Raw genomic sequence first — 120,513 nt, 5'->3', positions numbered from 1 at the left:
AAGCTGATAAAATGGACAGTGTGTGTAGAAACATTTAGGTGGTTTTAATGTAATGGTTGATCGGTGTATTCAGCACGGCAAATTGTATGTACGTGCTTGTTTGTTCTGTCTTAATAAAATGATAATCCTTGCGTGAATCCATGAAAAGTTTTTTAGCAATAAAATACAGTAGTGAAGATGGAATTTACATCGCAGGAATAGGGAATGTAACCAAAGTGTGTAAAACATGATAAAATCCCAATAAATAAATTAAATTAGCTTCATGGTTAACTTTAAGGTTTTTGTTATCTCATTAATTTGAGCTTTTTTTTGCTGGCACTTAATTGTTTGTATTTGTTGGAATTGTATAAAATTAAATACGTTTTAAAACATTTCATCACACACATCCACCCCCATCCCAATTGATATTATGACCCATATTTACATTTACAGCATTTAGCAGACGCTTTTCTCCAAAGCGACTTACACAATGAGCAATTGAGGGTTAAGGGCCTTGCTCAGGGACCCAACAGTGGCAACTTGGTGGTGGCGGGGCTTGAACCGGCAACCTTCTGTTTACTAGTCCAGTACCTTAACCACTGAGCTATCACTGGCCCTGGCCATATGGGTGCAATGCATGGCCAAAGAGTGAAATAAGTCACAGAGTCATATATGCCATATATCTTATGATTTATCTTACCATAGTAACAATATACACGTCACATTTGCTGTAGTTACTAAATAAAATATAATAAAATGAATAACTGCATGTAAGTAACACAGATACAGTGTATCACAAAAGTGAGTACACCCCTCACATTTCAGCAAATATTTCATTATATCTTTTCATGGGACAACACTATAGACATGAAACTTGGATATAACTTAGAGTAGTCAGTGTACAACTTGTATAGCAGTGTAGATTTACTGTCTTCTGAAAATAACTCAACACACAGCCATTAATGTCTAAATAGCTGGCAACATAAGTGAGTACACCCTACAGTGAACATGTCCAAATTGTTCCCAAATGTGTCGTTGTCCCTCCCTGGTGTCATGTGTCAAGGTCCCAGGTGTAAATGGGGAGCAGGGCTGTTAAATTTGGTGTTTTGGGTACAATTCTCTCATACTGGCCACTGGATATTCAACATGGCACCTCATGGCAAATAACTCTCTGAGGATGTGAGAAATAGAATTGTTGCTCTCCACAAAGATGGCCTGGGCTATAAGAAGATTGCTAACACCCTGAAACTGAGCTACAGCATGGTGGCCAAGGTCATACAGCGGTTTTCCAGGACAGGTTCCACTCGGAACAGGCTTCGCCAGGGTCGACCAAAGAAGGTGAGTCCACGTGTTCGGCGTCATATCCAGAGGTTGGCTTTAAAAAATAGACACATGAGTGCTGCCAGCATTGCTGCAGAGGTTGAAGACGTGGGAGGTCAGCCTGTCAGTGCTCAGACCATACGCCGCACACTGCATCAACTCGGTCTGCATGGTCGTCATCCCAGAAGGAAGCTGACGCACAAGAAAGCCCGCAAACAGTTTGCTGAAAACAAGCAGTCCAAGAACATGGATTACTGGAATGCCCTGTGGTCTGACGAGACCAAGATAAACTTGTTTGGCTCAGATGGTGTCCAGAATGTGTGGCGGCGCCCTGGTGAGAAGTACCAAGACAACTGTATCTTGCCTACAGTCAAGCATGGTGGTGGTAGCATCATGGTCTTGGGCTGCATGAGTGTTGCTGGCACTGGGGAGCTGCAGTTCATTGAGGGAAACATGAATTCCAACATGTACTGTGAGATTCTGAAACAGAGCATGATCCCCTCCCTTCGAAAACTGGACCTCATGGCAGTTTTCCAACAGGATAACGACCCCAAACACAACCTCCAAGATGACAACTGCCTTGCTGAGGAAGCTGAAGGTAAAGGTGATGGACTAAACCCAATTGAGCACCTGTGGCGCATCCTCAAGTGGAAGGTGGAGGAGTTCAAGGTGTCTAACATCCACCAGCTCCGTGATGTCATCATGGAGGAGTGGAAGAGGATTCCAGTAGCAACCTGTGCAGGTCTGGTGAATTCCATGCCCAGGAGGGTTAAGGCAGTGCTGGATACTAATGGTGGTCACACAAAATATTGACACTTTGGGCACAATTTGGACATGTTCACTGTGGGGTGTACTCACTTATGTTGCCAGCCATTTAGACATTAATGGCTGTGTGTTGAGTTATTTTCAGAAGACAGTAAATCTACACTGCTATACAAGTTGTACACTGACTACTCTAAGTTATATCCAAGTTTTATTTCTATAGTGTTGTCCCATGAAAAGATATAATAAAATATTTGCAGAAATGTGAGGGGTGTACTCACTTTTGTGATACACTGTATATCCATATGTGTAATACAGATGTTTCTGTTTATTTTACTAAATCCTGAAGCATGAATTGTCTTTATTGAGAAATGAATTTGGTGCAAACCATGGAAATGTTATGGGGTACTTGTGGTTTTCTAGATTTGGTGTTTTGTCTTTTGGTTCTAATGTGAACAAAACACCCCAGAGCATTTACTGAGCGAATCCGGCAGCAACTCAATAAAAATAATAAAATTAATCTTGTGGAAAACTCTTAAAACCAGTGGCACATCTTTGCCTTAAAGCAAAGCAATTTAGCATTTTCCGTTTGACTACAAAAGCTGAGGCAGACGGTTAAACAACAGTTCATGGATTAACAAGACATATTTAAAGTGAATGATGTTTGTTTGGAAAATGTTTCCATTTAAAGGATATTAATACTTTGTAGCTTAGCACGAGGATTGACTCGGTTAGAAAAATAGCCACAAATATTTATAATGTTTCCAGGATTTCACAACCACCAAATTTCATGATTTGTAATCATGTTACGAATCTTACATCTCCAGTATAGATTGTGCCATGGCTCTCTGACATTTCTATAGTGTGAGCAAAACATTTTATATTTTACCTTTGACATTTGGGTTATTGTTATAGTGGCAAAAGCCGGTATGCCAAGTATAGTTTTTGTCTTACATTGCAAGGACAGTTGATCTGCAACAATGTTGTAATGCAACAGTTTAAAAAATCAGTTTTGTTTTGGTTCAGAAATACGTCACAAGACAAGAACACTATGGGTACAGTGGGGGCTAAAAGTCCAAGTGCCTTTATTTTTCACTTTTTAAGAATTTAGTACAATGTGTCATTACTACTATAGTACATACACAGATCAGGCATAACATTATAACCACCTTCCTAATATTGTGTTGGTCCCCTTTTTGCTGCCAAAACAGCCCTGACCCGTCGAGGCATGGAGTCTGACACCTTTCTATCAGAGCCAGCATTAACTTCTTCAGCAATTTGAGCTACAGTAGCTCATCTGTTGGATCAAACCACACGGGCCAGCCTTCCCTCCCCACGTACATCAGTGAGCCTTGGCCACCCATGACCCTGTCGCCGGTTTACCACTGTTCCTTTTTTGGACCACTTTTGATAGATACTGACCACTGCAGACCGGGAACACACCACAAGAGCTGCAGTTTTGGAGATGCTCTGACCCAGTCGTCTAGCCATCACAATTTGGCGCTTGTCAAACTCGCTCAGATCCTCACACTCGCCCATTTTTCCTGCTTCTAACACATCAACTTTGAGGATAAAATGATGACTTGCTGCCTAATATATCCCACCTCCTAACAGGTGCCGTGTTGAAGAGATAATCAGTGTTATTCACTTCACCTGTCAGTGGTCATTATGTTACGCCTGGTCAGTGTATATCACATAATATATGGATTACATTACATATATCACATAAACAGCATAACCATTTTAGTAAAAAGATGAATGATTGAACAATACATACAAGGGTTCTTTAAAAAGTCTCTGCACTTTTTTTAAAACTCTATTTATTACAAATTTCAAAATCAAATAACATCACTTTTCTACATGTTCACCTTCTGATGCATTTTTTCCCAGTGTCATACCAACTTTTTAATACCATCAGCAAAAAATATTTTTGGCTGAGCGTGTAGCCACTGATGCACCGCTGCTTTCACATCATCATCACTTGAAAATCTTCTTCCCCTTAAAGCTTATTTGAGCGTCTAGAAAGGTGGAAATCAGATGGCGCTAAATCTGAACTATAAGCTTCTCTTAGTCTCTCAGACATGACCAATAACTACGTCTCCCACCCTCACCGTTCCCAACCCAAAAAACGTTTTGAAGATCCCTCGTACATCTCAGAATTACTTAGTATTTATCACTACCAAAAATCATTTGTTAAACTGATCATGTCAATTGCTTTGAACAAAAGGTCAGATTTCTTTACACTTTTTATTAAAGCACATGCTCACACATGATCCACTCATCAGAAGCTTATTTAACTTTGCAGCCATTCTAAAATGTTCAGTCATTGTTTACATGTTACAAATTTGCCACTGATAAACACTTACATTGCTACACAGATTTTATTATTTGTATTGAAAATCACTTTATATTTAAGAACATATTGTGTTGGAAATTGTAAATATGAGGAAAAATAGAAAAGATAATTAAACAATCTCAGACTTTGGCCCCCATGGGAGGTAGATGCCTCTGTGTGTGTGTGTGTGTGTGTGTGTTCAGGTGTTTTGTGTTTGTGCCTATGTGCGTGTGTTCATGTACACACCCGGCTATGATGCAGTCTTATATATTTTTGGTTTCCACCCCCACTTTCCTCCATGACTGGACCACCATGCTTCCTGTCTCTCAGACCTATCCTGAGTCACGGCTGTACCAACTTCATGTTCCTCATCACGCTGTTGGGGGTTTAGTGCCAGGACTTTTGGTTTGTTTGTTCATGCCTTATACAAACACGCCCTGTGAACTCGGCAATAAAAAAGAATCGTTCGTCTAACTGGAAACTCCTTGGAATGACAACATTCATTTGAATAAATTCAGCTAAACATGTTTCACAAGAAATGTTAGAAATATGTTTTATAAGAAAACAATAACTCTTGTAGCAGGGTGCTAACTCAGATGCCTGAATTTGGCTCATGTTGCTCTGAATGGTAAGGGGACACAGAAATAGCTATAGATATAGATGGACATAACACTGTCAAGTATTGAATTTCTAATCTCTAGGGAATAGGTCATCTGTAGTTTTACCTTAAGGGCCCAGGAACCTGGTCTTAATCTTTTCTAATTGTGAGACACTATTATTGTGTCTACACTATGACTTAATTTTTTTTACCTCTTAGAGCTGGTAAAAGTACACGGAGTACAACTGGTTAGGTATTGATGTTATAAAAGATAAAATAATAAACTGATATGCCAAAACACTATGACGTCCTGACATGATCTAAAAAAAAATAAGGTTTCAGGTAAACGTTTTTCATTACTACAATGCCCAGTTTTTATGCTTGTGAGCCTATTGTAGATGATTTGATAGTGTATTGGGTTTAACATGGGTCATTTGACTGGACTGTGACTCCACAGCCTTATACACAAAAGGTTTGATGCAATGTGTGTTGTGACATACGTCCTATCACCAGTATTAAAATAAGTTTGAAATTTAAGCCTTAACAGCGTAAAATTGTATTAGGCCACAACTGTAAGTCGCGTTGGAAAAAAGCATTTGCTAAATGCTATAAATGTACTTGCATTGGCCCAGACAGCCATAGAAATATGGCCCTTATCAAAGTCACTCTTATATCCACTGCATTCAACACACTACTATCAGCCCAACATCTAAATATATTACAGAGGAGAAAAGCAGGGAGGTTTTAACACCCACCCACAGAGGAACACACCAAACAACGTTCTTTCCAGACAGCTTGCAGCAATCATTCTCGACGTATACAACTAAATAAATTATGAAGTGTCTTATAAAATGTACATTAACTGTAAAGTTTGACGATTGCTCAAGGAATTCAGACATACACATTTTACAACTAATAAAATGTCTACAACTGTTCTCTAGAAGAAAAACCTTTCCACAAATAAAGACATCCTGTGTCTGTGTGGGAAGGTCTGATCTGCAGTGATGTAAGGTAAATGTAAAGATTATTTTAAACTAAACATGTGTGTGTGTAACATTAACCAATCATCATTCATACAATGACAAACACATACATTCCATCTGCCCTAGATTATCCATATTCTGTTAGAAGTACTAATGTGCTAATAAAATGCAGGGGTTTTTTTTATTTAAATGATACAGTTGCATGTTGTTAACATACAATTATACTATGTTTATTAGTTTTTGAATATTTGCACACAAATTGCACACAGAATATGTATGATCTTATTACATATAATTCTTCTTCAGTACTTATTTTATCTTGATTAGAGTGCCAGTATATCACTGAAATCACACGTTCACCCATTCACTCACTCAAGAAGACAATTTAGATCAGCCTATTTACCTTCTGCATGTTTTGGGAGTTAAAAAAAACTGCTTACAGACAGTGACCAGTTTAGAATATATGTCCCAATTCTGGTGCTGCCAGTATAGACAAAATACTGTGCAGATACTTTATGCCCTCATTGTATTTGCACATGGACTACCCATGCATAGGAGCATAGGATATTCTTCCAGTGTATTCTTTTGTAGACAACTGGAATACATTTACCTACATAATTATGTACTTTAGTATTCAAAAGCCACAAGGAATGACGAAACACAAAGATAACCAGAGGTTTAAATGAACAATGCAAATAAATACAATGTTTCCAAAAATTCAACCACTCCTAACCTCATGCTCTGAGGTGTGTGGGGGAAATTCCACTTCTGTGGTCATATCAGACCAACTCAGATGCTCGGAAGACATCAGAAGGCCTGGTATTACTAGAAAAGCTATTCACAGATTGTGCAGATTCAAAAATTTTTCCATTCGGGAAATTTCGGGTAGCACAGCAGTAATGGTGAACTGACGTTTTATATATTTCCAATAAATTCTTGCTCTCCCAATTAAAATTCATAATCATGCACATTTATTAAGGTATTTTATTAAATGAACATAAATGCTTCAGTGGATATGATTCCTGCTGGGTCATGTTGTAAAAGTTAAATGATACAAATCTATAAAACATAATTTTTCAAAAGAAAAAATAATCACTGAAAATAATGGCTAATAAATTTACCACCAGTTAAAACACTGAGAATAGAAGTCATAATGTGGTTGACTATCAGCAGCCAATGGAACAGTTAAAATTAATAATAGGAAAACTTAATGAAACAGTAGTTATGTTCCTCTTGTTAACACATGCATAAAGTATTAGTAGGAAAATCTTGTGATAGACATTATATATACACAGTTACATCAGAGTGCTCGTGTGACCAAATGCATAAATGTCTGCACACGAGTCAGTTTAGTAATAGTTGTATGAAGTAACAAATGCACATTAAATACAAATGAGAATTACAAATAAGTGATACACTTACACAAAGCAGCATTTATTAAATCTGATTAATACATTTATCATTAGCAATTAGTCATCTTCAGTAAGTGCTAGTCAGACACTGAGCAGGGCATCATGCCATAACGGGGTATCACTCACAAACTTACTCTTACTTACCCCATGAGCAATTTAGACGAGCCAGTCTTGTAATTGCGTTTGCCTTTTCTTAATATTCCAAATTTTAAATGTGCAGTGTTTGTGCCTTAAATTATTGAGGTATAACTACAATGATTGGGTGTACTGAAATAAGCATAAGCTGGGTTTAGTTGAACTACAGCAGCTTATAGGCATTGCAGTAATATTTGGGTCTTTAGTTTCTGAGGGATTTAAACAGCGTTATTTACTTTAACACATACAACCCACCACAAAAACAAAACAGAGCATGCAATACCATAGGGAAGACATGATGCCTTAAACCTAACCCAAATGTATATGGGATGGTATATGTATACATGGTTGTGGGATCTTGATTGATTTATAGTTGGAATATGGGTTGTCAAGTTGCAAAAAGATGCATTTCTTGTTAATGACATTTCATATTTCATATTTATAGTTTAGTGACGTTTATTACTTATGATGCTTAGCTTAATTTAGTCAAAATACTGTGCAGTGCAACTATGGTTTGTAAAATAAAACCACCTAGAAGTATATAAGAAAAATGTTGCTTTTTCTTATATTTATATATTTTATATTTTTATATTTACAAAGTAGACTGTAGCCCATCTATTGCATTAAACATTTTGTCAGCCTCTCTGCGTGGAAGAAGAGGTAACATAACACAACTATTGTCTCTATAGTCTATTACAAGCTTTAGCTACAATGTAGTTCGGTTTAATAAAGCATACAGAAAAATAACCGTTTAGTAAAGAGTTACAGTCATGCACCACACACACTTGCACCTTCACCACTTACACTACTGTACAACTACCATATCAGTGTCCCTGCTGGGTTGTAAATTATCCATCACCCAAATAATATCTGGTCAGCAGTGGTCCTCTCTTTCTATTAATGCTACAACTACAAACATCTACAAACACAGTGATTCCAATTAGTTCTTTGTATATAGTGTTTTACAAAAAAATGTCCATTATTAGAGTGCCTTAGTAAAGCCCTACTAGAGTTACTGGAATCTCAAGGCCGTGTCCTCTTTTGAAACATGAGAACAGTAGCTTCTTGTTTAATCCTGTGACTTATCGGGAAATTCATGTAGCCTTGTATTTTAGTGATAATTAATGTGTTTAATACAACACACAAAAAGAACTGTTTTTTTAGTTTAGACAGAATGTGTTAGTCTATTATTATACCATGTATAACGATAAATCACAATCTATAAGTGAGTAATCCAGACAGTTCCAAACATTTTCAGCTTTTTCTTGAAACTATATTCTAGTGAATTGTCTGGGCTACGTGTGAGATGGAAAAACGGCCACTGTGCAGACTCAGCAAGCTCAGTAGATTCACACAGAAACCAAATGCGTTGGTGTGTAGGAATGATTTCAAAAGGTCACAATGTAACATCTGTGAGTAAAGTTAACTTGCTTTTTTCATCTCTCCCATTAACACACTTTTTAAGGGGAAAAGCAGATGTGTGTCTATTGCTTCTTCCACAAGTAACATGAAATAGTGCCACAAGCAGAACATCTTATTAAAATGGTGCTTTGTGGCAGAATCTGTGTGCGAATCCTTATTTCCAGTAAAAATATTGCATATAAATGAAAACAGATTCTGTACAGCATACTGTGTAAAATGTATTTTATGGATACAATAGTATCCTATTACTGGATGTCACAGACACAGAACAAAGTAAAGTGCTTTTATAAAGTGAATATTTGCCCATTTAAATTTTCCAAGTAATTCAATAAGAGATGTAAACAGGCTTGAGGGTTTGCCTTATTGGTTTTGTTTAATGAGGGTAAACATAAACTGGGCACAGAGGAATAGTCGCTTTCTTATCATACATGCTCAGTGGACCAGCACCATGTGGACACTTGGAAAACACTATTGATTTATTAAAAACCACTGTAGTAGCAAAAGTTGGAGAATGGGTTTGGCTTAATGGGCACAATTTGGCCTAAACACCCGAACTTCATAATCAGAAGGGGTGTCCAAATACTTTTGACCATGTAGCGTATCATAGTAAGTGTACAAATGCGTATTTCTCCTTTGGATTGTATATGATTAACTGTGGAATAAAGCCTTTAGGGCACATCAGTGGTACTTCACTGCAAATGAAATAAGCAGGTTAGGATTTAACCCTGGTGATTTACTTGTGTAGCATTTGTTTAGGTTGCCACACTGTTTATGTCTGTCTAGAAGACCACAGAGAAACAGTGTTTCTTCTGTATAACCAAATTATAGCAGTTTCAAATCTGATAAGTGTTTCTGTGATGTCTGCTCAATTTTGTACATAAACCTGCTAATTTGTATTGTCTGCTGGTTCCATTCTCTGTTTTCCAGTCTGTAAAATGCATAGGATAAAACTTGGATACAGAATAAAGTGTTTTTGTTTTGCAAAAGCTGGAAAACTATTTTAATGAATCTTTTTATGTTTTATCTACTTTAATTATTTCACAACTTTAACTTTTTAAAAGGTTTTGTTTGATAAATTAAAGTAACAATTTAGCTTTTAAAATGCATGTGTAGTGTATGCTTTGCAATTACCACTACCAATAATAAAACAGAAAAATATGTAGATTTAAAATAGCCCCTTAATAGAATTATAATCTATAATGTGTGTAATGTGTGTAAGCAGCCATTTAAAATCTAGAAGATTTTTTTCAGTTTCTTCAGCCTCAGTACTTCCAAAACATTTATTTACCCTAAAAACCTCTAATAAGCCATTACAATAGGTTTTAATAAGAAGATTATATGATGGTAGGAGGACATTTATAAATTCTTGTATTTTTAGGTAAAACTATGGAGTTGCTTTTTGTAGAATTTTTTTTGTCAGTAATTTTTTTTTTTTTTTTAATAATTCCCCTTTCTATGACACCCTGTTTTTTTTTTTTTTGTCAAGATGTATAGATTTTAAATTGCCTAAAATAACTTTATAAAGCACTACAATATAAATATTTTTCTATAGATGTTGACCTTTTCCTGACAGTATGCCATGGCCCTCTAAGTTTCACTGTCATGATGAAACCAGTTTGGTCATTGTAAATAGATTCTATAGGTTCACAGACATGACTATGTCTTCCCAGTTTCCTGTCTCACATACCATAGGCTAGACTTTTCTTTAACCCAAACACAGAGAGTGGGTTAAGCTCCTGCAGGAAATTCCTTAAAAGCTAGATGTGGTGTTGGTGTCTGGCAGTCCTCGAATGTCAGCTGCCCTCACAAAGATAATTACAAAGCAATGGAAAAAAGCAGAATGATTGACAGCATTTGCACCATCCATACGGAGGACACATATACAGTCATCACATGTGTGGCACTGAAAGATTCATGTCCTGTCCAGGCTGGTTATCAGCAAACAGTCACTTTTTTATATCTAAAACTTTGGTTCTAACAGGGTTTAAGCATATTTATATTCTTGGACTATTGTGTCTACTTAAACTAGAGTAAGGTAATGTCTACTATGAAGACACTTATGTAAGTCACTCTGGATAAGAGCATCTGCTAAATGCTAAAAATGTACCAAAACAATGTATTCACACCTGGACATCACCAGATGTCATAGAGAAGAACTGTGCAGAATTTGGTCCTCTCTGTGGTTATTTATAGATGTAAAAGCTGGAGACTAATCAAGCAGGAAAGGAAGAATATTGATGCCTTTAAACTTTGGCGAAGACTTTTGAGAAACCTTGTTCAGAAAATAAGACAAAAAAGGATCCTCAATCAAATCAAACCTAAACTCACTCAAAGCCCCGATAAGAATCCAGAAACTCTCTATTTTGGACACATTATGAGAGCAAACAAATTTAATTGGTAAGGGTGACTGCATATTAAGGTCGTGTACTGTATAAAAACAGTTTCACTTACATAATTCAAGTTCCATGTTCTTCACTGCCATTCCTAAAATAAAGAGCTGTAGATCTATTGGATTGTCAAGAGTTCCTTTTGGTTTCACTAGACCACAGTTTTGTAAACCTTGGACAGGCTTAATGTTTACAGGAATCGAAACACCAGGACCATGTTCTTTTATACCGACCCTGTGATTATGTAATAAAGAGATTTAATTTAAGCAATGTTGCCACTCTGTAGTTAAGGATAAACAAAACTAAAAACCACAATAAACAATCATACAACTCTGGTGTCTACAGAAACTCCGGCTGGAATAAGATTTCCTTATGTTTTGCAAAGAAGAGCCTGGTGCTGCTCTAAACTACACATTTTGCAAAACTGAGTTTAAGCTAAGAAGAGCTTGATAATTAGCTAGTACTCTGAGCTGGGTGTGCTGTATAAAAGCAACATTTGTTACACAGGAAAAACTCTAGCGCTAAGACTCTTAAACAGCTTATAAGGCTGAATCAGCATTGAAAGATTCAAATGTGTTTAGCTGGCACGATACCATGTCTTCCACACAATCCCTTTTAATTCCCAACAAGATTCAGATTTCACCTTGTATTCTCTGAGAAGTTGCTTTAAATAGTTCCTATCATGCCTACTTTTTGTTGGTTAAGATATGCCCACAATTCCCAGTGTGTGGGTGATTCACAATTGGATTTTTATTCTCTTTTGGCTGCTCCAAGATTTAGAGGTCACCACAGCGCATTATTCTGGTCTGCATACCTGACTTTTTACACTGGATGCCCTTTCTAAGGTAGCAGCATTGTTTTTATCAGGTCTTGGGACCAGATCTGAGAGCAAACTAGCTAGTTCACCTCCAAATGGCAAGGCTGTTCAGCTATATTCCCCAGACTTAGCCATTCATGTCTGTATGTAGGCACCCAACCGGCCGATCAGATCCGGGGTTGAATCTCAGTTTTACACTCTGACGTTCCTCTTTCACTTGTTACAGTGTTACATGGTGGATTATAATAGAGTTTAATAGAGTTCAATTATTTTTTGTTATTCTACATAAAACCTAGTTTTATCCCATTTTATTTTATTTATACATAAATTTTGATTTGGAATAGATAGCCTGTAGTTTGGAAGTGTGACTTTCAGAGGTGCAGTTTAAGAAGCACTGTCTTAAATTAGGTTTGCATGTGTAAGGGAGATGATCATTTACATGCACTGCCTATCCACTAATTCCCTTAAATGTTTTTGGAATATTCTCTATGTAGTAAAACCGAAAGCGTAGGCTATAACAGTTTAAATATAGGAACGCTGCCCCTTCTTTGGCTTTTTTAATAAGGTTGTATTTTGTTTTATTTGATGCTATACTTGTTTTAAACATTAAAGATTTTTAGAAGACAGCCACACTAGGATCTGCCATGTTTTTTTCATTTCCTAAAAGAGTAGCGAAGCCCATAAAACGTCTATTCCAAAAACTTTACAAGAGATCGGGTGGGAGCAACTCAGAGGCTGGAAAAATAGAATGTTAATATAAACAACTGTCTGTATTTATTTAACTTTATTGTAAAATGCAACTTGCGTTGTCTTTGTCACAATTGTGTGACCTGATGCATCTTCTTAAAACAAAAAGTAACAGTTGACTATTTTTAACAGCAGAAAAGGCTTTGAGTTTTAAAACCTATTGTATTTTTCTTTATTTGCATTTATGTGAACAGATGTAGCTTGACTGCATCCATTAAAAGTAAACAAACTAATGGTCTCATTTCCAGGTCAGTTAAAAACTTATATTATTATTTTACACTAAGAGAGATCTTGTCTGGATGGTCAGCTTTTGCCCAGCACCACCCAGAAAAACTGGGTGCAAGGATGGAATTCAATCTGGACAGGGCACCAGCTCACCACAAGGCATCACCCACTTGTTTACTTAATCAGTTACACCTAAAGGCATTTAAGGTAGTCATTAAACCTTCTGCATGTTTTGTCAGTACCCATTTTCTCTCTGACAGTGGGCAGTGGTAGCTCAGTGGTTAAGGTAGTGGACTAGTAACGTGTGTGTGTGTGTGTGTGTGTGTGTGTGGTTGCACAGTCCAGTGGAGGCGCTGTATGTTAATGTAAGTAGCTATCTCGTTTGTTTAATACACTTTATTGCTTAGTAGGTTTCTAAATTAGATTCTTTTAACTCTGGTTTTTACCTCTTTTTGGGGGGTTGAAGTCTTAATTAATAGGGTCAGACCCCCCCCCCCCCCCCCCCAACAACCCCCTCCATCGTAATTTGAACCTCTCTTAACCCTCAATTTCTTGTCTGTTAAATGCCACATACAGTGTATCACAAAAGTGAGTACACCCCTCACATTTCTGCAAATATTTCATTATATCTTTTCATGGGACAACACTATAGACATGAAACTTGGATATAACTTAGAGTAGTCAGTGTACAGCTTGTATAGCAGTGTAGATTTACTGTTTTCTGAAAATAACTCAACACACAGCCTAAATAGCTGGCAACATAAGTGAGTACACCCCACAGTGAACATGTCCAAATTGTGCCCAAATGTGTCGTTGTCCCTCCCTGGTGTCATGTGTCAAGGTCCCAGGTGTAAATGGGGAGCAGGGCTGTTAAATTTGGTGTTTTGGGTACAATTCTCTCATACTGGCCACTGGATATTCAACATGGCACCTCATGGCAAATAACTCTCTGAGGATGTGAGAAATAGAATTGTTGCTCTCCACAAAGATGGCCTGGGCTATAAGAAGATTGCTAACACCCTGAAACTGAGCTACAGCATGGTGGCCAAGGTCATACAGCGGTTTTCCAGGACAGGTTCCACTCGGAACAGGCTTCGCCAGGGTCGACCAAAGAAGTTGAGTCCACGTGTTCGGCGTCATATCCAGAGGTTGGCTTTAAAAAATAGACACATGAGTGCTGTCAGCATTGCTGCAGAGGTTGAAGACGTGGGAGGTCAGCCTGTCAGTGCTCAGACCATACGCCGCACACTGCATCAACTCGGTCTGCATGGTCGTCATCCCAGAAGGAAGCTGACGCACAAGAAAGCCAGCAAACAGTTTGCTGAAGACAAGCAGTCCAAGAACATGGATTACTGGAATGCCCTGTGGTCTGACGAGACCAAGATAAACTTGTTTGGCTCAGATAGTGTCCAGCATGTGTGGCGGCGCCCTGGTGAGAAGTACCAAGACAACTGTATCTTGCCTACAGTCAAGCATGGTGGTGGTAGCATCATGGTCTTGGGCTGCATGAGTGTTGCTGGCACTGGGGAGCTGCAGTTCATTGAGGGAAACATGAATTCCAACATGTACTGTGACATTCTGAAACAGAGCATGATCCCCTCCCTTCGAAAACTGGGCTTAATGGCAGTTTTCCAACAGGATAACGACCCCAAACATAACCTCCAAGATGACAACTGCCTTGCTGAGGAAGCTGAAGGTAAAGGTGATGGACTAAACCCAATTGAGCACCTGTGGCACATCCTCAAGTGGAAGGTGGAGGAGTTCAAGGTGTCTAACATCCACCAGCTCCGTGATGTCATCATGGAGGAGTGGAAGAGGATTCCAGTAGCAACCTGTGCAGCTCTGGTGAATTCCATGCCCAGGAGGGTTAAGGCAGTGCTGGATAATAATGGTGGTCACACAAAATATTGACACTTTGGGCACAATTTGGACATGTTCACTGTGGGGTGTACTCACTTATGTTGCCAGCCATTTAGACATTAATGGCTGTGTGTTGAGTTATTTTCAGAAGACAGTAAATCTACACTGCTATACAAGTTGTACACTGACTACTCTAAGTTATATCCAAGTTTTATTTCTATAGTGTCGTCCCATGAAAAGATATAATAAAATATTTGCAGAAATGTGAGGGGTGTACTCACTTTTGTGATACACTGTATGTGTGTTCTGAATACCTCCTCTGGTCAGCGCTGCATTTTGAAGCGCTCGCCAGCAGATGGCAGTGTTGACCCTATAAACTCAACATTAAAACAAACTGAACACCAGTACACTTGCAGTGCATGAAATCAAGACCTTTATTTAATGTCAAACCAAGACCGTTTCTGAATTAGATTCTGTCAGCTTTTGTTTTTACCTCTTTTTGGGGGGTCGGTGGTCCGTGTACCTTTGTACCTTTGGTCATTCGTATTTTGTTTTTTGTTTCAAAAACTAATATTGAAAAACAGGAAAACGGGGCGTTATTCGTTTTCCGTTTCAAGATCAAAAATCAAATAACAAACAAGCAGAAATTAAAAAAACAGATTGTATTTTAATCCGAAATCAACATTTCTTATCAGTTCAACCAGAAATAAACACACAAGCACGTGCACTCTGCAGTAAACAAGGAGCAACAACAATCAAATATATTTCAAAAAGTTATTTGGTTAGTTTTTGGTTAAAGCTATTTCTTAAAAGTGCATGAAGCAGAATGCTGATTAAAATGCATTAAATGCTATAACACAGTGACGTGTACAATAAGTTATGCCTGTATTACAGAATTGAGTTCTATACGGTAAAAAAAAAAAGTGGATGTAAATGTTGTGATGACGGTGATGTAAAATAATTCAAAGTTCAAACATTTGAGTGGGGGTTTAACGAGAAAGCTACTTTTAATGTCACACAGTGCAAAACAACATAAGCACAGCCGGAGACGGTCATTTCTGATATCTTCCCTACACACTTGCTCCCTATGCCCTAGCATAGTACACTTAACGAGGGCCAGACAATATATTTGTAATTCACATTATATGACAGGTGAGACGTTAGAAAACAACATTCTTTTTCCTTAGAATAGCGAATAGTAGAAAAATAGTTCTTGTGTGAATTACAAGGGCAGGAAAAACTACGGCATACACAAAGTCAGAACAGGGGACGCGGCGTCACATTATGACTTTTTGCTCTGTCTTCTCAACACTTGTGCTTGATTTACACTGTTACACGCATGCGCGTGCTTGTGTTTATTTCCGGTTAAACTGATAAAAATTCGGAAAATTAAAATACAATCCGTTTTTCAATTTCTGTTTGTTTGTTATTTGATTTTTGATCTTAAAACGAATAACGCCCCGTTTTCTTGTTTTTCAACTTTGGGAAAGTTACACCGACCGGGGGTCCAAGTCTTAATTAAAAGGTTCAGACCCCCCAAAAACCCCTCCATCGTAATTCGACCCACGTTTTACCCTCAATTTCTCGTCTGTTAAATGCCGCATATGCATGGGCGGATCTACCGGGGTGGCATAGGGTGGCACATGCCACCCTAAAAGAAAGCCTTGCCACCCCTGCTGCCACCCCAGTTGGCAGCAACGAATTAAAAGAAAAGTTATGGCCAATTTGACATTTACGAGCGCGAATCTCCAATGTCCGACTGCAGTGAACGCTGCACGAGATAACGTCAGAGAGGCGCGGTGCGTCAGATTGGCGCGAAGCGAGGGAGCCAGGAGTCGCGAGGAAAGGAGACACGGGAGGAAAGAGGTAAAAACTGAGTAACTGTCTATCAAGAAATTAAATTATAATTAAAGCACAGTGCTAGTATAGTTGCGATGCTGATTTTGAGATGATAAAAATCAGGTTGAAGAACGTTATTTCGCTAACTATACACAGACATCCCAAGTTGCAAAAACTAATTTCAGTGAGGTACCCCCGGACCTCGACCCCGACCCCCCAAGCCCCCCAAAAAAAAGCTAAAAAAGCCTCTGCACACATGAAAGTATATGGGTGATAACAGAACTTTTAGGAGCTGCTAACTGAGCTACTAAGCTAACTGTTCGCGTCACAAACACATTAATGTGTACTGTAGTGCACTAGATTGTGTGAAAGATAATAGATTTATGTTCCCTACATAGTGCACTAGATTGTATAGCAGATCACGGATTTATGTTCCCTACATAGTGCACTAGATAGTGTATTAGATAACGCATTCATGTTCACTACATAGTGCACTAGAAAGTATAACTAGATAATGATTTGTGTTCCTTACATAGTGCACTAGATAGTGTATTACATAATTAATTATGTTCCCTACATAGTGCACTAGATTGTATATCAGATAGCGGATTTATGTTCCCTACTTAGTGCACTAGACAGTATATTAGACAATTGATTTATGTTCCCTACACAGTGCGCTAGATTGTGTATTATAAAACGGATAGTTCCGGTCCTAAAATCTGATTGGCTGAGCCGCGCTCTAAGCCGTTGTAAAATCCCCGATAAACGCACACCTAGGACCACCTTACATCATTCCATATTAATACGCCACTGAATAGAAAAAGTTAATGTTATTTTCGCCCTCATGTTGCCTAGCAACACTGTTAATCGAACTATTTTGCGTCGCGGAAGAATGCTTTATTGTAAGTTTATACACAATAAATACATTTATGAATTAAACATTGTTGTATTTATTGTATTTTATGTTGACCGCCGTTTTATAAAAGCAATAAGCCACTCGAGACCGTGCGTTACTGCTATGATTTTAGCACGGGAAAGAAGTTTTAGGCACTCTGCTTCGCGTCGTGCCAAAACGTCATCCCCGTGCTAAAATCACAGTAACGCACGGCCTCTCGTGGCTTATTGCTTTATCAGATAACGGATTTAATACGCGATCGGGGAAAAAAGTTTGTCGCCTGCATGCACGTGTGTGTTTGTGTGTGCGTGCTCTTGGCCGCTCGTTCTGGATTCCGGGAGATTTTATCTGACTTGCGGGCATCAGGGAGCCGCTATGTATATACGGGAGACTCCCGGAACTTCCAGGAGACTTGGGATGTCTGTTAACATGTAATGTTAGCTAGGTCTGACGTTAGTTCTGTGTAAAGTAGGCTATAAAAGCTAATATTGATTCAACGTCTGTCAAGGAAAACATTGTAAAGTTACTTTGAATCTTACAGAAATGAAGAGGAAGGGTAGCATACATAGTTTTTTCTCACCAAAGAGAGAGGTGACCGAAATAGAAAATGAACAACTGAGCAAGGTAAACAGTAAAGATGAGGTGGAAGGAGAGAGAGAAGAGAAGGATAAGGTGGAAGGAGAGAGAGGAGGGCAACAGAAACGTGACAGAGATAGAATAGGCCAAGGCAACCAGGGACAGGAGGAGGTAGGAGAACACCATAGCGGTGAAGATATGGAGGAGGGAGAAAGCGAGAGACAAGATAACACACAGGGCTCAGACAGTGAAAGGGAAAGGAGAGTGCCTGAGCCATCACCAACGATCTCCAGTCGAGTTGGTCCACATGGTATGGAAATTGTTGCTGCATAGTTTACTAAGTTACATATGAATAAGAACAACAAATGACAAAAACGGACATTTTGCTGTAAGGTGTATTTAAGAGACATTGCTTAGACTTCTTCAAATAAATATAAATATTCATGTTTGCTTAAATATGAATAATTGGGGAAACTTGTAAGTGTGAAAGTGTGATGAGATGGGGACAGAGTTTTAATATTTTGTGTACAATGTATTTTAGATCTATTGCTAAGGTTAAATTCCAAAATTACACAAATAAACCTAAAAATACTCTCCAGGCAAAAATGTTAGTGTGTGCTAACACAGTCTGATAGTTATAACTAATCAATGACAGTTCCAAATTGATTATGTTTTTACTAGTTGTTATATTGTATTATTAGTTCAGATGTAATGCAGTTTGAATCTTTCCTCCCCTCCATCTTCTAGACGTATCCAAGTCCAGGTGTGAGGTGCCAGTGCAGCCAATGCGAGAGAGTTTCCCTAAGACCCTTCAGGGAGGAGCCAGGAGAAGCTTCCGTAGCGACTGGTACAAATCTCATCCCTGGTTAGAATACTCGCAATCCAAAGATGCAGCTTACTGTTTTGCTTGTAGGCATTTTTCCCTCCCCGATGCTCCAAGGACTGTTTTCACCTCATTCGAGGGTTATCGTAACTGGAAAAAGGCTACAATGAAAGACAGTGGTTTCTGTTCTCATGCCAGATCTGAAGGCCATGTAAATGCAATGTTTGCATGGACAGAGAACAAGAAAATTATGGATAAAAATACCTCAATGTTTGGACTAATGGATGAGCAAAAAAAGAAGCAGGTGGCTGAAAATCAATACTACATTAAAACATTAGCTGAAATTTTAGTTCTAACAGCCACAGAAAACATAGCACAGCGGGGTCACAGGGAGTCTCTCGACTCAGAAAAAAAGGGTGTTTTTCTGTCTATGTTAGACTTGCTGGGTAACCATAACCCCATCATTAAAAAAAGACTTGAACAACAAGTTAAAAATGCAAAATACACCAGTAAAACAATACAGAATGAAATACTTGAGTGCTTGGCTGCAATGGTCAAAGAGGAAATCATCCAGGAAGTTAAAACGAGCAAGCAGTTTTCAGTTATTGTTGATGAAACTAAAGATGTTAAGAAAAAAGAGCAAATATCATTTGTTCTGAGATATTTTTACAACGGTGTGGTTCATGAGAGTTTTCTGGAGTTTGAAGTGGCAGAACACCTGGATGCTGCCAGCTTAAGTGACAAGATTATATGCTTCCTTGAGAAGCATGGGCTGGAGTACAAGAAAAACCTTGTAGGCCAGGGCTATGATGGCGCGGCAGTGATGCGCGGGGCACATGCAGGTGTTCAAGCAAAAATAAAAGAAGTAGCCAAACATGCCTTCTATGTTCACTGTAGTGCACACTGCTTGAACTTAGTTATAGTAGACGCTGTAAAAAGTGTGGCAGATGCAGGAAACTTCTTCTCATTATTGGAACGACTGTATGTATTCATGTCTGGGTCTTATGTACATAACAAATGGCTGGAAGTGCAGCGGGAGATGTTTGATGGTGCACCAAGGGAACTCCAACAGCTAAGTGATACACGTTGGGCCTGTAGGCACATAGCATGTCGCAATGTTATGGACAGGTTGCCTGCAATAGTACAGGTGCTTGAAGAGATCGCATCTGAGAACCATCCACAAAGAGCTGTTGAAGCAAGAGGGATATTGGCTCAAATTGATCTGAATTTTGCTGGATCTCTTGTTCTGTTCAAAAAGGTCCTGAGTGACTCCAAATTTTTATCAGACATGCTCCAGTCTAAAACAGTGGACTATGCCAAGGCTGTTGAACTTATTGAAGCACTTAAAGAGACACTGATCCAGTACCGTAGTCAAGCGTCTTTTGAGGAAATGTGGAGTGAAACACTAGATTTATGTCAGCGAAGTAACATTGATACAACTCAGCGAAAACCAAAGAGGCCAAGACAGACAGCAAAGGTGCTTCAGGATACTGTCATCCACTCCACCTTGGGACAGCATGTAGTTCCAGATAGCAAACACACCTTTTGTGTCTCTGTGTACTATCCAGTTCTGGATAACATGATTGGAGAAATAGGAAGAAGATTTTCTAACACAAATTGTCAAATTATGCAGGGTGTCCAGGCACTAAATCCGTCAAGTCCAACTTTTTTGAGGGAGGAGGCTGTTCTGTTATTGGCTGAAGCTTATGATTCAAATATTGAGGATCTCAAACACGAGTTACATCAGACAAAAAGAGTACTAGACAGAAAAAAGGGGGAAAAGGAGAGTCCTACCACTTTAATGGAGTTCACTCAGTTTTTGGACCCATACCAGGATGTTTTTTATGAGTTGTTCAGGTTGTGTAAAATAGCAGTTGTTTTACCTGTGAGCAGTGCATCCTGTGAACGAAGTTTTTCATCTCTCAGGCTCATAAAGACTTATTTGCGGTCTACTATGACAGAAAAGAGACTATCAAGTTTGGCTGTACTCAGCATTGAATCAAAACGCACAAAAGCATTAGACCTAGATAAATTTGTTAAGCGTTTTGCTGAGCAAAATGGAAATCGCCGCATTCAGCTGTTATAGTGTTGTTGTTATTGTTGTTGTTTTTAATGTCTCTTTCGTATATACAGTATAAATCTGTTCAAGCTACTAAGGGACAAATGGGGAGAATGTGTGTTTCGAGTAAAAAATAAAAGCAATGTCCAGTACCTTGTTTGAGTGCCATGACCCATTTATTTCCACAGTGTATTTATGCTCACCTTAGTACAGCTCAGTCCATAGATCTTCATGGGTACGTTTTTCTTTGGATAGTTTCTTCTTGTACAAATGCTGGCTGCAACGCTGCCACTCTGACCCTTTTGAAGTGTGTACATACTATTTCTCATCAAACTGTGATTAAATTCAGTATAAATACGTCTGCCATATGTTGCCACCCCTCAAAAATTCCTGCCCCCCTCTCGCCACCCCATGAATATTTTTCTAGATCCGCCCCTGCGCATATGTATTTTCTGAATACCTCCTCTGGTCGGCGCTGCAGTTTTAAGCGCTCGCCGGCAGACGGCAGTGTTGGTCCTATAAACTCAACATTAAAACAACCTGAACATCAGTAAACGTGCAGCACATTAAATTAAGACCTTTATTTAATATCAAACCAGGACCGCAGCCATGAATTAAACACTGGGGCAGGAGGTTCCTGCCATTCTAAACATTCCTGCAGTTTCAACAAGTGATGGGAACACTGACTGATCCTAACAATTCGCACAGCAAGTGAGTGGAATATGTTTCTTTATCATTTTATATGGGTATACATGGGGCATTTTGAGCATATCTGAGTACTGAGGGATGTGTCTTTCTATATTTTGTGATCACGGCCTTGAATCACACGTTAAATTAGTGTATTTATGTAGATAAATCAATCTATTACATGTTGTATAATGTCATATAAATTGATGTCAAAACAACTTTTATATACACACACTAATGTCTCTCGTGTACTACAAAACTTTTTTTCCAGTATGATTATGATTTTTACCATGTTAATGAAGGCACCATGCCACAAAGCTTAAGTAATCTCAAATAAAACAACACAATACATTCAGCATACTTATTTGCCTCCCCAGTCAGCAGAACTAAATCCAATACATTAACTGTGGAATATGGTAGAACAGGAAATTCCAAACGTCTGACTTGTATCCTGAAGTGAATAAGTTGATTTGGTAAACGTGCACAAAATGTTTTATTATTATTAAACAAATGGCAGGCTGGGCGGCTACATGAACAATGATTGGCTGTTGTTCGTACAGGGTGGGAGCCGAAGCCGGGACCTCATAACTGATACAATTACGACCTCTGCTGGCTGATGGATGGCGCCTGCACAATGTCGAGGATTAATGCGTTGATCAGGGTGTGGCTCTCTGTACACAAAGCTGATCCGCATTTGAACTCGCCTCATGTAGGTGAAAAGATGCAGTCGGCTACTGCACGTGTCGGAGGGGGCGATCGGAGTGGAGATCAGCATCAGTAGAGAGGAAGCATAATGCAATTGGGTAATTGGATATGACTAGATTAGGAGGAAAAATGCTATATACAGTGTATCACAAAAGTGAGTACACCCCTCACATTTCTGCAGATATTTAAGTATATCTTTTCATGGGACAACACTGACAAAATGACACTTTGACACAATGAAAAGTAGTCTGTGTGCAGCTTATATAACAGTGTAAATTTATTCTTCCCTCAAAATAACTCAATATACAGCCATTAATGTCTAAACCACCGGCAACAAAAGTGAGTACACCCCTTAGTGAAAGTTCCTGAAGTGTCAATATTTTGTGTGGCCACCATTATTTCCCAGAACTGCCTTAACTCTCCTGGGCATGGAGTTTACCAGAGCTTCACAGGTTGCCACTGGAATGCTTTTCCACTCCTCCATGACGACATCACGGAGCTGGCGGATATTCGAGACTTTGCGCTCCTCCACCTTCCGCTTGAGGATGCCCCAAAGATGTTCTATTGGGTTTAGGTCTGGAGACATGCTTGGCCAGTCCATCACCTTTACCCTCAGCCTCTTCAATAAAGCAGTGGTCGTCTTAGAGGTGTGTTTGGGGTCATTATCATGCTGGAACACTGCCCTGCGACCCAGTTTCCGGAGGGAGGGGATCATGCTCTGCTTCAGTATTTCACAGTACATATTGGAGTTCATGTGTCCCTCAATGAAATGTAACTCCCCAACACCTGCTGCACTCATGCAGCCCCAGACCATGGCATTCCCACCACCATGCTTGACTGTAGGCATGACACACTTATCTTTGTACTCCTCAACTGATTGCCGCCACACATGCTTGAGACCATCTGAACCAAACAAATTAATCTTGGTCTCATCAGACCATAGGACATGGTTCCAGTAATCCATGTCCTTTGTTGACATGTCTTCAGCAAACTGTTTGCGGGCTTTCTTGTGTAGAGACTTCAGAAGAGGCTTCCTTCTGGGGTGACAGCCATGCAGACCAATTTGATGTAGTGTGCGGCGTATGGTCTGAGCACTGACAGGCTGACCCCCCACCTTTTCAATCTCTGCAGCAATGCTGACAGCACTCCTGCGCCTATCTTTCAAAGACAGCAGTTGGATGTGACGCTGAGCACGTGCACTCAGCTTCTTTGGACGACCAACGCGAGGTCTGTTCTGAGTGGACCCTGCTCTTTTAAAACGCTGAATGATCTTGGCCACTGTGCTGCAGCTCAGTTTCAGGGTGTTGGCAATCTTCTTGTAGCCTTGGCCATCTTCATGTAGCGCAACAATTCGTCTTTTAAGATCCTCAGAGAGTTCTTTGCCATGAGGTGCCATGTTGGAACTTTCAGTGACCAGTATGAGAGAGTGTGAGAGCTGTACTACTAAATTAAACACACCTGCTCCCTATGCACACCTGAGACCTAGTAACACTAACAAATCACATGACATTTTGGAGGGAAAATGACAAGCAGTGCTCAATTTGGACATTTAGGGGTGTAGTCTCTTAGGGGTGTACTCACTTTTGTTGCCGGTGGTTTAGACATTAATGGCTGTATATTGAGTTATTTTGAGGGAAGAATAAATTTACACTGTTATATAAGCTGCACACAGACTACTTTTCATTGTGTCAAAGTGTCATTTTGTCAGTGTTGTCCCATGAAAAGATATACTTAAATATCTGCAGAAATGTGAGGGGTGTACTCACTTTTGTGATACACTGTATATTGTTAAAATGTGTTAACAAGGTCTTTAAGTCTTAATTTGCTGCTATTTTTAATTAATGCCATGTTGTTACTAACAATACTATAACACTTATATAATAACTACTAAATCTTGTAGAATCTTCTAATAGTTTTATACTTTTAAAGAAGACCAGGGCTTGGTGAAATAGTTTTAGAGTTTTTTTACAATGCCCTTGGTTAAATGTTTGACTCACTGACTGTATCTTTGATGGCTACCCACCAGCTAAAACTGAACTTGGATGCAATGGATTTGCATCCTGTCCTGTATCTTCCTGCCCTGCTTCCAGTGTTTCCTGGTGGACCCAGACCCGCCACAACCCTGAGCAGTATAAATCGTTTGATAAGCTTTTTTATTTACAGTAACTGTGTAGCAGAAGTAAAAAAGCTGCCGGTCTCTGAGTCTCTGTGTATTTCCTGCAGGTTAAACAGCAGAAGGCAGTAACAGTTACATGCGTAGGAGAAACTGCATCACTACTTTCTTTTTCCATCCAGTCTGAAAAAAAAGTAGCACTTGTTCTGTAAACAGTGTTTTTACTGGTAGATTTACTAATATAAGTATGAAAAAATGTTTTTTGACAGGAAACAAGTATTTATTCATTTTTTCCAACTCAACTACTATAACTATAAATATCATTATAAATAGGAACAACATCAGTATGTATGTAGGAAGCAAAAAGTATTTAAGCAAACATATAGTTACAAAAAAACACATAAAACTAAACTCATAATGAAAAAAAACTGAAAATGAAACAACCACTAACAATGCTAATAGAAATATTGTTGAAGAAATGTTCCTTTCAATTAAATACCTAAATATATTTTTGTTCACACTAGGATTACAAGCATTTTCTGTGGAGACATGCATACATACAGCTAACCAGTGAACTGTAAAATTAAAACTTTAAATATCCAGTACAATAATAGATTATGTAATATAACCTTTGACCAATGTTTTTAAACAAGTAAGCAGAATGAACTGTGTGAGTGGGAGGTACTTAAAAATAACACATTTGTGTTAAAGAGGAAGTGAACTTGCATACTGTAAACTGCTGAGTTTAGGAATGCACGCTCATCCTCCATCAGATGGTCTCAATGGGTAAGCCCACCCACCGTTCCTTATTCTTACTGCAGCCCAGAATTCTGCAGGTCGGTTTTGATTGGTAAACTGGTTTTAGTTATGGATCATATGTATGAAATGTGTATGGGCTGTGTTTTTGTTTGTTTGTTTGTTGTTTTTGTGTTTATGCCTACTGCTCTTATATTGACTTCAAAGGATGTGAATTGGAAAATGAACAAGAGAACAAGCATGATCAGAATTGAATGCATGCTTGTTATCCAGCATGAAACATTTAAATATCTCTGCTGTATTTGTTTTCTAGAAAGAACTATGAGCTATGCCTAAAGGAGCATTGTTGGTTTGGTTTAGCTTTTCTGCCCTAAGGCCTGGTAATTTTTCAATCATTAATAGAACAATGAACTCAAAATGACTCAAGAATTAGGTTTGTGATGATGATTCCTCTCACCTGCTCTTGTTAGGGTTTGTTACAGCACATTAGTCATCCACATATTTGATTTGGCAAAGTTTTTATGCTGGATGCCCTTCTTGATGCAACCCTTCTATCTATTTAGGCCAGGTATTGGTTCTAAGGGTGCACTGATGTGACCCCCTAATGACTAGGTTCACGTAATACCATGCTCCTTTTTGTATGTGTGAGCTAAGGCCAGGATTCAAACCCTGACTACTCAGGCACTGCTGTTACCTTCATATGCTAATGCACAGTTTCTTTATATATGAAGAACTTGAAAGTATTACAAATGGAATTTTGCATGTGAAAATATATCTCAGTATCTCGGTAGATCATTTCTTGGTAACATCTCCTTTGGCAGATAACACAGCTTCACAAATACATATATTTTTTGGTTTAAGAAGTTCCTTTTTTTACTTACTCTTACTTGCACAAAACCTCTAGTTGTGAGATCTTGTATCATCTTGCATGCACAGCATGTTTAGGATCTACACACAGATGTTTCATTATATTCAGTGGAGTCAGGGACTGTAAGGGCACATGCAAAAGTCTGCATTTCCTAAAGTATTTTATAGTAAGTAATAAGGTATGTGTTGGATCATTGTCCTGTTGTAGAGGTCTGCCTCTTCTTAGGTTTTGTTTTTTGACTGCCTGTGTTGGATTTGCTTTTATAATTTGCTTATATTGAGTGAAATCCATCCTTTTATCTACCCATGCTATGTTTCTTGTGACACTGGCTACCACACAACCCTAGTATAAGTATAATATATCCACCCCCATGTTTTGGGTAGTGTGGCCAAAGAGTTTCTTTTTCAGATCATCACTTTACAGCAGTTGTTTCCAAAATAACAACAATTTGTTTAGAAATAGTGATGATTTTTCTATGCAGATCATGTTCTAGCATAGCCCTGCATTTTTCTGTTTTGTAAGCATCATTTAAGATGTTGCTTGATCAGTTGCTTAAAGCAAGGCACACACAATACCTACCAACCCTCACAATGGACTGTCAACCTCTGCCTTAAGCGCTACATTCATGCTGGCTAAGAAGGACAAGCAAACGGCCCTACAACATGTTTAAAGCCAACAGGGTTTTTTTCTTTACCAGCCAGTGAAATATTCCTGCATAATAATACACACAGGGGAATATGTCAGACTAAAGTATGTTTTCTACCATTCATGCAAGGAGCTTGGACCACATGGTAATTGAGTGTTAGCATAATATTTAATCTAGTCAGATAATCTACACTATTAACTTATATATTATATTATCTCACATACAGCCAAAAGTCAAAAAGTTTATATACTCTTGTCATGGCAGTCTTGGGATTTTAATGAGTTTAACTGAGTGAATCCACAACCTATTCTTTCACTAGTAAACTGAATAAAAATAACCCAGTTTTGAAAACATTGTTTGAGTCACTATCCTGGAGGAACACCCAGTTGCACTATGATTTAGGGATTCTGTGGTAATATTCTTTATTATTTATACTACTTTATGCATAGCACCAATGTATTAGCAATTACACAGAGTATAGTATGTTATCACATTATGATTATTATCATGTTGTTTGACAGTAGGGAGTTTTTTACCTCCAGGAGGCTTATTAGCAAAAAAAATGGTTCCTAATAGTGACGTGAAGCTCCGTGACTGCACACAATAACAGCTCAAGTATCTACAGCTTTGGTATGGTAGAACTGTTTTGTAGTTCTTAAAAACATCTGACTGTCTTGACAAATTGTACTTTGACTTTTTGATCATTTGGTCAGAAGACACAAGTTTCCCTCCCACACCGAGTAAAGAAGATGTTTAGAAAAGCTAGTATTTCTGCAAAGTCACAGTTTAAATATTGACAGGATATTGTGGTTACATAAAATGCCATTTACAAGTCAAAACAGTATTTGAAAGACATGCCAGAGAAAGCTTTGTTTTCTTTTTTCATTTAATCTTAACTGTTACTTGAGTCTGCTTCTGTAGAGGCTCCTGGTTTGCAAAAAATATGGTTCTACAGCCCCCACCCCCCACCACCACCACCACCACCACTCATGCAGACAATTGACTGAACCAGTCACAGAGATCACAATTAGCAGCATTACATTTACATTTTTATCATTTAGCAGATGCCTTTATCTGAAGCGGCTTACAGTCTGAGCAATAGAGGGTTAAGGGCCTTGCTCAAGGGCCCAACAGCAGCAATCTGGCAGTGGTGGGGCTTTAACCAGCAACCTTCTGAAAATGGGGTCCAGAAGAGAGGACTTAGGAATCTGAAGGATCTGCTGTAGGCAGTGCTCTCAGATTCCTTCTTTAGCCTTATCAACTCTTTCCTTTCCTTTATATTATCTTAGAATAACTTGAATAAATAGACTAGACTTTTTATATTGGAATCATAAGACGTTTTTCTTAGTTTTCTTTACCAAGAGCGCCAATAATTGTAGATCTGTTTTTATAGCCTGGTCTGTAAACAATTAGAAAAAATTGTTATGAAATAAACAGAATGTTTGTCTCTTTGGTGGCATAGTTTTTATTATTGAAGCAGGAATCCAGGTTATTACAAATGGTTCTCAAACTTTTCTTCTGTATAGCAATTGTGTTTGGGTTGTAAATGTTCTGAGTAAATGACTTTTACCTTTTCTTCATCTTCCATTTAGTATTTGCTGTTTGATCAGCTACACTTGGTTTGCATTTGAGCAAAGGGAAGTGAGAGGCAGCATTTATTCTGCTCCTATTTAGGGGAATACCACTATAGACAGGAAAATGACCGTATATGGACAACCACCAAAGGGTACTATGAAAATAAAATTCACTAGAATGAGTTGTACGTGATGCGTGATGTTGTGTTGTATGAATTAAAAGAGGCGTTTGCTTTGCAGTAGGGTCAGTGCATTCTGACAGTTGCTAATTACTTAGATTTTAGTGTCCTCGAATTGCATTATGTTCTGTCCAGTAATTAATAAACACTAATAGCCTAAACTTATAAGGTGGCATTAGGTGACATTACCGTGTACAGTGTTGGTGCCACAATGTTATTCTGTGGGTTTACTGGTATTCTAATTAATTCCAAAAACATTCCAGTAGATTGAGAGGTGATTCTCACATCAACACATCAAGACACGCTAACAGCTTTTTCCCCAGAGCTGTAACACTTTTTAACCAAAGTTGTTCTCTTGGGCAAATGTTGGTAAATACTGGTTAACAGTCCGTGTGCTGTCGGGTCTGTTAAATATGTTCTATGTTACATGTCATACATGTGTAATTATCTGTACTATTATGTGTATTGTTTGTACTACTATGTGGACTATTGTGTGTATTATTGTGTGTATCACCAAAGCAAATTCCTCGTATGTGTAACATACCTGGCGAAATAAAGTGATTCTGATTCTGATTCTTCTATTGTTATTGGTGTAAGTGGGTAAGTAATGGGTAAGTGTGTTAAGCTCTATAATTGATTAATTTCCCGCTTTGCACACAAATCATAAGGTAATAAAAATAAATTAATACACAATAATATACAATAGATTTGCATTTAGATTTGCAAGTGAATGAGTTAGTGGTGCCTTGTGACAGACTGGTGCTCCGTCCAGGATGTAGGCTTCAAACCCACAACAACCCCAATCAAAATAAAGATGCTATTGCCACTAGACTGTGTTCCTGCCTGGATCCCATCGCTCGTGTACAAAGCAGATTCTGATCCATTTGGGCTCCTATGCAACATTATGATACCATGTTGTTGCACTAAAACGCGCTGAACACTAAAGAAGTACTGGAGATATGGTGAAGACTAGATTATCTCAAATATGTGCTGGTGAAGTCAGGAATGGCAGTGGGCATGGCGGTGATGATCAGCTGGACAAAGATATGGAAAAACAAGTTACTCAGCACCATTATCAAGCTATGATTGATAAAAGCCTTGGTCTTGCCAGTAGCCACTTACATTTATATGTACATTTACATTAGCCAAATATGGATGTAAAGCCCAGAAACGAAAGATGTACTCATGTGCATCAGAATACTGATGAAAATCTCAAGGAGGAAGATGATGACCACTGAGGAAGTTTATAAGCTGGCCAGAACAGAATAGGAGCTACTGAACCACATAGAGTCACGCAAGTTACGCTACTTTGGGCATGTGATGCGGCACCCACATGACAACATTAAAGGTCATGTTATGACAGGACTTGTGGAAGGACTCAGAACACGAGGAAGACCAAGAATGAGGTGGATTGAATTACAACATCGACTAGTCTGCTACAAGTAATATGATACAGAAATCATTGGAGAAACCATGCATGATGATGACCTAGTGATGTGATGTGATTCATTACTTGTCATAAAATGAGTCCAATGTTGTGTTTTTCACCAGACAGACCATTTTTACATTCTACATTATTCAACATCGAATCACCATTCCCACCAAATGATAACAGCACTTTACACTTGATAAGGACAGGACAGGAATTAGATAAACTTGCTTTAAAATGTGCCGCCCTGTGACAGTGCCACTTTAAAGATAACCTAGCTCTTCTATATTACACATTTTACCGACTATGGTTATATGTTTGTTTTTTTCTCCGGAACGTGTCTGGACAACTTTGTCTCTTGTCTCACTTCAGAAGACAGTGATGGTAACGTGGAAAGTCCCCCTCTTGGTTCAACAGCCAATAACCTTAAGCCCTGCGAGTGGGACCTGGCTAATGAGCGTGTAAGCATTAGGAAGTCTCTTACTGACTACAGTGTGTGTGTGTTCACACTGAAGCCCAAAAGAGGAAGTGACTTGCCAATGTGTGTGAAGCGTAGATCAGACGGCGCCTCTCTGGTTCCTCTGCTCTGACAGTTCCTGAAGCGTGTCTTTTCTTGATTCTCTCCATCAATGATCAGCATAGCTTCCGTAAGATAACATGGTAAAGAAGACTGGTGCGTATACATGGACCTACCAGTGAAGAACAAGAGATTGTTTGTTCATCCTCATCAAGCTCCTGTGAAAATGTGCCCGACAGATCGAAATATCATGTAAGTCTAAGTTGATTGTTGTTTCTAATGATCCTCTCGGTCTGACTTTTTACTATATGTGAGTAAATAATGGCATAATATTATCATACTGAGTCTCTTTGGATGAACGTTGGAGTCGGCTGTGTAGCTCTTAAAAGTGAAACCCAAGTTGCGATGCACTTCTGTAAAACCTGAACCTAAAACCAGCAGTTTTGTTGGTCTAAAAGATAATAATGTGATAATTTTTTCTCTTGATCATAGTCACAGGCTTTTGAGGTTTTATGGTCAGGTTTCTCGTCACATAGATTCCAAGGTCTTAAATGTCAAAAGGTCTATGTTTATGGATGGGGGGGCTCATCCACATGCTCCATGTCAAGCTCCTGATTTTTTTAATATATTAACCATCCAGGGCTGCAGTTAGTGCATCTGATCTGTCATTTGCTGACCAAGAGTAATTAAACTGGTGGAATTAAATCTAGCTCCTGGCTGCTTAGCATTAAACCCTGCATCCCCATCACCCCTTTGAATATAAGACTGAGCACAGTTTATCAATTCATTCATAATGTTGGCACTCTAAATTATCAGAATGTAAATAGAAATGTTTTCATTTGTGCTAAGTTTGTGCTGGTCTTCATGTCTGGTCTGTGAGTTGTTCTGTCACTCTGGCATGCTCTTAAGTGTGTTTTTTAAAATGATATTTTTCCCATTACATTGAACATGGAAAAAGGTGGATGCCCCAATAAATTACCCATGGATTAGTACAAATGATAACATTGTGTAAAATAAAGTAATTACAACTGATAAAGAATCTGAGATTTGTTGGGGTTTTAACTTTTGGTTAATATTCAATTTACATCATTATGATTGGGTATAAAAGGAGGATCCACCAAAGGCGCAAACAAAGATGGGTCATGGCTCACAACTTTGTGCCAAACTTTGTAAGAGAACTGTCACTCACGTTTAAAAAAAAATAATTTTCAATGCATGATTGCAAATGAGTTATGTCTTTTACCATCTACTGTTCCAGAAGTTTCCCCCGTGCACAAAGCGAGATTCATAAAAACATGGTTTGACAAGTTTAGTGTGAAGGAAGCCTAGTTTAAAAAAACATCATTGCAAATTATTTAGATATTATTTATGCATAGACAGTGGTAGCCTAGTGGGTAGAGCTTTGGGCTATCAACCGAAAGGTTGAGAGTTCGAATCCCAGCTCTGCCATGCAGCTTCCAAAACAAGCTAGGATACGCAAAGATAGAATTCCATTGTACTGTACACCTGTATATGTATATATGACAAATAAAGGCATTCTATAATATTGTAAAAAGATAAAATCGTGAGAAATCTCAGTGTAGAGCAGGGCCAGAAACCACTGTGCATGATACTCAAACCTTAGACGACATTGCATTCAAATTCATCATTCTACTGTGGTAATAATAGCAGTGGTAGCTCAGTGGTTAAGGTACTGGGCTACAGATCAGAAGGTTGCTGGTTCAAGCCCCACCCTTGCCAGATTGCTGTTGTTGGGCCCCTGAACAAGGCCTTTAACCCTCAATTGCTTGAATTGTATACTGTCACAACTGTAAGTCGTTTTGGATAGAGTATTGTTAAAAAATAGATGCTAAATATTATTTTTACAAATCTGTCAATACTCTAATGAGAATTGACTTAGATGAGAGCTTAGATAAGAATGTATTAAGTGCACGCTTTAATATTTCATTTTCTTTTAGCTACATGGTCAAGCAAAGTCAGTTTTACCGAATACATGTTTGTGCCCTGATTAACATTGGGAAATCAGTGTGCCTTTGTCTAAAAAATTAAAACGGTCTTGTCTAGACCACAGATTCAAATTAAAACTGTCTCGTCTAGACCACAGACACACGTCAGAATGTGCACTTTCACCTGCCTGCTCGGTAATGGACAATTAAACCCACACTCTGATAAACCATGTACACTTGAGACTTTTGGAAATTTATTTTAGGTGGCTCTGTAAAGTGCTTTTCAGACTAAAGTTTGGTAGTTCAAAGTAGTTCAACACTTTCTCTTCCCCATTGCTTGCATTTAACTACCCACCTCCCAGTTACTAGCACAAATAAAGAACACACGATGAGTCAGAGCTGCTTGCAGAAGCTGAATGTCTGTTTGTGGGACTATAAACATGTAGGCGAGCATCTTGTAGCATTTAAACAGCAGCCCACTCATACATTTTCTAATCGTGCAGTAAGGTATTTGGTGTGTTACAATTTAGACAATTTGCTGCGTTTTCACTTCACTTGAATGTAATTTAAAACAGAGAATTTCCTCCTATGCCCATATTTGAAAAGGGGAAGTGATGCAGGGGAAAGCAATGAAAACCACTAAAGCAGAAAGACTTTTAATTACCTTTAGTGTTAATTGAATATGTTTTTACAAATTGTACAATTTAAAAACACAAGCATGTACACTGAATCCAACATATGTTTACAATATGAAGTATTAGAAAGATAGCTGCCTTCACATTCTAGGAGAATGCAGTTTAAATACCTTACCACATAAAAAATAAACATTTCAAATCATCCAACATAACCTGACCATAAGGGCGTGAAAGAAAGTTGGACATCAGGTGAGACCAGATTTAACATTAACAAAAGAGCAATCTTGGTTTTCCCCTGCATCACTTCCTTTATTTAAGGGCGGCACAGTGGCTCGGTGGGTACCACTGTCGCCTCACGGCAAGAAGTTCCTGGGTTCTTTTTGGGTCTGGGTCCTTTCTGTGTGGAGTTTACATGTTCTCGCCATGTCTGTGTGGGTTTCCTCCAGGTGCTCTGGTTTCCTCCCACAGTCTAAAGACATGCAGTATATAGTGTTTAAAAAAAAAAAGTGACTCATTATGGATTAAGAGGTAACAGGACGGTGTTCAGAGAAATTAAGCTATGACTCAATTCCATCTGCCATTTGTTTGAACACTGTTGTAACTGTTGTTAAGTCAGCAATTGCAAGTAGTTGTTTTAATTTGAGGAATATTACAAAATCCTGAGTAAATCAAATATTACAGTAGTTAGTTGTGACAGCCTCTTCATCAGTCATGTCTCTGCTGTCAGTAAGAACACTGAGATTAAGTCACCACAATAAAAAGAAAGGATCATCTTTATATACCGCTGTTGATTTTACGTACTCTTTAACCATTGCTTTTTATATAGACAGAATAATTTATTCCAGCCAGTGTAGCTGGTGGGGACTTTTCTAATAAAGAACAGCAACAAAGGTACTGGGGACCTGGGTTCGATTGTTGTTTCAGTGGGTCTAGTGCCTCCTGAAAACAATAGGCACAAGGCAGGAATGCACCCCGGACAAGGCTCAGATACATCACAGGGAATCACAAACTCATTGCCACCCGGGGATAATTTAGAGCAGCCAGTTCATGCTCTGCTTGTTTTAGATTTGTTACAGACAGTGAACCCAAGTGAAAATCCAAACCCCCAGGACCCATGTTGCTGTGTGGTACTCACAATACCTGCTGGACCACCCTGCAATAGTTGTTGATGTGAAAATGTGAGAGTTAATGGATTGGTTAGGAAAGTTTGGAAATGTTACCAAGTAATTATATCTTTAGACACTAATAACATGGTGAGCTCAATAAATTAACTGAGAATCTAAATTTATAACACTAATCGTCTTTAACAGCTGGGCACAATAGGCATTTATAACATTTTCCATCTTACCCGATGCAGTCAGTGAGTTTGAAAATGACTTCTGTGAGGGATTTTATTATATTGCATATATGTTGTTTGAGTTGATGCTTTGAACTGCTGGTCCAAATGTAAATCTATATATTTTGCTAATTGACATCATATTGGGAATTGTATATGTCTACTGTCGTATATGTCTGTAAGTTGTTACTTAATGTAACATTGCCTTTTTTTAGGTATTATGAGTACATATTTACATACAGGGGAATTGTTAAAGTGTTTTAAGAGTGAGTGGCTCTGGTGTGGGTTTCTAACCTCACAGCTGCTAAAATCTATCTGGAATTCCCCACACACTTTGACCCAGACTTGTATATTTAGGACAAATGTAGCCAGTTGACTACAAATACTGCTTTTCAGTTGTTTTGATGTACACTGACGAGGCATAACATTATGACCATTGACTGGTGAAGTAAAAAACACTGATTATCTCTACATCACGGCACCTGTTAGTAGGTGGAATATATTAGGCAGCAAGTGAAATCCTGTTTGACTGTGGACAATGTCAATGTTACATCAGCTTTTTCTGTAATTGTTTTATGATGGTCAGAGTCATGATACTTCACCTGGAAATGATTAATTATCATTTATAAACAAGACAGTATAATTATATATTATACAGTCAGGTGTACATCATACATTTAACCTTGCTTCACTGGCATTTGTTACGTAGGTGGTGTATCTTATTTTAACTTTGTTGCACCTACACAACACATGTGGGGTAGGAAGCCTCTGATGTGAATTACGACTCGGATACTGTGTTTTCCACTTCGTTTCTAACTCCCTGGTGAAAACAAACACAACTACAAAAGGTTTTTTTTACTTTCATGTGGCTGGAAGTCAAGGATAATAAGGGGTCAACAAGGATTTGTGTCGCAACCAAGTCGACCCATGCCGATTATGGTGTCTAAAGATAGCATCTGGATAAAAAAATATTCAAGTTGGTGTCTTTTGCAGAAGTTTGGTCACATTCTCAAGTCAGCATAAGATAAGTGTAAAAAAAAGTCCACATTTGCTCCAACTCTTATTTCTCTACTCTGGAGTAATGTTCTGGATTGGCATGGTTTAGTTTCGTGTGGTTTTTCCGGGGTTAAAATAGTCCCGTGGCAGCGGATAATTTCTCAGCTCCACCCAGAGCAATTTGGTAGAATCAGACTCTGAGATCTTGACTTTTCTTCTCCCTTTGCTGCCCGATATGCCAGCATGTGCATTTGCAGACTGGCCTTCAGTCCCCAGGTGTCACGTGTTGGCTTTGGAAAAGCAAACGCCGCTGGAAATTTGTGACCCACAGCACGATCAAGAGCACAGTAGGGGAGTGTGCATTCCATGGGAAACGTGTTGTTTCCTGCGTTTCCTGTCTTGGCTTTGTTAGGTTCTGGGTCAGTGTTTGGCTGGTGGAGGGGTTGAGCTAATCAGACAGGCTTTAATAGAAGTAATGATTGCTTAGTCTTATGTGGATCTCATCCCAGATGTAACCTCAGCTGCCAGCATGTTCAGTGAGGGAATGGCTGGGAAGGGCATTAGGAGGCAGATCAGTAAGAGGTAAGTGGACTGAAGAAACAGAGAGAGATTTTATACGTTGTTAGAGAGCTCTGGATGTGAATATTGTGTTTTGAGATTGTTTTTTCATGTTGTTTTGCACTTTTGGAATCTGACTTGCACTTTAGTTTTACGCCTTGTGTTTGTTGTGCACTTGCGGCTTATGCTGGAGTTTACAGAGATGACTAAGGTACCAAAAATGTTACTTAAGCTTAAAATAAAATCACTCACATAAAATATTCATCTAGATAACTGCTTAAAGAGGTTCAAATAATGCATTGTAATTCATCTCAAAACATATAACAGAAAAAATTCTGAGAAACGCAGACCAGTGACATTACTGTGGTTGTATCACGAAGGAAGAGCTTCCAACAATTATTGTGGTGGCATAACCTAGAAGTGGCATGATTTTAAAGCGAAAAGGCAGTCTTCTTCCCCTTGCATGACACAGAGATGATGACATAACTGGTCCAGTTTTCTTGTTCAGTTTTTTTTTCCTCATAAAAAGGTATGGTAGACTTTTTCGAGCCTAACCTGGAATTTCCACTTTAAGCAAAGTAACAAACAGTGTATTAGTGTTTGCATGACCAGTGGTGACAAGTGTTTTTTTAAAAACCTACATTAAAAATCTTGTATCATATCCCATAATCAAAACTGTGCACTACACAGCAACCTAAAGTTACATTCCCATTAAACCGCTTAGGACTTCATAATCACCACACAGAAACACAATAGTTGTAATAAAGTAAACTGACAAGATGTTTGGTACTGTACCTTATACAATAATATTAGTATGAACAAATACTAATAGCACCAATATGCTTTTAGATATTTTAAATATTTATGATGTGTGTGAGAACTGTGGTATGTCTATTTCACCGTTTAGTGTGTATGGTTATGCGACTGCGTATGTTTTGGTTCTCATGTTATTAAAAAGCACATATGTTAAATTTTCAGTTGATCTAGTCTTACACTGCAAGCAAGCTTTACATTTGCTTAAAAACTGCAGGGCCCTTAAGAGCTCGAACAAAGTTTGTTGCTGATTACACAGACACAGAAAAGCAGAGACAGAGTTTTTGTTTTGTATAAAAGCCTTTAAGCTCAGGCACCCAGGTGGCGCAGCGGGAGGTTCCGCTAGTACACCAGCGCCGAGATTCTGAACTCCTCAGTCCGAAACTCAGCATTGCCACCGGTTGGCTGGGCACCTTTTAGTGGGCATAATTGGCAGTGCCTGCAGCAGACATTGTTCCGCTAGGGTGGAATGACCGGACTATGTGGGTGGGGTCTTCAAACGCTGTGTAAGGACCCTGATTAGCAGATAGAGAAGTACCTGTGCAGAGTGCATAGGTGAAAAAGAGTTCTGCTAAGGGCTGCACGCGGGCCAGAGGAGGCGTGAGCAGCAATATACCCACCTCGATCGGATCCTCCAGCAGCGGAAGACGAATTGACTACACTAAATTGGGAGAAAATTGGAGTAATGCATAAATAAAAATAGAAAAAAAAGCCTTGAAGACCATAATGATGTAAAACTTGCTTGTCTGTGGACAGTGTCCCCTGTGATTCAGAAGCTTTTCATTTATGGTTTTTAGTGTTTCTTTTATTGTACCTGACAAATCCAGACAAATTTCCTTTCAGCATAAGGTGGGAGTTAGGAAATCAGAATTTTTTGGGTTAAAGGAAAATCTTTTCTTTATTCTAGAAACATGGCAGTTGCACCGATTTCCTGGCCCAACCCGATGAGGGCTATTGGAGCTCAGAACCTTCTGACTATGCCTGGAGGAGTCACCATGGCTGGGTATCTGCACAAGAAAGGAGGAAGCCAGTTCAGCTTAATGAAATGTGAGCAATCAAAGGTGTATGCCTGTTTTTTTATGGACAGCTAGACTTTATGTCTAAAGTATGTGGACACCTGACCATGAACTTGCTGGACATTTTATTCCAAAATCATAGGTATTCTGGGAAAAAATTTACCAACTGTGACCCATACCAGGATAACGCTGTGAATACATTTAGCTTTAGGGTTACTTATTAAATGCTTAGATTTATTCCTTTTACTAGATATAGTCCACATAACAGTTATATAATTAGGTAATTATTAAGGTATTTCATGATGAAAAATTGAACAATAAATTGAAAGTAAATCAATTGCTAAAAATAAGTTGTTGTTTATGCAACACACAGTTTCACCATTAAGTATAGCCTGACACCTAACCAGCCATATGCTGTTTAACCAAAATTCCTTTGACGAAAGTACCTTATTTTTTGTACCCAAATGATGGAGTTTTAAAATTTGGTAAATGGCAAACTGAATAATTGGTTTAAAATTTTTGTTCATTTTTGTTTACTTTTTATTCCACAGGGCCTCTGCGCTACATTATAGTTCACAAAGGCTGTGTCTACTATTTCAAGACCAGCACCTCTGCTACGCCACAGGGAGCATTTTCACTTAATGGTTACAACAGGCAAGTTCCACCCACCAGCATCTCATTTACGAGCCGTGTGAGGGCTTTAACATGTTGCACTTATTTAAGTACTCTGACCTATAAAGATGGAAAAGGTGGTCAGCCTGTAACACCGAAGCAGAGGTGCAGCTAAGTTCACAATGTGCTTTTGCTGTAAGGTAGCGTTTGTCTTTGCATGCTAGTTTAGCCACATCCTGTCCCCAAATGAGCTCTGTATGTGCAGACCACATATGTCTAAAGGTGTGCTGGTTTTGGTTATTTCTCAGCTGCACTTATGTAGTTTGTCATGAGTAATTGTGAGTGTAGCATGTTTTACTCTTAATGGTTACGTCTGGTTTTCAATGGTTACGTCAATGGTTTTCATAAACGATATGGCCAAAAGTGTTTGGATGCCTGACCATGAACTTGTCAGACATCTCATTTTAAAAACAAATGGTATTAAAATAGTGTGATCTTTTCTAAGAAGGCAACTTACTACGCTTTGAAGTATGTCTGTGGGAATTTGTGCCCATTCAGTCAAAAGAGCTTTTATATGTCTGGGTACTGATGTTGGTCAAGAAAGCCTCAACTGATTTTTCAGTTCATTCCAAAGCTGTTCAGTGGGTCAGAGCCTGAGGTCAGGGCTCTGTGCAGGACACTGGAGTTTGTTTAAACCAAACTTTTCTTCATGTCTTTACAGAGCTTGCCATGTGCACAGGGGTATTGTCATGCTGGAACAGTATGGAGCTCAAACGCTGCCATAAGTATTTGAATCTGAATTTTATACATTTGAAATATTTCAATCTGAATTTTATAAATTTGAAATATTTAATGGCGTAATTTATAAATTTGAATTTTAACAATGCTTTTTTTGTGATTTGAACTTGTGAGGTGGTGAAATTTGCTGTTGAAAAAATTTCATTTCAAAATTACAACTTACAATTTTCAGATTTTAAAAATTCAGATAAAAAAAATTCAGATTCAAATTCAAATCTCAGAAATACGAATTCAAGCTTGAGGTGAAACATCCGGGTTTCCCAGGAAAAGTAAACTTTCCAGAGCGATCGAACGCAGCATTTAACCAATCACAGCGCTGCCTCACCTGCGTTCATGTCTGTGGAGGAGAAATGAATCCCAATGAGGTAAGTGCATCCAATTTTAAATAAACGGTTGACACTTTGGATGCACTTACCTCATTGGGATTTATTTCTCCTTAGTATTAGTATTACTCTTAATAATCAGATGAATAAATAGACAGTCTATATGAGGACAAGTATGTGGACACTTAATAATGAGCTTGTTGAACATTCACTTTTAAAACCATCAGCATTAATTTGGAGGCTCCATGCAAACCACTGGAGTTCCTTTACACTAAATTTACCAAACCATGTGTTTGTGGACCTCACACTGTGCACCGACACAGTCTTGCAGAAAATTAGCTCTTCTTAATGTATTGCCATGGAGTTGGGAGCATATCATTTATTTCAGATATGTGGCTAATACACTTAAACACAATAATTTGGTGGGTTGTCCACACACATTGTTTTAGATACAATTTAAGTTAATAGTTTCCATACACTTCCAAGGGATATGTCATGAATGTCACAATGGTCTTGAAATTTGATTGATTGCACTTTATAAATGTTGTATACTGGGTCAGAAATATCCATACATCAAGATAAAATATTAAACTATTTGTCCAGTTTTTTTATTACAATGCCTCTGCCGAGTGCACTTTTAATGCACACTGGCCAAGGACGGCAATAGGCTAGCTCCTTCCTCTTCTGAGAGATCTTTTTACCCACCAGCATCGGATTCCTATGGGAAGCTTTAACGCAGACAGAAAAGCATTTCCTCTGTATTCCTTTTTGGATAATGATAACATCTTAACCAGACTGTAAATATTGATGCTGCAGCAACAGGGAGATTACTCTCTATCTGGACTTTCCTCGCCTAGACATGGTTACTTAGTTTCTCACTCAGCTGTGTGGAACCCAGGCTAATAATTTGACACAGGTCTCCACGGTGGTGGGCATTTGACTGCTGCACCACCAAAGCATCCTGTCCATATGCTTGAAAATTAGGGATAAAATTAACAAGGAAGGTTTTTTAAAGTAATAATTGCATGTAGCTTCTTAACCAAATTTATTCTTATTTCTAAAGTAGGTTGTGTTTGTTTGACAGGGTCATGCGAGCATCAGAGGAAACAACGTCCAGCAACGTTTTCCCATTTAAGATCGTTCACTACAGCAAGAGACTCCGGACATGGTATTTCTCAGCCGCCAGTGAGGAAGAAAGAAGGGTAAAACTTGTATAAAACATTCAATTTTAACCATGTCTGTCTTGATTAGAAAAAGATTTACTAATGGGTTGTAATTTCGCCAAAATTGACTGAATACACCCTCTTAAATTTAATTCATACCTATTGCTATCAGGTTTACAATCAAGCGTACCATACAACCCTGCAATCTCCATAGACAAACCCTGGTAAATAGAATTGGCCATACAGAATTGTAACATGTCCAGTTTGGGTCAACTCTATCAAGGCAAAAATCTGACAGTCAGCTGTTAGTGCTGTTACTGCAAATTATCACTAAAACACATTATGGGTTTAGATAATCTGTTATCATCTGTAACAGAGGAGAGCCTTTCCTGTTTTGGCCTGATAATATCCCACTCTACAGAGCAATGTACATGCTTGTGGAGTTTGTTCAACTTATAATGCCGTTTTGGCTGAATGGAAGTAAATCAATTTAGTCATGTTCAAAAGTCTATTGGAAAGCCTTTCCAGATGAATAAGCAACAGGGGAGCAAACCATGTAGTGTTCAGTGTTTTTATGAGAAGTACATATTGATGTTTTGGTTGTCCACATAATTTTGAGCATGTGGTATATGTAAAACAAATGTGAACGAAATATATGTTGATTTGTAAAATAAATACATTTATAAATACAAATAATATAAAAATTTAAACTATTTGTTATTAATGTATTGGGTTTTGATTTTGAACAGAAATGGATGTGGTTTTTAAGGAAAGAGATTAACCACTACAACAACAAGAAGGATTTTCTAGACCTAAGGTGACTTTTTAATTATGTATTTTTTAACCACTAGTGGCACTGTAGAGCATCTTAGACTAAAGTGAGCAATTACAATAGTGCATTATGTGTTTTGATGGAATAGGTAATATGAAGGGGTAATGTGAAGCACATATTTACTAAAATCACTTAACCTAATAAACCATTAAATAGAGCTATTAATGTCTTTTCTCTTCTGCTCTCTATAAGAACCTGAAGTTAAGTTAACGTGAGATAATATCAATTTGAATCAAAACATTTCTTAATATTTGATACAATTCTACTTACTGCCAGTGCTGTATAAAGTACCTACTACTTATGCTTAAATAAAAAGTGGAGCAGCTGAGTTTATTAAAAGACGTAGCGGCTGAGTACAGACAGAAATACGTGCAGGTGTAGACTAGACGAGATTGTCTGAGGAAGTGGGTACTATAGAAGCGTTTCTTCTTTTTGTCACTGAGCGCTGTATCAGTAACATCAACAGCTTTTTTTTAATAATAAAAACCCACACAAAAATATATGTCTTAATTTAGTAAGGACATTTTGTATTCTGCCAGCTGTACTAATAGTAGAAGAAAAAATGTCACCATCCTGGGCTGTATAGATAGAATAGAGAACAATTAAGAGAACAAGTAATGTAAATTCAACAAGCTACAAGTTCAAAACACATTATTATGAAAAGACTTAAAAAGAAACAGTGAAGGATCTGTATTTTTAGCATGTTAAAACTTTAGTTTTATAACTATTACCACTAAACATAAAACTGCATGCATGAACCTGGTTAGTTTTATTTACTCTAAACATTGTTTAAACTAACACAGACAAATTTAGCTTGAAAAACAATTACATGCCTATGTTTATACATTGTAGCACCCACCCTAAATAGTCATTTGGACCTTTGCAGAAGTAGATCTGCATTAGGTTTGTGTCTATATAACCACTTCCCTTTTCTAATAAAACTGTCCATTTATAACTAAGCAGTGATGTCTGGATTTTATAGTAGTGCTGGTTAATTCTGAATAAATCTGATGCTTTATTCTAGTGAATGTGACTCTGAAGAGAGTTTCTATGATCCAGTAGAAAGACCTCTGGACGTCAGTGATGCCCCAGAAGATCCTAATTCAGGTAGGGTGTGTGACTGACAACAAGCATTAAATGATATTAAATACATAGTTATGAAGAATAAGACCCTTAAAAAATTACACATTTTATTATGCATTTCTCTCCTTAACAGCTAACTTACTTGCTAACTGATAATAAACAACATTAGTCCTCATCTATTAGTGATCTATTTTACTACTTTAGGTATATTAATAAAGGCAAAATAAAAAAATCTGGCATAATGTATCGGATTGGTGATTGAAACTTTAAGCTTAACAAAAGTACTGTGATAGAGTAAATGATGTTTGGTTTATCATGCTAAAGTAAAATATTTGGTCTATTACTGATTACACTGTTTTTTGAACATTTTTACACATACCATAATGAAGCAAAGCCAAAGACTGTTTGACACATAGAAAATATAAATAAATACAATAATTTGTTTTGTAATAGATTTTATACTATTGTGCAGTTAAATGCAATGCAGTGGTAGTTCATCGGTTAAGGTATTGGAGTAGTAATTGGGCAAGGCCCTTAACCCTTAACTGCTTGGATTGTATTTGCTCAGAGTTGTAAGTTGCTTTGGATAAAAACATTGGTCAAGGTGTTCTGGAGGGTATAAGGGAGGCTCAGGAACAAGCAAAATTCAATTGAAATAATTAATATCAGTTTTTTTTTCATTGTAGAATTTGTAGTGCAAGATGAGGACAGTTACAGTGAGGACTATCTTATACCTGATGGACCTCCAGGTAAATGCAGTATTGTTTTATGCACTCTGACACTCTTTTTCACACATCTTTACATTAATAAAATACCAAACTTTGATGTCTGGCTTTTTCAGGTCGGCCCAAGGCTCCCTCCTACCCGCCCCCACCTGTGCCCCCTAACGATAAAGAAATAGTAGTTTCCAATTATGTCAAGGGTCTTCCACCACCCCCTCCACCCATCAGGACCCCCCCAATTCCAATCCACAGGCAACAAACCATTCCTATTCCAGGCCCCGGTATCCCCTTAGACAACTTGAAAAAAGGGCCTCCTCCACAGCTACCTTCTCCTTTAAAAAAGCCATTGTTGAGTCCATTGCCTGCTTCTTCACCGGAGCGTCCAAAGAAACTTATAATAACAACTCTTCCAGCATATGACAGAAAACCTCCTTTTCCTGTGACTGTTAACAACCAAGCCACTCTGCCCATCTGTCAGGACCTGGAGAAGAAAGTGGTTCTGAAAAGTGGTAATAAATTTAGTTCACAAACATCACCTGGGGAGAAAAAACTCAACCCACCACCACCATTGGGTTACAAGCCTGCTCCTCCCAACGTGCCCAAGCCTCCACTGCCAGGAACAAAAAAGCCATCTCTACAGTAGGTTTCCTTTTTCTTTGTTTTTTAGATGACTTGTTTAAGTGCAGTTTAAGTTCTAAACATCCTCACTGTTATTGTGTGTATTAACTGATTTTAGCTCATACTATTATAAATTATACCGTTCAAATATTTTCATCAACCACTTTATACTGGTCAGGGATGCAGTAGGCCCAGTTCCCAGTTCGGAAACACTGGTTGCAAGGTTGCAAGGCAGGAATACAGGAAAGGAAGAGAGCCAGTCAATCACAGGGTTTTAGGCAGATGTACATACACAATGTACTGTATGTAAATGTTTTTTACTTAAGGATGATTGACCAGCCCATTTGTTATATCCTAGTATTTTTGTCTGTGAGAATTGTAATTTCTAATTAGTGTAACCGAGTTTGTCTAATTAAAGCTATGAAGGTGCAAATTTTCACGTTTCTGTCCTCTCAGAAGATCTTCACCTGATGGCCAAAGTTTCCGGTCCTCTGTGGAGGAGAACCCATTAAAACAGAAAGGCAAATCAAAAAACGAGGATGAGGACTCGGATGATGATTATGAAAATGTAAGTAAACTTGTCCATGCCACCCACAGCTAGTGGGCACAAGTATTACAATGTAAGCGAGGATGTGAGTCACTTTCTCAGAAACACAGACAGAAACAGAACCAGACTTTGTGTAACATTGTTTTTATTTATTTTTGTATTTTCTATTAACTGCAATGTTTTTCTCTTATTTAATAAATAAAATCTCATCAGTAAAGCTGTTTTTATTGCGTTAGTTGTTGGGCTGATGTTTGCATAATAATGATGTAATGCTTTTGGTGAAAAATTAGGTAAGTAACACCAAGTTGGGATTGTTTACTATGATGTAACGGCCACATAGATGAAACTGGAGGAACAAGAATAATGAAAGTGTAAATTATATATTTATGTTTACATTTGTTCTTCTGCAATCTTAGGTTCAATTACCTGATTCTGTCTTCATCAACACCACAGAGACCAGCTTTGTAGAAAAGTAAGATGAAGAAATTTTCATGAAATATTTTTGATTGCATCTTGGTAATATGTCACAGCCACATAAATAGTAGAAGACTCAAAACTCTGATCAGGTTTAATCAAAACCACAAATAAACAACACTGCAGTGGGGTTCCCAGAAACATGTAGTATGCTGGCATAGACCACCAGCAGAAAATTGGAAAGGGCCAGGCAGTCCAGTATCTTAATTTTAGAGAAATAGCAGATTTGCCAGCAGCAGAGCTGGCAGATGTGAGAGTGAAAAACCATGAAATACCATGATATATGTGTGCGTGTGTGCATATATACTGTATATATATGTAAACTGACACATACATCTGCAAGGTTTTTTTACTCTCACACTGTTTATCATTAATAATACTTTCTTCCTCTTTCTGCAGGTTATTTAAGGAGATGCGCAACTCCCCACCGGACGGCCTTTACTGCATCCGAAACTCAGGAACAAAGACCTCAAAGGTGCAGCTCAGCACATTAAGTATACAGGAAGTCCTGCACACACATTTTTGATGTGTGTGTGTGTGTGTGTTTACTTTTGTGTGTATGCACTTGTTAATTTATGAGCACGTGTCTATGTGTAAATGTGCATGTGTGTTTGTGTGCATTTGTGAGCATGTGTAAGTGTGTTTGTGTGCATTTGTGAGCATGTGTAAGTGTGTTTGTGTGCATTTGTGAGCGTGTGTAAGTGTGTTTGTGTGCGTGTGTGAGCACGTGTAAGTGTGTTTGTGTGCGTTTGAGCATGTGTAAGTGTGTTTGTGTGCGTGTGTGAGCACGTGTAAGTGTGTCTGTGTGCGTGTGAGCATGTGTAAGTGTGTTTGTGTGCGTGTGTGAGCACGTGTGTGTCTGTGTGCGTGTGAGCATGTGTAAGTGTGTTTGTGTGCATGTGTGAGCACGTGTGTGTCTGTGTGCGTGTGAGCATGTGTAAGTGTGTCTGTGTGCGTGTGAGCATGTGTAAGTGTGTTTGTGTGCGTTTGTGAGCACGTGTGTGTCTGTGTGCGTGTGAGCATGTGTAAGTGTGTTTGTGTGCGTGTGTGAGCACGTGTGTGTCTGTGTGCGTGTGAGCATGTGTAAGTGTGTTTGTGTGCGTGTGTGAGCACGTGTAAGTGTGTTTGTGTGCGTGTGTGAGCACGTGTAAGTGTGTTTGTGTGCGTGTGAGCACGTGTAAGTGTGTTTGTGCGTGTGAGCATGTGTAAGTGTGTTTGTGTGCGTGTGTGAGCACGTGTAAGTGTGTTTGTGTGTGTGTGAGCATGTGTAAGTGTGTTTGTGTGCGTGTGTGAGCACGTGTGTGTCTGTGTGCGTGTGAGCATGTGTAAGTGTGTTTGTGTGCGTGTGTGAGCACGTGTGTGTCTGTGTGCGTGTGAGCATGTGTAAGTGTGTTTGTGTGCGTGTGTGAGCACGTGTAAGTGTGTTTGTGTGCGTGTGTGAGCACGTGTAAGTGTGTTTGTGTGCGTGTGAGCACGTGTAAGTGTGTTTGTGTGCGTGTGTGAGCACGTGTAAGTGTGTGTGTGCGTGTGAGCATGTGTAAGTGTGTTTGTGTGCGTGTGTGAGCACGTGTAAGTGTGTTTGTGTGTGTGTGAGCATGTGTAAGTGTGTTTGTGTGCGTGTGTGAGCACGTGTAAGTGTGTTTGTGTGTGTGTGTGAGCATGTGTAAGTGTGTTTGTGTGCGTGTGTGAGCACGTGTAAGTGTGTTTATGTGCGTGTGTGAGCATGTGTAAGTGTGTTTGTGTGCGTGTGTGAGCACGTGTAAGTGTGTTTGTGTGTGTGTGTGAGCATGTGTAAGTGTGTTTATGTGCGTGTGAGCATGTGTAAGTGTGTTTGTGTGCGTGTGTGAGCACGTGTAAGTGTGTTTGTGTGTGTGTGAGCATGTGTAAGTGTGTTTGTGTGCGTGTGTGAGCACGTGTAAATGTGTTTGTGTGTGTGTGTGTGAGCATGTGTAAGTGTGTTTGTGTGCGTGTGTGAGCACGTGTAAGTGTGTTTGTGTGCGTGTGTGAGCATGTGTAAGTGTGTTTATGTGCGTGTGTGAGCACGTGTAAGTGTGTCTGTGTGTATGAATTAATGTGTGTGTTGTTGTTGTTTAAACATACTCATTTTGTTTTTTGGATGTGTAGGTGATAGTTGTATGGGACGTCAGTCTGAACAAGGCCAGAAACTACCGCATCTTTGAGGAGGTCTGTGTCACATTTTCCAAACCATGAAGAACTAATATTACTACACATACACATACTACATGGAAATTTTTTTTATTGATTTTATAAAATGTAACCCCGATTCGAATCTGCTCTGCTACCGGTCGGCTGGGCGCCATTTAGCGGGCACAGCTGGCAGTGCCTGCAGCAGACAATAACTGGCCATCGAGTCTGCTGGGTGGGGAAACGATCGGACTAAGTGGGCGGGGTCTTCAAATGCTGTGCAAGGACCCTGGTTAGCAGAATGAGGCGCCTGTGCAGAAAGTGGATGAGCCTCATGTGCGAATCCACTTAAGCACGGGCGTAAAAGAAGGGGTCCGCTAGGACTGCGCACGTGTCGAAGGGGGCGTGGGGCAGGCGACCAGTTCTGCTTAATAAAGTGGTTTAAGATTTTACCAAAGTTGTGCCAGAAGCTTGTTGCTGGCTATCAAAGGGAACTGGTAAAAATTGCTAATTTTAGCCCAAATTGTCTATTCTGATATAAGTTGCCTGATTGTGGACAGTCTCATCTATGGTCCAGCAGCGTTTAATTTGTATCAGATCTGTTTTTATTGATTCTTATATTACATCTGACCATTCAGAAAAGTTTCCTTTTAACACAGGGTGATAGTTTTGTTATTTGCTTACTGCTAATTTTGTTTTTGTGTAATTTGAACGTTTTGGTGGATTTTGACCCCTGGGGTGATTATCCACAGGCTATTGCTGCTGGCCCATACCAATCAATAACACAAATGACGTCTACGGAAGTGTGTCCTTCCTGTAGCTATTCCTAGACTGCCTTTTACTAATTTAGTGGAATTTCTGTGGGTGGGCACAAACTTTTTATGGAATGGATAAAGATTAAGTCATTATGATTCTGATTTTTAATAAGTGCAGTAATGTTAACCCTGTTTGTATACGCTCAAAAGATCAGCAGCAATAGATTTTAGTTGTTGTATGTACAGTATATTGTTGACCCAGCATATTTTTAGTAAAGTGAATGCACCATGGCACGTGTCAAACTGTGTAAGAAAGTGTAAGAAAGTAAAACCACTGATGCAGTTTAGACATACAATTTAGACATCCAAGCAAATCTTAATGCTCAGCCCAAACGTCATTGTCCTAACTGGTCATTTTCCTCTTCCCTTCTTAATCTGTAGGAGGAAAATGTGTTCCTGGACACAGAAGTGACCTTCCCGTCTTTGGCAGCTCTAGTGGAATACTACCACATCAACCCACTGCCCAACCATGGCTCTCTGTGTCTACAACAGCCATACGGATACACACCACCCAGGTGACATCATCACCACCATGGTGATCCTCACATCATCATCTCATCGTATCTACAGCTACATGGTCTGGTTTTGACTTCCACTGCTGGTTACAGGAACCTCCAACAGCTGCTCCAGATATAAAGACACAGATAAACATGGATTCTTGTGATGTTATGAACTGATATTAAACCAAATCCTGTTGGATTTTCACAGTTGTGCAGATTGCACTCAACTGCTGTTGGTGAAATGAGACTGTTATTACCAGTTCAGCTACCTGGGCCATATTGCTGGGGGTTATGTAGCTATTCCTAGCCTTAATTTTGCACAAAAAACTATGCACATATATACACAACAGGAGAGCATTTGCCATTTGGAATCCATGTCCAGAGGAATATGGCTTTGCATTCTGTGTAAAAGCAATGGCATTCCTGTTTCTTTTAACAATACTATCAATAGTGCTCCATCTTAGGCTTTTGTTACACTGTATGAAATGAAGGCATTCAGCCACACCCTGCTAACAGGTGGAACTTTGTGGAAGCAAACTTTTTTTGTTCCAGCTTGACTGTGCCAATAAAGACATGGCTTGACAAGTTTAGTGTTGAGGAATCAAGTGGTCTGCTGACCTTGATGAATTGGAATGTCAGCTGTGAGCCAGGCCTTCTCATCCAGCATCAGTGTTAATTTTTCAGTTTGCACTTTAAAATCCTCTGGAGAGCGTTCCCAAAAGAGAAGTGGTTGCTATTGCAACTCCTTATTAATGTCAGTGGTTTAGGAACAGGATGTTTAACTCTCTTAAAAGCTAAAGATGAATCGGCTGCTATAGGTAAGTTGCCCCTTTGGTTGAAGTGAGTGAATTCATGAGTGTCTGTTGGCCAGCAGTAGTTTAGAAATGATAAAGCTGTTGAAAACTGAATGCAATTTTAATAGCTACAGACAAACATGAACTAACTGGATCTCAGAGGCACAAATGCATGTCATGACCCTTGTCTTTAACCTATGAATTATGAGTTTTAGTTTTGCTTAGGTGCTAAGAGTTTTTTGTATTTAACAATGCAATTTAAAAAGTGAGGTCACGCTGTGAAAAAAAGTTACAAAAAAGTTCTTCACTGAGTAAAAGGAGATGAAATTAACTTGCTTTTTAAAACTAATAAAAAATAAAACGCAAGTTACTTTTCAGTGGAGCCGGACTGTGTATCAAAATACTGAATTCATAACGCTGTTTATTGTCTGTATAGCACGTCCAGTCACTCGGCCCCACTGAGCATGTTCAAACTTTTTGTATATAAATATGCTTTGTGTACACTTCTCCTGATACTTTCTAAATCAAAATGTTCTTTCAGATCAATATTATAAACACTGCAAAAAATGTTTTTAAAAATGTACAGTTTTATTTAATACACAGTATGTCATTTTCTTTGTGAATACTTTTAAATTATATTAATTTTATTTTTCTACTTGTGTATTTGTTTAAGTCTTTTGAATTATCACTTGTAAAAATGCACATATGTAAATAAAAACATATTTTTACATTGTTTAATAATGTGTTGTCTGATACAGTGAATGCTATTCAAAAGAATTACACTTTTTATGTTAAGTTCACAAGTATGCAAACTGTCATCCCACAGGTAGGTTTTTTTGTTATTTGCATTTAAATAAAATCCAAAACCACCAAGCTAGGCACAGATCAGTGGGTTGCACTGTCATCTCACAGCAAGAAGGTCCTTGGTTCAATTCCCAGTGATCTGGGTACTTTCTGTGTGGAGTTTACATGTTCTCTCCATGTGTGTGTGTGTGAGTGTTTGCCCTGTGATTGAGGGTGTTTCCTTCCTTTCGCCCAGTAAATTGCACACACCCCGCGACCCTGACCAGAATAAAGCAGTGGTAAAACAGACAATGGATTAATGAATAATGTGTTCAGTTATAGTCAATAATTTTTTTAACTGATTGTGGCTGTTCCTGAAATAATGGCAGTAAGATACCAGTATACCCTGGATAGGGATCATCTAATTACTCAGACTTTAGGACAGAAAGTAGCCGAAACTTCCTAAAGGAAAATAACTTTTTTATGACCTCAGTTGCACAATGTTCTGGAAAGAAATAATAAAAGCAGAGTACATTAGTCATTTCTACATGAATCACATGAGCCTTACAAAAAGAATTGTTTTCTTGGATGAAAATTTGAGCACTTAGTTTCTATGATTAAGACATTTTCCATGGAATTAAGATTTGTTTTAAGCTGGACACTTAATTTGCTTCAGCTGTGATGTGTTATATAAACAAAACCAAGAAATCCAAGTGTTCATTGCTCCAAAAGAGCAATGGGTATAAGAAGATTACCAAGACCTTGTATATTTCTAGAGACTCCATTGGGAGTATTGTTCTGAAATTCCAAACTATTGACGTCATATCAAACCTGCCTGCTTTACTGCAAAAGACTTACAAGCTGAAGGCTGGGGCCAATGGGTCAGAAATACTAGGCTTATGACTAAAATAATGTTCTTGTCACAGCCAAGCATGAAGGTGGGTCAGTGATGTTGTGGGGATGTTTTTTCTGCTATCTTGACCATGTGACTGGCATCATGGACTCACAGAAACATTCCTGCACAGCATTTCATGTAGGAATGTTACGCCTTTTGTGGCAAAACTGAACCCTGGTCATAATTAGACTTCTAGCAAGACAATGATCTCAAGCACACTTTAAATTCAACCAAAGCTTGGTTAAGGATTTAGTCCTGAATGTTCTGGAGTGGCCTCTCAGTCTACAGATTTAAATCCTATAAAAAATCTTTGGTGGGCTGAATCTTTAAAGAAAGCACGAAAGCCTTCACATTATCATGTACATATACATACTGTATATACATATATACATATACATTACCATTTTGGTATCTAAAGTGTATTTTATAAGGAGTGCACATAAAAATTGTTTTGAAGGTGAAAGTATTTTGCTTATTTTTACTTACATTTAAACAAAATGTAAGTGCTTTTCATACAGTACGTCTACATTGACTAGTTTTTGGGACTTTCCACGATCTCAGTGGTTTTTGCTGACCACTACAAGTGTTTTTAAGAACTGTAACACGCTGAAAAGAAGAAGGGAAACAATGCACGTTATTCTGTTATTTGTACATAGATATATACACAGAGAGATGAAATCTTTAATGGAAATCTTGAATAAGAACATGCTGTTTTCTTGATTCGAGAAACTTTGACCAGTGCAAGTCTTTACCAGTGAATTAGCTTTTCCTTTTATCTAGAATTCTGCAGAATTATCACTTCACCAGCAGATGGCGCCAATCTCACTCTTCTGCTACTTCATTCATCTGAGTACATCTGTCTATAAAGAACATGTTAAAGTTGTATGTACATCACCCATCATTAACATTCACTACTAATTAAAAAAAATTTCTGGAAATGTAAAAAATGTAAATTTAGTTTTAAATCTATATTATCATTATTACTCATATTATTCTCATACTCATACTTTTATATGTACTTATTGCTCATTTAAGTAGATATATTTGCAGCCGTTGTTTACCTAATATAAATCTGGTCATAACAATTACTAGGAAATTCTAAAATGTGTGTACATTTTTCAAAAATTCAACATTTTACTTAAATTGTACTGGTCAAAATTCATTGAATAAAAAAAGCAAATGATCTCACTCACACAGCTCTCTATGTACAAGTGGTAAAAATGATAGAAACATGTGTAATGTGCTTTTCCTTCTCCTTTCCAGCATGTGACAATTCTTGAAAAACACTTCCACTGGTTAACAAAAGCCAGGTTCTGGAAAGTCCCAAAACTGTAATTAAAGAGTTACTCTATAAAAAACTCTTACATTTTGTTTAGATGTAAGTAAAAATTAAGCAAAAGATTAGACTTAGGAATTCAAGGGAACGGAACCGGATAGATTTTATAAATTGGAATGGTCTCACATCCATTCCTATGTGTTCTTCAGTCTGATTAAGCATGCAATCTTTGTACTTTTAATAAAGGGAAGCTTTGTATTTTTTAATATAAAATTAACATGACAAGCAATAAAGAATTTAGAGCCTAATTTTGGTAATGTTTTCCAAAGGTACCAATATTTGTGGAGGGCAGTGTATTACACTGGTACCATGCACAAAACTGATGTGTTTCTGCTGTAAGATCTGGTAATCTTGTCAGTGTGTCTAATATCATAGATTCACAGAAAAGAAATGTTCTGGCTTCTGTGGTGAAATTGAACATGGGTGATAATTAGACTTTCTAGCAAGACAATCATTCCAAACACTCTCGGGTCAACCAAAGCTTGGTTAATGAATCACTTCTGGAATATCCAGCAGTGGCCTCTCAGTCTCCAGATTTAAATCCTATAGAAAATCTTTGGTGGAATTTGAAGAGAGCAGTTGCAGCACAAAAGGCATCAAACCTCAAAGAGCTGGGTGCTCTGGGTGGAATCTGGTTAGCCCTTACTAAAATTGCTTATTAAAGATTATCAAGGCAAAAGTATGGTCCACCAGGTACTGAGATGTTTTTCATTTAAATCAATTTGTTATGAATATTTACCATTACAGCTGCATATTCATAAACATATTCATATATGCAGATTCATATATTTATTAGTTTTAATACATGATGCAATTATTGTTTGTGGTAACTGCCCACATAGATAGATAGATAGATAGATAGATAGATAGATAGATAGATAGATAGATAGATAGATAGATAGATAGATAGATAGATAGATAGATTCACATTATACAAATAGGTATCTGTATAATCATAACACACTGAAACAACAGGGCCTGAGGGTACATATGGAGGTGTTATTATAAAATAGTGTATTATTTTAATCCTTAACCACGTGTTTGTATCCAGTGTTAATAATAATAATTGTTATATTATTGATTTGTAATACTTTATTCAGTCCAACACGAAGCATTTTAAAGCTCTCACTTATAGGTGGAGCCACAAGACACTCAAATCACTTTACACTTTTTCCTGATAAATACACGCTATGACTGTACGATTATCATGAACAATATTTATTACATTATTATACCATTAACGATTTCCCTCCTATTGAAATGGTTAAATTGCGAAAATAATCGCACACATCAGTGTTCATGTGCAGCCGCTTGTGGTGTGTAAGGGGTTAACAGCACACACACACACACACACACACACATACACATATACACATACACATACACATATACACCCTGTGTGATTCAGTGCAGTGCGGATCAGATCAGCCGCTCGTACCGTGTGTTTTGTATGTTGGTACGGTGGGTACATTTGGGGCATGGGTGGCACATGCACGAGCCTCTGTGAGGGCTGGGGCAGATAAAAGCGCGCGGTTTGGGGTCGCTTCTGTTTGCGCACAGATTCTCTCTGACCGCGACATGGTGCTGTGCGTCCTGCGGATCATTCTCCTGGTAATATGTCTGCAGATGACTGGATCAGCACATGGTGAGTGAAAATGGGTCTGAGTTTAAGGAAAACACTAAAATGCGAGGCTCCTGTTTGGACTCTGCTCTGCTTTATCAGTGAGGTGCGCGTACGTGCGTCTGATGCCGAATCCGCGCACCTCTGTACCGAAGGGCGCGTTGTATAAATCACCTTTGTTTTTAAGCTGTATGATGCAATATTGCGTTTTTGCTTGTTCATGTAGCTGTAATCTGTTCTTTTCGACCATTTATTTTTAAATTTTCTCATTTGTTCACTGTCTGATTTCTTGCTCAGGCCTCTCATTCAATGTTTTGTAGCAACACGCAGCTTTCCATTTATTATTCCATGTATTAGTACTATTTTAATTTTAATATACACTCAACGCGCACTACTTTATTGTTTTATGTTATATTGTAGTACCTATTGTTAATTTTACGTCACTAAACACAATGAATATTGTTTCCTTTATTTATTAAACCAATTTACGGATTTATACTTGGATCCAGGCCCAGGCTTTAGGAATATACTCTATGCGCTGTTTGTGCGCAGCTTGTGCGCATTTTGTTCAATTGCCCGAAGAACAGGTGATTTCACTTGGACGTGCAGATCCACTCGTAAGCATTTATATTAAACTAGAGGTGTAGTTCAAAGAAAAACTAAACTATACATTAACTAGACTAAACATTAACTAAAATGTTCTTAACTGACCTGTCCAAGTTTCTGTTAGGGTGTTTTATTGTTATTTTTAAATTGGTGTTTAAATGTTTGCCATCCTGAAATAAAAAGCTGTGTACATTTTCATTGGTAGACTGTGGGTTTTTAGTATTGCAATTGATTTACGTTTTATTTTAAGCATTTTATTTTAAATATGCAGAATTTATCTAAAAACATTTATATTTATGGCACTGGCCAAACTTTCTTATAAAGCCTAATATAAAGCCCATTTTTTTACGATGTTCTGGATTGTAGACTATTGCAGTAAGTAGTATATGCAATTTTCACTACAGAAGATATTGCGTTCTATCATTGTTATTTAAATTATTTAATAATCATCAAACATATTGATGTTCTCCCCGTGTCTGTGTGGGTTTCCTCAGGGTGCTCCGGTTTCCTCCCACAGTCCAAAGACATGCAAGTAAGGTGAATTGGAGATACTACTGTCCATGACTGTGTTTGATATTACCTTGTGTAATGAGTAACTACCGTTTCTGTCATGAATGTAACCAAAGAGTGTAAAACTTGACGTTAAAATCCTAATAAACAAACATATTAGAATATAACTGCAGTCTTTTGTAGAATAGAATTGACTGATAGGCAAAATAAATAAGTGTATCTAGGGGTGTAGGAACCAAGAAGGTATTTGAAGTGTTTTTATGCCGTCCACCAGACCCACTAAAACAACCCCCTACACGTTGAGAGAATTCAATTATTGAGTTATGGGTTTATGTCGAATGGGTGGTTGTTGGGTGCCACAATCAGGATATGTACTAGGCCCACTAGCTTCTCATGAAACAAACAACAAAACAAAATTTTAAGAGCTTAAATGAGTGCTGTTATAACTAAACTTTCCTCAGCAGTTGTTAAAAATGGACCTAATGTATAATAAAAACCAACACTTTTTTTATGATGGCTAATATATTAGTTGGGAAATATTGTATGTCATATAATAACTACAATATTGTCAGGAAGAGCTTTAAGCTGTCAACTGCATTGCTATGTATTTTGATTAGCATGTTTATTTAGTGCTTGTAATCAACTGCTTTTGCTCATGGTATTTATCTTACTGGTCTGCATTCCTGCCACGTGCTATATTACACTGTTTTTTAAATCAATAAAGCATGTGTGACTTATGAAGCTTAATGGCGTGTTGTATTTTGATTGGACACTGTATGCTTGATGGTCATCAGTTATCATGTTGGTCGGTTATCGGTTTAAAGATTTTGGCAAAAATTGTATCCCTAGATTCAAATGAACTCTACATAGATGCAGACATGATACCTCATTTGCTTAATGCCTTAAAATATTTTCTTCTATCTGGCTGGTTATCACTGTTGCTCCTGTTCTTATTGTTGCTTGTTTCTGATATTAGCTGACTAAATAGCTAAATGTTGTTTGATGCCTCACCACCACAAAATCATTCCTGAGAAATAGCGTAGAAGGGTGAAGGCCACTGATGTTATTGTATCGTTATCAGGCGGAGGAAAATCTTTCTTCTTTAATGCTTAATCATTCCTTTTTAATAAAATAGAAAGTATATAGTATAGAAGAGGCAATCAGTACAGTTAATAAAGAGTATTGCTTGTTTCACTGGATGTGGTTCCTTTGCTTTCCTTAAGTACGAGGTATCATCAGTGGCTCTACTCTAATTAGGTGTGTTGGACTCCAGGCACAAAAGAGGTTCACATCTGTCTAATTTAACACATTTAACTAATCAGCTTATTACAAAGGCTTTCCTGGGTGTGTTGGAACAAACAACAAATCTGTATGTACTCCAGACCTGGAGTCTGAAGTTTAGCTCATTACACTGATGTAACCAATGCTGATCTTTGTTTAAACAGGATGGGGATAATAAAATAAAGCTTGAAGTTGCTTAATGGCTGAGGTAGTTGACTACAAAAGCTTATAGGTTCAAGCTCCCACTGTTGGGCCCTTGTGCAAGATTTATAAATACAGTAATTATAAGCATTAGAAATTCTGCCTAGTAGAATCTGTTGGTGTAGTTTAGATTTACATTACATTTCCCAACTATGTTCTTAAAGTAAATGTTAATCCTAGACACACATCTGATATCCTTAAAACTTATTTTATTTTTTTAATTAACATCACAGATTGTTAGGACTTAAATTGCAGAAATACTTTGAAAATTATTCATTTACCCTAACTTTCTAAAGTACTTTGTGAAATATTTACACTACACTTCAAACCACTCTCTCACCTGAACCCCATTTTATTTTTAATATTGTGTCCTACACTAGGGGTCAAGCTGTGTGAATACTTTCCTAACTCTGGTAAAAGCTGTTTTTTTTCCCATTTATTTGACCTTGAGCTAAAAGGAGCACATCATATCTGGTGTTGACACCAAATATGTACTCTTTAGCCTCCACATTCAACATTTTAAAGACAACACTGTCTCAGGCTTACATAGGTCTTACATGACCTGATCTCAAGCCTACACTGTTTAAAAGAAAGACTTGCCATGTAGTTAATCAGACTAATTTGATAATCAGCTCTACCAAAATTCTACAAAGGGCTTTAGATCTAATAGAGGATAAGATTAAGTCTGGGCAACTATCTTATAGATCTGACTTGTTAAGGTTGTTGGTGTTGAAAAGGTCATCTATAGATATAGAAATAGTTGATTTCTGGTTAAAATATATGACATACACCACACACACAAGTTTGTTCGGATGTATCCTGTTTGCCCTAAACATCATTAACTGAACAATGATTTATTTGTCAAGTATTGGTTAACTGGTTAATAATTAACATTTCTAATTGAGATAGATTTCATTTAATAATTGTGATAGAAGAGTCAGTATGAACTTCTTTAAGCGTGTTAGTAGACAAATGTTTCACCTTTGCTGAGGCTGACCTTTACATGGCATGCCACGTATCATGTTTTGTTCTCAGGCTGCTAATGTTGCTGTGTTGATTCTCACTGTGGTAGCTGATTAAGCATGTTCATGCTTCAGACTAAGCCCACTCCTAAAGAATCACATGCCTAAACAGATTAGTGTTTTCCCTTTACTAACAGGTTAAATGATTCTCATGAAGGTGTTTGGTATTTAGCTGTGAGTTAAATAAGGGGTTTGAGATGAGGCAGAAAACTGAATCCAGCACTGCTGAGGTGCATCATGAATTCAGCACTCCTGGTTTGTATTTGACAAATCCCTACATTTGACAGTATCGTGGATATATAGTTTCTAAATTCCAGATTTAATGCAAATGTAGGGCTTGTAGAGTTTGTCCTTGACATAACAGTGCATGAATTTGACATTAATAATGGAGGTGAAGAAATCTGTAAAAGATGACTGCAGTGTGGTGTGATCCGATTATTGTGATTCATGTAGCGTAGTACAGTTTTCCTGCCTTCCATTAATCATACTGGTATAATGGCTCTTCTGCTGTACCATGTACATATTATACAACTGTATTTGTTTCAAAGGGGCTTGCTCACTGTGCGTTTCCCAACAAGGTACAGGTCCTCGTAGCCACTGGCTTTTCTTCATGAGGCTCTTGAAGTGTTGTGCAAAAGCATTCATATTTATAACTTTGAGTACTGCAGTCAAAAGGAATTTGATGTTTTATTTAAATCATTCTCTGACTTGGAGCAGTGCTTTTCAACTATTTTTTTACTATGCTAAAACAGTAGCCTAAAGCCAGTCTCTTAGGCCACACATACGTTTTAAAATAAGTTGCACCTTCATGTATTATAGGCCACAGATTAAGCAGTTCTTTACTTATGCTTTTTGCAGTTGTTCTGCAGGCATCATGCAAGAGTGCTGCTAAAAATACCTGAGTACAGTAAAAAATACCTGAGTACCAAAAATTACCAGTATTGGGAAGTAAAATTTGAAACATTGTTTGACTCTAACTGTTAGAGGATGAACAACCCAAAAGGTTTACCAGATATTAATGGATGTGAAGAGTTTCCTTTCTAATCACCACTGAATTAGACTGAAAAAATAAAGTGCAAATGAGTTAATTCTGTTAAATGTGTGGTGACCGTGTTGGTATTAAACAGAAACTTTTTTTTTTTTTTTCTTCATGTCAGGCTCACGAACAGAATGTGAGCAGTCCCAGTTCCAGTGTGAAAATGGCCGCTGCATCCCCTCGGTGTGGCAGTGCGATGGGGATGACGACTGTGTGGATGGTAGTGACGAAAACACATGTGGTAAGTAGGTGCAGGCATTTATTCTAGACATCTTAAACAAAACAACCAGTGCATCATAGCCCTCCAGTGATATCATAGCCCTGTGGCTGGGAGTCTTAAGAGCATAAGTGGCACTGCTCTGTGTGGTAATAGGCCTGACACAATTACATCACATTTTTGCGGTGATTACTTGGGATCACCTTAATTATAACCATTCGATTTCTATAAATAAATTATTTATTATCATGCATTGACAAATTGTATCACTTAATTGACATGATCAAATAATTGTATATAATACTGTATTGTCACATCTTTTTAGCTAATGACTTGCATTATTTTCCTTTGTGGTTTGACAATTGTTACAGCTGTTACAGTAGGTTTTATTTGTTGTAGCTGTTTTATGTATGCTTGTGTGTTTATTATTGTTATTTATTAATAGTAATAGTTCCAAGTGTTTAGTGTAGGTGATGTTAGCATTATTATCAAAAATGAGTTAAAAAAAATGAGATGGATACAATTTTCATTTAATCCTGAAATGTTTCTGATTCTTTTTCTTGGTAATCTCAAACTGCCCACATCTGTGCACACACCTAATCCCAGATGACTTCTTGTGAAATGCACATGTGCTGTATATAGGGTTTAAAATAATGGTATCCAGACTCTACATAGTGACCCTACACAGGGAACAACGTTTGAGACGTTGAAAAAAAATCAAAGGCAAGTGAGAAACTAAGAGAAGAGAGGGCACATTAGCTCTTATTCTCCAAGACTGGTTTCTTAAACGACTAGTGCAGATTTAGTTATACTCAGCAGAGGCTGGGTTTAGAAAATCTGCAATACTGCAGCTACTTATAAAAAATTGGATTGCTGTGTTTAACCCAAGCTTGTCTCCTAATGTATGACAGTATGACAGATTTAAGGAGATCTGCATGATTACACAATGGTGAGTTAGCTATAAGGTCCCCTTTTGGGGATAATAAAGGTCTTCTTGTATCTATGGTAACTGGGCCATAGGCATACAGGGAAAAGGAAATGTAAGAGGGAAGAGTTGGCACGGATAAAAAACACCATCTGTACTTTGTTAGGCCCTTACAGACAAATCCAACACAAACTTTCCTTCAATTTGTCTCTGAGTTTCAACGTTTATACATAGGTTTCTTAATTCTCAAAACTTATAAGGATTAAACTGTCTGTTCAGAATGTTATTTTATGTTACTTGTGAGGAGGGAGCCCCCCCCCCATTTCAAACACTGGGGCCTATTTCACTGAAGTGTACACTTGGCCATTAAGTGCACATGAAGTGACTGAAAATAGGGCTGGATTGATTCCAAGGGCCAGCTGGGTCTTTGTGAACTTGTAGGGCAGCACTGTTCATAAGGGTGGTGTGTTTACTTGACATCATAGTGGCACAGGGCTGCATAAATTAAAAAGGTTTTTTTAAATGATCACATTTCAGCTTAGTTGATGCTAAATTTAATATTTTTGCATTATTGGTGCATTGCATTGCACACTTCCCATTTATTTGGTTGAACACTGCTCAAAAAATAAGAGAGCACTTAATCATCACTATCACATCAAATCAATTAAACCCTGGGAAATCAATCTGTCCCATTGGAAAGCATCAGATATTGTGAATCATCTTCACCTGCTTTGGTGCAAACGAAAGTGACGTGCACTGTGGGGCAACAGCAATTCAGGTCACTCAAAAAGGTTTGCTGTGTCTCCCAGCACAGTCTCAAGACCATGGTGATACCAGGACACGTGTTGTTACGCAAGAAAAGCTGGACAGGGTTGTAGAAGGGCATCAACCCAGCAGCAGGATTGGTATCTGCTATTTTATGTGGAAGGAACAGTAGGAGCACTGCCAAGAGTCCTATAATATGACCTCCAGCAGACTACTGGTGTGCTTGTTTCTGACCAGGCTGACCAAACTCCATAAGGGTGGCAGGAGGACCCTGTGTACTCTAGTGGGAACTCTGCTCACAGTCTAGCTCTGTACAGCTTGTTTGGCATTCTCCAGAGAATACCAGAATTGGCAGCTCTGCCGTTGGTGCCCTGTTTGCATAAGAACAATCTTGTACTGCCTGCAACATTATCCAGTAAGAATGGTCTGGTGGTGGGTCAGTGAGGGTCTGAGGAGGCATGTCCATGGAGCGTCACACAAACCCCCACACGATAGTCAATCGGTACCCTGGCTGCTGTGGAAGTGGAAGAACTGTATAGGGGGTTAAGGTCAGGGATTTGAGCAGCTGAACATCTTTTTATTAGGACAGGGTGGACCTAATTTTTATACTCATTGTTTTAAAATTGGACGTCCAACCAGCTAATGATCAGACAGAGTCCACATACTTTCTTACCACATATTGTAGTCTTATACTAAGTTAATATTAGTTAACAAACTAGTTATATTTTAATCCATGGTCATGTCAAAGTCTGAGCTCTTGTTACTAAAGATGTTTGAAACTGGTACTGGAAATAATACTTGGCTACAATGCAGAACTGGGATCAAATTCGGCTTTATTGTATGTTTCAAGGTTGACTTTATGTAGGACATGAATTCTGTGGCCAGAGGTAGTTTTGAATTTAGAATCTATAGAAAGACATTTAGTGTCTGAGAGCTTATTGAAAGATGGAAACACTGAATAGGCAGCTGGTATTTTAAAACTATATCTTTACTTTTCATGCTCAGCAAAGTTCTACCTTTTTATTAGGACATGATTTAAAATATTTGTCTTATTAGGAAATTGCTCTAAACCTATAACAACATATACTTCAATCATATACTACATGCACATGATTACCAGTGGCTCTGCTGATGCATAATAGATGTCCTGTTTATGAATTAAATGATTTAAATGCATGATGGGTTCCACCTCTTGGGCGGGGATGAATGCACATGTGCTGACAGGATTAAAATTCTGCTGTTAGCGTTCAGCACAACAAAGTCTTTGTCTGTGTCTCTGATGTGTGACTGATGTCTGTAGCTCTGTCTTAATGTTAAAATTAACCATTTGCTGATGGAAATGAACGTAATTTGATCAGTTATTTGAAACTGTGATGTTAACTGACATGAAAGGTTATTAATATAAACATAAGATGCAAATTAACATGTCACCACAGTTTCAACACTTGGTTCGAAGTGCATCAGCTAAATTACTGTTAGTGTCTGTATCTGTCCGTCGTTGTTGGTATTGGACAAAACCCATCTGATATCAGAATAGAATAGGAAAACAGTGAGATCACTCCAGATGGCAAGTGAGAGATTTTTAATTTAGATATTTACTCTGCTCACCAGTTATGTATAAAAAAAGGCCTCAATTCTGACTCTACTACTTTTATGCCAATTAATTAAGGCCTATGTAATTAGTTATCACTTACACCCTTGAATTAACAGTGTAAGAATATAGTAAGACAATAATACTGGTATTAGGAATGAGATGTTTCCCCTACATGATGGATACCATTTGTCCTTATAAGCATCTGACACGTGTAGGAGGCATGTGACGCTGTATACTGCAACATGGTTCTCTCTCCTGATCTAAAATATGTGCTACGCTTGTTCTTTTTAACCTTCCCTGAAACTGGAATTTTAAAATGAGCTCATTTGTAGCCTCTTGAGACTTAAACTAATTTCACTTATCCTGTTTCTGTTGCAGTACGGAAGACTTGTGCAGAACTAGATTTTGTTTGCCGCAACGGCCAATGCATTCCCAAGAGGTGGCACTGTGACGGGGAACCGGACTGCGAAGATGGCTCAGATGAGGGCACAGAAGTTTGTCGTAAGTCAAATTGGCTTTTCTTTATCAGTTCTAAAATCTTTAAGTGATTTTATTTGTTTAGAAGGTTTTCTGTTTAATTTAGTGAGGAGAGTTTGTGTATAAATCTTCATGCATTATTGTTTGTAACGCAGTCATGGTCGCGGAGGATATTTTTGATCAGCTGGTAGAGATGTTGCCAAGGCCAGCAAATCAGAGCACATTCTATTAAGGAAATGGATGAATAGTTTTCACTAGATAGAATCTCTCTGGTATAAAGAATGTAACAGCAAATTATCCTTGAAGTTTTTTGCTTGTTGCATATCTGCCTCTCCCACGAGTCCCTCCATTTCATTTAAACCCTGCTTTTCTAAATGAGTCATGTTGCAGATGTTCATTTATTCAGTTCAACAGCTGGGTCATTTGAAGAGATGGCAACAGATCAGTCGGTGTGTTGGGTCATATTACAGCCCACTGCAGTTGTCCTTCAGGCATGCACTGTAATAAGTATGTGATTTAACACTCTCCCAACTTAATTGAAAAGAATTTAAATGAAGAAAAATGGTAATGAAACATGAAGATTTTTAACAACACAAAACAAACTTAATACCATGCAAGCAATTGAGGGTTAAGACCCTTGTTCAGGGCTGCAATAGTCGAACTGGTAACCTTCTGACCACTAGTCCAGTGATTTAACCGCTGATCCATCATTGCCCTTACCAACAGTAAAATAGTTGTTAATTAAAAAAGCACTGAGGTGACTGAAAGGATAGTTCTGTAATCAACCAGAGAGCTTGTTTAACTCCCCTGGCCATAATATAATTTTTTAGGTGGGTAGCCAGATTATAGTACTGCACATCTGTTATTTATTCCCTTGTGAAACACCCTATTAAAGTGCATCTGTCATGATTGAGATCTGGACTGAGTTAGTGTATTAGAACGAGACGGGCTATTTCACACAACCCAGTGAAGTATATTTTCCATGCTCTACGTGCTGCGCTACGTGCTGCTCTACGTGCTGCTCCATGTGTTAAAGCTCCATAGCAATTGTTGTTTGTGCAGCTGTTAAAAACCAGAACTAACGGATAGGTGCCATGTGTGCCCACCTACCTGCCTGCACGTGGGTATTTGTGTACGTGTTGGTCTTCTGCTGATAAAAGGGGTGTGTCGGACATTCAGGCTGCTTACATGGGAGGTTTTAAAGGATTGTATTTCTTGTGTGCAGTGCCTCTGATCTTAGGTGACCTTCAACGTGTGTGGGTGTGGGTGTGGGTGTGGGTGTGGGTGTGGGTGTGGGTGTGAGATCCTAACGTCAAGTGTGGATAGTTCACTTGTAAACTAGTTACAAAATAACCTTTTCTTTGAACTTGGCTTGTCTGTTTGGAGTCATTGGACCAGTTGAATTAACATTTTTATTTAAATCACACTTAACTAACAGAATTAAAGAACTTGTCTTTAGTATTTAGTTCTACTGGTTCTTAAATACTGTATTAGGCTTCCAATAATTTAAACAATAATGCCAACGCCAATAAGAGTTTCTATAAACTTCATTAAACTGGATGGGTGAGAAAAGATCTCCTTCAAACTTGTTGCTCTTTCATTCAGATACCAGAACTTGCCGTATGAATGAGTTCAGCTGTGGCGTAGGCTCAACGTTGTGCGTTCCTGTCTCATGGAGGTGTGATGGTGAAAATGACTGTGACAACGGAGAGGACGAGGCGAGCTGTGGTGAGTCAGAACGTGTTACATAATACATGTAATGAATGAATGTAACAGTTAAAGAGGAAATACCTGCTTAGAGTTTGTAGCCTCAGGTGTCTAATATGATGCAAGTGAAGGTGTTTATTGCATGTGGCAAAGCGTGAGTCACTTAGAGATCAGGAAATGTTTTACAGCTTGATTGTTTATGCAGCCAGTGAAGAGGATGTTGTTCTTGTCAGTGTAGAAACATACCCTTTCCTTTTAGGTAACATTACCTGCTCTCCTGTGGAGTTCACCTGTGCCAGTGGTCGCTGCATCTCCCACAACTTTGTATGTAACGGTGAGGATGACTGCGGTGATGGAACTGACGAGATCGACTGCAGTCTTTCTTCGTGTGGTCCTAACCAGTTCCAGTGTGGCAATTCCACATGCATTCCTATAGGCTGGGTTTGTGATGATGATGTGGACTGTCAGGACCAATCGGATGAGTCACCTCAGCGCTGTGGGCGAAACTCAACGCCATTGGCAAAGTGCTCATCCAGTGAAGTGCAGTGCAGTTCGGGAGAGTGTATTCACCGCAAGTGGCTGTGTGACGGAGATGCAGACTGCAGGGATGCCAGCGATGAAAGAAACTGCCGTAAGTACCTTGGCTGTTAAGCATTACTAACTGGAGATTGATGCTGGTGGTCACATGACGTCTGGCAGTGCAAATAGAAATATTTGCTCTAAGAAAAAATACAACTCACTTAAATTCAGGAAATATTTTTGTAATGTTGCATACAGGAGCAATAATATTCATGTCCGAAGGCAGCCTAGCAGGCATGATGACAAACAGATTAGACCAGTGGTCATCAAACTCTTGTACCACCAGTGGTTATGATTCACTGCTAGGTGGTGCTCAGAATTGCTGCATGCACTGATATTAAAAGTTATAATTTAACATTTACAGTTTTCTTCACAATTATTGGTATCCTTAATAAAAATTAGTATAAAGGATTAAAAGAAATTCACCTTTTGGGAAAAAAACCCTCAAGAAATTATAAATAACGAAAGTGGCACAATTATTGGCACCCCTAAAATTCTTAAATAAAATATTCTAGTTAACTAGGGTATATGTTCTCATTCATTAACAGGGAATGGCTTTACAATAATGCCTTGCCTGAAATATTGACTCTACCCATATCTGTTTATCTCTGGAGATCATCCTGGGTTCACCAAGTCTCCATTAAATCAGAATCTGTCTGCTTGCTGCCAAGAAGCTAAAAACAAGTCATCACTGGGTCTTCCAGCAATGAATCAAAAACAGATGTACAGCCAATGTGCAGCCAATGTATAGTCAGTTTTATTTCCATGTTGGTGTTAACACAGGCAGCACTGTCAGTGTAGAAAATGGCTAACAACATCTAGATGGAACAACATCTAAGACTGGGATTTACTTACAGCAGTATGGAGGATGAAACTGAACCATAATGCTAAATAAACTCACCTGTCACTGAAAAAGTGCTGACCGTGTATATAGGCACACAGAGTGTAATTATGTGCATTGGGAAGTGTTTGTGTGCTTTTACTTTTTCATATCTGTCAAATCACAGTACAGTGACAATTTCCTTAATGTAGACACATTCATATTTTTAAATTAATATTTTCATTAAATGCTTGCACCCCTGTCACTCCCCCTACCCAGCTACACAGCTGTGAAGTTACTAAAAGGTGAGGTTAAAATCAGCCATTACTTTGGGCCAAGTGCCAAAGCTGGACGCATGCCAAGTAGATAAGGAGGTGTGGGTGTGTGAGTGCTTAATTTTAAAGGTCATCTCCTGCATGCTTGAGTCTGTAAGGTTACTCATGGCTGTTTTTCCGTTCCCCCTCCTGCAGCTCCTCGCTCCTGTCGGCCTGACCAGTTCAAGTGTGGCGATGGCAGCTGTATCCACGGCAGCCGGCAGTGCAATGGCTTCCAGGACTGCACTGACGGCACGGATGAGCTCAACTGTCATAACTGTGAGCACACTGAAGCTCTTGTCTTTCTCGATCATGTCCCCATGTGTAGTGTTAAATATTGATAAGCGTGAAAGTAATGTATGAAATCAGGTCACATGTGCCAAAAATGGTGTAGTGAAGAACTAGGTCAAATCCAGAGCCAGTATACAGTTCCTTCTGCTTTCTCTGTAATGTATTAATGAAGTAATTGCTTGAAGACCCACAGGCTTTTAGGATTCTGCTCTTGAAGTGTGGCACAGTAACATAGAGCTTAGTATGTAGCACTTTGTGCATGTTTTTTAAAGCAATAATTCAGCCTGAATGAACTGTATTCAGTTTGACGTTCTTTAGTGTTACATGCATAATGTTGCTAACATATTAGGAGTATAATGATACACGAGTAAGTTACACAGTGTACACAATACCATTTGTACATGCAGTTCTGCAGTGGTAGTTTTAGAGATTCTTTTAAAGGTTCTTCATAATGGCTGTGTGTAACAAAGCACTAAAGCTTTAATGCTTTATGTCAGACTGTTCATGTTGGACTTCAGGGATTAATAGATAGGCTGGGTGGGGGCAGGCTAGTAGACTGTTTAAGCCAAAGCAGTAGGTCATGGAAAATTACAGCTTGGCTAAGCATAAAACAAATTTCATAACATTATTAACTTGCATATCTTCTGTTATTTTGTCTCGGAAATGACATGTTTCTCAAAAGACTTGCTTTTATACACTGACGAGGCATAACATTATGACCATGCTGAAGTGAATAACACTGATTATCTCTTCATCACGGCACCTGTTAGTGGGCGAGATATATTAGGCAGCAAGTGAACATCAAAGTTGATGTGTTAGAAACAGGAAAAATGGGCAAGTGTGAGGATTTGAATGAGTTTGACAAGGGCCAAATTGTGATGGCTAGACGACTGGGTCAGAGCATCTCCAAAACTGCAGCTCTTGTGGAGTGTTCCCGGTCTGCAGTGGTCAGTATCTATCAAAAGTGGTCCAAGGAAGGAACAGTGGTAAACCGGCAACCGGGTCATGGGCGGCCAAGACTCATTGATGCACGTGGGGAACCCGTGTGGTCCGATCCAACAGACGAGCTACTGTAGCTCAAATTGCTGAAGAAGTTAATGCTGGTTCTGATAGAAAGGTATCAGAATACACAGTGCATCACAGTTTATTGCTTATGGGGCAGCAAAAGGGGGACCAACACAATATTAGGAGGGTGGTCATAATGTTATGCCTGATCGGTGTACATTTCCACTACTGAACCTAAATGTGATGTGAAATGCAATAAACATGAGTAGGTTGCTCAATATTTAGAAATGAAAACCCTGAAACAAAACTGAATTATTGTGTCTGAATTATTGTATCATGTCTTGGCTGATTTCTATTTTGATGTGAAATTTAGCAGTGGTCATGTTTTTGCCAAGCTTTTTGTGTTAAATGTTTGACATTCTACTTTTTATTTTATCATTTAGCGACTCAGTGTCGTGGTCTTGACATGTTTAAGTGTCGAAGTGGAGAGTGTATTGAGATGAACAAAGTGTGTAATAAGTTTCGGGACTGCGTAGACTGGAGCGATGAACCCATAAAGGAATGCAGTAAGTATTAATCTGGCTGTAACGTTTATTAATGAAAGAGTGAAACTGGTTGCATGTGCATAGGTGTTCTTGGCAGCAGAGAGCATATTGTTTTGGTCAGAGTTTATTTTTATCACTGTAAGAAACCCACATCTTAAACCACATAGCAAGTGGTATTGAAAATAGTTACACTAACGTGTACTAATTTGTCATGTATTTAGTACAGATTGATTTGGAATTGAACACGTGCTTTAGGTTGGATGCATTTATTACCCAAACTATAGCAACAGTGTTTTAGCAAATGCTTTTAACAAACATAATTTTCTAAATGACCTGATAAAATGGATTGTAAATAAGTTGAGAAAAACACACATTCCACATTTTATCATTGTAAGATTTTGTATGCATGTATTAATCCTGAGTTGTTTGTGACCTTGTGGTTACAGTGAAAAATGTAAGAGATTCTTGTCTTGTGAAAGATGAATGTTGGCCGTGTAATTTATGCTTTGTGGAGCATTTCAAGGACATTGCTACCCTCCGTTATTTCAGTTTCCTGCACCCACCCACATGGCTTTTATATTTAACATTATTGTGTTTGTTTCAGCTTTCTGTCTTGTTATAATACTGATTATGGTGATGCCTGTTTTCATACCAGATCTGAACGAGTGCGTGTTTAACAATGGTGGCTGCTCACATATCTGCCGAGACTTGGTGATTGGCTATGAATGTGGTTGTACGCCTGGTTTGCAGCTCATCGATCGCAGAACATGCGGGGGTGCGTACCATCACACTTACTGTGTAGGATAAGGACTAAAGACCAGTTTAGAACTGCTAATTAATTAAGTTATCGTTTTCAGAATGAATCCTAGTGTTTGAGTTTATTAATATTTATAGGTTTATTTGCAGGTTCACCAACACATTACCTTACAAGCAAGAAGTATTATGGTACTATTTTTGCACACATAGTAAACATGCAAGAAACAAGTTCAGTTTGTAGGACCTAAAAAGAATGGGCAATACAAGTCATTTTATATTTTTTGCCGCTTTCGCTTTGTTATAATGACCAGTGGCATTGTGCATCTTTACATAATGTCTGAATGCATTACTTTCTATTAAACTAATTTAATGCATTCATTGTACCTTACATAAAAACATGTATGAAACACAAATTAAATAAATGTAGGCTTTTTTAAACAAGAAGATAAAATGTCAGACTATCTGACCAGATATGCAAATAAACTTGACTGTTGGAGGGTTTTGGTCATAACATTTTACATAATAGTTCTTCACAAGTTTTAAATTGATTTATTTATTAATAATTACTGAAAAACTTCCCAAATGTAAATTTCATGTAACCTTCATGTGGTGCATTTATCAACACAGGGATTGTTTGACAATATCCTGACCATACCTTTTACTTAAATACCTACTCAAACAAGTCCTATTTTTCTTTTGTGGTCCAGTGACTGCCTTTTTAGACAACACGTTTATCATTTCAGGTGGTATGTGACCAGGAAAACAACAAAAATGTGATTAAATGTTGCATTTTTTTAATATGATCTTTCCCTTTTTTATTAAAAAAAAAAAGTATTTATCTTTTTAACAGATTTTATCTTTGTATTAAGCTTAAACATTTTCAGCCTGTTTGAGTGTCCTGTATTTTTACATTTGGGGCTGGTGATTGTTATTAACCCTAATTATTAATGCATCTTCTTCAGAATTGGGCATAGCAAAAGTTTGGACATAGCTCATGATATTTAAATAAGCAAGTGCCAATTTTCAGTTTTTGCAGCAACAATTAGTTGATTACACTTGATATATAGCAAATTACTATTACATTTTGAAATGACCATGTCATCAACTGTGGGAAGTTTTCAACAGTTTTTATGCTCAGTGTAAAACTGACACCTTGTCATAGTTATAAAATCCCTTAGAAATCACACAACAAGAAGAATCTGGATTACAGGCAGTAAAAATGAGCTAATTGACAAGCTCATTTTTACTGCCTGTAATCCAGATTCTTATTAATTTAAAATCAAAGGTCTTTAAAATGATGATCTCTGCATCTTTATTGTTAAATAGCTGCTTGGTGGTTTTAATGCTTTCTTTTTTTCTTTTGTCTCTCCTGCAGATATAAATGAATGTTTAAACCCAGGGATCTGCAGTCAGATCTGTGTCAACCTGAAGGGAGGATATAAATGCGAGTGTCATGAAGGCTATCAGATGAACTCCACTACAGGAGTGTGTAAGGCAGTAGGTAGGTGAGACTGACGGCTCAGTTTAACTAACACATTCCAAGATCCTGCTTAAGAGTCCAGTGTGGCAGTTTCCTTATTATAGCAATTATATATTATAGTTTCCTTACTCTGTTAGTCTTTTACTACTACTTATTCTTCGATAGTTACAGTAGCTATTTTAGTGTTCTTTTTACTTTTCCTCTACAGTACATGTACAAATTTATAGCACTAAGTTAGTGTTAATTTTTGACCATGTAATTGATAACTCAAATCAAATCAAGGTTTATTTGTCACATACATGGTCATACACAGTACAACTGGCAGTGAAATGCTTTAGTGACTGCTCTGCCACAGTAATTACAAAAACTACAAAATAGTTAAAAAATATATTATACAAAAAAATATTAAATGTTGTTAAAAGTAAGAATCTAGAAACATTAGAACAATTAACAATATAATTAAAAAGAGCAATTTAAAGTAAAGTGAACATTAGAAGAATTAACAATATAATTACAAAGGGCAATTTAAAGTGAACAAGTGTGTAAGGTAAAGTGACAAGTAGTGCAGAACATAATGCTACATAATGCTATACAGATGTGATAAATAATAAATACACAAATACTAATCTATACATATACATACATATACATATAAAACAGTATACACGCATATACTTATATACACATACATATGTCCACATATACAGTGTATCACAAAAGTGAGTACACCCCTCACATTTCTGCAAATATTTTATTATATCTTTTCATGGGACAACACTATAGAAATAAAACTTGGATATAACTTAGAGTAGTCAGTGTACAACTTGTATAGCAGTGTAGATTTACTGTCCTCTAAAAATAACTCAACACACAGCCATTAATGTCTAAATGGCTGGCAACATAAGTGAGTACACCCCACAGTGAACATGTCCAAATTGTGCCCAAAGTGTCAATATTTTGTGTGACCACCATTATTATCCAGCACTGCCTTAACCCTCCCGGGCATGGAATTCACCAGAGCTGCACAGGTTGCTACTGGAATCCTCTTCCACTCCTCCATGATGACATCACGGAGCTGGTGAATGTTAGACACCTTGAACTCCTCCACCTTCCACTTGAGGATGCGCCACAGGTGCTCAATTGAGTTTAGTCCATCACCTTTACCTTCAGCTTTCTCAGCAAGGCAGTTGTCATCTTGGAGGTTGTGTTTGGGGTCGTTATCCTGTTGGAAAACTGCCATGAGGCCCAGTTTTCGAAGGGAGGGGATCATGCTCTGTTTCAGAATGTCACAGTACATGTTGGAATTCATGTTTCCCTCAATGAACTGCAGCTCCCCAGTGCCAGCAACACTCATGCAGCCCAAGACCATGATGCTACCACCACCTTGCTTGACTGTAGGCAAGATACAGTTGTCTTGGTCCTTCTCACCAGGGCGCCGCCACACATGCTGGACACCATCTGAGCCAAACAAGTTTATCTTGGTCTCGTCAGACCACAGGGCATTCCAGTAATCCATGTTCTTGGACTGCTTGTCTTCAGCAAACTGTTTGCGGGCTTTCTTGTGCGTCAGCTTCCTTCTGGGATGACGACCATGCAGACCGAGTTGATGCAGTGTGCGGCGTATGGTCTGAGCACTGACAGGCTGACCTCCCACGTCTTCAGCCTCTGCAGCAATGCTGGCAGCACTCATGTGTCTATTTTTTAAAGCCAACCTCTGGATATGACGCCGAACACGTGGACTCAACTTCTTTGGTCGACCCTGGCGAAGCCTGTTCCGAGTGGAACCTGTCCTGGAAAACCGCTGTATGACCTTGGCCACCATGCTGTAGCTCAGTTTCAGGGTGTTAGCAATCTTCTTATAGCCCAGGCCATCTTTGTGGAGAGCAACAATTCTATTTCTCACATCCTCAGAGAGTTCTTTGCCATGAGGTGCCATGTTGAATATCCAGTGGCCAGTATGAGAGAATTGTACCCAAAACACCAAATTTAACAGCCCTGCTCCCCATTTACACCTGGGACCTTGACACATGACACCAGGGAGGGACAACGACACATTTGGGCACAATTTGGACATGTTCACTGTGGGGTGTACTCACTTATGTTGCCAGCTATTTAGACATTAATGGCTGTGTGTTGAGTTATTTTCAGAAGACAGTAAATCTACACTGCTATACAAGCTGTACACTGACTACTCTAAGTTATATCCAAGTTTCATGTCTATAGTGTTGTCCCATGAAAAGATATAATGAAATATTTGCAGAAATGTGAGGGGTGTACTCACTTTTGTGATACACTGTATACACATACATATAAATTAGATTGTGCAAGTTGTGTAAATTGGTCCTAAATGCTATTTTCGTTGAGGACTCGAATAGCTTGTGGGAAAAAGCTCCTCCTCATCCTCTCCGTTTTGGCTTTTAGAGCACGAAAACGCTTCCCAGACCGTAACAAAGAAAACAGTCCATTACTGGGATGACTGGGGTCCTTTACTATCCTCCTGGCCCTTGTCCAGCACAGTTTCCTGTATATGGACTGCAGTTCAGGAAGCTCAGTCCGGATTATGCGCTCAGCTGAACGCACCACCCTCTGTAGAGCCTGCCTATCCTGCTTGGTGCTGTTTCCGAACCAGGTTGTGATGTTTCCCGTTATGATGGATTCAATGGTGCAGGTGTAGAAGTTATGAAGCACATTGGATGGTAGTTTGAAGTCCCTTAAGCGTCTGAGGTGATAAAGATGCTGACGGGCCTTCTTTGCCAGCGCAGTGGTGTGGCAAGACCATGACGGGTCCTCAGAGATGTGAACTCCAAGGTACTTGAAATTGTCTACTCTTTCCACTGCGGTGCCACTGATCATTTTAATCCACTCAGAAAGTCAACATGGGCACGTTTGTTAACATGTAACAGGACAAACTAACCAAAATGATCTCACTCTTCTTACATGAGACTTTCATGTACTTCTACATAGCTTGAGGTAAAAGCATCTATTTTAGCGGTTCTCTTTTTTTTTTTTTTTTCTCGTAGACCCCCATTTTCCAATTACAATTTTCAGTTTTTTGTTGAGGGTTTTGTTGTAGGTTTAATGCTAGTGCTTGCAGAGCTTGTGTTACTGGTGGTGGGAGCTTCCTTACCTCTACCTTCTACATCTACTTCAGCCGGATCTGCACCAGCAACTAAGAATGGGAAGAGATCTCCCATGTGCTAATATCATAATATAAAAAAAAAATACAATGGGACCCCCGTCTCGGGTCACTTGAACCTTTGGTTAGAGACTCCTGATCTATTTAACAAATGAGTTATAACCTCTTGTCCCTCATGGTCAAGACAGGTATGACATGTAAAATATTAACTTCAACATAAAATTAATTGTGATTATGGGTAAAACTGTGGTTCAGTGGGTAAAATGGCAGTCATCTCTATTCTGAATCAAATCCACAACAAAATGTGCAAAAAGTCAGTGGGTCTGAATAAGTCTTCTTGCTTTTGCCCTTGAATTCTGCATTTTAGGCAAAGAACCATGTCTACTCTTCACAAACCGGCGGGACATTCGGAAGCTGGGACTGGAGCGGCGTGAATATACACAGATAGTAGAGCAGCTGCGCAACACTGTGGCTTTGGATTTCCATTTTAACCAACAGAAAATCTTCTGGGCTGATATGGGACAGAAAGCCATCTTCAGGTATATCAAGTCAAATGTTTACTGGAAAACTTTTTTTTCCTCTTTTTTTTTTTAAATGCTGGTCTCTTAACATTGTGTTTTAGTTGCCATAATAGTTGGGAGGGATGAGGGATGTCCAGCTTCTTTTTTATTACCCAATCAATCAGTATGCAGCTCACAGAGCTAATGGAAGAATCAAGAGATCATAGTGCTGTTGGAGTGTTAGTGAATAAAGAAACTTGTGTTCTGTGTTAATCCATCTAAAAACACTCGTATCAGAAAAGCAGAGGCCATATTGGATGTTTTCTTGATGTATCTTTTACAATTTATCACAATGCAGTTCAGCATTCCAATCAGCCAATTCAACTTTTGTTTACAAGGTTGCCACAGAAACTGCACAGTTGCTTGAGCCCCTCCAAACCTCCCCACACCAACCCAAAAAGTGGTCTCATCAGCCTTTTAATATACCATTAAGATGTGAACTGAAAATCTTGTTTATGTGGAGCAGATTTTCATGACTCAATGCAGTTAAATTGAATTTGATGCATGTAATAAACCGCTGTGTTTTTTTTTCTTGATTTGCTCATTGATCCGTTGTCCACAGTGCAGTGCTGGAAGATGTAAACAGCCACACTAAAGTGATTGATGTCCAGATGCCAGTTGGAATAGCAGTGGACTGGATCTACAACAACTTCTACTGGTCAGACCTTGGTAGTAAGACGATAGCTGTGAATAATTTTAATGGCACCAAGCAGAAAGTGCTGTTCAGCAGAGATCCAAAAGAGCCAGCATCCATCGCCGTGGATCCTCTTTCTGGGTAACTTCGTCTCTCAGTCAACTGAAGTTTAAAAGTTTGCTTACACTTGTAAGGAAAATGCATGTTACAAAAGTTCTTTGAATCTGCAAAATACAGTTAAAATAAAACTGTTATTTTCTGTAACTGATTGGAGCACATACTTTGTTCAGACAAACTTTTTGTGGGTTTTAATAAAATTTGCATCAAAAATATACAGTACTTAGAATTTTTTACACCACTTTGGCATTTAATGCTGTGGATTGGTATCCTTGTTATTTCACTGTTAGTGATTATAATAGAATACAACTGGTGACTTCTCTGTGTCTATATTATAAGGGGCTAGTTAAACTGCATTTGTAAACTAAGCAAGTTATATATATTATAATGGTAAAGCTTAGAGTGCTCTGTACAGATCCCAGAGAGCAAATCATAGCTATTCTCATGTCAGGAATGTCACTTGGAGCCAATTCAGTGCTTTAGATTTCAGGATCGTTTGTACAAACAATCCCAAGTACAAAAGAAATGTGACAGTGATCTGTTATTTCAAAAAAGGGGCCAAAATAATGGCCAAAAAATTTTCTGTACATTCATTGAGAACTTAACATTATTGTATCTATTAAGGGTTTGTCAGGCTTTGTGGTTTGTGTTTTTGGGTTTCTGTGAGGATCTCTGTGTTGTTCAACACCTTGAAAGCTAAAAGAAACAGCCACAATGAAGCACATTTACAAGTACAAGCAGCACATTTTGATTGTGCTTTTTCCTCGTTTTATTGTAGGTTTCTTTACTGGTCAGACTGGGGTGAGCCAGCTAAGATTGAGAGGTCGGGCATGAACGGGTTAGACAGGCAAGTCCTGGTTGAAACAGATATTCAGTGGCCCATCGGAATCACCCTTGGTGAGTTGATTCTGTGTATAAGCAATATCTCAGCCATGCCTGCACAGTGTGACGATGTTGTTAAACTTTTTTTTTTCTTGACAGATCTGATCAAAAGCAGGCTGTACTGGGTGGATTCCAAGCTGCATACTCTGTGTAGTGTGGATCTAAATGGAGACAACCGGAGAAAAGTGCTGCAGTCTAAGAATTACCTGTCCCTTCCCTACGCCCTTACTGTGTTTGAGGTATGAGTATGTGGTGCTGTGCTATCTGACATGTTCCCTTGGTGCTTTGTTGCCCCGAGTGATGAGTTTGTTGGGGAAGAACTATTCATTTTATTGCCTTAAACGAATCCAAACATGTTGCATAAATTATTACTGTGTTGTGAATTAACTACTTTGGGTCATCAAGTTTATTCCCACATCACAGTAACATGCCAGTTGGTTGCTTGTGAGTGTGAATAACTGCATTAGTTATGGACTGGAATCTGTAGATTTCGGTGTACAGTTGTCAAGTCAAGTCACATGCAAGCTTTTGTACGTTTGACTTTAACAGTTTAGTGAACCAGAAGTATAAATAATCAAGAAAACAAAACTCAGTATTCAGATTGTGAAAAACCTCATACATACTTGTTAACATCTGCTTATTATCTCTGACAGGACCGTGTGTTCTGGACAGATACTGATAGTGAGGCCATCTATGGGGCAAACAAGTTTACCGGCTCAGATGTGATTATGCTGGCCAACAACCTGAATGTACCACAAGACATAATCATCTACCATGAACTCATCCAGATGTCGGGTGAGTCCAGTAGCTCTGTGGACAGCAGGCTGGTCTGTTTACTGATTTTAGCAGGATTCAGTGTTTACAACTATAGATTTTTTTTTTTTATGCCTTAACACCCATGCTAGCTAAGGGGGGTGCAGACTAGGACTTGCCCTCTTCCTTATGTGTAAAGTAAAGTCACTTCTTTTACACCAGCCAAAGGACTTAATCATAACACCGATTATGCCATAAATAACACAATCATGTGTATAAAGTGGCGTTAAACTCAAATAAATAAATAAATATACCATCCTGGGTGGATGGGATTAAGGGAACACATGCAGGTGGTTGGTTTGACTTAGTTAGGCTTTATCTCATAGACTTAATTTCCCAAAGGGATCTTTTTCAGGGATGATTTAAAATAAAGCCTAGTTGTGCTCAGTTCATTATATTGGCTTGACAGTTGAACTGATTGGGGCAAATACTTTTTTTTTTTTTTTTCTTTTCTTTTTTTCTTTGTTTCCAATAAAATTTCTTAATCGTTTTCTTGATGTATGTGTTAGTTTGATCTGAAGTTATCCAATGTAGCCAATAAAAATATTTCACATTACTCTAAGCTATGTGATTACGTTAATTCAAGCTCTAGCCTGTATAAGACAATCAGAGATTTAAAGGCATTTGTAAAGTCTTTATTTTGTTTTTTTGTAGGGACTAACTGGTGTAATGAGAAGGTAGAAAATGGAGGCTGTTCCTACATGTGTCTGCCAGCTCCTCAGATCAACAAACACTCCCCTAAATATACATGTGTATGTCCAGAAGGGCAGGAGCTGGCTTCTGACAGCCTGCGCTGCACATCAGGCAAGTATCGTGTGCTCCGGGGGTTAATATGTCTCTGTACATGTTTTTTTTTTTTCCAGCCTACCCTTAAGTTTACTTTGTCTTTCTACTGTGTTTTGTGTGGCATCTTGAAATGTCTTATTTGGAAGTTTCAATTCCATCATTGTTCCCACCGTGTGCCCCTCTCAGCGTCCCCCTTTACAGCTTAAGAGCTTCTCTCTTTCTTTACATCTTTTTTTTACACGGTCAGTGTGCCATGTCAGGTGATGTATTGGGAGGACTTAACATTTGAGTAACCCCAATGGTAAAGGGAACTTACAGAAACTTATAATGGTGTGGAGGATTTTGGAGACAGCCACTCCTAAATGATGACTTTTATAGCTCATAAACCTAAACAAAACAACAGGCTTTTCTTTAGTGTGTAATACATCAGGCAGTGGGAGTGCTCTGTAATTGCCTCCATGAAGAATGCAGGAGCAGTAAACTGCCGATTTAAACTGAAAAGAGTTTGAGCTCTTTATCTTCATCTAGTGAAAGCCACATTAAAAACAGCATGTTTATCGATCTGCTCATCAGAAACAGTTAGGTGAACAACCGCAACTCAGCAACAGTTTTGTCCTCCTGTGAAAACAAAATCGATATGATGTCACAGACTTTTTTCTTATTTTTTTATTTTCCCCCTTTTTTTCGTAATCTAGTCATATCAAATTATCCACTCCTCCACTGCTACAAAAACCTTAGTGACCAAGTAGGGCATACTTAACACAGCCCCTCCGACACTGATCTGCTTGAGGCCGGTAGACACAGTCTCACACACTGCTCTCCACTATTCACCGTCTCTGTGCACACACCTTTAACAACCAAGCAGAGGCCACAATTGAATCAGTAGTTAGAAATCTGTTCAACCATCTCCCCAGACAGGACACATCCAATACTGTCTGTGTTGGTGCCTGGCTTGTTAATTGTGCAACTGAGATTTAAACTCTGAACTCTGTGTTTGGCTAGCGCATTAGACAAAAACAAACCTTTATGCAGGTTATTTAGGTCACATAAATGGCAGTCACATTGGATTATAAGGTCAGAATCTGACCCTTCTTGTTGTATCATGTTCTGCTTTGAAACAGGTGTGAACAATCTGCCATTAATAGTGCAGAAGGTTGTGCGAGTGCTGCACAGCACCATGGTTCTAGAAAACTGATACATGTGCTTGTCCTTCTACAAGGACAATCTATGTGTAATGTGACCTGTTTGATTTGTCTCTTTTAATTCAATTTCTTGCACTTCTTGCTATTTAATGTTTTGATTTGATTTTCGTTTGATAGAATCATTTGATTTGCAGTAGTAGAAGTAGTTTTGGCTTATTTATTTGCTTTTCCAAAACAGTGATACCTACGGTCATTTTACAAGATGAGGGAATGGTGCTCGTACATGCCACACAGCCTTCAGGTAATGTAGTCGCTCATGGCAAGCCTTTTGGAATGCATGTACATAAAACCATGCATTACTACTGGCTTCATGGGCTTTAGTGTAGTCATGTAAGGTAACAAATAACCTTTAGCTAAATCAGTCAAGCTGGTATACCACATGTAGTAATAGATGTGTAAGTGCTGACTCTAAACACTAGACATTTATGTGCAGTAGATCCTTTCGTATTATGCATATCAGCAAACACCTGCATATGCAATACAGATGTGCTGGCGCCTGGTCACGTCCTGCATTAATTTAGATTTAATGCACTGATTCAATTGTAAGTGTTCCATGTAATCCCATCTGTCCCATATTGTGTTTTTATAAACAGTCTTTACTTTTCCAAAGTGGTTCCAATTACTAACATATGATTCTAACAAACTAACGTAATTGTTCACCCTGGATTACTTGTGCCAAATTTTTGAAGAGCCATTATTTAAACTGTGTTTCCCTTAATCAGCACCTGTAGACGGAAACATGAGCACCTCTATCCATGAGGTGCAATCAGCCAAAGGATCATCTGCAGCCTGGGCAGTGGTACCAGTCTGTGAGTAGTCTACTTTTGCATCACCAATAAGGAAATGAGTACTGATGTAGTGTTTTGTAATGTCACAAATGTTACACTTTCTCTGTTCATCAGTGCTGCTGGCGATGGCTGCAGCAGGAGCGTATTTAATGTGGCGTAACTGGCAGATAAAGAATAAAAAGAGCATGAATTTTGACAACCCAGTTTACCTGAAGACAACAGAAGAAGATCTGAACATCGACATCAGCAGACATTCTGCCTCTGTTGGGCACACATATCCTGCTGTAAGTACAGTTAGCAGTTTGTATGGTTTTAATGCTGTCATGACCACTAGGCTTGTCCATATTTCATAGTTATCATAGTGGGCCTTAGAACAGGTCCTAAGGTGTTAAAAAGTGCATACCTTTTCCAGTTGTTTTGTGAAAAGCTAGTCTTGGGGCTTCAAAATTAAACCAAATGTATTTTATTTGGTTCCAAGAACTTGAAATTAAATGCAAAAAAGACAGGCATCTAGTTTGTAGATTTTACCAGTGGATACCACATTATAAATCTTTATAGGTGGTTGTGTACTTATGTTTTATGCAAATCACAATGTGTTGATAATTGGTCATTTCTAATCAACATTTGCTAATTATTTTTTCATGTCTGTTGTTTTTCAGATATCAATAGTAAACACAGAAGAGGATTTACCATAACCAGTGCCCTTTACTGCTCTTGTTCATGAACTGTCCAGTTAGGACACCTGCCAACCACTGCTGTTCCAGCAGGCTGACAGCTTTCCGAAGTGCACTTCCCAGTTATTTTTGGGAGTGTTGAGTCATTTGTGTGAATATACTGATGGATTTCTTCCTTCTCACAATGAATGTGCCCAAAGCCACAAAATATTTGAGGACATGACCTTTTATTTACTGTCAGGTTTCCACATGTATCCTGGTCCTAACAAGGTAGTTGACCCACCTGACAGTTTTTGATCCAGACATTGCAACTGCTGTTGGGCATTTAGTTTGTGAGAATACTTAAATATGATTGTTTTATAGGCAGCCATATTTCCAATGTATGTTTTCAGGTTTTTCTTTTGTTAAAATATTGACCTCCAGAAGCACATTCTTATAAATAAGGCTTCTTGTGTCTTACCTAAGAAAAAAGCTATTTATAAAACACTGTACGTATCCCTAATTAAAATAGAATAAGTATTCTTAAGCACTTTGGTTAGATGCTCCTGTGTAAATAAGACTGTATACAGTGGACTGAATAAATGTTGCTATGTTGGGTCATAGTGCCAGGGTAAATTAAAATGTATTTAAAAAGAAAATATTGGTAAACTATTTTGTATGTTTGTGTGCTGTTCCTGTGACCTTTTTTATAGCATTGTACAGGGGGAGTAAACACTCTTTATTGAAGACGGTTGCCAATACTTGAAATGAAATAAAATGATTTGTTCCATTGTGATGCCATTGTGTTATTTACAATGTCTGATAGGAATTACTCTGGTAAATGTTTTTTTTAATGGGATAAAACAAAACTTAATAAATTGCTTACTCTGGTTTTTCTTTTTTGCTACTAAGATTGGTTAGTAACACTATGTGTGAGGCTGTGCCTTGGTAAACGTCACTATGTATTTTTGAATATATTGAAACGGGTGGCCTCCAGTGGAGTTCCAGACACACCTAATGGACAAGTAAAGCAAACAAGATGCACTTGACCACAATTTGGGGTGCAAAGGCAAAGAGTCTAAATACTTTTGGTTTTCAACTAATTAAAAAAACTACAATTGCTATATTTACCAACTTCAAATTCCCAACTTCAAATTCCCAACACAATTAAGTCTGCAAAAGGTCAAGGGGTCTGAATTCACTGTATGCCAATAACTTGCTGGTGCGTTTAACGTGCGAGTCACTAAAAAACGTGTTTGTGTGTGAGAGTGAAATTATACTGTACCTTAAATCTGAAGGTGAACGCATCAATCTTAATGACTACCTATAAACTGTCCTGGATAACCAGCTGACTTTCTCTCCTTATATAGCCAACATGACAAGATCGTGCCGGTTCCTCCTGTGCAACATCAGGAAGATTCGACCATTTCTCTCCAGGGAAGCTACCCAGATTCTGGTCCAATCACTTGTAATCTCACGGTTGGACTACTGCAACTCCCTCCTGGCAGGAGCTCCCATGTCCACTATTAAACCCTTGCAGCTCATTCAAAATGCAGCTGCCCGTCTGGTTTTCAACCAGCCCAAACACTGCCACATCACCCCACTGCTGCGTTCTCTTCACTGGCTTCCTGTAGCTGCACGCATTCAGTTTAAAACACTGATGCTCGCCTACAAAGCCAAAAATGGACCAGCCCCAAGCTACCTTCGAGGCCTAATCAAACCCCGCTCTGTACCACGCAACCTCCGAGCCACTAGTCTCGCTCGACTTGAGCCTCCACCCAGGACTAAAGGAAGACAAGCATCAAGGCTCTTCTCTGTTCTAGCACCCAAGTGGTGGAATGAACTTCCTCTGTCTGTCCGAACATCTGAGTCTCTTGCTGTCTTTAAAAAACGATTAAAAACCCACCTTTTTACTAAACACTTAAGCTGACTTGTACCTATTTACTAACATTTTTTCTATTTCCAAAAAAAAAAAAAAAACTTTGGTTCTAACAGGTTTCAGCAGATTCGTGTTCTTTGTTTACTATGGAAGCACTTCTGTAAGTCGCTCTGGATAAGAGCGTCTGCTAAATGCAGAAAATGTAAATAATCAAAAATTTGGCTGGGACTGGTGTTTAACAGGTCTTAAACAGTGTGTCACTACTTTACGTAACTTGTTGATACCTCTTCTTTTTTTAGCAATTGTGGAACATTAATAAACCCCTCAAATATAGTTAATATAAGTTAATGAATCTATTCTTGTCTATTTCTTTCATATATATTCTAATCCAGATACAGGGGCTACTCAAGATTGAGGGTTGAATGAAATAAGCAGTGGCTGATGTTAAGCTAACAAAACCAGGACATTTGGACTAAGGATGCATATTTCTGATAGGGATAGCCAACACTTGGCTAGTTTTCATAACTTTAAGCAAGCTAGGTTTAAGGTACATCAATAACAGCATTGCCATAGTGTAAGTGTACAGGCAGGTGGAGATTACACCTGTTGGAAAGGTTACTGGCTGGCTCAGATTAATTGGGATTACAGTTTAGAATAATAGACTTGACATTTAGGGGTTTAGGTGTTGTAGGGCTTTGATTATGAGAACACAGGTTGTTTGCTCTCCCACTAAAACTCAGTTTAACAAATAAATAATTGCAGTTAGTATGTTGATATTACAATGTCAGTCACAGTTAAATTCATAGTCTGTGAACTATAAATATATTAGCTATAAACAGTCATGAAAGTAAAAGTAAAAAGTGAATTAGCCGTGCAGTTCTTTACAAGGTGTGTTGATGCACTGTTGTAAGTCTTTTCGTTCTCATTCAAAGGGTAATATTTATCTTTCCTGCATTGTTCTCACTTTTTAGACATGACTTCACACTGATCTGATATGTTATCTCGTTTTTTACACTTATGTAGGCGATTTACTGTCTGTGTCCCAAATTGCACGGTGTGTACTGCACCGAAATAGCAAACAGTTGAGCTATAAAATATACCAATGTTTAGAAAACTCCATTGTGTGTAGTTAAACACTCAGTGATTTTTGCAGTGACTTTAGTAGGTGTTATTAGCGTTAAATTACGTTTGTTCCTGCCCTAGAAAGGCTTTGTTCCCAACCACCTATAAAGTCTGTAAAATCTGGAGGGCTATTTTGGTTAAATCTAGTCAGAGACGTTGTCAGAGAAATTATTTGTAATTTAACCTTAACACAAATGTATTTAACAATAGTTCTAAAAGTGAATTAAGCTAACTTTAAAACTCTCTGCTTACTAAGAGAAATGAATATTTCAATTTAACTGCTATTTAATGAGCACTAAAAGTTAGTGTACACAAATGTAGAGGCAATAGAAATCTAAACAATACTGTAATGCCTCCATCTGCTGTCTGTATTTGGAATAGTATGGTTTACAAGAATGATCAAAAAGCAACACAAATACAATAAGAGCGGTTAGTTAAAATTTGATACAGATGTTGTTCTTTAACGTTTGTTGTTGTTCACAGTAAAATTAGATTTTAATACATTGTAAAACACGTAATGGTATTATTCAGCTGTAAAATACATTTACACTAAAGAGAAATGTAATATGTTTTGCTTTTTGCAAACATTCTTCCAGCCTTAATGACTGATGTTTAACACATTAATGCTAAAAAGCATGTGTGACATGCACTTTGGTTTTGTTAGTTAACATGTAATGTAAAAGAAGACTTTATCACAGATGACATTTGCTCCAAGCTAAGTTTTTGAGAAGTGACAGTTAACTTGCTTTGTATTCAGTACAGTAAAAATAAAGTTTCACAAACTTCATTTTTGGGAAAGTAAAATCCTATTTTAGTTTGTGCAGAGGATATAAGATAATACCACAGTCTGTTATGGAAAAGATTAGTAAATGTAAGGCAAATGAAAGACAACAGGGTGGGGAGAGGTAGACCGAGAGGATAATAGTATTTAAACGGTTAAGCAGACAGATCCTCTCAGTCAGCAACATTACCCAGTCAGTGCTCCTTCCTACTGCTCCGCTAAGATGTTTTAGACATGCACTGCTCGAGTCCCCTCAGTAAGCTGTAAGCCTGCCAGGCTGAGAGGACATCACCAGCATGTTCAAGCAAAAGGGCAGGAGGAGAAGTCTCTTCCCCAACTACAAGCTTGGGGGCACAACCCTTTATGCCAGTGATAGAGTGGATGATGTTGAAATTTGCTTTGTCCAACAAAATTGGCTGAAGCCATGGAACTCAATGCAGGAACTCAGTCGAGACATCTATAACCTTGATGAAGACTATGATGATGATGACGATGATAGACTTGTATTAACATCTGTTCATACAAATACAGCTTCTCCAGCTAAAAACTACATGCTGAACATCAACGTGGGTGGTAAAGTTTACCAGATTTCTTACAGGGTAGCAGCCAGATATCCTAAGACCAGAATTGGCCGCCTTGCAACATACACTGATCACAACAGAAAGCTGGACCTCTGTGATGATTATACTGTCCAGAACAATGAATTCTTTTTTGACCGAGACCCAGATGTATTTCACAACATCTTCAGTTTCTACCGGACTGGGGTTCTCTGGATAAAAGATGAGTTGTGTCCTCGCAACTTCTTGGAGGAAATCAACTACTGGGGTGTTCGGATCAAAAATACTCATCGTTGTTGCCGCATCTCATTTGAGGAACGCCAAGACGAGCTGAACGAACAGCTGAAAGTCCAGCGGGAACTGCAGGCGGAGATAGAGGTGGAGGAAAATGAAGAGTTGTTTAGAGGAATGGCTTTTGGACATACGCGCCACAAGATCTGGAACCTAATGGAAAAGCCTTTCTCTTCTGTCACAGCCAAGCTCATGGCTGTTGCTTCAAGCTTCTTTGTGTTGGTGTCACTGGTGGCCATGACCCTCAATACAGTAAAGGAGATGCAGTACAAAATGCCAAGTGGCCAGCTAAGTGGAAAAACCTATGCAGAGTATGTGGAGACTTTTTGCATTGCATTTTTTACAATGGAATACTTGCTCCGACTTGTGTCCACTCCAGACCTGAAGCGTTTTGGCAGGAGCATGCTAAATGCTGTCGATTTGATTGCAATCCTCCCTTTGTACCTACAAATGATTCTGGAGTGCTTTGAAAAAGAGGATCATTTAAAACATGGCAGTGACATTGAGGCAGTGGGGCGAGTGGGGAAGGTTGGACAGGTGTTGCGTATCATGCGTCTCATGAGGATCTTCCGTATTCTCAAGTTGGCACGACACTCCACTGGACTGCGAGCATTTGGCTTCACGCTTCGCCAGTGCTATCAGCAAGTGGGCTGCCTCTTCCTCTTCATTGCAATGGGAATTTTTACCTTCTCTGCTATGGTTTACACTGTGGAGCATGATGTCCATCAAACGAACTTCACCAGCATACCTCATGCGTGGTGGTGGGCTGCGGTGAGTGCTATTCTAGGAAATGTTCTGCACATTATAAGTAAAGAAGAAGTTGTAAATGTAATAAGAAAATGTAAATTATAACTATTACCAACTCATTCACATTAGCCATAGAGGGCTTAAGAATACCAGAACAAAGGGTACTGTAAAGGGTGGGATGGTGGAAGAACCGTTTACTTTAAGAAGGAATAGAAATTTCATGTAAACTGTTTATTTCTGTTATTCCATATCCATTTTCTTGGTCTTGGCCTTTTCTAAATCTCAGTAAGGTCCACAGATAGGATGCCCAAAGAACTCAATGAAAATGAAGGCAATGCAGCAAGGTTGAAGCAATCTGTCAGAGGACCCCTACCAAGCACCAAATATGTTGGTCTAGTCTACAGTCCCAATAAGGTCCAACTCTTAAACCAAAGGAACCCAAAAGAAAAAAAGGGGTGGAGGTTATCCCAATGGTCATGCCATAAGTAGACAGAAAAATTATTCAACCCCCAGAAATAATATTAAATCACTGGGGAGGCTGTGTACCTATCCAGTTAAATTTGTAGACCCTTTGACAGGTTTAGTTTAAAGTGAAAAGAAAAAATATATAAATACAAATCATTTGTAACTGGTTGGTCTTCTCATTGTCAGCAAGTGATAAGTATGTTGGCTTTGTCTAAAGTGCCAGTAAAATTTTTGTAAGCTTGTATCAAATGTACTAATGATACTGTTTTGGATAGCTGAACTCAGGGGTGCCATAAGTGGATATGGTGGGAAAATTCGGCGGGGCCAAAAAGTTCCAGCAAGTCCCGTTAAAGTAGAGGAAGAGACACCCCTAGCAAACAAACTGTCCTCTGTAAGGATAATGAAGTCTTAGGTACATTTCTTGCAGTGCCAGCTATGCCAGTTTAGATTTGTACCTCAGCTGATTTTTGCCTTGTTTGCATTGTTTTTAATGTTATGCTATTAAAGTTGACCTTTTAAAATAGTCCAAGTACGACTCTGGTTTTTGATAGTACTTGGCTTTGGTCCCCTAGAGTTATATCAAGCACACAATTTAATGCCAATTTAAATGTTATATTTGGTTGAAAATATTGACACAAACAAGCGCATTAAAATGTTTCTCTTCATTCTGCAGGTAAGCATCTCCACTGTGGGCTATGGTGACATGTTCCCAGAGACTCACTTGGGAAGGATTTTTGCATTTGCTTGCATTTCCTTTGGAATAATCCTGAATGGCATGCCAATCTCTATCTTATACAACAAGTTCTCAGACTATTACTCCAAGCTCAAATCCCATGAATACACCTCTACTGTCAAGGCTCGTGGTAAGGTTAGGTTTGCCAAAAGAGCTGCCAAAAAGTTTGCAGAGTGCTGTGATGGAGCCAAAACCTAGCCATCTGGAGGCATAACTTCTTTTAATATTGTATAAATACAATATTTTTCCCACTTAATAACAACAACCAGTAGGATCATATAAAAACAGTCATGGGCAGATGGAATTAATTTATTTATCATGTATACATACACTCATGTGCAGTACAATAAAATTCTATTTCTGCATATCCAATCTTCTTTGGAAACTGGGGTCAGAATGCAGGGGCAGCCACTGTACAGCACCCTGGGAGCTAAGAGGGTTTATGGCCTTGCTCAAAAGCCCAACAGTGGCTGCATGGCAGAAACAGGACTCAAATCAACAACTTATTAGTAACCCACAGCTCTACCCATTAGGATAGTAGTAAGTACATATTTTTTAAGATTTTTTTACTTTTAAGAAAAAATAAGTGAGAGAATTATGCATTTTTTAAATACATACAAATCCATAAATTGTTCAAATAAAAAAAAAGAAAGAATTACAAAGCATGTTACACTACTGAAATTGAGTCCTCTTGTGTACAAACAAGGCCTTATTAAGCCTGGTCACTTAGGGAAGTGAAAAGGATATTCGGACAAGAACCCCCACTGGCAGTGTAAATGATTACAAAACTGCACCAAGAAAAGTGACTCTGTTGTGAGTCCAGCACTAGCAAAACATTATTAGCACCAGATTCCTCATGCCAGTTTTTCCAGCAGAGCCTCTACTCCTTTAAAGTTTTTGATTTTCTTTAAGTCACCACGAATGGACTGTAAAGCAGCTTTAACTTCCTCTGCAACACCTGTGTCTGCACACTGAAGGAGACTGAGGAGGGGAAACATACAACAATGTTAGTTTAGACACTCAGAATACAAATCTGTATTACAAATACACTTGTACACATGCTCACGTAAATTTTTTTTATTATTATTTATTATGATTTTAATGTCATGTTTTACACACTTCAGTTACATTAATGACAGAACAGGTAGTTACTTCTTACACAAGATTTATCAGTTCAAGTCTTTAATGACAAACACAGTCATGGACAATTTTGTATCTCCAATTCACCTCACATGTTTTTGGACTGTGGAAGGAAACCGAAACTCCAGGAGGAAACCACGCGGACACGGAATTATTTCTTAATCAGCCAGTCATGTGGCAGCTGTGCACTGCATGAAATCATTAGTATTGTGTCCCTAAAAGTTTTTTAATACCAAATTTTAAAGATAAACTATTTCTGCACAAATAATTGAACTTTGGTGGCAGCCAAAATCTAACCGATCAACTTAAGGAAATGTAAGCAGCTGAAGTTCAGGTGAGTAGGACACACCTTTAGTGAACAGAGAAGCAAAATGGGTTTGATTGTCCTGTTTCTAATTAATAGCTGTGACCTTTAAAATAAGCCCATTGTCTCAGTTTGGCTGTACAGCAGGAAACATACAAGTCTCTAACTGCTTAAAGTCTTAGTGAGATTAAATCAGGTCAGAAACATAAAAAAACAAGGGTTAAAGGGGGCTGTGTTAAGAACCAAAGAGAAGCGAGTTAATTCTTCGTGAGAAGTCACTGTGTGAAAGTTCCCTTAGTGGCGAAAGGTGAGGATGAAGTAGTAAACCAAGCTTGTACACAGCTGGCTTGTAATATTGTGATTTTTCTTTACATGGACAACAGGGTTTGATTTGCAGTTACAAAACATGAATGAGTCTTATCTTTAGCTATCTAAACGTATTTTAGCAGTTCATTTTTACGAGCATAAAAATGTATAAAGAAGGTGGTGATTTATACATTAAAAAAGATGCAGACTGACTCACCAGCACAGCACAATGGCTCCACGGTTGGTTGATGCCCAAGTCTTGAGCTTCTCTACATCCACCGTCTCCAGCAGAACCCGTGAGAAACGTTCTGTACACAAACATTCATTGCAAGAAGCATTATTCTTCCTCCTTAAACATTTGGTTTCTTTTAGTTATACTTTATACTGTTTGTGTTCTCATTTTCCTAGTTCTCCCCTTCTCCTCCATTCTCTTGCTAGTAAAGTATTAAAATACCTTTTTAAAGAAAGTGATTGTTGAATATCTTAGAGAACAAATCTAAACTGTAAAGGCTGGAAGAAGGTTAACGTTAGTTCTTACCTTCTCGCTCGGCTGCCTGCATCTTAGCGTCCTGTTCAATCAGCCATTTCAGTACCAGATGGCCTGCAGGATGCTCCGCTATGTGCAGCTAAAACATGAACACAAAGATCATCAAACTATTACCATTGAGTCTGTTCTTAATCAGGGTCACTATGAGTCTGATGAAAAAAAGAAAGGATCAATAATAATGTAAAAACCTGTCCATCCACACCACCAGCCACAAAGTCTTCAGCTGCCAGTCTGGCCACAGCCTCCATGGCAGGGCGGAGGTCACCGACTGCAGCTCCAAGAATGTTGCTGACTACTACACTGCTGGCTTTATCCATCACCATGGAGGGGGTGTTTTCACACAGGTACTGTAGCAGAGGATGAGACACGGCCTCCAACAGCTCCTTTCTCCGTACTGCCACATCCTTTTTACTGCACAACACACAAACATCAAGTTCAAGCAATACACATTAATTTCCAGTATTAAAAGTAGCCAAATACGACAGTAGAGATCAGACAGGTTGTAAAAAAAAATATTACATTATAAATGTTATAACTAATAAAACAGCCATTTCTGATAGGTAGCTGATGAAAGGCCTGCTTGTGTGTGCGTGTCTTTTACCTGTGTGCATTTCCATCACCCTTCTCAAGCAGCTGAACAATCTCAGGTAACAAGTGAGCTGGGTCTCGAGGGCTAAGCAGATACAGCATCACCTTCTTACCATATTTATTACCGATCACCTCTGCCAACGAACTCAACAGCTCCTGCAAATAACATGTTCAGAGGTGAATTTCCTAATAGTGACAGATAATGAGACAAGATGTTTAAGGCACTCGGGTCTTTCCTACAATTACTAAGCTTTTTAAAACTATTTTTAAACAACTGGTCCTCTAAGTTAAATGGAGATCACAATAACATTGGATTCATGAGAAAGAACGAAAACCTTACTGATAATATAGCTTGCTTTATGAGTTTGGTGTCATCAATACAATCGAAGGCAGCAAGTAATACAAGGTGTCCATACTCCCCCTGTAAAACACACCATAAAATTACTGAGTACAGCTTTTTCCATACAGCATTTAATGAAGTGAGCAATATGGCAAAAATAATACAAGACATTTTAACAATACAAATCATGCATTATTACATTAAGATTTGTTGAGCTTTTAATAACAACAAAAACAGACAAAAACAAAAGTACCAGACTATTAAAAACAACAGACAGAACATTTATACTGTATTTATGGCATTTAGTAGAAGCTTTTATTCAAAGCACCTCAGATTTCTGACTGAATACAATCAGTGGTGGCAGTGCTGGGACTTGAACCAGCGACCTCTGGATTACTAGTTAGGTATCGTAATCTCTGAGCTACTACCAGGCTCAAGTCTTCAAGAAATATTTAGCAACACCATAGCAACTATAGCATAAATTGGATTTTGGGACTTAAACTCTCAACACTACAGATATTCATGGCCAGGAATCCAAAAAAGCATTACTGACCCTGCTGACTGAGTGAAAGCAATGACATTCGCAGATGAAGGCAACAATATCAAAACTGCTTGTGTGACTGGCTATGATGGATGTAGAAGGAGACCTTTAGTGCCCTCATCCAAGCACACTGTCCACATGCCCAGTGATCGTGGATGAGCTGCAGTTAAATATAAAGTGGAAGGATTAACATGTCTCAAAGAAAGCACATGCTAGGTCTTCTTAACCTGTCAGATTTTAGCAGTTGTGCAGTAGATGAGAGATGATGTGTGGAAACTGACAATGAGAAACTAGAAGAAAAGCAAATATAACTATATATAAAACTTACTGTTGCAAACTTGGCCATGTATGTCTTCATGGTTTTCACGATAACTTTCCTATCCTGAAAAAAAAATGTAAAACAAAGGCATATTAAAGATGCACTTAGCATTATTTTGTTATATACTACAGTATATATAAGATTAAATTGTCTGAAAAACTTAAACTGAATTACTGGACCCATTTGATCAAAGATTCATAAAACCAATAAAATCGATCTTCCAAATTTCCAGGACCATGCTGGACTGTTTACAATCACCCTTCTAGTCTCTTTACTGACATGCTCCCAAAAGCCCAACACCACAATCTTTACAGCTCACAAATGACAACATGGCAGACTGTAGTGAGATCTCACCTTGGCAGTGCCGTGCCACAGACAGTGCATAGCTACACGCGCTCCATCATGTGTGTGCGACATGTAAACCACCGACTCCCTGATGGACTCGATCATTTCCTGTAATTCATTAGCAGATCACATAAACTGTAAACAGCAGCTTTACAAAGATACAGCTGTTAATGAGCAGTTTACTTACTGTTCTCTGTTTAGCAGGTGCGTGAAGGAAGAAGTCGAGGAAAACTTTGTGAACAAGTGAATGTTTAATTACAGCTTCTCTGTAAAAACAGAACATTAGGAACTGTTTAGGGACTAGTTTGGACACAATTTTTCATTTACCCACATATAAAAGATACACCTAGACATTTTTGCTGTGAGATGTTTGCCTAATGTAAAAGAAAGCTCTTGCACTTATATATTCTCTTTCTGTAGCTAAATGATTCAAAAATCACAAAAAACCCTAGGTCTGCTATCAATTAGAAAGAAAAAACTTAATTACACTACCCACAGTCATACGTGGTTAAGATCGTCATGGGTGTAGAGGCTGCCTGGCAAAAATGAAGCATCTGCTTCAATCCAACACCCTTTTTTAAATACACTCTATGGATTTTCTCTTTATTTCACAATCTAGTTGTATACAATTACCCAGATCTACTCCCCACTACTATAGATTCCTAACCTAACCAAGAAAACCCATAACTAGAACTGGATTCAAACAGAGAGCAGTGTTTGGTCCGGACAGTCCCACAGAGATCTCCATAATTTCCCAACCCAGCAGTGTGTTTGATGAAAAACTTACTTCTGGGCCATAGGAGTAAGGATCTGTTTCATTTCTTCCATAATGCTCTCAAGTTTTTCTGGATGACTCTCCAGAACTTTCTCTAATGTGGGACACACTGCAGACTGAAAAGAAAACCTGCCGTTACCATCTTTCATACAAAGTCTATGTACAAATCTCTCCAGTGGCACTGATCAACTTAACGTAAATAGCAGAGTAAATGATTATTCTCATCAGCGACATCCTCAGAAGATTTTCTAATATACGTACCTTGCAGACTTGAAACGTGTTGCCATACAGTTCCTCTGTGAGCATGAGTCTCTGGGAAAGGATGGCCTTGTCATTATACGCGTACTCAACCACTGACGAAGCCTCAGAATGTCTCAGCATTTTCCGGACGTTCGCTTTAAATGACATCATCACCTCTGCTACTTGTTCCTTGTTCCTGACGGAGCACAGATAGCTGTGAGTGTTAGCAATTCATATGGGTAAACATGGAAGGGAATCATGTAAAGATGCCTAAACAACATCAGATAAAGTTGGAAGAAATAACTGGTCCTGGTCAATTTGCAGCCAAAAGCTTTTGATGGCTGAATTCTATTTCACTTACACACACCACCTAAACTCAATTAATAAAAAAATAAAAGGTAAGAGGTACATGACAGTTTTGACAAGCTAACATCTTTACACCAGTGATGCCATGATTTGCCAATTAATCAAAAATATCCTGACACTCCCCTCTCGACAGGGAACAAACGTAATTTTTTTCTGGATGTTATATATTTAATATTTTTTTACAGTGTGTCATAACTGTTAAATAAAAAGTTTAATAAAAAATAATAGTACATGTATTAAACTTGCTTACTGTTAAGGATGTGTGAAAATAAACTGACCTGGGTGGCATTTAGCGGACACTTTTATACACAAATGACCAGGGGCGCACACGTTTGTTTAAGGTGATATGCACATTTAGACAGAAATATAAATGAACCTAATTCAGGTGGAAAATCAAATATAGCAAGTCCAAATTTTTTCTAAATGCTCTGCACTATTTTAAGCTTGGCTGTTTTTATCTATCATAATATTTAATTTAAATTTTATTGAACAATCTGGTGAAAAACGTGGTATGATGAGTAGATGTATGGTATGTGAGGAACCCGACTCATCATTATTAGCATTAAACACTTGTCACTGGGTCACCTGAGCTCATAAGCCAGGTGTAAACTGAGCCTTAAAATAGCAGTTAATAACTTACCCATACATTAGGAATTTCTTCACAATGTTTCTAGCATATTTAGATTTACTCAGCTCCACCATGTGCTCTAAAAAACAATAACAATGATGATTTTATAAAGCAATTAAATTTAACAGTTCAGGCCGAACCAAAAAATATAATCACTTACCTTTCAGTTCATCAAATACCGCTTGTCTTTGCTTATCACTTCCAAACTGGATAAAGCACTGAAGCACTCGTGTCGAGTCATGAGCAAATGCAATCTAGAAAATATCATGAAAATGCTTAAAGCTCATGAGTTATTCATTATTCAAGCCCTAATACTAAGCATTATAGTAAGAAAGTAACACATACAGTATCAGTAACCAAACAACTGTACTCCAACTGTAATACCTCAATGGTGTGAATAGTCTTTGCAGTGCAACAATACTAAACCTCGACAGCCTTGGTTAGTGTAAACACTAATATGATAAGCAAGTTAAAACAAGTTCTTACAGTCTTCACTTTGCCTCGTACAAGCTCCTGCAGTTCTTTCATCAACTTTATTCGTTTTTGCTTGTCACAGTCTTTTCTGTAAGCAAACATACAAACAAAAATATTAAATTAATTACATTTATAAGAATCTCAGAACAAATGTGACATGTTGACACAAATATTATGTACAGTCAAGGTTGAAAAATTACATACAGTTGTAAAGAGAATGTATGCCATGACATTATTGGGATTTAATGACTGACAACTGTTCTTTTTTCTGACTGAATGATTGTGAACCTTACTCGTGCAGGTAAAAAGAAGTGGTTGGCTACTACACTTGTCAGAGGGGTGTGTAGCTACAGAATGGAGATGAAAAATCTAAGGGAAATATAACTGAATAATAAAGGTGCAGTTTTTAGATTTTCTGACCCAGCAGCTTTCTGTTTTTCAGAAAAGCCAAAATAAAGCTATGAAAAAACACATTATACTCTAAATGTGCTCCATTAATTCAGTCAGAGAAAAAGAACAGTTGCAGAAATCGCTAAAATTCCAATAACATCTATTTTAAATGTAAGTAAACAGTTGAGCGCAACACACTATAGCTGACACACTATTACATGCTGAATTATTGCAACACTGCCCCATTAATAAAAAAAAATCCATTATTCTGTTAAAACTTGCAGAAAGTAATTTTCATGCAGATATGTTCTTACCTTCTGACGAGTTCCCACACTTGTTTGGCTCTGCTCACAATGTGGTACGACTCCTTTTTATCACTCTGCTGTCGATTCTGTTTTAATTCTTTCTTCTTCTGTTTGAACTCATTCCATTTAGGTTTCTTTTCTTCAGAACCTGCACATTTTAATACAACCAAACACATTACAAAAAAAGGTGCTATGTTCTGCATTAAATTGTTAAAAGCAAAAACAACAACATACATACCCTCCTCCGAGTTTAATTCACTTTCAGAAAGTTTTCTCTTCTTTGTGAACTTTCCATCTGTTGGTTTTTGCTTCAAAAATTTCTGTGCTCCTCCTCTTCCACCAGTCTTTAGTTTATCTGAATTCTGAGGTTTAAAGGGCCGTTTACCTGGTTTACCCTCAAATTTGCCTCCTGTTTTTTTAAAAGTCTCCTTGTTGTCCAAGTTGTGAGGTTTAAAGGGCCGTTTACCTGGTGGTCTTCCTTCAGGTTTTCCTAAGGATTTTACAAACAACAATATGCTTAGAGTATTTTAACTTGAATATCAGATGCTGGAATGAAAACTTGTTCCTCACTAACAGCGGTATTGTTACTATGCTAATTTTTTATATTGGCTGTAAGTTAAGTGGGGTGATAAATCCAGAATTTACAAAATTCTCAAAAGCCAGAAAAACAGGATGTGTTTGTATTATGCCAGGGAGTAATTCAACCCTTCAACCAATTCAATCACTCTCTGGTAAAAACAAAACCCCCATGTAAATGTCATCATATAATTAAGAGACATGTTTTCTCCTTGAAGGTTGCAAGCATTGACATTTCAGTGATCCTTTATCCATAAATGGTTTTGTGGGGAGACTGCAAAGGCATTATACAGCAATTCTGTCTGAAATACAAAATAGCAACTATTACCATTATACTTTAAAGACTAGGTGGTAAATGGCTAAACAGGACATTTTTAAGATTATTATTGATACAGAAAAGCCTTGAATCCAGAATCCATCAGAGGATATTTATTAATTCTCTGTAATACTATGGAAGTTGGGGAAGGAAGTACATATCTGACCTGAGCACAGACAAGCTGTTGTTAAAAAAATGCAACAAAATCTGTGATGGGCAAAATGAAATCAATACCCATTAGTCTTACAGTCTGTACTACAACAGCCTAAAACATGCATAATTATTACAGCCATGTAGTATTAAGGTTGTTTCAAGTCTATGGACACACATAATAGTGTGGATGTTTAATATCCTAATCATGTAATATCTAAATATTTATCTTATCGTAATATACTGATGATGGTTTTTGTATAGAACATAAGGTGGCTTTTTGTGATTTTCTAAAATCAGCGACTGTGTCAGTACATTATGATCGTACCTTTTCCTTTAAATCCAGGTTTCTTTCCATCCTTCGGGTTAAATGATTTCTTTCTTGGTTTGGACTCCATTATTAACTGTGGACTGCAAATATAAAAGCAAAACAGCGTGCTAGTAAAAGTCAGTCAGTGAGACTCGCGTGTATTAATAAAATACACAACAGTGTCTCGTGTTTTTAAATTCGGCTGCTAAGCTAACTGCTACATTCATGCTCTATCCATAAACTTTGTTTATAATCGATTAAATAAAGACTGTTGTATTAAGTTTGACAGATGACAGGCAGACAGACTAAGATCAACACGCATTTGAATTTCAGTTGAGTTTAATAGATGTTAATTAGAATAACAGTTCTGATTTAAATAAGAATGATCAGACACGTTTACACTCACCCATGTGTTGAGGCGACTTGTGCTCTTCTTCTCTACAGTTTACTGTAGATGATATTTGTGACATTACTCCGCACTGCCACCTGCTGGACTGGAGTGCGATGTACAGCCGTACATAAAAGTGCGTGAATGTGTTTGTGCTGGGCCCTATGGAAGTTACCGAAATTAATTTAAAAATTATACCAACTCATTAAATGCTAAATAATCGTGTTATTTTATTAATTTAAATCTCTTTTTCAACAATGCATTAATTGTTTTTGCCCCTTTTTCACTGCACAGTACCCTATGGTATATGGTACGTTTTCAAATCTGTGCTTCCACCCATTGACAAGTGACCTGTACTGTGCCCTAGTACTGGTACTAAATTTGGGTAATTGAAGATTTCATTAAAGCAGTGCCATGAAAAACACTTTGAACAGGGATACAAAAATAAAACCCCACAACATTATGAGCAGGCAAACCCAAAATCATACTGTTACAGTTACTACTGCAGTGTATTTGCTCTCAGCATGTCATGGACAATAATATCACAGCATCATCTTCAGCAAACGCCTTCCACATTCCCAGGTTTCCTTACACAGTTGGAAATAAGCAAAGGCGCATTAGGTATTACAAGGATAGTTTTGAATTTGGATGTACCCTATTATACTGTAGTCTACTGTGCAGTGGACAAGGGACATTGAACATTGTTTTTTATGGTAAAGCGCAACACAACTGCACCAAATTTTGCACCTATAAGGTTAACTGCTTCTTATGGAAACTCTGACTTTATGTTTCTACGTAAGACTTGTTGAAAATTTCACAATTATAAAGTACAGTGTGTAACAATTGTTATAACCTCTACCTTATGTAGATATTTATATACCACTAAAACAGGAATTAATTAATGACTGCTTAAACACACATTAAAACTATTACATTAACATGTGAGTGATAAAAGTCTCTCTACACCTACAATAAGTCTGAAAGAATAGTGTTTATAATAAAAAGGCCAGTAAGTGTAAACGGTAGACTTTTTAAAATTACAACACTGCATCAAATATAATCATCATCTGGAGTGCTATGAGGGTCTCTATCAATCGATAAATGGTGTACAGGGGTTGAAAAAGAGTACAGAGCAACAGACAGGCTACAATCAGTAATTGTAAAGTACATGTAGCTTTAAAATATCAATAAATGTACATACAAAAAGGTATATCTAATAAATATTTATATATTTTCCTTAACATAGCATTTTTTTCTTTTGGCTGCTCCCGTATTTATAGGTTGCCACAGCATATCATATTACTCAAGAAGTAAGATCAATAAATCACTCAACAGTTAAAAAATGGACACGTATTTAGTTTATTTTATGTAGGAAGCAGAGATTAAAACAGAGACATTTAGTTGAAAAACAGATTTTATTTGAAATTTTAATAGAACTGAAAACTGAAATGCAGTCCTCACACTGGTCCATTTGTCTCGGAGATAGTGATGGTTCAAGCATACCTAATAGAACAAAAGAAATCCAGAAGCCATTTAAAAAATTTAAAGTTTAGAGTTCATAGATTAAGATGAAATCATTTTAAACTTAATTGAACATCAAGTGTGAGTTATTTGGGATAAATGCATCCATGTGCCAGCTTCAAATGTTCAGTTAAAGGACGAGTAAAAAAACTACAGTTGGTGTAATTAAGTGCCAATAAGTATAAAAACAAAATGAACTTCCTTAGTATGCTGCCCTGACTGAGGACATCTACAAAGTTTCAAGTGCTCACTTTAACATGACCTCCTCTTTTAGGCACAACCAATTTTCCCTGTTGGACTACTGACGAAGCACAGCTGAGATTCAAACTCAAAAGCTTAAGATCTCAGTGGTGTTGGGCTGGTGCATTAAACCACTGCACCACATTTTAATATGATGACTAAAATAAAACGCACAAACCTGTTTCTGTGATTTGGGAGGTGGGGGAATCACCTTTTTGGTTTAGATTAACAAACACCTTGTTACTCTCATGTTAGAATAAACCGAATCATCTTAGTAAGAGAAATATTATTTACAGTAATATATAGTAACAATATATGGTAATAAAAGACTGTTGCTTACCTGAAGAATGGATTTTTGAGATCCAGTGTGTTACCAGATCTAAAGCCTGACTCATCCACTCCAGCTGTAATGTGAATGTCATAACTCTGCCTGGTAATGTAAAGATAATAAATGCCTGAATGAATTAATCAAACAAAATTAACAAAATTTAACCAGATCTGAAAATAAATACATGTTTTCACAGTTGAAAGTAATTATTTCTAAAGCCCATTATACCTCTTGTTGGCAATCAGTAGAACCCGTCCCGATAATGTCTGTCCTACTTTGGCAAACAAAGGAGTCTGTAGTAAACACCGCACTTGGTACCAGTGGGACAGAGGCTCATGTGGGGCAGTGGACAGCCATACTGTTGTCCTTTGAAGTATAACATAATGATCAGACTATAAAATAATTAACTATGACCATTTGGCCATACCGTGTATACAGTAAGGTATAACAAGCATTCAACCACTTTAGTCTTCTTTTGTTATTTTATAAATTAAATAATGCAAAATTAAACATAACAAAGGTTAATAAAACAATTAGAGTATATCATCTATAATAATTATACACTGAATGTTTATTAAATGATAAATGTATTAAAAGGGTTTTTCCACCACAGTAGATACAAAAGTAGATGCATGCTTGTTTTTCCCTTCTGCAAAATGTACATTTTAACACATAAACAAAAATCAAGTAAATGCTAATGTCTTACTTTGATCCTACAAATGCCACATCAAACCAAAACGCCAGACCATGAATCAGTCCGGACTGCAACAGCTTGAAGGCGAATGGAATTTCCATCCTGCAGTGTCAGGCAAAGTTTAATATTAAAAATAACGCTCTTGCATTATAATAATAATGTATAATAATACATAAAATATAACTAACAACAAATATTAAAACAATAACATTTATTTCTAATTATTATTATTATACCTATGCAAATCTTCTTCTTTTGCTTCCAAGAAATTGATGGTGTATTTTACAGTTCTGGCCATCAGAATGTGCATATCAAACGTGTCCTGAAAACACAGCGAATGCAAATATTTGTCATGAATGATTTAAAGCTTTAGCACCGAGCATGAAGTAAAGGTACCTAAAAATGTAAATGCACCACAATTGGCTGTTTGTAGAATTCATTCATGGCTGCAGGATGGAGTCCACTCAGATTAACCCCATAAAATGACGTCTGAAGCCTGTAAAATCAAATCAGTGAAATCTCACTAATAATGTCAATAATTTAAATCAAAACATAAATTGATTGCAGCCTTGGATCACCTCCCCTCAGACATCGCCAATCACGTCTGTGTGGATGCCCAGTCGGATGAAATCACTGCTAAATTTCATACCCAGATCTCAGCGGTGGTGTGCTAGCGTACTAGGCCGCTGTGCTAACCGAGTGCCTTGTTTTATTTCACTGACTGCTAAACTTATTCTTTTGTTGAAACACAGAAAAAAATTGATCACTGGGACCGGGAGTGGAAAATGTTTGGCCCTGCTCTCTTGATGAGAGGGCTAGATGAGAGGGCTTTCTCTTCTTTGTTTTTGTTATGAAATGGAAGACTCAGTCAGTTTGTTGGAATTGATGTTTAAATGGGGGACCTGACCGGCACTTTGCTTGATTAATTCCACCAGTAAAGCAGGGACAAAGATAAAGGCAGCACATGAGCAACATGTGTTTTGCTTTGAGTAAGGTTTGGACTGCTTCGAAGCATTTTACAGCATCAGGAAACCCTGGTCACAGCACAATGCAAGCTAAACATGAGCTGTGGGTGATGGGATTTATGCTGTTTGCCTTGGTCTGCCAACCACAGGCTCCTGAGAGACATGAAATAAACCAGTGTGAAGACTGTAAACATTCAAAGAAAAGCATAACGCTCCAGTGGGAGGGATGGTTAGGGGTGAAGGGAGGTCAGGTATGATCTGTTAAGTAGTATTTTTCTTGAACCCATTATTATCATCCACTCCATGTAATCTGTGATACAACTGGCAACATGAAGTAGATGACTACTTCTCAGTCCAAGTTCTTACAAGCAGACAACAATCTAAGAACACAAATCTGCTGAAAGCCTGTTAGAAGAAAGTGTTTTTAATTAAAGAGACTAAATAAAAAATAATTGTTTTTATCTGTAGAGCAGTTCTGCACTGTACACATATCAAACATGCACATACAAATATAATAAAACAGGTCATAGCTGGATAGCTGGAGTCTATAAATATACAATATGAAACAGGTAAGGATAGTTACCAGAAGTTGGACCGTGCATTGTGCTCCAGGTAAAGCTGCTCATCTGTAAATGGAGCCAGATGGATGTCACTAAAGCTGGGGAACATCATACCTAATCAGGACAATAAGCAAGTTCTTAGTTCAAAAATAATATGTTTAATTCCATATTTTATTTGTTAATATGTGTATTATGTTATAATAACACATGTAATAACCTATTTATAATTTATGTATTTCATTCATATATCTCTGCATAGTTTGTTACCCATACTTCATGCTGTTCTTTAATGGTCAGGACTCTCCCAGGACCACTACAGAGCAGGTATTATTTAGGTGGTGAATCATTCTCAGCACTACAGTGACACTGACATGATGGTGTTGTGTTAGTGTGTGTTGTGCTGGTATGAGTTGATAAGACACAGCAGCGCTGACCATTGAAGAACTGCATGAAAGGGGGCTAACAAAGCATGCGGAAAAACAGATGGACTACAGTCAGTAATTGTAGAACTACAAAGTGCTTTTATATGGTAAGTGGAGCTGATAAAATAATGTAGTGAGTGTAGAAACAAGGAGGGGGTTTTAATGTTATGGCTGATCAGTGTATATTTAGCTTAAAAATACTTTGTCAGTGTCTTTGGGCATTGTTTATAATGGCTTTTTTGTCATACACACAAATACACATGTCCAGTACAATGAGATGTTTTTTTTGCATATCCCAGCTTGTTTGGAAGCTGGAGTCAGTTGTCAGTCAGTTTTTACATCACAATTTGCTAATTGTGATATAAAATGTGTCATAAATGTGTTAAATTATTTAGTTTAGAGTGGTTAAATATATGCAATTTGGGCAACAGCTTAATTGACAGCAGTGATGGGAAAAGAATGTTTTTTGTTCCCTACAAATGCAAGCAAAGACAGTATTTGGCACTTTTTGTGGTGTTGTTTACTCAGACCTTTTGGTTTCAGACATTTTTTAGAGTGCAGATAACTCTCCAGCATCCTCTCATTGAGCAGCATGTAGCCGATAGGTTCAGAGATAATAACGTCCACCTTCTCAGGACAGGAAACCTCCTCAATTTTTCCAGAAAGCACAATGATTCTGTCAGACATACCATTACTCTTCACCAGTACCTGGACACAAAAACTATTGGAGTCATACAAACCTTAAACAGTTAAAGTGAGAGGATAATCCATATTTTCTTGCTCTGGTTTAGCCATTCTGTTTTTTCAAGTGGTTTTAATGGTGTTCCTTCTATCAAAACACACACTAACACAGATATGCCTCATTTAGGCTGCCTGCAGCAACACAGGCAAAAATGTTGGTCATGCTGGTAATAATCACCCCCGCTAAAACAAAAATGAAAAATAAAGTTAATGGGGCAGTCAGTGAAGATTTAGATAAAACACATTCAGATGGGTGGGAAACAGGCAACAATATGTAAAATTAGAGGAGTTTATAAGTTGTAGGGCCATGGATATAAAATAATTACTAGGTAACATGGCAGTATTTGTGGGAAGTGTGAAGTCCACAAATAAAACCATACAGTCATAGTAAATATGTGAATTGACAATACAGCTAAAATATGAATACTAGAGCTAAACAGTGTGTTTCACCCATGAAGAAAATTACACCACTACAATAAACACACCTCAGAGAAAACTGAATCAAATTGTAAGCCTGTGTTTGGTGGGTTTGTTGTAACTTGCTGGAAATAAGATGAAAACATCTGGTTGTAGTATAAAGTTCTTACCAAATCGCTAAAACCAGCCAAAATTGGGTTGAAATTATGCTTGACTGTAAAGCATCCATCCATCCACTCATCCATCCATCCACTCATCCATTACAATATGCTTCTATTGGTCTGCTTCTATTGCTGTTTTGTAATGTTAGCCAAATGTCAGATCTGTCCATAAGCCATTAAGCAATGAGAACGTATTTAACTCATGCATAAGGTGATCTTTGGAACACTGTGGGTGTGGACCCATTCTTCACAAAACCCACTGACCACTGACATTTCTCTTGGTTAGCAAAGTTTAATCACTTGCTACATAAGAAAGTAATGGGGGGGGGGCATATTAATGTCATAGTTTTAAAATGGGATGTTCAATGAGCTTATGGTCAGGTGTCTAAATACTTTTAGCCAAATATTGTATGTAGTATAAATAATATAAATAAGAGCAGTAAAAAGAGTGAAGTCAGTGGCAATGGTCAGTAGGCAGTAGAAGCCTAGTGGTTAAGGTACTGGACTAGGTACTAGGACTAGGTACTGGACTAGGTACTAGGTACCGGACTAGTAATCAAAAGGTTGCCAGCTCAATACCCATCACTGCATCACTGCCACTGTTGGGCCCTTGAGCAAGGCCCTTAACCCTCAATTGCTTAGACTGTATACTGTCACAACTGTAAGTCGCTTTGGATAAAAGCCTCTGCTTAATGCCAAAAACATAAATGTAATTGTAAGTATAAGCATACATAATAATGTGAATAAGGGAATGCAATACCTCTGCACATTTGGCCACAGAGCTGGCCTCCACTGCGTACACTTTCTTGGCTCCAGCCTGGACTGCAAAAAAGGACAATATGCCAGTTCCACAGCCCACATCAAGCACCACCTGCAGTTAGGGAGGGAACAGGAAAATGCACAAAAAATAAGAAAATGGAAACTAACTGCTGAAATGGTGTCAGAAGAAGGTCTAACCAACTAACTTTATCTCTGAAGTCGATTTCATTCTGTAGAATGGCTTTTTGGTAAGTCGCTGTTCTTAGGTAATCCTGAAGCATGTTCTGTTGCTGTAACAGACTGCCATAAAACTGCAACAACAACAAAGTTGTACTTGTATTCTCTGTCACATTCTACCATTCAACATTCAGTACAAGCTACAGATAGGCAACAAGTTTAGTATCTTCAAGCTTACCTGAAAGTATTGAAGGGCAGATGAGTTGTCTGTCCTCTGATCGAATGCTGACAGCTCTCTCCCACAGTCAGTCCACAATTTTATCATTCTATGAAAGGTCTGAAACTCTAGATTCGAGAGAACAGTTGACTCTTTGATTAACACAAAGACATCATGCTCCTACAGCATCATGAGGGGTATTGTATTCTGAATGAACGCCAAACACCTGGATGGTGTATGATTTCTCAGGCATGTCTAAGCATGGTGTAGGTATCAGGTGCAAAGAGAAGATAGTGAGAATTAAAACTATCATTGGCTTTTTGATCACTGGCTTGTGACTTACAGCTTGTTTTGTATTTTTGCTAAAACAGAAATTGTTAACAGTTCAAAAAAGGATAACATTCCTGTCTCCCCTCATGGTGCGTCAATGGTGCCAAATAATTTGAAACTTATTTCTGGAATTTTTTATTTACAGTTTTTTACCTAATCAATGGTTACTGAAACTGTGGAAAGCAAATCCATGGATAAGAGGGAACTATTTTATTATTTAATGTCTGCTCTAGAGGTGATGCAGCTCTCTTCTGATCTGCTGACCTCACTTTCTAACTGAATCACAAGGCAGTAAAATCATTCTTTGTGTTCAATACTGAGCTCTGTTTACACCCTCTTTGCCACAGAAAGATATGAATGCCACTGAGTGCCATTTACCTTTTTGTGTCTTGAACTGTAGCAGGATGCTCACACAGTTTGTGGTAATGAGGAAGCACTGAGTCCCAACTCGACAGCACTCAGTTTCCCTTGTAATAAAGAACTTATAGACACACACTCCATCACCTGCCGGATATAATCATACAGAAAAAATAAAAAATTGGTAGCAATTAATTAGTATGGCTACTGTGTGAATCCTCCAGCTTAGCTTTGTTCTTTTAATGCTATTTTAGTATGAAACTACAGTTCAAGCTTCAGCTGCAAACACATTTGATCATCAGGTCATTTTAAAGCCACCAGTAAGCTAATTCGCTTTCTTTTTCAAACCTCAGCAGAATGCAGAGCCCAAGATCAAAACACCTAATACACCTGATCTCAATCTGTGCCAGGCCAAGCTTGGGACATCATTTTGTACGTAATAAACGTGGCTGCACTATCTGATGGAGGAGGCCAGGAACAGAGCAGTGTACCGTATCCAAGGATAACAGTCTAGCAGTGCACGCAAGCCTGAAGCCCACTGAGCAGAACCAGCACAGCCCCTGAGCTTCCACACCGGTGCTGTAAATCCTCACAGACTGTCAGCGGGGCCAGTAAGTGACCAGACCACACACATGCATGCACCAAATGTGTGAAGCAGCTGAGGAAGGAAAAACGGAGTGGAGCACAGAGACAGCTCAGTCTATCTGGGCTTCTATTCATCCCTCTTTGCTGTTAAAAATTATTAGTATGGGTAACAAATATAAAAATGAAATAAGTGTAAAAAGCAACTACAAATGTCAATGCAAGATGTGATCAACTAATGTATAGTATGTAAAGAAGGGTGTTATATCAATCTAAACACTTGATTAAATACAGTGGTCCAATGGTTCTCTTGAGCTATGTGGGACATTTGTTTTTCTAAAGGAAAGGTTGCTGCAAATCAATACATAGTATTTCTGACAGATCATCTAATCAATATAATGTAAAATATACTATATATTCTGATGAAAGTACTTATTTCAGATTGACACTTCCCCTATCACCAGCATGGGGGGTAACTAAATGGTTTAAATAAGTATGCAGATCATATGATTTGGCATATGTAGTGTGAACCCATCTCTGGCAGGTGAAAAGAGGCGGTTGGCAACCGTACACATATTGGAAAAGACATTAGGCGTTAGGTACGGCCCTCCTCAGTCAGTGTAGGGGTCTACAGCAGTAGAAAAAAACATACATACAACTGGGTAATGGGATATGACCAAATTGGGAGAAAAAGGCAGAAATAGAATTAAATTTAATTAACAGAAATAAAAAATGAACATATAAGGCAGAAATATTTCTATGACTGGATCCATTGTAGAACATCACACACCCCAAAAAAAAAAACATACAAACTCTCACAAACGCAGAAAGAACATGCCAAACTCTGCACACAAGTGTGTGACAGTGATCAGGGGTCGTAAAGTGGGTGCCGCACAGTTACATGGGTCCTGGAAAGTTACATTTAATTCTCACCTTCGCATGAATGAAATAAAAGAAACACATGCTGACAAATGGTATACACTGTGTATTACACTGTGGACAGGGTGATAGTCGTTGCAGGGCAGCACTCACATTTATTCACTCAATTTAAAGTAGCCAATTCGCATTCTGCATAATTAGGGAAGATAGAAGGAGACCAGATGACCTGGAGAACACCTAGACAGACACAAGGAAAACATGGCAGGCTTTTCAGACACTTTAAAAAATTTGAACTGAAATTGCTGAGCAGCCCAAACAGTACAATATAACATAAATGAACCCGCAATGGGTTATATATATATTTTAATTATTATTTCCATACACATACAGTAACAGCAGATATTAATTAATCATGTCATTTAAAAATAAAGCTTGTAAAGGACTGGATTGATGTTTACCCACCGTCTTCCACAGTGACACTGATGTCCAATGCGTCTCTGCTAAGTCGCAGGGTGAGATCCTGATGTTGTCTTTGTGTGGACACCAGCAGTTCTGTGTCGGTGTCATCGCCCTTCAGGAAGCTTAGAGAAACGGAGAAGCAGCTCTGTTCCACACTGCTGCTCATCATGCACAACCTTCATCAATCAGCTAACACACCAACGCATCCAGGTACTGCATCCACTAAACCAAAGTTATTAAATGACTTCTTGTGGACTAAAGAACACGTTCACCCTGACTGGAAGAAACTGAAATAAAACTGTGGTCTTAAAGTTAGGAGGAAGAGTCAAAGCAAAGGGTGGGGAAACCAGTTTAACAGTAATGGGTGTGACTATACCTTAGAAGACAGTTCTACAGTTTGATCTTACAGTTATATTTTCAGATCTTAAAAAATATAAAAGTACAAATATAATTGTTCATGTGTTTTCTGGCACTATTAAAATTAAGGGAAAAAACTGCACAGCTAAACATAGTATAAACAGCCTTTTTGAAGTTTGGATTATTTTAATAAGACTTTGTATACAACAAAACTGCTGCCTAGTTTTAGGAAGAATAGTTTATTTAAATTGGTTGAATAGAAATATCACAACTGTTTACATACAGACAGGGTTACTTGGCAAAATATGTCTATTTGGGAAAGTGTGTAATGGTTATATTTAGATTAATTAATGACTGTAAAATACATTTACACTTTGAATTTTGTGTATCCAAAGCAGACATCATTACTTTGCTGTACAACATGTCAAAAGAATTTTCAGAGTCATATGAATAGACACTAAAATTGAAGGTTCATCAGATCAGAAAACGTTTTCCATGCTTGTTGAGTTTGGGTGAACCTGGGCCCACTGTAGACCCAGTTTACTGTTTTAGATGACAGGATTAAAACCTGATGTGGTAACCCACCTGCCTTAAGTTCAACATGATGCATATTCTGAGATGCTTTTCTGCTTTTCAGTGTGAACATAAATAGTGGTTATTTGTAGTACTTTGTAGTCAGATTAAACAAGGCTAGCTATTTCCCCCGATCACTTTAATGAACAAAGCCTATCTTGCATTATGGGAGATTAGCAGCTTTTAAACCAGCCATTTTGGCACCAACCAACATCATAATTCAGATTCGCTTTTGTTCTTACTTTTATTATTGATGTATGTATTTAATGTTTTGTGCCTCACCTACTGATTAGATTGTTACATAGATAAGCAGGTTTCTAATAGTGGCAAAAGATATACAGTACATGTGATCAGCCTTGTTTGCCTTTTGTACTGAAATGAAATAGTTAAATAAATAAAATAAACAAGCTAAATCATATTTTAGCAAACCTAGCTGCCATAAAATCCAACCGTCTCTGTAAAAAGTTTGGACACCCCTGATGTAGACCTTTACACAGAGAGAGCTGCTTGTATTAGCAGGAAATAATAATTGGTGAAATGTCAGCTTTGCCTGTAATCGATTGGCACCCTTGTCCTGCGTGTATTCTCTCGATTTTTGAGTTCCTGGGTAAGCTTCTGCTTCACAGCGACCCTGATCAGGATGAAGCAGTTAGGATGAAAAAAAAGAATAAATGAATAAAGCTGTTCATCTTTATTAACAAAGAGGTTTATTTTTTTTATTCCAGCCAGTGAGCTCTACTTCCACCTAGTGACAATTCTGAATTGCTGCAATGTTGGAAATATTCAGGTTTTTCTCTAGACATCAGTTGGTCAAGTGTGGGTGCTGCAGAGTAACATCAAATATATAGACAAAATAAAAATAGACAAAAAATTTTACATCTTATACTGTATATTAAGCTTTATTGTATGCAGATGATTTTTATTTAACAGTAAATATAACAAAAAATTGATGTTAAATATGGAACAGTGGTTAAATAATAAAACAATAAAGTAGATATAAACATGTTTACTAAAGAAAGCTCATAAGGCAGGAGAGGAAGGCCAGAGAGGAGGTTTATGGATGCAGTGAAGGGGGACATGCTGGTGGCTGAGGTGACAGAGGTGGATGATCAGGACAGCACAAGATGGAGACAAATGATCTACAAAAAAGAAAGAGAAGACTAAAAGCTGGAGGGCTTGAGTTTGGGTGCCAGGCTCCTGTTCCTGCTGAACTGAGCCAGTGTTAATGTAGAACTGATATCAGCTCAGAAGGCACCGGAGGCTGGTCCAGCAAACAACAGCAAAATACGCTAAAGATGGAGTCTATGTGAACAAAAAGGCTTTTACACTATTGTTTTGTATTGGAATATCTGAGATACTCTGAGTATTGTTTGCTGATTGTGTGCATCCCTTTATTCATCAGCTTATAAAAGTTCATTTCAGCACGATTTACTAACAAAACATTGAACTGGTTGCTGTACAGGTTTTTAAACCTGTGTTTTGAAAGATCTCAGGTTTTCTCCATACATCCTGTCCATATATATCCTGGTCCCGCTTAATTATTCAGCCAATGTTAATAATAATTCATCTTTTTGTGGGGGATAGAATGCAGATATGTGCAGCTGTGTGGCATCAGGGAGATAAACTGAGAGCTGCAGGGCAACATGGTTCCTGAAGTCTTGGGTTCAATACTAGCTTTTGGTCACTGTTTGTGATATGTTCTCTCCATGTTTGGATAAGTCTACTTCAAGGTGAATTTGTAAAATGTTTAATTTTCCATTCAGATGTTGAACTTAGCCACTGTGAACATAGAAGAAACCAACAGCTGTTCACCAATCAGCTAAGCTCTGCACCCGCTCAGAAAATGAATCTTTTTTATTTGATGCACAGAGCACAGTTGAGTTGTTGAGTTTCAGTGTGCCATGACCGTGGCAAGGCCGTGGCAGTGTGGTAATCCCTGGCAATGTGATTTTTCTTTTATATTACAAATCAGCATGCCAGGAACCCACACAGCCACAACATGACAGCACAGCAAAACACACGCACACACCCTCACAGATTGATCCCCACCATAGCTCATGTTTCTCCATGCTTAGATTAACTTTGGGTGCCTCCCTAAATCACAAACCTCAAACGTTTCCTCCTTAAACTACAACAGAGATAAGGCCTTTAATATGAGGCTAGGAAAACATATTTCCTTCTATAAGGTTATAATCCAGATCCAAAGCAGGTGGGTGTCTGGATCACTGCGGATAACGGAAAAGTTATTATTCAAAGATAAACAACACAAAGACTAGGCAGTGCATACATGTTTTTATAGAAAACATAAAAGAGGGGTTCAGTAGTTGCTTGGGTTAGGAAATGCCTGACAGTCCTATGAAATACAAATGTTTTTCTCTTTAAAGATAACAGCACAATTAAAAGAAGTAATAAATAAAATTGTTCTTTAGTATTATTTGTATTTGTATTAATCCATGTGTTTTCAAAAATTTTATAAAGGTTTATAACAAAAGCACTCAGAATGTTCTGTATGTGTAAACAGAATTGAATAGGCCTGCATTTAAAACTTAGCTTTATAATAATATTTTTTATGATGTCTCAATAGTTTTTGTGTGTATTTATGTTTTCTGCACTTTTTAGTGTGCTAAATGTTTTTTCTAATAATAATTTATTACAACATTTATTTTTGCAGGATTGCTCAGTAGTTGAACATAATCAAGCAGAAAAGTGAATTTGGCAGAATTTCATGCCCATGCAGTTTCACCTCTTTAATGATAGATGGCACCAAAAAACGCTGTACTTACGTGTTTTGGCGACACCTGCTGGTCAAATGTTTGTGCCCAAGAACCTGCAGCTGCTATGAATGCTGTATAAAAAAATACTGAATGACTTCTTTGCTTCAAAAATCCCTTCATGAAATGCAGAATATTTATTAATAGATGAAATTAAGTTGACCAAATAAAACAATAAATATCTCAGGTTCATACTGTCTGCAATAAAATAAAAGTCAAATTAAATGTAAGAAACAGTGTGTTTTTTATTATTTGCATTTCCCATGCTGTCCCAACTTCTTCTAATTTGGAGTTGTATTAAATGTTGTGTAACAATAACTAAATGCTGTTGTTTAAATGGTACTTCTCTTGTCTCTCCAAATGAATTACAAATCCACTTCATAATAAACTAAATATGGTAGTCTTTAGGCTGCAAAACAAAGAACACAAAAGTTAATCATCTCAACATGCTATTACAGTGCACATAATCTTAAAACTTATTTAAACTTATAGTTAGTGGGTTTGGCCATTTTAGTCACACACTGCTAACTGCTGCTTAATATGTGCAGAAATTTAAGCATAGTTTTGCAATCTTTGTAGACAAATACTGGTAGTAAAATGTGTGAACCATAGAGTGTTGTGTCTTTTAACTATATACTGTCAACTTGACATGCCAACTTTAGTGAAGTTCTCTCTTCTGTTTGATGCTGTGAAGTAGAATTATTTATGGAATATAATAGCTTAGCAGCAACCACTGTGCATGGCTGACATTTGCTGCAAATGACTGGAAATTCTTTTGATTTATTGTGATGAAGCATCTGCAGTTTAGACACCCACCATTCAGCCTCTGTAACTCTGTTTGCTCCCTCCTGTTGCTCACATATCAAAAGTGTTAACTATCAGAGCTCTTTTCTATTAACCTAAAATAACTCAGTTGTACAAGTTAAGCTCATGTAGTGTTTTCATTATTTTTATGTAGCCATATGGTAGAAATCACCAGCTAAAAACCCTCTATTAAAACCTACAGAGAGAACTAGAATGAACCTGTGTTGGTACACATGCCCATGTTATTAGGGTTGTAATGCAGGATTTTTAAGGACGTGACCTGGTGGGTTTTCCTGATAAGCATCACCAACACTATAATTATGTCATTATTGTGTCTGGAGCAAACCCTGATTACAGGGGTTAATCAGATTCTGCTTCTGTTCCTTTTTACTTCCTTTTTACTAATGTCCCAGGAAACCTGGAAGGAAAATGAACCACACCAGGATAACATTCAACATGGGTAGTGATGTTACAGGGCTTTTACAGGAGGAAATTAATTTACACATATACATTTACTGACTTATTACTTTTGATTTTACTGCTTCACAAAAGAGTTTTAAACTGTAAATGTAGTAGTCACTACTGATACTAGTCAATAAATTACAAATTATTAAATAAAACAAAAGAGCTGGTGTTATTAATTATTCCCACCAGTATGGTTCAGTTGGGAATTATGGACTACTAAGTAGCATGAAAATAATAATAATAAACACAGGTTTGGTTGACATAGCATTTTATAGAATAGCAGACCGCTGAGTTACTTCAGTGAGAAACTGTAATGTTATCCTTAATGACAACTTTCATACTTCATAAACTTTGAATTAAACAGATTTAATACTCTTAAAAAAGAAAAAACTCCAAACATGGATGAAAGTTCCTATGATCTTTATTTGCTAGGTTAGATTGAATTGCAGTACTAATTCAGCTTGATACTACTGCAGAACAATATAACCCTGGTATTTTATGGTACCCAGGCACCAATAATTAATAGCTTATATTACAAAACGTTAGTCTAAAGCATAGCTGAATGAAGTAACCAAAACTGTATTCAATTAAATGTACTTTTAAAATACTACAAAATCCTGAAAGGCCTGAGTCTGATTATATAGAAGTTGCATATGAAAGACTCTTTTCAAGTACTACAAAAGTGTGGTGTGTCCAGAGCCCTGAACAGAATGCCAGAATTCCACACGATTAGACTAAAAGCCTGATACAACACCATATTTGATATACATAGAAATTGTAGTAGAAAAACATGACTGAAAAGTACAAGTATGTTTTTGTTTTTTACAAGTTTACCCAAATAAGATTAAAGATTACACTACCTGAAACAATTATTACAAGTTAATTACTTAAGTGTACAGTACTTACAAAAGTAAGCAGTAAACAGTAAATACAAAGGTAAATGTGACACATTTCTTACTATCCACAATTTTTCAGAATAAGTCTGTAAACAGTCTGTGTAAAGAAAATACCACATCCTTAGCTATGACAGTTACTACTTTTTTAGGCTGTGTATCCAAAATTATCTCAGAGCAATCACAGGAAATGTGTTGAGTGCATTTTCTGATGCAACAGCTGTGAAATCCACTAGTGAAATGAATCATTCATAATAGAACACCAGTCTACAGCTGCTTTCTCACATTCATCACTGATGAATTAATAAATGTGGAAAGATCATGTAAAGTTTAATCAGTTCTGTATTTCTGTTGTGGGAATTTGGTGTAGTGTTAAAGTCACTGACTTCATTTGGCATTTACATGTGATTTCACACAGCAGGTGTGTATGAATGTGGAGATCATGTGATCAGGGGCGTAGCACCAAATTCTGGGCCCTATGCACAAGCAGTGCCAATGGGCCCCCCTCACCCCAGTCTCTCTGATATTAATATTTAAAGGAAAATAAAATTCCAGACTCCTCAAGGGCCCTACCCCGACTTGGGGCCCTGGTAACTCAGCCCACTTTTCACCCCACTACGACGCCCCTGCATGTGATATCACTGTAATGGGCTTCTGTCTGCTGACCAGAGTCACAAAAAAAATAAAGTTGCAGACATTATTAAAATTTTAACACTGCACTGACATGACTTTGCTGTACATGATGCCTGTTAGTTCAAAAAAGTTTAAAGAGCACTGTGCATGCATCCAGGATTGCTGCACATGTAGAACAGTTCAGAAAAAGTCAACTACTGTTAACCATTTCACATGTAAAATAAAGTAAAAGAAAAGGTATATACGTATGTAAAATATATATGTAGTACTGTGAGGCTGTCTTTATAAACCATGCGATCTTGTAGGCAATTTAGGGTTTTACTCACGTCCTTATTTAGCTCTGGTGTGCAGTGTCTAAATAAAATACGTTCAATACTAGAAACTGGAAAACAAAAAATCTAAAAATCTTAAACAAACTGAACTGTCAGTTTGCTTAAAAATAAAATAAATCACCCCTACCCATCATCCTCACTTGATTCTATTAACTTCCTCATCAACTCACTTAAGCTGAGCCAGGACTTATCACATGAGAGGGCTGCGATTAGCACACTTGACCCCTCTGATCCCAAAAGCACTGACATTCCAATGCTCCATTAAGTTTTAGACTCAGTCACATATTTTCAACTGGATAAAATTGCAGTGACCAGATTATTTTCTATTTGGTAGACATATATTATTAAATTATTCAATGTTAATATCTAAGAAGTAAAATCGCCAGTTCCAGTAAAGTCTCACTCCTTTTTTCTCCCTTATGTTTACATTGTTCCTCCTAAATACTTCTCATTCTCCAGGTTTTCTCCCTTACTCTTCACTATTTCTTATCATTTCTTTCTGACTCTTCCTTACTGTTCTCCCTAGTTAATATTATACATGTATTTATAAAGTTCTTATACTCTTATATTCTAATTTTGCTAGTTATGTATTTAATTAGATATTTCTGCTTTATTTTCAAAATTATACAGCAACAAATTGGACAAAAAATTTAAGAAAAAAGTGGGACAGAATGAAGAGTGTGATGAATGAGATGATTAATAATTGTATTAATCGTATTAGTCAACATTTAGTAAACTAATACTTTCTAAAAGCTAAAAACGTTTTAAAAAGTTTATTCTTTCTACAGCTGTGGTATTTTCTTATTAGAAGACTGAAATGCTACAACAACAACAACCTTACATAAATTCATCTATTATATAACCATATTTAGCAGATACATTAACAGCATAATGCCATTATTGAGTAAGTATTTCAAATAAGTGTGTGGTTATTTTTTGAGCAAGTAATAAAGAAAAGTGTAAGAAGATGATACAACTAGAGCAAACAGAACCTTTGTTGGCCAAAGTAAAGCACACTCAGAAGTTCTTTAACTAAACAGAGTTAAAGGACTTAAGTTGTCACAGTAACTCCTGATAGTGGGTGAGCTACCACCCAAGTGAGCAGTCTCAAAGGGGTGCAGGCTGTTTGGGGGCCTGTTTACCATCTGTACTGAAATTAGCCATAAACAGCTGGCAGTCAGGGAAAACAGAAAAATTGAATGTTTAGATTGAAAACCGCTTCTCTGCTGTGAGGTAAATACAGAGAATAGTAATGCAATTGTGAAGCCTTAAAATCTTTACACACAAACAGCTTGAGTTACAATAAACAAATCTTCACCAAAACTTTAATATCATACGTCCTAGGAAAAAAAAACGATTGTAAAGTTTCTTGTTAATTAAAAATAAAAAAAATGCAATGGTTGTCCTGTATGCAACAAATAATGTCTGACACCGTGTCTCAATATAAGAAAATAACTGACTGTGTTTTCTAACATTGTCACATATCTGTGATTGAATTATTTTAAAACCAGATGTGCCTAACCTTCTAAATCTGTCAAATGAAATCAGGTCTTTGAGAGAGAAAATGACCACATTTCACTAGACTTTGACTTTCTCAGAAATTGGTCATCCATGTTTTAGACACTAACAATTTTTAAATCTTGTCTGTGTTAGTCTGTCTGTGATGAAGTGCTTTCAGTAAAACGTAATAAAATGATCAGATGATCAGAGCTTCTGGAGGGAGCTCCCTACTGTTCTACCTCAAGCAACACATCATCCATCCTCATGGCTCATTATAGTCCTGCCCTGCAGCAGTTTCATACTGGCCATCCAGCATCCGCTGTGTGTCTGATGAAAATTGTTGGTAATCCAGTAACGCTGAAATGCTGAACTCTATAAAATACATTTGGTATAAAATGTGGTCATTTAGGTCTCACAGAGACAGATATGATCTTGTAAGCAAAGAACACGAGACATATCTGGGACATATGATACTTTTTGCCATCAACTGGTGTGCAATGAAGGATCATTTCTAGATACTGTAAGACCTGGTTTTGATCTTGGCTAGTCATTATTTTAATCATTAAGTTTCCCACCCTAAAAGTTCCTTTTTTAAGCCACTTAATCATGCAGAGAAATAAAGATGAATAAAAGATTACCATCAAGTTTTACTCATCACTGTTTTCCATGCCTGTCCTACCCCTTTGTGGCTGCATGCCAGACAATACAGTTTTTAGTATCTCCTCTTCTCTTTTTTTCTTCCTCTCTTCACCCACTGCTTCTCCATGTCTCAGATTTTGGTTCTCTTTGATTTGGCTGCTCCATTCACTTCTCACTCCACCCTCAAGAATGTGAGACTATCTACAACAAGAGGCACTTTGAAGACAGCCTAACAATGTGTAATAAGATCTCATTCACATCTCATTCCAGAGTCACCCCTGCCCTCTTATCCACACTTCCCAAAGCATACTTTTATGTGTCCAACTACCTGATTGTGCTGCATTAGCTTTTTTTTTTTTTTTTTTTGGCTTTTTATGTCAACATCAATAATGCTGCTTCAAATGTAAAATAATACAGCTTTAAATGTGGAAGTTTAAAAACAGTTGTAGATTCTAACTAAACCAATGATGTCATATCAGTGTTTTTGTTGTTTCCTCTAAGACAGTCCCAACTACTGAAGCAACTATTAACCCATTAGGTCTGTTTATTAGCAAACCACATCCTGTAATCACAATCCCATTGTAATTGAAAACAGACAGCTTGTCTGATTTGGAAATTCAGTTTGACCTGTATTCAATTAAAACAGTACAGACATATTTAATGTTTCAAAGAATCAACTGAATTTTCTTTATTTACGTACTCATTTCAAAACTGATGGCGACACAATATCAAAAGAGTCTACAACTGTGTTAAATCACCTTTCCTTGTAATAATGTTATCTTATTGTTTAAAAACTGTCTGGAATCTCTGTTGTTGTTTATTCTGCTTAATAATGCCATACTGTTGAAAGGCATGCAGAATGTGGCTGCGCATTGTCTTGCTGAGACAAGCAGGGACGTCCCAGAAAAAGATGTCATAAAGACAGGAGGCATATCCACCTTCAAAATGTGTTTTTCTCAGCATTAATTGGGCCCCCAGATAAGTGCATTCTAACCATGCAGTGGGCATTAACACACCCAGGAACCATGACAGACGGATGGCTTTTAAACCTTGTGCTAGTAACAATCTGAATGGTCCTTTGCCTGGAGAGCAGGACATTTATTCATTACAAATGCAGTTTTAAAAGGTTGACATGTTAAACCTTAGCACACTTTGCTAGATTGCATCAGTTAATCTCAAATTAGCCTGACCCCACAGAAGTCAGTAGCATTTCTGGATGTTGTTGATATTTGGCTTCTGTTAAATGTAGTACAGTAAAGAGTTACACTAAAGTGTAAAAAGCCTTTCTTTAATGCTTTTTAATGCTTTGTTCCCCTGTAGATAATTAATTACAAAAACTTCCCAGTCTAATATTGCCTCTGTCACAGCTTTTTTAAAAGCTGACAAGGTAAAACAAGTATCTCTTTTTATGCTGTTTTAAAAACAGATTACTGTAAAAATATGAATACCTTACAGATCAACACTTTCTGTTTCTATTTGCGTTTTATTTAGCAGATGTCAGTCTCAGGTCAACTATTACAATCCCTTTGAGCTCAAAAAGGAACTCAACCTGCAATCACTTACAAGTTTGTTGTTAAAATGACTAAAGTTGTAGGCTTTTTCTATAAATATGGTTGCAAACATGTTAGTCACCTTTGTGACTCCGCAAAATTAGTATTTTATATATATACTTAAATAGGAAACACTATGTGGCTGCTTTGTTTGTCCCTAATGTTAAGCATTTCTTTTATCTATGTAGTGTTACTTTACAAAAAAAATAGCAGCTCATTCAAGGAAAGCATGGTAAACCCCTTTATATATCCCAAATAATAACATCCCAATAACATAAAGAAGATATATCGGCAGCTCTACATTGTCCAAAATATAAATAAGTGTGTGCATCGGTAATGGAGTTAACTGGTGAGTTTGTGTTGCCATGGCATTGTACTGGCACTGTCCAGAGTGTTCCCACTTTGTGCCCATTGTTTTTGGTGGCACTGGACACACAGCAACTATGACCAGAATGAAGCAGTAAGTAAATACGAATGATGCTTATGAAAAACAATAGATAAGCTTTCGAATTATATTTTTAACAACTCAAATTTTAAGCATGTACTACACCTCCAAGTGCTTTTATAAAAGTAAAATATAAACACATTGACAACTTACCCCAATCAGATCAATTCCAGATTTTACCTCGAAAGTAGAATTCCAGACTTAGAGTAAAAAAAATATTTGTTACCTAACCAGGACAGAGGGTGTGAAGACATTTGCTTAGTTTTCCAAGAAAAACACCTAAGAGTTTACACTGAGCCCCGGTGCAGCTCAGAAGCACTGGTGCATCTATCACAGCATGCAACAATTCAGTGAGAGAACTGTTGTTATGTCTTATGTGGTACAATACGATTCATTCAGAAGCTGCTGCCTGTGTGGGATGCCCAGCCCTCTCTCTCTCTCTCTGTCTCTCTCTCTCTCTCTCTCTCCTTCTTTGTCTGTGTGTGTCTGTCTTACTGTCCATTTCTTCAGCTGAATTCCAAACTGTCAAGTACAAGACTAAAAGTGTGCTCTGTTTTCACAGCAGTGTGTGTGTGTGTGTGTGTGTGTGTGTGTGTGTGTGTGTGTGTGCCCAGCAACAATAGGCTTTTTAATGTGGAGCTGATGAGTCATTAAAAATCATTGCTCAAAATATTTGACTTGCCTTCAGAAACTATTAATCAATGTTCAGGATAACAGTTTGAGATTTTCAGGCTGGAATGTTTTTGGTTTTGGTAAATCAAAAATGCTGAAGAGGTATTTACTGCACTGTTCTGTTTTGGAAATAATAATGATAGTTTTTATTAATTATGAATAACTTTTTAATTACAGCCCAAACCTTACAGTGCTTTATATACAAGGGTTCTTCAAAAAGTTTACACACTTTTTTTTAAACTCATAATTAAACATTTCAAAAACAAATACATCACTAATTTACATAGTCACCTTCGGATGCATTTGTCCCAGCGTCAAACTTTTTAATTCCATCAGCAAAAAATGTTTTTGGTTGAGTGCGTAGCCACTGATGCAGCGCTGCTTTTACATCATCAACACATGAAAATCTTCTTCCCCTTAAAGCTTCTTTGAATGGTCCAAAAAGGTGAAAATCAGATGGCGCTAAATCCGGACTATAAGCTCTCAGACAATTACTACTCTTCCCGCCTTCACCGGTTCCAACCAAAATATAAAAGTGTGGAAACTTTTTGAAGATCCCTTGTATAAGAGATATTTAATTGATTTATTAATTTATCCCTAGTTACTAGTTTTGGTCGCAATAGGCCAGTCGCATTTCTTAAAAAACATCGGGAACAAAGAAAGAATAAACTGGGTGTCAGTACATTGCAGGGTATCACACACTTATGTCTGTCCACCTACTGGCATGTACAGGAAACCCCAGTTACAGACAAAAACCTACTCAGACAGGGAGAAAACTGGCAAAGTATTTTACAAAGAGGCTGAGATTAAACCTGACTTGCTGGGGCTGTGCAGCAACTACCTTCTACACTATATCTTCTGAGACATCCTGTTAATTAACAATCCACAATTTTTAATTAACCACAAATCTATTAAAAGATTTACAAATCAGAATTTGCATGTAAATTGACATAAAACAAAAAACACTAAATACATTATATACAACTATAAACTGCAACTGTGCACCCACATACACAGAAGGGCTACAGTAGCTTTTCTGTTGGTCTGTATCAAACACCATAGCCTTTAGACCATAGACTTTGCTGCCCAACAACCTGTCTGTGGTTCGTAGCTTGTTCCTTCCTGAACCATTGTTTTTGGGTACTCTACTGTCTGTGAGCACCCCTTGCTGTTTTGGAAATACTTCAACTCAGTTGTCTTGATACCAGTTTGGTTGTTATCAACACTTGTTATCACTCAGGTCTTAATGCTGCACAAATCTGCTCCATTCCTCATGTGTACTAAGGGATTACCACAAATAAGCAAAATTATTAGATGGTCCTAATATTTTGAGTCATCAGTATTGAACCACCAATGTGTTAAGCTTTGTGTACAGGTTGGACTTTGTTTATTGCCGTATTAAAATTTTTTAAAAGATTAACTGCGTTTCCATAGCTGGTAAAACTATAATTAAACTAGAAACAGTGACTTATTGCTTACTGCACCAAAATAGAGGATTAAAAAAAAAAACTAATTTCCTACTCAAACAGCCATTTTCTAATGTGTGTTTACAGAGAGACGGCCTTGACTCAAGCTGGACTTTACAGCAGTAAATTTAAGCTGATGACTTCAAAGGTCTGGTATTCCCATCCTGCCACATGAGCGGACGTCCCACAGAAAGAAGTGCAGCTGACGCCAGGCCATGTAAGGACGAGCCCTGAAAATAAATATCAAAGCAAATTTGGGCAAAGACGTGTTACATATCGAGAGATTTTAAACTACAGAGGATGAACACAAAAGAGAAAAGAATAAAAAAGAAATAGGAATGGTGGCTTCAGATGGTTTTAAATAGTGGCAGATGCCCCTTAACTCACCCCACTCATGGATGTGAGCCACGTGTTTTAGCTGTAATTTATAGGACTGCAAAGGGTTTTTTTGTCTGTCTCTGTGGGGCAAAACACAAGTGCATGGAGGCTAATTAGTGCAGACCTCCCCTGCTACCGCTCTCTGTTCTTTCTTCTTTGATAGTCCATGTAGACCTCCTGTTCATTTAGTGTAATTTTAATGCTTAGCACATTTAAGTAACAGAATCCAGATGTTTAACTAACATGCAAAAACGCACGGCCCTTAAACTCCCACTTACTGGAAAACTTGAGTGAAATAAATACCTAAACCTACAAGAGAGCAACAAGAACAAGTGTCAATTTAAAGTGTTTTTAAAATGAAGTGGCTGTGATAGAAAGCCAGTTCTGTGATTTTATTACTGTCTAATGATATAATAACTGTAGAAATCAGTTACCATCAGCTACTGTTATAGTTTTTATAGCTATCACCGAGTTGCAACAAAAGAGTAAAAGAGTAGTTCATACTTTGCCAAATTTTTTTCTGCTCACAGTTTTTAGGGGTCACCAATACCTGATTTGGCACAGCTTTCACATCAGATGCCATTCGTGATGATGCAACCCTCCTCATTTTAATCCAGGCTTGGGTCCAACAATGAGAGCACACTGGTGCTTTTTACAGTTATGTTTTTATATGTCTTGATTTTTAATGAAAAATGGTTTCCAAATGGCAGTGTTTATCTGAGAACATTTAATACTTTTACTTTATTCCGTTTTGTTCTTTCTACTGTGGTGGAACCTCAAATGACTTTTTAATGCACAATAGGGTTTCACAGCAATTTGTTATACTCTAAGTAATGATCATTGTACAATTAACAACGCAGTTTGGGATCCAGCAAATAATTTAAAGCTTTAATGTACCAATTATTGCTTTATCTTAATCTGGTTTGGAGTGGAACCCATAACACAGCAAAAAAAAAATGAAACAAAATATTTCGGTTTTTTCAAAAATGCAATTCTCCATAAAGTCCTTAATAATACAGTGTGCATATTTATAAAAAAAAAAATTATAAAAAGAAAAAGTTTTAAGTTTGCAGATGTACAGACAAAAGCCCACAGTAAATCACATCCTATTGTTTTAATAGAGGGGAAAATATTTCCTTGCATGACCGTTATGTGGAGTATTTATTGATAATATTTGGAGTACTTTGCTTGTTTCCTGTGTAGATTTAATGTTTCAGAATTTATGTTTCTGTAGGTGCAGTGAGATCTTCACTCTATTGTCCTGACCAAGCTTTCAGAAAGGAACACCTCATTTCTTTTGGTTTACTGAAGTTCCCTCCTGTCTTGAGGCTTGTAAATGCACCCAGGCTTGTCACACACTTCTTAAATTACCTGCTAGTTCTTGAGCCAAAAGAAAGAAATGAAACAGGGTCGAGGTGTCAGAACATGTCTTATCTCCATCTTGGGAGCTTTTAAGGGCTGTCCAGACGACCTGCTTTCTCTGGCGCATAGACGGGATAAGAAAATGTGATCAGTGGAGCTCATTGTCATCTAGTGGTCGAAATAGGGACAGCAGGGTTAAATCTAAAATAAAATCTAAAAATATCAACAGA

General features: G+C 37.9%; 6 protein-coding genes across 8 annotated transcripts; 4 read left to right on the top strand and 2 right to left on the bottom strand.

Moving 5' to 3' along the window:
• Positions 1-16,602: 16,602 nt before the first annotated feature.
• On the top strand, positions 16,603-21,326 carry LOC134332500 (zinc finger MYM-type protein 1-like). 2 transcript variants are annotated; one of them, XM_063014168.1, is made up of 3 exons: positions 16,603-16,848; positions 18,258-18,602; positions 19,040-21,326. In XM_063014168.1, exons 2-3 carry the CDS (start codon positions 18,260-18,262, stop codon positions 21,199-21,201), a joined length of 2,505 nt encoding a protein of 834 aa, XP_062870238.1. In that variant the 5' UTR covers positions 16,603-16,848; positions 18,258-18,259; the 3' UTR covers positions 21,202-21,326. The 2 variants fall into 2 exon arrangements, with proteins under 2 accessions (XP_062870238.1, XP_062870239.1); XM_063014169.1 differs by lacking the exon at positions 18,258-18,602 and having other exon boundaries at positions 16,605-16,848.
• An 8,335-nt stretch (positions 21,327-29,661) lies between these two features.
• On the top strand, positions 29,662-49,971 carry sh3bp2 (SH3-domain binding protein 2). The gene is made up of 15 exons (XM_063014709.1): positions 29,662-29,812; positions 30,504-30,592; positions 36,049-36,143; positions 37,840-37,979; positions 38,500-38,602; positions 40,766-40,883; positions 41,594-41,661; positions 42,701-42,783; positions 43,446-43,508; positions 43,601-44,120; positions 44,556-44,667; positions 45,063-45,118; positions 45,520-45,595; positions 47,245-47,304; positions 48,462-49,971. The coding sequence occupies exons 1-15, from the start codon at positions 29,662-29,664 to the stop codon at positions 48,597-48,599; spliced, it is 1,872 nt and encodes a 623-aa protein (XP_062870779.1). The 3' UTR covers positions 48,600-49,971.
• A 3,861-nt stretch (positions 49,972-53,832) lies between these two features.
• Positions 53,833-80,507, top strand: LOC134332499 (very low-density lipoprotein receptor-like). The gene is made up of 18 exons (XM_063014167.1): positions 53,833-54,033; positions 58,787-58,906; positions 62,545-62,667; positions 64,249-64,371; positions 64,610-64,981; positions 66,220-66,342; positions 67,803-67,925; positions 68,560-68,679; positions 70,036-70,161; positions 73,644-73,815; positions 74,399-74,611; positions 75,366-75,484; positions 75,569-75,708; positions 76,123-76,264; positions 76,937-77,086; positions 78,993-79,079; positions 79,173-79,342; positions 79,718-80,507. The coding sequence occupies exons 1-18, from the start codon at positions 53,967-53,969 to the stop codon at positions 79,751-79,753; spliced, it is 2,526 nt and encodes an 841-aa protein (XP_062870237.1). The 5' UTR covers positions 53,833-53,966; the 3' UTR covers positions 79,754-80,507.
• Positions 80,508-83,786: 3,279 nt separating this feature from the next.
• Positions 83,787-86,559, top strand: kcnv2a (potassium channel, subfamily V, member 2a). Its single transcript, XM_063014362.1, has 2 exons — positions 83,787-85,112; positions 86,227-86,559. The coding sequence occupies exons 1-2, from the start codon at positions 83,790-83,792 to the stop codon at positions 86,482-86,484; spliced, it is 1,581 nt and encodes a 526-aa protein (XP_062870432.1). The 5' UTR covers positions 83,787-83,789; the 3' UTR covers positions 86,485-86,559.
• A 22-nt stretch (positions 86,560-86,581) lies between these two features.
• On the bottom strand, positions 86,582-95,691 carry pum3 (pumilio RNA-binding family member 3). 2 transcript variants are annotated; one of them, XM_063014360.1, is made up of 18 exons: positions 95,653-95,691; positions 95,265-95,347; positions 94,133-94,384; positions 93,904-94,042; positions 93,212-93,287; positions 92,886-92,979; positions 92,738-92,804; positions 91,753-91,945; positions 91,504-91,607; positions 90,904-90,982; positions 90,726-90,824; positions 90,381-90,434; positions 89,512-89,592; positions 89,185-89,327; positions 88,772-88,994; positions 88,575-88,662; positions 88,254-88,344; positions 86,582-87,267 (listed from the first exon to the last, which is right to left on the bottom strand). In XM_063014360.1, the coding sequence occupies exons 2-18, from the start codon at positions 95,332-95,334 to the stop codon at positions 87,141-87,143; spliced, it is 1,980 nt and encodes a 659-aa protein (XP_062870430.1). In that variant the 5' UTR covers positions 95,335-95,347; positions 95,653-95,691; the 3' UTR covers positions 86,582-87,140. The 2 variants fall into 2 exon arrangements, with proteins under 2 accessions (XP_062870430.1, XP_062870431.1); XM_063014361.1 differs by having other exon boundaries at positions 91,753-91,927; positions 95,653-95,690.
• Positions 95,692-97,731: 2,040 nt separating this feature from the next.
• carm1l (coactivator-associated arginine methyltransferase 1, like) lies at positions 97,732-105,658 on the bottom strand. Its single transcript, XM_063014218.1, has 12 exons — positions 105,447-105,658; positions 103,545-103,670; positions 102,858-102,964; positions 102,649-102,753; positions 102,444-102,554; positions 100,895-101,072; positions 99,966-100,056; positions 98,832-98,913; positions 98,654-98,739; positions 98,430-98,519; positions 97,952-98,089; positions 97,732-97,825 (listed from the first exon to the last, which is right to left on the bottom strand). Exons 1-12 carry the CDS (start codon positions 105,610-105,612, stop codon positions 97,732-97,734), a joined length of 1,374 nt encoding a protein of 457 aa, XP_062870288.1. The 5' UTR covers positions 105,613-105,658.
• Between the last annotated feature and the right edge of the window lie 14,855 nt (positions 105,659-120,513).

This window comes from Trichomycterus rosablanca, chromosome 18, assembly GCF_030014385.1.
Source record: "Trichomycterus rosablanca isolate fTriRos1 chromosome 18, fTriRos1.hap1, whole genome shotgun sequence".
Classification (NCBI taxonomy): Eukaryota; Metazoa; Chordata; class Actinopteri; order Siluriformes; family Trichomycteridae; genus Trichomycterus; species Trichomycterus rosablanca.
The sequence above is the reverse complement of the archived record's forward strand: the minus strand, read 5'-3'. Positions and strand labels throughout refer to the sequence as shown.

Bases quoted from the DNA above. Each gene is read 5' to 3' on its own strand.
- sh3bp2 (XM_063014709.1), top strand. From the start codon at position 29,662: ATGGTGAAGACTAGATTATCTCAAATATGTGCTGGTGAAGTCAGGAAT. The intron at 36,144-37,839 runs GTAAGTGGACTG...TCTTTATTCTAG, and splicing joins AGGAGGCAGATCAGTAAGAG to AAACATGGCAGTTGCACCGA. The intron at 38,603-40,765 runs GCAAGTTCCACC...TTTGTTTGACAG, and splicing joins TCACTTAATGGTTACAACAG to GGTCATGCGAGCATCAGAGG.
- kcnv2a (XM_063014362.1), top strand. From the start codon at position 83,790: ATGTTCAAGCAAAAGGGCAGGAGGAGAAGTCTCTTCCCCAACTACAAG. The intron at 85,113-86,226 runs GTGAGTGCTATT...TTCATTCTGCAG, and splicing joins ATGCGTGGTGGTGGGCTGCG to GTAAGCATCTCCACTGTGGG.
- pum3 (XM_063014360.1), bottom strand. From the start codon at position 95,334: ATGGAGTCCAAACCAAGAAAGAAATCATTTAACCCGAAGGATGGAAAG. The intron at 90,435-90,725 runs GTGAGATCTCAC...TTTTTTTTTCAG, and splicing joins TGTGGCACGGCACTGCCAAG to GATAGGAAAGTTATCGTGAA. The intron at 88,345-88,574 runs GTAAGAACTAAC...GTTTGTGTACAG, and splicing joins GCAGGCAGCCGAGCGAGAAG to AACGTTTCTCACGGGTTCTG.
- LOC134332500 (XM_063014168.1), top strand. From the start codon at position 18,260: ATGAAGAGGAAGGGTAGCATACATAGTTTTTTCTCACCAAAGAGAGAG. The intron at 18,603-19,039 runs GTATGGAAATTG...TCCATCTTCTAG, and splicing joins CAGTCGAGTTGGTCCACATG to ACGTATCCAAGTCCAGGTGT.
- carm1l (XM_063014218.1), bottom strand. From the start codon at position 105,612: ATGATGAGCAGCAGTGTGGAACAGAGCTGCTTCTCCGTTTCTCTAAGC. The intron at 103,671-105,446 runs GTGGGTAAACAT...TATATCCGGCAG, and splicing joins CAGTGTCACTGTGGAAGACG to GTGATGGAGTGTGTGTCTAT. The intron at 102,555-102,648 runs GTTAGTTGGTTA...CCCTAACTGCAG, and splicing joins AAATCGACTTCAGAGATAAA to GTGGTGCTTGATGTGGGCTG.
- LOC134332499 (XM_063014167.1), top strand. From the start codon at position 53,967: ATGGTGCTGTGCGTCCTGCGGATCATTCTCCTGGTAATATGTCTGCAG. The intron at 58,907-62,544 runs GTAAGTAGGTGC...TTTCTGTTGCAG, and splicing joins TAGTGACGAAAACACATGTG to TACGGAAGACTTGTGCAGAA. The intron at 73,816-74,398 runs GTATATCAAGTC...CGTTGTCCACAG, and splicing joins GGACAGAAAGCCATCTTCAG to TGCAGTGCTGGAAGATGTAA.